Genomic DNA, 123,107 nt, shown 5'->3' with positions numbered 1-123,107 from the left:
AGCGGGATGCTCCACCGGGATGCTCCACCGGGATGCTCCAGCGGGATGCTCCACCGGGATGCTCCGGCCTCGGGGATGCTGCAGCCCCCCGGGGGGGGGGTGGCTCCGGGCTGCCCCGGGGTGCCGGGTGGGGCTGCTCGCCCCGGGGGAGCTGGGGCACGGGTGGGAGGCTGGGCAGAACCTCCCCGGGCCAGTTGTGTGAGGTTCAACACGGCCAAGTGCCGGGTCCTGCACGTGGGTCACAACAACCCCATGCCACGCTCCAGGCTTGGGGACGAGTGGCTGGAAAGCTGCCTGGTGGAAAAGGACCTGGAGGTGTTGGTCGACAGCCGACTGAATATGAGCCAGCAGTGTGCCCAGGTGGCCAAGAAGGCCAACGGCATCCTGGCCTGTATCAGAAACAGTGTGGCCAGCGGGAGTAGGGAGGGGATCGTGCCCCTGTACTCGGCGCTGGTGAGGCCACACCTCGAATGCTGTGTTCAGTTTTGGGCCCCTCACTCCAAGAAGGACATGGAGGTGCTGGAGTGTGTCCAGAGAAGGGCAACGGAGCTGGTGAGGGGTCTGGAGCACAAGTCTGATGAGGAGCGGCTGAGGGAGCTGGGGTTGTTCAGTCTGGAGAAGAGGAGGCTGAGGGGAGACCTCATCACTCCCTACAACTACCTGAAAGGGGGTTGTGGGGAGGTGGGTGTTGGTCTCTTCTCGCAAGTGACAAGTGATAGGACAAGAGGAAATGGCCTCAAGTTGCCCCAGGGGAGGTTCAGGCTGGATATTAGGAAAAATTTCTTTCCTGAGAGAGTGGTGAAGCACTGGAAGAGGCTGCCCAGGGAGGTGGTGGAGTCACCATCACTGGAGGTGTTCAAGGAATGTGTGGACGTGGCACTGTGGGACATGGTTTAGTGGGCATGGTGGGGTTGATTGACGGTTGGACTTGATCTTATAGGTCTTTTCCAACCTTAATGATTCTGTGATTCTGTGATTCTGGGGCAGGGGGGAAAGCGGCGGAGGGATGAGCCACCCTGCTCCGGGCAGGCCGGGGCCAGGGGTGCAGCGGGACCACCCCGGCAGTGGGGCAGCCTCCCAGGCCGGTGTTGATGCTAAGGAGGGCATCAGGCATCCAAGGTGTCGACGCTAATGAGGATGTCCGAGATGGATCACGTAGTGTTCATCACCGCGGCTGAGGCGGGCTTGGAAATGAGCACACAAAGGAGAGCTGGTACCTGCAGGAGCACCCAGGGGGGACGGCGGCTGCACCGGGGACGGGACTGGGGACACGGGAAGGTCTCATCGCTCTCAGACTCAGCACGAAGCGTCACTGGGCACGCTGAGTGCAAGCCAACAAGGCAAAGCTTTTGGAAAGGAGATTTTACTTTCTTTTTGACTGATGACCTGGGCTGTGCCGATGGCCCGACATGATGGAGCGGTGAGCAGGGAGACTTTCCCCTCGCTCCTGGCTCCAGCCTGGGCTCCCAGTAGGAGCGAGGCGTGAGCAGACTGGGGGGAGCTCAGCAGAGACGCCCAGGCAGCAGCATGGGCCGGGTCTACGAGGCCGGGGCGGCAGGGCATGACCAGCCTGGGGGAGGCAGAGCGAAGGGGGGGGTTAGTTACACCTTTGAGAACCTAAAAGGGGAGCGGGAGACAGCTTCGTCTCAGCGGCAGCCGTTGCGAGGCTGTTCCTGCGCTGCCTTTCCTGGCAGGAGCCGGCTGGCAGGGGGTGGCAGCAGCAGGCTGCTTTCCCCAGCCGTTTTCTTCCGCTGGCAAACGTTTGCTGCACATTTGTGCCGGGTCAGAGAGATGGGAAGAGGCGACGCCGCCGAGGCTGCCGGGGAGGCATCCTGGAGCTCATTCCACTGGGCTCTGCCTGGCACTCAACATCCCAGGATGCCCATGCCATAGGCAGTACCAGCCAGAAGGCTCAAGCCCAGCCAAGGTGTCCTTCTGTCCTGGCTCCGGGGACACACGGACACAGCTCAGAGCTGGCTCTCCATGAAGCGCTCTCCCAGCATCCCTTCTTGCCCTCTGCCAGGCGGCATCTCCGCTCCCCGGGCTGCCTGGGCATCCCTCACTGCCCACCCAGGACCTGGGGCCCTGGATCTGGGAGCCGCAGGGATGGGATGTGGGAGACGGGGCACCTCCCAGAGCAGTGGGGATGGCCCGGGGTCGGTGGGCAAATGGGAGCTTTTAGGGGTGTCTGGGAAGGGCTGGGGAGGCGAGGGGGACCCAAGAACCACGGGGGCTGCCCTGGGGTGCTCCCAGGCTGGTGCTCAGGCAGTGGCTGGGGCAGGGATGGGTGCTCCTGGCTGGCAGCAGAAGGGTCTGGGCTGGGAGGGGGATTGGGTGGGTGGGGGGAGATTGGGAATCTGGTGGGTGCAAGACTGAGCCAGGGCGAGGGGACTTGCACAGAGCAGGAGCACCAGGGGAGGGCAGGGGGGACCAGGGTGATGCAGGGGACACTGGGCAGGAGCCAGGGGACTGGCATGGGGCAGGGGGCACCAGGGTGGAGGCAGGGGGGCCGCTGTGGGGCAGGGGGCACTGGGGCAGGGGGACTGGCATGGGGCAGGGGGCACCAGGGTGGAAGCAGGGGGGCCGCTGTGGGGCAGGGGGCACTGGGGCGGGTGCAGGGGGCACCGGGGCAGGGGGACTGACATGGGGCAGGGGGGACGGGCGTGATGCGGATGGCACCGCAGCAGATGCAGGGAGGCCCAGGGCGAGCGCAGGGGTCTGGCATGGGGCAGGGGGCACCAGGGTGGAGGCAGGGGGGCCGCTGTGGGGCAGGGGGCACTGTGGCGGGGGGACTGGCATGGGGCAGGGGGCACTGGGGTGGAGGCAGGGGGTCCGCTGTGGGGCAGGGGGCACTGGGGCATGGGGCACTGGGGCAGGGGGACTGGCATGGGGTAGGGGGCACCAGGGTGGAGGCAGGGGGGCCGCTGTGGGGCAGGGGGCACTGTGGCAGGGGGACTGGCATGGGGCAGGGGGCACCGGGGTGGAGGCAGGGGGTCCGCTGTGGGGCAGGGGGCACTGGGGCATGGGGCACTGTGGCAGGGGGACTGGCATGGGGCAGGGGGCACCAGGGTGGAGGCAGGGGGGCCGCCGTGGGGCAGGGGGCACTGGAGCAGGGGGACTGGCATGGGGCAGGGGGCACCGGGGTGGAGGCAGGGGGTCCGCTGTGGGGCAGGGGGCACTGGGGCATGGGGCACTGTGGCAGGGGGACTGGCATGGGGCAGGGGGCACCGGGGTGGAGGCAGGGGGTCCGCTGTGGGGCAGGGGGCACTGGGGCATGGGGCACTGTGGCAGGGGGACTGGCATGGGGCAGGGGGCACCAGGGTGGAGGCAGGGGGGCCGCCGTGGGGCAGGGGGCACTGGGGCAGGGGGACTGGCATGGGGCAGGGGGCACCGGGGTGGAGGCAGGGGGGCCGCTGTGGGGCAGGGGGCACTGGAGCAGGGGGACTGGCATGGGGCAGGGGGCACCGGGGTGGAGGCAGGGGGTCCGCTGTGGGGCAGGGGGCACTGGGGCATGGGGCACTGTGGCAGGGGGACTGGCATGGGGCAGGGGGCACCAGGGTGGAGGCAGGGGGGCCGCCGTGGGGCAGGGGGCACTGGGGCAGGGGGACTGGCATGGGGCAGGGGGCACCGGGGTGGAGGCAGGGGGGCCGCTGTGGGGCAGGGGGCACTGGAGCAGGGGGACTGGCATGGGGCAGGGGGCACCGGGGTGGAGGCAGGGGGGCCGCTGTGGGGCAGGGGGCACTGGGGCAGGGGGCCTGGCATGGGGCAGGGGGCGCTGGGGCGGCTGCAGGTGCACCAGGGTGACGCAGGGGGCCGAGGTGGGGCAGGGGGCAGCGGGGCGGTGCAGGTGCGGAGGGGGTGCACGGGGGGGCCGGGGCGGCACCGGGGCAGTGCCGGGAGGACGGCGGGGGGGGGGGGGGGGGGGCCGGGCGGGGCGGGGAGCGGCGGGCGGAGCCCGTGGCGTGGGGCGGGGGGGGGGGGGCGGCCCGGCGCGGCCCCACGTGCGCGTGACGCGGGCGGGGGCCGGGAGCGCGGCGGAGCGGCGGGGAGCGGCGCGGGGCCATGCAGCCCCCGGCGGCCTCCCCCGGCCCCGCCGCCCCGGCGGGCGCCGAGCTGCTGCGGTGGCAGTGGCGGGAGGTGCAGGCGCCCTGCCTGGTGGCCGCCTGGATCCTGGTGGCCAGCCTGGCCAAGATCGGTGAGTGGCCGTGTCCCCCCCCCCCCCCGCCCCGTCCCCCCCTCCGCTCCCCCGGGGCTCCGGGAGCAGCCGTGCCCCCCCCCCCGGGGCAGGCAGGGTGGGATGCGGCATCCCCGGTGGGCGCGGGGGCATCCGGGGCGAGGGGTGCCACCGCGCAGCGGGACACGGGGCATGGGGACGAGTGGCCAGAGCCCGGCTGGTCACTGTCCCCAGCTGGGCTGCGGTGGCCTGGCACGACCCCGCACCGCCTCCTCCGTCCCCTTCCCTGGGCTGGTGAGCGGTGAGGAGGTGAGGGTACAGCCCAAGGGACAAGGCGGGGGCCCGGTCCCCTTTTCCCCGCGCGGGATGGACGGGTGGGCGCAGAGGAGAGAGGGTTCCGGAGGACAAGAAGAGCTGAGCAGAGATGTCCAGCAAGGATGTCCCATGCCCCAAAGGCTGGCACAGCACGTGCCGCCGGCAGGGCTGGGAGCCACTTGGTCCCCCCAGCTCCGGGAAGGCCTCGGCGGTGCCGGTGTTGGGCAAGACGTGTCCCCGGCAGCCTTGGGGACGGGTCCGTGCCTGTGGTCCCCTCCGGTGGGTCACTCCAGATCTGCGTCGCCTCCGGCTCTCGGGCTCCCCAGCACAGGACCAGGCAGCCGAGGGGAGGCTCTGCCGCAAGAGGCTGCGTGGGAAGGTGCAAGGAGGATGGGTGGGAGCTGCCGCAGGGCTGTGCCCCCCCCCGGAGCACCCTGGGTGCTGGGGAGGGGACGCCCGCCTGTGGGTGCCGAGCAGGGTCCCCAGGGGCTGGTCCCCCGCGGTACCGCTGCCTGCGGTACTGGGCCCAGGGGACAAGACGGTGACCTTGAGGCAGGTTTCCTCCTTGGGGGCCCCGCTGTGGGCACAGCCCCCGTGGCAGGGGCGCAGGCACCCTCTTCGTTTGGAGCCGGCTTAAGAAATGCGGGTTCGGAGTTAGGCAGGGGAGTCTCCAAGCAGCCGGGGACCAGCAGCAGCTCCCAGCACACAGGGGACAACTGTCACCATCGGCTGGCCTCTGCCTGTCCCACGCATCATCGAATACAGCGCCGTGGACCTCGCGCTCCTCTCCTTCCTTGGCCTTTTCGCAAGGGAGACCTAAAGCATTGTGAGAAATGAATTAACGGGCGTCGTGTGCTTAAAAATACAGCTGTGCCACCTCCAGCTGCCGAGTGCGTCCCGCCTACCTGCAGAAGATCAGAGAGACGATCCCTTTCCCTGGCTCCTATTTGCTTCTCTCAAACGTCTCTCCGGAGCTGCTCCCTGCGCGGGTTTCCCTTGATGTGCTCCCCTTTGCCCCGGCAGTGCCGGCGGGTGCGGGAGGGGGCTGAGCCGGGGTGATTCCCAAACCCCCAGCCCAGCCACGCTCTTCCAGGCCTGAGGCGAGCTGATGGCCACCCTCCTTCTCCGTCTGGGAGACACAACCCCGATGGTGGGTAGCTCCCAGCATCCGATGGGTCCGATGGATACTCACAGCCCAGAGCAAGGAGCGACACCCTGGAGCCGGGGCTGCAGGCAGCACCCTGGCAGGGGTGACCCCGGAGGTGGCACGTGACCCCACGCACGCACGGTCCCCGGGGCGCACGGGAGCCCACGGAGGAGATGGAGCCTGGGGCGGAGGACGGCGGGGAGTGGAGGGGGCAGCTCCGGCTGCGGCGGCCACGGCCGCCGGGCGTAGGCTGGCGCAGAGGAGCCGTTGCGGTTGCGGCGCTGGGCTGCCAACTCACAGCCCTGTGACTGCAGGGGAGGAAGCGGCCCCTGGGTGATGGGGAAATGACACTGTGGGCTCTGTTCTCGGAGGCGGTCACGATGCTGGGGTGCCCGGAGCCAGCAAACACTCGGGGAGGGGAAAAACTGGCTTGGGTGTTGCCTTCCTGCACAGCGAGGCATCATCCGGGCTTTGCTGCCTTTTCCGTATCTAGACAGAGCACAGATCTGCTTGAACGGGATGTGGGGAAGAAGGAAATTAAGGACCAGTAAGGAGCATTGCCCCAAACCTGCTCCTCACCCACAGCTGCCCCGGGGGCAGGGGTTTGCCAGCAGACGGATGTTTTTCCACCCAGCAGCATCGCCATGGGTCGCAACCCTCTCTCCTTGCACCATCACCTCTGTCCCCGGCTCCTTGTGTCTTGGTTTAGGAGTTTCGCCATTCCCCAAGCACCGGAGGAGGCCCCGAGTTCTCCCAGTGGCAAATCCTGTATTATGGATGCCTGAGAGTGGATTATGGCTCTGAAGTTAATTCACATGTGGCTAAGTTACCGTTGCTGTGGGAACCTTTAATACTGAAATTCTTGACTAGCTCATGTAAAATTAGAGCTCGTTCCACCCGTCCCCGCTGGCTGCTCCCTGTGGCGCAGAGGAGCTCGTGCGCTGTCATTTGCTCGGGAAGGTGGCAGCATCCCCCCTTAGCCAGGGGATTTTTGGACAAGCAGGGTCTTTCCCATCGACGCTGCTCCCTTCTTTGCCCAAGTTTTTGGCTCAGGGGAAAGAATGACGGGTGACAGCCAGGAGCCATGTCTCCATGTCCCCGTAGCATCTCTGCGGGCTCTCCTGGGTCTCTCCAGCCAGCCAGGGCATACCTCCGCAGCATGGGGAATGTAGATGGGTTGCCGGAGCGGGGAGCGGGGATCTTGGCAATGCTCCCGAGCACGCAGAAAGGGGCTGGACGCCTCGTTCCCTTCTTGAAAACTTCAGAGCTTTATTCCCGTGGGCGGGAAGCTGTTTCGCAGCCTGCCGCAGGCGCTGAGCGAGCGCCGTTCGCCCACCGCCGCTGCCTTCGCCGGGCTCGCGTGGGGCGAACAGGGCTCTGCCGCGGCTTGTGCGGTCATTTAGCAGGAATTTGGCTGGGCTGGAGCTCAGCCAGCCCTTCTCCGGGCTGTGGGTTTGCTTGGAGGGCTGTAGTGTCCGTATCACCACCGCCTCCGTGGCTGAATCGCAGCCCCTGGCAGCGAGCGGAGATGGCTGGGAGCAAGGACGGATGTCCCGGGCTCTGGGGCTGGGGCGCTTGGCTGCAGAGCCATGGCAGAGGCTTGGCCCTGGGTGCTCTGCAGCTCTTTCTTCTTGAGGTGGTCGGTGCTGGAGTGGCACATCACACCGCCCCGGTGCTCGCCGCTCTGCCCTTGCCGGCTGTGGCAGGGTTCCCAGGGCGTTATGGCAGGGGAGCAGTGCCGGGGCTCACCAGGGTGGCACGGACAGGGCTTACCGTGCCAAGGAGAAGCGCAGGTCGCTGTGAAGGTCTCAACGAGAGGAAAAGCAGCCCTTAGCCTGCACGTTCGGTGGTGGGCTCACAGATGTCGTCTCTACTTAGGAACCAGATCTTTGACATTGAGTTATCTCCTCTAATTCGGGGTTCGGCTGCAGCGAAGGAAAGCAAATTGCCTAAGAGGTGTTAGGAAAGGAGAAAGGAAGAACATCAGGAGGCCACGACCTCAGATCCCAGGGTGTCTGCATCTCAGGGACACTGGGACCCGTCCCAGAAAGGATAGAGCAGGACTGGGACGGGTTCAGAGGAGAACGACAAGGGCGTAGAGTCATGGAAACCTACTGATGAAGCACTGCCTGTTCCTGGGCTCCTCTCCAGGTCTATGCCACTGGAGACAGGACTCTGGGCTCAGCAGACCTTATGGTCTGTCCACGAGGGTTCCCAAGGAGGGAAGAAGCCTAGGGTCTGCGTGTGACCCCAGCAGAGCTTTCTTTCTGGTGGGATGATTTGGCACAAGCAACGGGCACCTTTAATCCAGCTAAAGGGCTTTAGGGACTGGGGTTTGGGTTGGCAGCAGGGCTGGGCTTGCAGCCAAGTGACGGCTCAGAGGCTGCCCTTATGTCTCTTGTACCTACTGGGTGCTCAAGGACAAGAGGTGGCTCTGGAAGTGCCTGGAGGAACGTATTCCTCAGGAGAAGGTTTCTTCATCTGATGGCCAAGTCATGCTACAGAGCTGGGCTGGATGTCACAAGTGATGGCAGAACGACGTGACCCTCGACAGCCTTTCCCCAAGCCTTTCGGGGGTAGCAAAAATACAGCGCCCTGCGCTAGGGAGGAGAAATCCGCAGGGATGGGGGGTTGCTCGCCTGGAAGCTGGGATGATTTGGGATTACACAGGACCGCCCCCCCCGCCTTGGGGACAAGGCTGCCTGGAGGAGCGTGTCCCCTGTGCTGGCTGGCGTGACGTCCTGCTGGCTTGTGCCTGAGCTGCAGGCTCACTGCCACAGAGCTGATGGTTGAATACCAGGGCACGCTCTGCTCGCTTTAAAAAATATATCCTGTTCCACAGCAATTTAAGATTTGCTCGCATGGAATAAACTGCTTATTCAAAGCCATCTCTAAATCTGCAGCTCCTGTGCGCCTGTTTTTTGCATGCAGGTAGGTTAGCCAGTGCTGAGGAAGGTTGTGATCTGGCACGGAGACCGGCCGACTGGCTTGTGCTGCAGTGGTTTGCGTGCTGCTCCGTCTGCTTGCTCAGACGGCTGCAAACAAGGTCACCCCATCACCAGGGCTGAACATCCTCATCTCTGAGTCGGGTAACGTGTCCCGGTGAACCAGGATGTCTTCGCTCAAACAGCAGCCGGCATTGCTTGTGACACTGTGAAGGTGCTCACTGGCTGCTTTTATCCTTTAAGTGCAGATACCGGAGGCCAAGAAAAGCAAATTGCACTGCTGCTTGCAGGTGCAGGGCGGAGAGGGAGATCCCAAAGAGCTGGGGACCTGAAATCCTGACCTGGGAGCTAGCTGGAAGGTCTGTGCACACACAGCCACAAAGCAGCCTTAGGCTCTCCCTTGTCCACCCCAGGGTCCGTCATGCATCAGCCAGCCTTTCCGTCGAAGCTTCTGGATTTGGGATGCTCTGTCCACGTGCCCATTTGGCTGATGCTCTCATTCTTCCTTTCCTTCTAGTTTTCCACCTGTCAAGGAAGGTGACGTCCATCGTCCCGGAGAGCTGCCTCCTCATCCTGCTGGGGCTGGGCCTGGGGGGCATCGTGTTGGCCGTGGCGAAGAAGGCGGAGTACCAGCTGGAGCCCAACATGTTCTTCCTCTTCCTCCTGCCCCCCATCGTCCTAGACTCGGGCTACTTCATGCCCAGCCGGCTGTTCTTCGACAACATAGGTGCCATCCTCACCTACGCGGTGGTGGGCACGCTCTGGAACTCCTTCACCACCGGCACTGCGCTCTGGGGGCTGCACCGAGCCGGGCTCATGGGTGGGTGCACAGGGCTGCCCAGCTTGGGCCACATCCCCAAAAGATGGGTCGGAGGTGCAAAGCAACCCCAAGTTCAGAGTCCATAGCCTGTGGATTCCCAGGAATTATAGCAGGAGCAGGGTCCTGGCGTCCTGGGAACGGTGCTCTGGCAGGACCGTCAAGCATGCAGGACAAACGAGCCCTGCTCGGCACTGAGCTGACTCATGTCTTTGCTATTTTTGTCGCCGACCTTGGCTAGCTTTGCTGGCTCGCTGCCGTGTTCCCTGTCCTCGGCTGTAGCCACTGGCCTTGGCTAGCCTGGGCTGTGTTTTCAGTCTCCTGAGCCCCGAGAAACCCCTTGATGCCTGGACCTGAGATGCGGCTGCTGAGCCTCCTTCGGTGCATACCTGCCGGAGGGGCAGCGATGCACCTGGGTGCCAGGGGGGATGTCCAAGCCCTGCTCCCTTCATGCTGCAGTAAGGACGTGCTGAACCCTGCTTCGCTGGGGGACCCTAGGGGTCTGGGAACACTCCCTAGCTCAGCCCACTGCACCCCAAGTTGGGATGCTGCGGCCAAGTCACCAGGAGCAGATGAGGGACAGGCTTGTTTCAGCCTGGTGAAAGGGGCTCTGAGGCAGATGGTCTGCCTGAGCTCGGTCCTTCTGTCCTAGCAGATCCAGGCGTTGAAGCTGGGCTGATGGATTTCCTGCTCTTCGGCAGCCTCATCTCGGCTGTGGACCCTGTGGCAGTGCTGGCCGTCTTCGAAGAGGTCCATGTAAACGAGACCCTCTTTATCATCGTGTTTGGCGAGTCTCTCCTGAACGACGCTGTCACCGTGGTGAGTTGGAGCTTGGGAGACCCTAGATAGGAGCCCAGTGTGGGCCAGGGCGCTGGAGTCCCCTAGGATGGGAAGAGGATGCAGGGGACATCCCCAGGCTGGGGGCAGACCCATGCCATGCTCTCTGGGTCTCTCCTGGCCCTGGGAGACTTTGCCTGCTGAGATGAGCTGTGTGACCTGGCAGATTTGGGGCAGGTAGTGCCTCTTCCGCAGGGTCCATCCTGCCCGCAGGTGCTGCCCCTCTCAAGGCAGAGCGATGTCCTGCCTTCCCCAAGGGATTTGCCTTGCCTGCAGGTGCTGTACAAGGTCTTCAACTCTTTTGTGGAGCTGGGCCCAGCACACATCCATGCCACGGACTACGTGAAGGGGGTAGGTGAGTACGTGCCCCACCAGCCCCTCCGATTCTTCCTCTGGGGTGGAAGTGTGGGGGGTGAGCACGGGTGCTGTCGTACTGTGGGGTGAGCACTGAGCACCACAGCTCTGTCATCTCCATCCCAGCGGTCACACACCAGCCGTCATCACGGGATGCTTTGGTGGGGACCCGGGTGGGAGCACGGGGCTCGGCCAGCCCAGCGTGGCATGGCCGTGGGGCACAGGAGCTGCGCTTGTTTATGGTGCAAATGAGTCTTCTCACCCCACCAGCCTCCTTCTTCCTGGTGAGCCTGGGGGGCACGGCAGTGGGGCTGCTCTTCGCCTTCCTCCTGGCCCTGATCACGCGGTTCACCAAGCGCGTGCGCATCATCGAGCCGCTCTTTGTCTTCCTCCTGGCCTATGTCGCGTACCTTGCTGCCGAGATGGTCTCGCTCTCCTCCATCCTGGCGTGAGTACTGGGGTGTCTGCTGGGGGGGTCCAGGAAATCAGGGGTGCAGTGCTGAGCAGCAAGAGGCAGCGAGCAGACCCACTCCTCATCCTGCCATAGGGTCATGCCAGCTCTTTCTGCCCCTCTGCAGAGTCACCTTCTGCGGGATCTGCTGCAAGAAGTACGTGGAAGCCAACATCTCCCAGAAATCCCGCACCACGGTGAAGTACACCATGAAGACACTGGCCAGCAGCTCAGAGACCATCATCTTCATGTTTCTGGGAATCTCGGCTGTGGACACCTCCAAGTGGGCATGGGACACAGCACTGGTGCTGGGCACCCTGTTCTTTATCCTGCTCTTCAGAGCTGTGGGTCAGTCTACCCCGCTGTGCTTCTGGCTGGTAGCACCCAGCCCTTGTCATGCCAAAAAGAGGCATTCCCCAAGAAAGGCTGGGGCGTGGGACCAGCCTCGGCTCCTGGCCCGGGCTTTGTCCCATCTCCAGGAGCAGGCAGGGCTCTGCCGGCATCCCAGGCTCTCCTTCTCCTTCTTCCCTAGGCGTTGTCCTCCAGACCTGTGTGCTCAACCGCTTCCGCCTCATCCCCCTGGACAGGATCGACCAAGTGGTCATGTCATACGGTGGCCTCCGCGGAGCCGTGGCCTTCGCCCTGGTCATCCTGCTGGACAGGGCAAAGGTGAAAGCCAAGGACTACTTTGTGGCAACGACCATCGTGGTGGTGTTCTTCACTGTCATTGTGCAGGTGAGGATGGGCACCGTGCCCTCCTCCAGTGCTGCCCTTTTGCCCGGAGCTCGCCTGGGGGGCCAGGACATGTGCTTGGGGCAAGTACCACTTTTCAAGTCACCTTTGGTCCTCGGTGTCTCCTGGCACCCCATCCATCACCAGGCTGGCGTGCAGAACCACTGCGGTGGCTGTCGCAATGGCAGGGCCATGGCCCATGTTGTTTCCCTGTTGGCTTCTTGTTCTGGGACTCGCTTCAAGAGCAGCAATGGTGTGTGCCTGGCCAGGCTGTTCTCTTTACAAAGCTGCTGGGCTTGGGGTTCCTGCGCCCCAGGACTGGATGCGAACCTAGGGGAAGGGGACTGGAGGAGTATGACATGGTCGCTGCCTGCCAGGACACAGGACCATCGCCCAGGTCCCTGGCGCAGGGGGCTGGGTTGGCAGGGACACGTGCGGCCGGCACAGCTGCTGTCCCCGGTCACTTTGTGCTGCTTCTGCTCCCCATGCCCCAGCCACTTACCCTCTCACCCTCCCAGTCTTTCCCTTGCCTTCTCCTGCCGTTCCAGGGCCTCACCATCAAACCCCTGGTGACGTGGCTGAAGGTGAAGCGCAGCGACCACCACAAGCCCACGCTGAACGAGGAGCTGCATGAGCATGTAGGTGCTGGTGCCGGAGGCTGCCCGGCTCCCTGCAGCGCCGGGGCTGGGCGAGGGTGATGCATGGCCTTGGCACCCCTGGGGCACCTGCAGCCTTGCCACCACTCTCACCCTCTTCTCCTCGCTCAAGGCCTTTGACCACATCCTGGCAGCGGTGGAGGACATTGTGGGACACCACGGCTACCATTACTGGCGGGACAAGTGAGTGTCTTAGCCAGGATCCTCTGTCAGCCTTCAGGTGGATGGGGGACGCGTGCCAGCCACGGGGACATCGCAGGGGCCCCGCTGGAGGACACCCCTGCTGTAGGCAGGACAGCAGGACCAGGAAGGCTGTATGTCTGTCCGTCAGTCCATCTGGAAGGGGACCATCTGGCTGCTGTTGTGCAGCAGACTGAGGTCCCAAAAGCATCCCAGAGAGAGATCAGGCAGGCGCGGCTGGGGATGCTGCGAGAGCTGGCATTCCTTGCCCGTGCCGGAGCCTGGGGGACTGTGGGGTGTCCGTGGTGGCGGTGATGGCCCTGTGCCTCCCCATGGATGGAGGGCGCTGGGCTCTGAGGAGGGAACAGCCCTGTTAAAGCCTGGGCAGTGTTTATCTGCAGCACGGCAACAGGAAAAGGATGAGAAAAGCCTGTTTCCTGGAGGAAGCGCTCCAGCAGGGCAGCTGCGCCAGCCCCACTCCCGCTCCCATCGCTTCCCGCAGACCCACCGGTCTCCGGCTTCCCCTTGGGCAGGGATGAAGGGTCAGCATGTCCCCTCCCCTTCTGCCCTCCCTGGCAGCGTGTCCCTGGGTCCTGCATGCTCAGCCTGCTCTCGCCATGCTTTGGACATCTCAACCTTGTGTGGGCAGGGGGTCCCTGGCTGTGGTGCCCCGTGGGAGTTAAACCACCCGTGTCTTCGTCTCGTGGCAGGTGGGAACAGTTTGACAAGAAGTACCTGAGCCAGCTCCTGATGCGGAAATCTGCCTATAGGCTGCGGGACGAGATCTGGGATGTTTACTACAAGCTGAACATCCGTGATGCTATCAGCTTCGTTGACCAAGTAGGGATGAGTGGGCACGCGGTGGGGCCTGGCTGGCGGGATGGCCCTGGCAGGAGCCGGCTGGCTCCATGCGTGGCTACTCCATGTCCCCTCTGGCCAGGTGGTGGGGACTCCCCCAGCCCGGCTGGGTCCCCACTGCCCGATGCCAGCCTTGCCCTCCTACCTCCCAGGGTGGCCACGTGCTCTCAGCCGCCAAGCTGGCACTGCCCTCCATGCCCAGCCGCACGTCCATGTCAGAGTCGTCGGTCACAAACCTCCTGTGAGTACAAGCATCCCTCCGAGCCCCTGGGCAGACCTCGCTGGACCGCTGCAACCACCCCCTTCCCCAGGGGTGGGTTGTGCCGGGGCTGGCAGGGGGCTGGCAGGATGCAGGCATGGAGCTCAGCATCTCCATCTCCCATCCCCAGGAGGGAGAGCGGGAGTGGCGCGTGCCTGGACCTGCAGGTGATCGACACGGTGCGGAGCCGCCGGGACAAGGAGGATGCCGCCATGCACCACGTGCTGCGAGGGAGCCTCTACAAGCCCCGCCGGCGGGTGAGCGCTCCCTGGCCGTGGCGTGCGGCTCACCCCGAGGGTAGCAGCACCCGCAAGAGGAGCAGGGATGGAGGATGCTCCATGGGGCCAGCTGCTCACCCTGTGTCTCTTTGCCTCTCCCTCGGCCAGTACAAGGCCAGCTACAGCCGTCACTTCATCTCTCCAGATAAACAAGAGCGCCAAGATAAAGAAATCTTCCGGCAGAACATGAAGAGGCGGCTGGAGACCTTCAAGTCCACAAAGCACAATGTCTGCTCCTCCAAGAGCAAGGCCAGGCTGAAGGAAAAGGGCAGGAAAAAGGCAAGCGCTCCCCAACCTCCTGCTCCATTACTAGCTCTGAGATTTGGCCTCCCCCAGGCTGCAGACAGTGAGGTCCTTCGGGGGTTAGTTGAGGTGCTGCAGGGCATCAGCAGCTCCAGGGCCAGTGCGGAGAGCGGCTCACCTCATCTCAGTCCTGCGTATACTGCGTGTGAGCATGCGGGTCTCGCGTGTCCCCACCATGCCAGCGCTGCCGTGGCATGGCTCTTCCCTGGGCAAAGTGGTCCCGAGCCCTGGAGGAGCCCCACATTTGTTTTCCAAGAGCACTCCACATAAAGTAGCCTGAACATCGGTGCAGATCCAGGCTCAGAAGTGTGGCAGTGCGCCTTAAACGGGGCCTTAGAAGTCTTCTCTCATTTGGAGGCTCTTGAAGCCATTGCAGCTGAGCTGTTTATTGTAGGGCCATGAAGATGAAATGTCTAAGGACGAGGAACCACTGACTGCCAGCTGCCACCTAGCTGGGGTGGGAATCTGAGTCCTTGGGGTTACCCTGGCTTGCAGGGTCGGGGTTAGGGGTTTGCACGGGGCAGGTCGGGCTTAGGGGGTCGGGGTTAGGGGTTTGCACAGGGCAGGTCGGGGTTAGGGGGTCGGGGTTAGGGGTTTGCACAGGGCAGGTCCCAGCCGGTCCCTCTTCCTTCACAGAAGAACATCTCTCTGACCAGCGATGCACCCAATGGGAAGACGCACAGAAACGTCCCCTGGCAGGAGGCAGGTAAGGCTGGTGGCAGGCGAGGTTTGCAGATCCTGGCAAGGGGAGCTGGTGGGGTGGGATGGAGCAGCCCGCTGTGCCTGCCCGCTGCCAGCTCGGTGGCCCAACAGCACCCGGCGTTGCACTAGCACCAAGTCCTTCTCCTGTGGGTGCAGTCCTTCCCCCACAGGGTGCCCCATCCTCCAAACCAACTCCCTCCATCTGGCTGCAGCTCCTGTCCTGGTGATGGTCAGCTCAGAAGAGGAGGAGAGCGATAGCTCGGAGACAGAGAGAGAGGATGATGAAGGGATTGTATTCGTCGCTCGAGCCACCGATGAGGTCCTGCAGGGAAAGACAACTCCTGGTAGGCACCGATGCTCCCACACCGGGGCAGCTGCCGTTGGGTAGCTTGTCCTTCCTCCACCTGAGGAGCAACGCTGCCTTGGCCTGGGCAAAACCAAAGTCAGCAGAGCATGAATGGGAGAATCACTCTTCTCTGTGGCTCTGGAGGCATGGCAGAACCTCTCTGGTGGCTCCTGCATCCCTGGGCCAGCTGGCTTTTCGGCAGTGGTTGGTTCTACCATGTTTGCAGGGCCCAGGGAGAGAGCAAGAGCTGTGAATGATCCTTCTCACTGTCCCTCCTTCTGCATCCCCAGGCAGCCTGGATGTCTGCCCCAGCCCCTGCATCATCCCACCATCGCCTACCTTGGCAGAGAAGGAGCTGCCATGGAAAGGAGACCAGGCTGATCTGGCTGTTTATGTCTCCTCGGAGACCACCAAAATCGTGCCAGTGGACATGCAGAAGGCGTGGAACCAAAGCATCTCCTCCCTGGAGAGCATCGCTTCCCCCCCAGGCATCGAGAGCGGACCTCAGCACAGGAGATTTGCCTGCCCTGTGCTGGAGGAGCAACCCCAGTCTGCGAGCCGGGCGATGCCGGAGCAGAGTTCCTGCTTCCAGTTCCCCAGCCATGTCTCAAAGAGCGGCCGGTCGCAGAGTGACAGCAGCCCGGATGGTGCTGAGCAGCAGGAGCTGCAGCCTTTGATGGCCACGGAGGAGCAGGGCAGGATGCTGCCCGCTGCGGAGCCCAGGTGGCTGATGTTCAACAGAGCGAGCCACCTCTGAGGCAGACTGCAGATGGGGAAGGGGCTGGGGGCTGCGGATGGGCTGCGACCCGCTGACCGCTCTGCTGTCTTGCGTTGTAAAGCTTGTGTGTGTCTCCATAAACTCCAGGAGTGGCAGGAGAGCCCGGTACTCCTCCCGGAGCTGCACTCCAAGGTGGGCTTTGCCCACGCACCTACTGATGCAAAACCGGTCAATAATTGGGCTTCATGCCTCAACAGCAGGTACCAACCCCCGTCCACCCAGGGAGGCACAGACCCCAAACCTCTTTCTTCCGCTCTGGTCCCTACACACCTTCACAGCGCTGGGAGGCCAGAGATGTTCCTCCCGGGGCTGAGATCCCAGTGGACTCGATCCCGTTCTGGCTGTGCTGCCCTGAGGTGTAGGGGTGCTGGCTTATGGGCCATAGTTGCTCACGGGTGTGGGAGCACGAGCTGATCTCCAGCCTGGCTGTGAGTAGGAGACCTCCGGGGAGAGGGCTGGGAGCGGCGGCCAGTACATGAGAGCCCATCCACACCCAGCAACCGAGCCATTGACTTCAAGGTGGCTGCAGCGCTGGTTCTTCCCAGCATGCATGGAGCTCAGCCAGGAGGCCAGAGACGGGCTCCTTGCCACAGCAGCTCTGCATTCCCCAGGTTATGGAGGTACCGCAGAGGCAAGGCCATGACCTTCTCAGGACTGGGAGCGGCGCTCCTGGGGTTTGGCTCCACCAGGAGCCAGACTACTGAACCTGTACGCACAGGGACTCCTCTAGCACCCAACCTGCTGTGCCAGCCTCAAGCCTGTTGTCTGGATCTGTTCCCAATAGCTGTGGTGTTCAGCTTTCTGGCTTTGCTAGGAGGCAGCTGCCCTGCACAGCATCCTTGGCATTCATCCTGCCCATGTCCCAGTCCCTCCAGTTGCTTGGAGCCCATCAGCTGGGAGGGCTGGTCGTGGTGCGAGGAGTGGAGTGAGCAGCAGGTATGAATGTACATCGGCAACAGGGGCGATGGGTGAGAGCTGAGTGCATCTGCAGAGCTCTGTCCCCACCACCTGCCTCCCAGCCACCCCTGGTCCCTCCTGAGAGGGTGGTGGGACCCGGTGGCAGTGGCCCACGCAGTGAATTATTCCTGGTGTGACCCTAAGGGCCAAGAATTGCTCATCAAGCATGCTTAGCATGCAAAAGCTCAGCACAGCAGCTGGGCACCAGCAACATGGGAGGGTTGGGGATGCTCCTGTTATGGAAGAATGGAGACTTGGGCTGTTAATGCCCCAAAGCAGGACAATAACTGCCTGTTCCAGTTAACCAGGGTGTGCTGAGACAGCAGGTGTCAAGGGGACATGCTGATGCACCGGGTGAGCCCACCGTGGGGCAAGTGAGCTGGCAGTACCCCCCGGTACTGTTAGCAAGACTCAGCAAAGGCCGTTCTGCTCTGTAGCTGTCCCACCAGATGAGCATGAGGTTTTTAAAAACTTTTTATATAGTTTTGCATTTCTGGTATGCCTTATTCTGGTTTTGATTTCTGATATTGGGCCATACTAAATCTTTAGCTGGGTCAGTGTTTTCTGTAGCCATGGGCACCACAAATGACTCAAGACTTAATATCCTATTTGCAAGAATATTGTTTTAATGTGAAAATATATGCAGAGTATTTTGTAATGTTCAATAAATCGGAGTTGGAGCAGGCGTTGCGGTCCAGTCTCTGCTCTCTGGGAACCTCTGCACATCCTGGTTCCTGCAGCTCCTGGTTCGGTTCTCCCTCGCAGGTACCGCGTCCCTGCGCCTCTCTGCTCTTCTCCACCCGAGGCCACAGCCCCCCTCTCAGACTCAATGTGTCTAACTGGATTTCCTAGTTTCGACACTGTTGGCGGAAAATGTGAAATTCTTTCCAAAGAGAGGCTTGCCTGCAGCCGTCATTAGGCCATGCCTCGGGGAGCAGCCAGCAAGAGGCCAGCAGGCAGCCGGGCCCTTGCCGCCCGCTGTCGGGGCTGTCTGCACAGCAACAGAGTGCTGGGAGTCCAGATCTTCCCATTTCCATGCTTCCTCTCTCTTTGCCAAAAATACGGTTCAAACAGGTCTGTTTCAGGGTATTCTGGATCACAGGAACCTCCCTGCGTCGGTGCGTGCTGGCTTTGCTCTCCCCTCGATCTGCTGGCTCCACTTCTCCTAAAAGAGAGTAAATGTGATTTACTTGGTTCACAAGATGGATGTTTGGCTTATATTCAACCCAGCATCTGCTGTCACCCCCAGATCCTTTTTGGCAGGGTCCCTATACAGCTCCTAGCCCCGAGAGCTTTGCACTGGTCCCTCTGGAAGCTCTTGCTCCTCCCCATGTTTCTCATCTGCCTCACATCCCACCGACCAGCGATGCTGGCTGAGCCGTGCTCTGTGTGCCGGACCTCAGTGCCAGCGTTTCCTGCAAACAGGATCACCTTGGCAGTGCACCAGGTTGTGTGGGCCAGGTTATTTTCCTGGAAGCGGTGGGTCTGCGGCATTCAGGTCCTTGGAGGAAAAGCAGACGTCTCGGCTTTGGGAATCACTGGGACTGGTTGCTGCTGTCTCGCTCGGAGCCCCTCTTCCCACCCTCGACCCTAGCCATGCTGTGACCAGGGATGGTGGCTCCTACTACACCCTTCCCCACAGGGTTTTATCAGTTTTTATTCTCCCACTCCACTCTCTGTATTTCACTTTACAGGGAGAGATAGCAGGCGGCGTCCTGCCTGCAGAGGACTGCTCTGATCCTTCCAGCATAGCACAGAGCCGTCTCTTTCAGCCTAAAAATACTAAAGTGCTTCAGTGGAAAAACACAAGAACCGGGCCAAACCATGAACGCATGTGCCCAAACCTCTACTTCTCCAGGACAGAGTAAGGCATAACCAAAGAAGCTGCTTGTCAGACTGTAACCCAGAACGTACAACCCTCTGACTGTTATTATAAGCAACCCCATCCCGGAGCTGCCTGACTATCGCAGACCCGTCATTTTGCACACAGGCTTCTCCTCAGAGCCTGCCATTAGATCTGCACATTTTTTCCGCAGGGATTTACTTTCTCCGATGCTCAGCTCCTCCAGTTTCTCTGTGGTACCAAAACTTGTGAAGTCAGCAGAGGATGTAGGGCAGCTCTGGTAACAGGGGCATCAGCCGGATGGAAGAGCCAAGCTGTGGGCGATGGATTTGGTGTTGGCCATCTCCCAAGTCAGCTAGGCAGCAGCATTGCGCAGTCGTCTTAAAATCGCCACCCCGCTACTGCACAATGCATGTTGGAGCATCAGGTAAATTTTAGGCTGGAAGGGGCTCGGGAGGTCCGTGGTCCAACCCTGGCTCCATCCAGGGCTGGTGGCAAAGCTACAGCAGGTATCTCAGACCCCTGTCCCGCTGGGTTTGGAAAGTCCCTGAGGATGGAGTTGTCACCATCTCCCTGTCCCAGAGCCGCACCATGGCTGCACCACTCTTGCACAGAATGATTTTCTCCTTATACCCAGCAAGAATTTTCCCTGTTGCAGCTTGTCCCTGTTGCCTCTTGTCCTTCCAGGTGTGTCTCTGAGAAGAGTTGGGCTCTGGTTTCCCTGTGCCCCCCTGTAGGTAGCTCCCCTCTTTGCCTTGTCGTCCTAAAGCTCTGATCTCTGATCTATATCTATATCTATATCTATATCTATATCTATATCTATATCTTGTTCTGGGGAGCCCCAGATTGGAGCTAGTACTCAGTTGTGGCTCACAGGTACCAAGTCAAGAGGAATAATAATTTCCTTGAACCCACGAGCTTCGTGTTCTCCATTGTAGCAATGGCACTCTTGACTCACGGGCAACCCTGAGTGATTTTTCAGTCTACTCTATTTCTGGAACACTTCTGACGCCCTCGTGTGATATTTTCAGGATGGCCTACACAGGCACAAGCAGTGGGAAGCTAGTAAATGGGAGCCCAGCTTCTCACCTTCCACTTGACCCCAGCAAGTACCAAGCATGGCAGAGGCTTTGGCCATGCTCATGTTTTCACGTAGAACAGCGAGAAGGCATGCGGAGGAGAATACAGGAGAGGTGTTCAGTCTGATCGCATCTGGTACACACATTTTGGAGACACATCAGTCTGTTCTTTGCTTCTTCCTGGTCCGGTCTGTCTGTCCAGGCATTCATCTCACCTGGATACAATCAGACTGAACACCTCTCCTGAATTCTCCTGCATTTGCCTTCCCGCCCTTTGCACGTGAAGCAGCCATCCCTGCTCCCTGCTTTCACTGGAAGCCTCCTCTGCCTGTTGGTGGAGGGAACAATCCATTTTCACTCTGGAATTGCCTCCAAAGGAGTGGATGCCAGCCCTGGCCCCGCTCTGCCCCGCTGCACTGGCTGGTGAAGTCGTGCAGAAGTTGCTCGGCTGACGGGATGCGAGCTGGCCAGGGCCATGCGGCGAGTGGCTGATGACGGAGCCGGCATCAGTCGGCAGCCGGGGCGGATAATGAGGAACAGATTTGCACTGGGCAGCGGTTCCCATGCTGCGTTCCAGGGCAGAGCGGCCAGGATGGGAGAGCCTTTGTGCTTTGCGCTGCACCCCTCCAGCTCGCATCGAGCCAGCCCCTTGGCTGGCCCGTGTCTCCTTGCCGTCTGCTGACGGTGAGAGTCCCCGGGCTCCCCGCAGAGCTAGGGACCCTATCCAGTGGCTGTGCCACGTGCCGGGCTGCAGGGCTGGCCAGGAGGCTTTCTCCGCACCCCGGCTGCGTGGTGGAACAAGCTGCAGCGTGGACTGGCGGAGGACAGAAAAGATCAGTGGGATCTTTAGGGCAGCAGGAGCTGGGTGGGGTGATCCACAACCGCCCTTCATGGTTCAGATTTCCCTGCTTTTGCCTGGAGGAGCAAACGTGGCTGTGGGACTCCCTGCCCTGGAGGGCTGCGTGGCCAGGCTGCTGTTCCCGGGGACTCTTGCAGAACAGCTGGGATGGATGCCGACCTGGCGAAGGCTTTGATTTTATGAGTACCCCAGATCATAGAGTTGTGATCCTCCTTGCAGCTGGACAGAGCTGCTGCGCGCAGCTGCGGTGAAGGCAAAGATCCCCGAAGAAGCCACCTGAACTCCTCACACCTCACCTTCTCCTGGCATCTGGTGCTGCACAGGCAGGCTGCCCTGAAGGTAAATGAAACCTGTGGCGGGTTAGTTGGAGAGGGAGGGTGCTGAGGACACTCCGGGGAGGTGGCCACCAGCCCAGTTGGTCTGGTCTACATCAGACACAAGTTGTCCCGAGCCTGTGGGCAGCCCATGAAGAAGGGCTCGGCAAGGCCATGGGGGCCCGGAGGAGACCGGACTCTGCGGCAGGTCTGCTGTATTTGTGCTTTCCTCTCTCGCAGCGATGCGTGGCAATCCCTGCCTGTGGACAAGCTTTGCCTGCCAGAGCTCAGCTAAGCCCATGGCGTTGAAGTCGGAGAGTCAGTTAAAGCTTTGCTTTGGCTCCTTGGCCGGCTGGGGGAAGCTGGCTTCTGGGCTGTGCACGCACCTGGGGCCTCGCTGTGTGTGGGTCCCCGGCCGTTTTGGGGCTCTGAGGCTCTCGCAGGCAGCCGGACGAAGTGTGGGGTCAGAGCTGCCGTGAGAGCCCTCCTCTAGGCACGGCTGGTGCTGGGACCATGCAAGTATCACTCATGCAGGGGTCACCCTCTCCGGATTTCTCCTGGACACTTAAGATCCTGCCTGCTTTCTCAGAAAGCCTCACCTCCCAGGGCCAGGATATTCTCTTGTCTACCACATACGTGCTTGTAGATGCACATATTTTCAGTAGGCATCCCCACCCTCACCTATTTACGGAGAAAGCTGGCAAAAGCTTTGCAAAGGTATCCCAGAAAGATGAAAAAAAAAAAAAAAAGAAAACAACTACGGAGGCCAAGAACTATTATCTTTTCACACGCCGTGGTGCGGGGCTGGCTGACGGGAGCCGGCCGGCGAAGGAGCACGAGCTTGTGTTTGCCGGGACTGAAGGACTGCTGAGCAAGCAGGTTAGCCAGGCTGCTGCCGGAGAGTCAATCGGTGACCCCTGCTAGGCTCGCTCCGATCTTTCTTTTCTCCTGCTAGGGAGCAGACAGAATTGTTATAAATGCTTGATTTTTTTTTTTTTCCCCCTTAGCAAAAATAGCTTTTGAAGCAAACAGGAAATTAGAGAGGCTAAAGAGTGCAATAAAGAGTGAAAAAAGTCCAGCAGCTACCTCGCCGTGCTTGGATTTGTCTACAAATCCAGCTCCGCGTGGGGTATCGCTTGACCACAGGCAACCGGGCTGCCCCGAAGCTGGTAGGAATCGGGGGGCCTGTGCCCCCCTCGGCCCTGGGGAGCCGAAGGCCTCTTGCCTTGGCAGGGGTGCGAGGGGAGCCTCTCCCCTCCGATGAGGGTGACACACCGAGGTCTTGCGGGGGGGAAGAAGGGCCGGCGCTGGCTGGGGCGCCTGTGGGGCCGGAGCCCGGCCGTGCTGGATGAGGCGGCCGCAGGCAGCTCGTTACCCCCGGCCGGGGCGGGCCGGGCCCCGCCGGGCGCCTGAGGGAGCCGGGGAGGGGCCGCACCCGCGCTGCCCAGCGCGGCCGGCAGGTGTCGCCCCGCGCTGAGGCCTCGCCTCGCCCCGGCCCGCCCGTCGCCAAGATGGCGGCCGCGCTCCCCCCCCCCCCTCCCAGAGGCCTCCCGCGCCGCTCCCGGCCCCTCCGGGGGTGGCTGCTGCGGCTGAGCTCAGCGAGGAGTGCCAAAGGCCGCGAAGGGGTAGTCTTAAGGGGAAAAAATAATGTCTATGTGGCAGTTCCAGGTCTCTTTCGGTGTGCCTGGGGATCCGCCGCGCGCGGGGCAAGCTGCTCCCTTTACCCTCCCGCTGCCCTCCTGGCCGATGCCTGTGAGGTGCGGGCAGCTGCCTGCCCCTGCCCGGTGGCAGTCCCCCTCCGTCCTGAGCCCGCTGCGCAGTTGCGGGTGGGCAGTGCCCCCCACCAGCTTGCACCTTCCTCCGACACCCTCACCTCAGCCGGCGGCAGGGCTGTCTCGTCATGGCCAAAGTACGGCCCCAAACCGAAGGAGTACACCGCGGGTATCTGGAGTAGGGTACCTGGAGAGGATATTCCAGGGATAGCTGGAGAGGATATTCCAGGGATAGCTGGAATATCAATCCCACCTGCTCATCCCCCTTCCTGACTGGCTCCTCCGGAGGCACGTGGCCCCAGTCTAACCACGGGTCTTATATGAATGCTAGAGGGGTCTAAGCCTCCTGGTCCCTTCCCGTGCTTGCTCCGTAGCTGGCCTTACCCCATCTTGATCTGGCAGCAGTGATGGAAGAAGGGCAAGCGAGAAGAAAGGAGGAGAGACCGACGGCAGGGGAGACCGACGGCAGGAGAGACCGACGGCAGGAGAGACCGACGGCAGGAGAGACCGACGGCAGGAGGCACGAGCCTTCTGCCTTCGCCTGTCTGAGAGGAAGCTGCTCATCTCCTTTAGGAGACACATTGTTACCGCTGCTGATGGGGTTTAATCCCACTATTTCCTGCTGGTGCTCTCCAGCCATGGTGCCATGGCAAGGAGGTGCCCGCCCCGGCTGGCTGGCACCACACTCACGGAGTGCTTGTCACATACTCATGTCCAGCACAGGGCCCTCTCCCTCAGATCCACGCTGTGAACGAAAGGTCCCTGATGTAGGACCCGCCATCTTCATCACACCACCTCCTCCAGGAGCCCTCTGTGCCCTGCGTTCCACCCGCTCTGCCTTCCTGCCTGACACCCCCGCTGTAGGCATTCCCTGAGGTTCACTCCTCTAATTGCCAGCTATGGGTGTCCCATGGCAGACTGCTCCTATCCCCGTCAAACCAGCCCTTCCCGGTGGCATCTGAGGAGCCTTCCCATCACCTCCTGTGCTCTGGATCTGCACTCAGCAGAGTTGGCTCCAGAGTCCCCTAGGGAGAAGACCCTGACCCCAAACTGCTGTTCGGTCGCTGCAGAGTGACTCAAACCTCAGCCTGGAGCCTTGCGGAGCTGCTCTGTTGAGTCTGAGATGGAGGAACTAGATCCTTCCCCTTCACTACCAGCTGGGCAAGGCTGGACGGGAGCAAAGCCCATGCCTGCACCAGGGGAGACCGTCACTCAGCTCTGAGCAGCTTGCCATTCCCCTGCTGGAAATACCAGCAGGATTAAGAGTACTTTGGGAAGCACCTGGAGGACCCACAATGGGACTGCCCGAGTTCAGTGGGCAACGCAGCCCAGCTGCTACAGGCAACATGAGAGCTGGTCCCAGGGAACGCCCATGCGGCTGTATAAAGCACTGATTGCATGCCTACAGCTGGAGCTGCACCTTGGGGCTATTGCTCTGCCCCAGTGAGTGCTGAGCTAACCCAGCTGCTTCTCTGCCTGCCTGATCTGGAGAGGCAAACTGCAGGCAGGTGAGAGCTTTCCTTCCCTCTGGAGAGCCTCTGCCATGGGAGAGTGGTTTGCAGGATCTGCTGGGATCTGCTGGGTGCAGGCTCTGCAAGTGCTGGCTGTAAGTGTGGGGTTTGCAAGGGGCGGGGGGGGCTGCATGGGGGCTTGGCAGAGTGTGAACCCAGGGGGAATAGCAATCCTGGGGCTCAGAGCTCCTGGAGCAGAGTGAGGGAGGTGCTGCGGTCCCCTGCTGCCACCCCAGGTAGGAGCTGGGTGCTGCCCCTGGCTCTGCAAACTGTGAGGCAGAGACTGCAGTCAGTGGTTGGAGGGGTGTCCCTGTTCCCCTGGAGCAGGGTGGTTAGAGCTGGCAGCCCTCCCTCCTAGCAGGGCTTAATTGGATTTAGGTTGCTTTTGGGAAAAGAAGGGATGGGTCTCCAGCCCAGAAGTGTGTCCTAGGTCTTGTCTGTTAGTGGTTGGTGCTTAGTACCTATTCTGGGTGTCTGCTGAGGGCTGTATCTGCTTCTCCTGGTGTGGGCTGCGCAGGTATGTAGTGGGTGCTGGTTGCTCAGGTGTGAGCTGGGCACAGAGCAGGGACACAAGTGAGGGGCTCCTGGTGATGCAGAGGCATGGAAGGGGAGGGGGGTGTGGGTGTATGTCTGTCCTCACAGCCCTTGCTCTGTCAAGCAGACCTGGAAAGAGGAGCCAGCCCTGGCAGCTGTGGTAGCTGTGAGACCCTGTGCTCCATGTCTCCCGTGTCTGTGGCAGAGGGGCTGGGGAGGTGGCTGCTGGGCTGGGGCAGGAAGGGCGTAGGTGCCCGCTGGCATGTCTAGCTCGGAGGCGAGCATGCTGTCTCGGAGAGTACAGTAAACATGTGCTGTGGGGACTAAATAGCATGCAACATCACTGCCAGCAAGGAAGGTAAACAGATGACTGTCTTATGCCATTAAATACGTGGGAGCTGGAGAGAGACGGGTCAGTTTTAGGCTGCTCTTCAGAGAAAGCCAATCTGTCCTTCTCTAACCAGAGACGGTGGTGAGTTTTGAAGCAGCAGTCCTGAAACACAGGTGGATTTCTAAGTCAAGAGAACTTTGTCCTCAGGAAAGGCAGGCAGTGCCTGAACTCCAGGGAGACAAACAGGCAGCTCCTCTTAAAGGATTTAAGCTCTTATAACTGGGTCTGCATCCACAGAGGCATGCCCCTGCCAGGCTCGGCATCCAACAGGTTTCTGGTCCAGGCTCTTGGTGAGGTTTGGGGTCTTCTTTCTGCGGCGGTCACGGCCTGCCAACCAGTGCACCTGCCTAGTGGTCAGAGCACCAGGACGCTGAGACCCTGCACCCAAGCAGGGGAGTCCACCACAGCGGGGAAACATCTTGGGGTGTGTGTGCTGTAGAGAAAATGTGCCTGTTGGGAAGGTGCCCGATCGGGGCAGGAGGCCTGGTTTCCATCCAAGCCTCGCTCCTACCCACACCAGGTGCGTTCATGACTTATACACAAGGAGAAGTCTCTGGAGGACAGCGTTGTAGAGGTGTTAACCCAAGAGTGGCGTGCAACGTGGCCACTTCACAAGGCCTGGGGGGCACCCATGTCCCCCCAAAAGAACAGCCCAAGGTTAAAGGAACCCAAAGCTGCTCAGCCCAAGATGGGTGTCTTGGGCACATGCAGAAGCAAGACTTTGTCCTGTGGGCTCTGGCAGTGATCGATGCTAGCGGTGGGCTTTTGCTGAGCTGAGACCCTGGGCACTTGGGGATGCCTGGAGCAGGCATTAGACTAGCAAGTACTCTGCATGTATTGAGTCCAACTGGCTTGTCTGGGAGGACACTGTGTGTCATCAAGGTGTGCTTTCCTACCTGTGCGGAGAGGCTAAAGCTGGCATTCCCCTGCTTGGGTTGCTTTCCTGTGGGACTGCACACTATGAGCTTGCACATGGGCTGCAGCAGGCCTGACATGCGAGTTCTTTATTTCCCCCTGCCCTGTGGCACACGTGGGGATTTGAGAGCTGTAAGTGGGCCCTTCCTGACTTGTGTACCTGTAAAACATCTCCTGTAAAGCCTCCTGATGGCTAACCGCACACCAGGTTTGCACGTGGCACTGAACAACATCTTGAAGTGTAGCTGGAGACCTAGTAATTGAGTTGCTCCTGTTCCTTCAAATGGTAAACGTGACCAGCTGTTGTTATGTAGTCTCTCCTCCAGTCCTTCTGGGAAATCACACCACTATTATATTTCTGGCTTAGGAAATTTTTCCCCTAATCAGACTGGGCCTCACAAAGAGGTTGCCACTTAGTGGTAATTACTTGCTTTAGAAGCTGAATGTCTCCTGAGGATTGCAAATAGGGGATTATCAAATTAATTAGTTAAACCAAGATGTGCTTCTGTGAAGCCAAGGCCTGCTTTACTTGTGATCTGAAATAAAGGTTTAAATATTAGTAAACACATACAACCCCCTCTTGTCTCCCTAATGGGGGGAGAATTAGTTTTTTCCTGAAAACGTTGTTGTTGGTACAAAGGGCTGCTTGTGGCTCTACTTGCTGCAGCACTTGTTGCTTTTATTTGATGAAACCTGTTTCAAGCAAACATCTATCACTGGTCTTAAGGCACCTGTTTGTGCTGAGTGGGGTCTAATGCTGCTTCTTGGCGGCTTCCCATGTTCTCTACAGGTTGCTGAGTGCAAGGGGAATGGGGTTCACAGTGGATAGCTTGGAGGGATCGTAATGTCCCGTTCTTGAACCTGTGTTTTCAGGGCACAGCTTAATCCACAGGACATCTGCATAGCCATGTGTGTGGACATGGGAGCTGGTGGAGAGCCCCAGACTGGTGAGGAGGAGATGCCTGGAAGTAGATTCAGAGGCTTCCATTGATCAGTGGGTTAGCAGGGCTGGAGGTCCTGGAGCGCTGCCCTGCCATGGCCGGCTCACAGGCTCTCCTTTCCCTCAGAAGTCCCTATGGGCATAGGAAGTTCCCTATGCTGTGTTGAGGACTACACCAACAATCGGGCTAAGCTAATGTGGAGTGCGTGGGGGTGTTTTCCTAAGAGCTGTTGGCTGCTGGTAGTGCGGTCTAGCTAGCGTGCATATTGCACAACTTCCCTTAGGTCAGAAGATGTCCTTATCTGGTGTCTAAAACATCTGTCCTGTGCTTCTTCCAGCACAGCTGAGTCCTATTGGTAAAAGTATTGAGCTTTCCCTGCTTTGCACAACTGAAAATAAGCAGAACTCTGCTAGTGGTGACTCAAAGGCAGAGGTCCCTTGCCTGCTTCCTACCTCTGCCTCCGCTCTTTCCCAGCTCTTCCGAGGCTCTAGGTTGTAGTACTGCTTCACCAGGCACTTGAGAAATACTGCAGCTCCAGAAACCAGATCCAACAAAGGGGAAGGGGGGGAAAAAGCAGGGAAGGTAAAAGACGTGGGTCTGAAGTTGTGACCCCTGAAGTTTTCAGAACAGTTGGTGTACTGACCCCTTTCCCACCCCCTTCTCTTTCAACTCTGGGAGGCCCCACAGCCTTCAAAGTTTGGCTCCCCATCCTTTCTGATGACAGCTTTTACTGCCTTTTGCCATATTTTTACCTCTGGGACAGGTTGTGCTTAGCAGTATTCAGCTCCTGCCGCACTCGGGTACCAAAGCAGTTCCTTGAGGGTAAAATTGCCCATCGGTCCATGCAAAGGACCTGGGGCTGCTGGATGGGAAGCTGGAGCACCCGGATCTCTGCCGGCAGAGCTGGATGACAGCAGCCTTTTGCACTGGCTTCAGCAATTAAACCAACCCTGAGGAAAGCGCAGGCCTCGCACAAGGGCGAGGAGCTGCTCCTGCGAGGAGACAGTGCAAGACTGTGTCGGGGAACAAGCGCAGCATTGTTGTCAGCCTCAGTCAAGAGGGGCTTTTTAACACCCACTGAAGTGCTGGCTACAGCTGTCTCCCATGTGCTTGTGCGGGAAATGGATCTACAATGCAGAAGAGGAGGGAAAGACCAATTTGCAATTTAAAAAAAAAAAGCTATATTAGGATCCAGCCATGGGTAAACAACAGTGCAATGCGATGTTCCCCTTAGCGCAGTGCCACGGCACAGGAAATCATGTCGCTGCCTCTGACTGGGATGGGGGGTGAGCTGAACTTGGGCTCTTCAGCCTGGAAATCCTTGATGGGGGAAGGCGTTCCTGAGCTTTGAGCGCAGTGTAGAAAAGGGAGGAGGCGTGAGGTTGGGCTCTAAGCTGCTCTTGTGTTAGATGACCCATTCCCCTCTGGTTCTAGAAATGTATACTCACAGCCTTCGACTTTCCTGCGTCGTCCTGTGTGGTGTTGGCTTAGGAACTCGTGGAGAGCTTTCAGTTGTCATCTCCACAACTGATCTGGCCGCTGCACTGCAGAAAGTGTGTGCTAATAGTTACGTAGTTTGAGTAGGACCTGGATAGTGAGTGTTGGCTGTATGGTCTGGGGAGCACCTGGCTCTGTCCCTGGTCACAGAGGTGGAAAATGGGATAGGAACCAGGTATGGGCTCTGTGGGCTTACGTGGTGCCCTCCTCATCTGTTTATGGGGATGCTGCAAACTCCTACACCAGACCTTAAAGTGCGGCTTTGCTCTTTCTGGCCCTCAAAGAGCTGGAATCAGGTGACTTGACAGCGTCTTACCTGCTAACTCAGAACGAAAGGAGAAGGCAACCTTGTGTTCCCAGGCCTGTGCAAGCCACCTGAAGGGGTGAGGAAAGCCAAAAGCTGCTTTCATCCTGGAGCTGCTGCCAGAGGTCTGGGTGCAGGAGACCTGACCGGTTCAGTAACAGCATGGGAGCAGGTTCTCTGCTCTGTCCCCTTCATCCCCATGGGCTCTCAGGGTGCCCCAGCCCCACCTGGGTCTGTGTTGCCCTTTGTGCCTGGGGAGCACATGTTCCTGTCTCAAAAGGTGAGGTAGCTCCTGGCTTGTGCAGTAGACCTCCTGGAGGAGCCTGTGGGCCCCTTTCAGCCCCGCAGCAGGCTTTCAAACAGGCTGTATACAACTGGTTGGGGCTTTGGCCTGCTGCTGGAGTAGCCCTGAAGAGCCCAGTCTTGGTACCCAGGCTGCTGGCAGCCAGACTGCTTGGAGGCTTCAGATCTCCGCTCAGAGGCTGGTCCCCTGCGGACCCCAGGGTAATTGCAGAGACCTGTTTGCTGGATAAAAATAGCCATGTGCAAGGGGTTGGGTTAGCCCTGGGCAGCCGTGACCTCCTGAAAGGAAACCTGCATGTATTGCTGCAGTTGAAGAAACAGCAAGGAAATTTCCATGAAACATCTGGGCGTGAGAGAAGCGTGGTGGATCTCTTCTACCTCCTCTTACTCTGTGGCGGGGGCCATGCCTCCAACAGAAATAGCTCAGCACCTCTGATAGTGTGAGGTTTGTCACGGCCAGCTGCATGCCATGCGCACAGTGGAGGGACATTGCTCTCTATGCTCCCTTTCTTGGAGGGGGGGCAGTCCCCAGGGAGACTCCCAGCACCCGCAGGAGGATGTTGCAAAGGTGTGGCCATATATGTGGGCTGGGAGGTGTGCTTGGGGAATAGATGGAGGGCACAGCTACTTTGCAAACATAGCCTTGTGCAGACGGTGAAATCTGTGGCCAGAGGCTCTACTGGGGAAGTATGCCAGGTTCCTCATCCTCCTGCTATGAATGTGAGGAGGAAAGAAAGGCTCCTCTGCATCCGCAGACAAGATCACAAATTCCTTCAGTTATTGTGGACAACAACTAGGTAGTGCTTGTGCCGAGTTGTTAATACCCTTCGCATTAGCAGGGATGCTCTCCTTCACCCAGCTTGGGTTTATCAACTGATCTCGCCAGACATGGGCTGGAGGTTCTCACCGCTATGGTGCATGGCAGGCAATGCCCTGCTGCTGTAGGGAGAAGGTGACTAGGTGTCAGAGGCCATAAGGCAGCTGCTCAGCTCTGGTCCACGTCAGTGTCGCATCTCCTTTTAGGAGGACATCCCCTTCTGCTTAAGGAAAGCAAATTGCATTCCTGCAGGGACTGTCATCCATCATTGCTACCCATAGAAAACTCAACAGCACATCAAGCAGCTGGTGTATTGAATGGTTGGCTTTGGGATCGCTTGAACCCTTGTTATGTCTGAATACATGCCATGAGGCCATCACGTGCAATGGATTTTAGGGCCAACTGTTGGCAGTCCTCCCTGGGAGAGGAGTATCCGAAGGTGTTCTTGAGCTGGACCACCCCACGTGGGCTCTGCTGCTGGCCCTGTGGAGCAGGGCTTGGGAAGGCTGTGGGGGCCTGCCCCTTGAGCCAAGGCAGCAGAGGTGTTTGGTAGCAGTCACTCCAGCTTCAACAGGCAAGTACCCTGTGCTCCTCTACTGAGCTTGTCCATGCGGGGGGACGTCTTCCCTCCTGCTGTAGGTCCTCATGTCCTGCCTGAGTCACCCTTCCTCTTGGGACGGGTTGGTTTGTGTGACCTCTCCTAGAAGCGGGGACAGGCGGGTACCAGCACCGTGGCCTCCTTGATGGAGCGTCAGTCCCCACCAAGGCTGCCGAGACCATGCGCTGCTCGGCCAAGGCTGGGGAGGCAGCTCCCAGTCCAAAGTCCTTCTGTCAGGCCATGATCCTCGTGTCCAGGGCTCCCGGGCTTTGCCTGTATGTCACTTCCCGCCCCGCTTCCCGTTACACAAAGCCTTTGTGTGTCAGCAGATCCTGGGATGCCCTGCGGCACCTGCCTCTCCCCTCCCTCTCTGCCTCTGTGGCTCTGCCCTTTCCCGTTGTCACTTCTGTAGGCTGCTGCCTGCCTGTTCAGTGACCTTCTCCACTGCTCGGGCAGTATTTTGGCCCCTGGCCATCTTAAACAATTAATGGAGGGGCGGAGAAGCTTGCCATGTTAAATTACTTCCTCCTTTGGGAGGGGGTGAGGTCTCCACATCTCTTGCCTGATACCAATGTAGTTTGTTGCTGTTGCCTGAAGCGGTCACTGCCTCTCTGTTTTCCTTCTAGAAGTTAGAAAAACAGTATTTTAGAGCACTCTTTTTTGTGTGTTTCTCGGCATTTTGCTTATCCTGAGGCAGCGCTGCAGGTTCTCGCGGAGCACGGAAACTTCTCTGGACTTAAAGAAAACCAAGCCAAGAGGAGGCGGGGGGAGGATTTTGCTGGAAACCTCTTTAGGAAGCTGGAGACCTTCTTGGGATGCCTGCCGTGGGCTTGTTCTCCTCTAGCAGCTATTCCGATCTTCACGGGTGAAGGCAGCTCCCTGCCACGGAGCACCTGCATTAAGCAGGTCTGTGCGGAGGAGCAGGCACGCTCTAAGGGATGCAGATAGCAGCGATGCTGTAACAAGCAGCCCACGAGCATTGCTGGCTCTGCCTGTGTCCGTAAGGTCTGCGCAGGGCTGGGGAACACGGCACCCTGCACTCGCTATGCCCCTCTGCCGTCTAGCGCTGGAGTTGGCTGTCAGAGAAACCTTCAAGGTCCCCTGCTCAGCCCCGGTAGTGTCATGAGTTAGATTAGTTGGAGCTGTGCTGGGGGCGGTGAGGGCTTGGATTACAGTCCAGAACTCAAAGTGCTTCGGTGGTTCACGTCGGAGGGGAGAGGAGACGCCCCATCGCACACATGGAGGAAAAAGAGAAAAAACGCTGCCTTTGGAAGTGAGGGGGAATAAAGGAGACCGGAAACATGGTAAGGAAATCTCTGCGAAGGGCTCTCGCTCTGGGCACAAGTAGAGCTGTGCGGGATGGAGCAGCTATCGGGACAGCCTGCCTGGAGCCAGCACACAGCACTAATGCCGGGAATGGGAAACGGTTCTTCTGGCACTTCCCGTTACTCAGATGGCACGCTGTACCCTGGGGTGCCAGCTCTGGATGGTGGCTGCAGGGGCACAGGGCTCTTGTTGGCACTGGTCCCCCGTGGGTTGCTTATTGGGGTAGAGCCCTGGAGCAAGTGGCTGGGACAGGGCAAGTCAGGCAGGGCCCTGTCTTTCAGGCTGCCTGGATGCTGGGCTCTCCTCCTGCCCTCACTCTTTGCCAGTCCTGCCCCGGGGCTGGGGGCACTGCCCCCTTGCAGAGTCCGGGGAAAGAGAGAGCACTGGCTTCTTTTCTCCTGCCCAAGGTGGGCAGCCAGGGGTTCAGAGAAACCCCTAGAGCCGGGCAAGGATCCCTCCCTTTCAGTGTCAAGTTCTGCACGTGGGGATCCTTGTTTTGGGAAGGGAGAGACGGGCAAGCCCAGCCGGGCAGCAGAGCACCCTGTCTCCCTGGGAGTGGCTGCAGGGCAGTCCCCTGCCCAGCCCCATTGGCACTGCCCTGCAAACAGAGGTGCCCAGCGCTGGGGTGGCAGAGGCTAGAGGGATCGTTAGCCCTGTGGCCAGATGCCGCTGAGTACCAGTCAGGCTTATGATGGTTTGTTCCTGGGCTCAGGCTGGGATCCGTGTGCCCAGCAGCCCTAAATCTCCTGGATGGGTCCTGCTGTGTCACAGACTGCTTCTCCACAGCAGGGAGAGCAAAGTCCGTGAGGGGGACAAGCAGCTTGCGTTGGTGCTGTGCCTGGCAGTGACTTGCTCTTAAAAGTTCAGCTTCTGGGTTTGGAGAAGCTTGACTTTCATTGAAAGAAGAGTTGCCCAACTTTTGGCTTCTGCAACCTGAGCTAAGCTCATGGACCCATGTCTCTTCCCTTTGCCAGCCTCCAGCTCCTCCACTGAGGACCCTGTGGCCCTCTGTACCCTCACATGCCTATGTCAGATCTGTGGTGTGCTCTCCTTTCCCATCCGGCTGTGGAGGCCTGCAGGCATCTCACTTCTTCCGCTTCCCCAACCCAGTCAGGAGAGCTCTTTCCCTCACCCCATGCCTAGTGTGTTCCTGGCATTTTTTGGTCTATGCTGAATATTGTATGAAGTTGAAATCAAAGGAGAGCGCTGTTTGGGGCTGTGCAGGGTGGGTGCCATCCCTTGCAGTCCCATGGACTGCATTTTGCCATGGGGGCTGGAGCAGTGCTTGTGAAGCTTTGCTCTGGGAGACCTGGGGCAGAGACTGTCTGCTGCTATTCCGTTCCTGCAAGCTGGAGGTAACTTTCTGATTCCCTAGTGCTTCATCCCCAGTCTGGGTCCTTCACCTTGTTCTAATGTGTGATGCAAAAGTTGGCTGAAGCAGGGGCCTTTGCATGGAGCAGTGCCATGGCAAGCCCAGGTGCCACGGTTGGGTTGTGGGTGTGCAAGGACCATGCATCACTGCTGAGGCGGGATCGTGTGCCTCTCAGGTGCTGAGTTCAAGCTAGGCAGCTGCAAGGAGCAAGAACCAGAGGCCAAGCTGCCACAGACCCAGCAATGGGTGCTGGCCACACCGTGGTTACCTGTGGTCCGTGGCAGGTGTCCGTTCCCAACATCGTGGTAGACCAGTCTGCATTTCAGGAGGTGTGATCTGTGAGCGGTCAAGTTGTGACTGTAGCTCCAAGCTGTTCTGTTTGACTTGAGTTTTTGGTGTCCTGGTGAATCAACCAGACTCTTCAGGCAAAAGATTTGGATCTAAGTAAATATGGGTCAGTCTGTTGGCCTGCATGAGACTTCCCCATGGCCTCTGGCAGTCTGCAGGACTCGTAGAGGCTTGGCTCCTGATGGGAGTCTGGCACGGTGCAACTGCTGGCTGCCCTGTTCTGTGTGAAGCAGTTAATTTCTCTTCATGGGGTGTCTATCATGCTTCAGTGTTGTGGATGATGTGGTGTGTGTATGGGTACACAGGGTTGTTGCAGCTGGGAGATGCCTAAAGCACCAAACGTTTAGGGTACCTTAGGCCAAAGTAGCCTGATTCCACTAGCACTGACTTTTGCAGCTGTGAAAACGCCATGGTGCGAGCAAGGCAGGACCCTGGCTGGGCTCTGTCTACCCTCCTCATCCCATCGTGGCTGGGGATCTGCCCTTCTTCCCCGGTAGGAATTTCTCCCCTGTGGGAGAGGGAGGGGGCTTCACCTTGCGTGGTGCCTGCTGCTGGACGGGGCACAGGAGATGGTCAGGGCATATGGCTGGACCACAGCCCACCCCACTTGAGGAATAGTTTCCACCCAAGCAGGTGTAAAACCCTGTGCTCTTGGGTGTGTTGGCTGGAGGCAAAGTGAGCCATATCCCGGCTCCTCCACTGCACTGTGCAGGGGTCTGGTTCCCAGCCTCCCGTCCCCAGGTTGTGAGGGACAGCTTCTTCTCCGGGAAGTCACTCAAGCTGCAGCAGCTGGCCAGGGAGCCCAGGGCTGCTTTCCCACCCTTGCTAGGGTGGTTGCTGCTGCTCTTCAATGGTAGCTGGGGCACTGTGGACCCAGCACATGAATTCAGCAAGGCTCCTGCAACTGTACGTCTTGGACTTGCCTGGGCTACTCCTCTCAGATGGTGGCATGCTCCAAATCTCCAGTCATCACACAGACGTGTAGAGCAGGGCCTGTGTGTATCACAAGACGTGCAAACGCTGGTGTCTTCCTGCAGAGAAGTTCAGGTGGCACTCCTAAGCTGGTAGGAGGGAGGATGGGTTTCAGCAGAAAATATAGTCTGTCTTTTATCCTCCGGTTATGTCTTCTCCTGGGGTGGGAAGGAAATGAGTCTGGGAGTCACAAAGAGCTTTAAGCATTGGGGATCTTCTTTCTTTATTTCTGTGCCAAAGCCATGAGCAAGATGTTGGAACACAGACAAAGACCAGAGACATAATCCTGAGCACATGGAAGTGGTTTGAAAGCATCTTCTCTGGGGTAACAAGAATGACAACTTGTGCTTAATGCCCAGCTTCTTTACGAAAATGCTGGGCAGGTGAACATGCTGTTCATTGTAGCAATGAAAATAATGGCTAAATGCAGGTGACAGACCAGCTGGATCCATGCATCTCTGCCCAGCAATCACCGAATGTGTTCTAGTACCAGGCGGGAATACAAGACAGCAAGTGTTTGTGGTGAGATGCCACAGGTGTCCAAGGAGGACTGTACACCGAGTGTCGGCACTTAATTTCTGAAAATCGGCATCTCGCAGCGTAACCACCTCTGGCCGTGCCACTGGCCATCTACCCCCACGTGCAGTCAGCCCTGAGGGCGCACCTTGCTCAGTGCACCCTGCTCCTCGGTGGGAAGTTAGCAGGAGAGATCACAACGCAAGAGCCTTGTGAGCGTCTTGCTGCTGGTCGCTTCAGAAAAGATAGCCAGTCAGGATGTCTGCCTCTAAATACTAGAGCAGAATCGCAGCCGCTCAGTTCCCAGAGCCTGATTTTCTAGCTTCACCTCAAACATAACCCTGTCTGTGACCAAGCTGTGCAAAACTGAACCATCCTATAGACTGTGAGCGCAGCCTAAAACTGAGCATTGGTGCTGAGTGTGGGTGGAAGTCACAGACACAGGGGCTACAGGCCCCTTTAGTACTAAAATCTCTGTAAAAACAGTCAAGGTGTCTTCTGCAGAAGCTATAAACTCAACCCACCTGTGGGCACTCAATATCAGAGCACCTTTTGTTCCTGTTCCTGGCTCTCTACCCATGCGGGACCCCTCTGTTCCTGTCCTGCAGAGCTCAATGTAGCCAAGGTCTGAAGAAACGAGTAGTAGCACCAGGATTGGATGTGTTGCTGACTGAAGAGCAATAAAAAGCAAGGACAGCCTGCTAGGGTAAGCTGCCCGCTTCTGGTGGTGGGATGCTCTGTGCCGTGCTTTCCACACCACTTGTGATACCTGGCTTACAACTTGGAAGTGAATGGACTTGCCCTTGTTGACTCTGAAGGTTTGACCATGCTAATACCTCTCTGCTGCACAGAGTGCCTCATGTCTGTTGGCTGGCTTAGTCTTTCATTTAAAAAAAAGAACAAAAAAATGAGGCCTTTTTTGTGGTAAGTGCTCCTGGCTGGTTTCATACGTATCCCATTTTTTGCATCGCTGGACACCAAGTTGAAACTTCCAAGATCAAAGCAGCACAGAATGAATCTGAAAGTCTTTCTGTCTGCTCATATTTACCATCCTGCCATCAGTCTGGGATGGCCAGGATGAACCCTTGCTCCAGTTGGTGCCACCAGCCATGGATTTGAATGGAATCAAATGGCTCAGCTGAAGAGAGATGGGGACCAGCCAAAGACTTGCACGTGCTTCTCCTGGACATCGGTGGATGTGGTAAGAGGGGAGGCTCCATGGGGCCTTATGGTCACCCCCAGTGGGATGCGATGCTGTGGCTTTGCCTGGTGCAGGGAAGAAAAGCTGCGGGAGTTCTGATGCTCTGAGCTAGGTGTCTACCTTGAGCTTCACAGCCTGCGTTAGGTGTGGCAGCGTTCGCAGGAGATAGAGTTGCGAGGCTTCCTGAGCAGGTTCCATCAGGAGGATACCTTCCCTGAGGCTGCCTGTCAAATCTCAGTGACTCCCAACAAAAACCTAGTGCTGCTGAGTCTCCAACATAGTTAAAGGATGTGGATTATTTGCTGTCTGTTGTCATCTTTCTGAATACATTTACCTTTTGAACAAGGTCCTTCTCATACGCTCAGGAGGCTGGTATGCAGACCCGTTAATGGATCAAGGGGAAAAATGCCTGTGGATGTATTCTCCTTTGTGTTTGGGCTTATAACCACCCACGTTTTGGCATACATCCCTTCTGTGCACAAAGATGTCTTTTAGAAATCGCTAGTTAGATCTCCACCCTCCTTTGATATGTATGGAAATAATGGGACACGTGAGACTGTTTTCTGTTTGAAAAAAAAGCTATAAAGGGAGTAGCTTTAAAAGCCTGTGTTTACCCCTTTCTAACTCAGGAGTTCAGTAAAAGCAATGCCCTGAATTTATGACTGATTTACTTAGCTTTCCGGGAGGCATGCATTTAGCACTATAGGGGAAATGTTTTCAACTGACTGCAAGTCCCAGGCTTGGCTGCTCAGGGGTGGGAGAGCTTGAGCACGAGTGTGTCTATTCCCCAGTGAGCTCGGACAGTCCTGGAGCAAATCTGGGTCCCTCTGACCAGGAGCACTTTTCCCTGCAGGGCACAGACTGATGCTTCTTGCAGTGGCCCAGGGCTGAGCTGGCATAGCCATGGCCATTGCTGGGCTGCCTGCTCTGTCCTTCTGGCTCATCCTTCCTCACAGCCTCTTCCTCAGAGGTAGCATCTGATCGCTGCTGCCAGCTGCTTTCTTGTATCCAAGGTGTGTGTGGATGTGCTTCTTCAAGGGAAGGGTCCTTGCGTGCTTGTTTTCTCATGAGATTGGCCAGCCCCTCCTGGAATTGCTACACGGCTTCAGAGCATTTCTATTCCCTGTTGATGTAGCAGGACTTGTGTTTCATGAGCACATGGTAATACAGAGTATTTAAGGCCAAAAGGAACTACGACTCATCTGTTAGGGAATACTGGGACGATAGAGTGGTAGCTAGCTCCCACATTGAGTCTGGGAGCCCTTTTTTAACTAAAACAGGATTTCTTTTCTTAGCGATGTCCACCCTCAACTATGGAGGTCGCAAGAGATAGCGAACCCACCAGTCCCCTCGGGAGCCTGTCCAGCAGCTCGCACACCTTGCAGACGAAGGGGTTGGGATCTGAACGTGACCCAGCCACAGCCTCGAGCTCAGAACGCGTGCAAAGCTGGCCCATAAGTAATAATCTAAATGTTGACCCTGTGAAGATCGTTTCTGGCACTTGTCAGCTGTCCTGCTGAAGGATTATCATTTTCTCTTTGAGCACAGGAGGTTGCCCATCTGTTGTAAGATGCCCCCAGATGGGTGTCTGAACACAAGGTGTTGGCTGTGGCCTCATGCCTCTGACTAAAAGGTGTTAAAATGAGCTGAGCTGTTTGGCTAAGAACTTACCCAGGGTATCTTATAGCTGGCTGGTATGAACAATCATTCATCTGCCTAGAGCGCCCTGTTATTTGGTAGGTGTTAGGCACAAACTGTAAGGGGTACAAGATGCTACTGCTCAGGCTGGTTTGCCAGATGGATGCCAATGCCTGAAGTTCAGAGTGGAGCAAATATTGTAACTAATAATAAGATAAATGAGCTCAAGCAATTCTCTTGGGTAGCAGAGAGAAAGATTTTTAGTGCGTTTCCTAGAAGAGCCCTGTAAAGAAAGGGAGTCTGCTGTAATGTCCCAGGACTGGTCTTGTGCAGAAGTGGCCTGGGAAATTCTTGGCTCTGTCTGTGATACCTGATGGGATTTAGCAAGCCTTGTCCAAGCCTGTTGTAGGAACATAACACTTTGAATGGGGAGATCCCTGGCTGGACCATGGCAATTGGTGCTGTGGATAGCCTGTCGGTGCCCCAGCCAGGGCAGCCCGTGCAGTCTGGTGGTGGGAGGGAAGAGGGGCGCAGCCCTGCCCTGGGGGGTCTTGAGGAGGTGGGGAGGCATATGTGGCTAACGCTGGGCAATGAAACCACGTCCACCACACACTTACGCTCTTCCAGTGTGAATCTGTTGCTGGGAAGTGTGTTTTAAAAGTACCCAAAGCTTTGCATCACACCAAGTAAAGCTTTAGTAATTGCATGGTTAGATCTATGCCAATGATATTAAAAAAAAAAAAATCTGTGCTTAGACAGTTATTTCAGATTAAGGACTTAATCCCTTGATTAAACTAAACCAAAATAAGCTGGTCTCCAGCTGTAGGATGGTGTTTTATACACAGCTCTTCTCAGACATTTGCAGGCCTTCATTTCAGCTGGAAGATGTCTGTTTAAGGACAGGGCTTTGGTCTGTTCTCTCAGATGCTCTTTAAAGACCTGTATCGTCTTCCTGATCTATTGCTAATAGAAAGTAACAGGCCTTTGGGAGCGGGTGTTCATTCCTTGCTCTGGATAAGACCTACCTTCTGCTCAGTTCATTGAGAGCTCAGTTACGAGCGGCACGTGTCCCTGCGAGGACAGGTTTATCTACGTTTCCCAGTTCTGCTCCTCTCTGGCTATAAGAGGACTTTCTTGGATTGTGGGTCAGTGTTTCATCCCCAGTTTGGCCTCTCTAATCTGTTCAGCAGTTGTCAGCAGCTTTTCTGATGTGCTGGGTGTTGTGTGGACAAAGGAGACAGTCACAGGCCCTGCTCCAGAGAACCTGCAGTATGAAAAGCTAAAAAAAGGGTAGAGAGGAGTAACGTGAATATATAGCTGTGGTGGGAAGAGGTGGCGGGTGCTGGACTGCTGTCTCTGAATGTGCATGATGCCATTTTCTCTGGGGAGCAGTGTTTGGTCAGGCTGGCTCTCCAGCCAGGTCTGGAGACGGTTGAAGAGCAGAGAGCTTGCTATTGAAGACACCGCATGCATCCAGCGTCCCTTGGGGGCACGGGTAAGCAAGGGCTGGGGAAGGCCCTGCTTCTCCAGGCACGCAGGCTTTCCTCCTCGAAGGACTACACCAGGATATGTCTTTGGCAAGGATGAATATTGGGGTTTGGGTATGTTAAGAGTAGGTTCGCTTCTTGTGTTGCTGTATCAGACCCATGTAAGCATCCTGCTGGGCTGCAGGGGTCTCGGGCAGGGTGACTGTTGCCAGTCGTGTTGCCATATGCCAATGTCTGCATTTGGCCACCTGAAGCGTGGTACAGAGCCACGGACGTGGCTGCCTGTACCAGGTTGCCTCCACCCTCTATTGCTGCCTGCATTTTGTCCTGGCGTGAGGACAGCATTGATATAGCTGTGCACTAACTCCAAAGCTCAAGGCTCGCAGGAGGGCACGCTTCGCTTTCAAAGCAAGCTGGGATGATGCCCTTGAGTGAAAACAAACCAGTCCTGGGCTGGCGGGGTGATCGCCCAGCTTTGTGCCTGCGTTTCCCCCGCTGAGCATGCCCAGACCTACAGCATGCGCAGAAGCGGGACCTCAGAGCTGAAAAGCAAATGCATCATTTTTCCCTTTGTTTAATTAAATGAGAGATCATGAGTTAATCGCTTCCAAGCGCTTGTTTTCCTGCAGTGCCTGGAATGATAATCCCGCACGCTGCCCAGTAGGAGCTGCTTTGGCTGCCGCAGCCGCGTCAACCCGGAGAAGGGCCAGGGGAACAGAGGGAGGCATCTGGAAACGATTCTCTGAGCTCCGTCTACGGAGCACCACTCCCTGCAAGGCTGTAGGAGCTGGTTTATCCTCAGGCTGCGGAGCCATCCCGCCTGCCCCAGCAGCAGGGGAGCTGGGCTACAGCTGTGGCATGGTAGCATGCAGAAGGCAGTTGGCTTTTGGAGGTACAGCCCATGAGCGAAGCCAGCCTGGGTGAGACTGCAAACGCTTTCCTCCTAAGTGGAACTGGGTGCTGTGCTTTTCTCCCTGAAAAGCCTGAAACAATAGCCCAAAGAGCAGGTAGAGCCGTTCCTGGTTATCTCACAGGAAGGTGGTGTAATTACAGCAGTGTGAATGCCTACCTCTATAGCTGCACCACTTAATAGTACATTATTTTAGGGAAAACATTCAAAGGGAGGCAGGGTGCCGAAGGCAGGCGCCCTCCTCCCAGCCTCCCCCTGCGCCTCAGAGCGAGGAGCAGAGGGGGGGAGCTGGCACTTGTTCTGGGAAGATTTTTCTCTCTTGAACTCATTGCCGCTGTGATTAGGGCGGCTCAGGAAATGGGGCTGGGAGGGTTCTCCTCCCTGCAGAAATAGTGGGAAATCTCAAATTTTGTCAGAAAAACAAGCCTTGTTTTTAGCCAAGGACCTTTTTGAACGGAGAAATGTCTCATTTTTTTAAAGGCAAAGCGGCCTGGCTTTCGGCTTTGTATCAGAAAGTAAAAAGGCTTTGTGGAAAGCCCAGAGGTCTGTTTTTACTGGAAATGAGGTTTCTCACGTCAGCTGAGAGCTGAGCAGCCCCAGCCAAGCGGCGCAGCGCGGCAGCCTTTGCTGGCGGAGGGACCAGCTAACCCGGCCCTGCTCAGCGCCTGTTGTGTGCTCCTTTTCCCCCGTCCCGAAGCTGGCTGGGGGCCACGGGCAGGCGCTGCGATGCCCGGAGCTCTGCCTCTTCCCGGTTTTGCTGTTCTTTCTACTTCCCAGTTCTGGGGTGTGGGAGGGTTGGGTCGTCTCTCCTTCCCCTCACCTTTGCAGACTCTGGTCTCCCCTGTCCTTCCTTCACACCGTCTGTCGGTACCTGGGCAAGAGGGGAGAAAGTGGGTGCGTGCAGGACGTGGCCAGGCTCTGGGCAGCCGGCAGAAGGAGGGCAAAGTTGCGGGAGCTCCTGGCAAGGCCTCTCTGCTGAGCGGGAGCCGAGACGCTCGGTGACTCAGAGCTGGGCGTACCACGGGCACCGCTTGCTGTGCTTGCAGCCTCTCCGGGCTCTGCTCCACCGCCCAGCTATGCTCCTTGTTCTGCCAAGCCACGGCAAGCACTGGATTTAACTGGGGCACGTTGGGATATGTAGTTTCGTGCTTCGGAGGTCTACGTGTCTCAGAGCAGAGCTGCAGGTCCTTTAGCTAAATTCTTGCTGCAAGATGAATCCTCAGTGTGTTACATGGGCCAGTCCAGCCCACTAGAAAGGAGGTTAGTCTGGCCTCACCATGCCGATGGTCTTCAGCAGTCTTCAGACAGCATCCAGCTGTCAGCAGGGAAGATCTGTGCCTCTTCTTCGTGTTCTCCTTGGCCAAGACTCAACTTCTTGTAGACAAAATTCTTGAGCAAGACACTGTCTTCTCAGCAAGGTGCTTGGGTGAGTTGTAGGGAAAATGCTGCCAAGGCTTTGTGGGTCCAGCAGCATTGCAGCCCTTCCCTGCACTGACTTGTGTTGTCCCACGCCACATGGGTTGCTGTCACAGGCGCTTGCTGGGAGAATGCAGGTATTCTGATGCTGTGCAAGGTGTGTAATCCTGGGGATCTCTCTGCTCCCTGGGCAGGCTGACTTCTTGTTCTCCAAACCCATAGGAGGCTTTCCAGCTTCAGCCCTAACTGGTGAGCAGCAAGTCCCAAAGAGGAAGAAGTTGAGTCCTGAGTGAGAAAGAAATGTAGCATGGCAGGGCTTCCCAGTGGCTGGAGCTGCTACGTAGCGCTCTCTGTGCCCACAAAGGCAGGCAGAAAATTCAATCGGTGCACCTAGAAAAGCTCAAGAAGGTTCTGGTTGTTCCAGATGCCTCTTGGCAGGCTCCTCCCCCATCCTGCAGCAGCTGCTTGTACCAGGAGAGTTAGATGTGTCCCCTGAGTGGGTTTGTAACTGCTGCCTGCTTGTTAGTCCTGGCTTGGGGCTTCTGCCCGGGCACTCGTAACCTCATCTCTCCCTGACTCCTGGCTCTTGCTCCACTTCGTGATGGGGAGAAGGGCTCTTAAGGCTGCACAGCAGAGCTTTGCCACAACACTCTTTATCCCTCTAGTAATTTCACAGCATCTGTTGTTCCCATTATATCAGTGGAGGGGGGGATGACCCTGCTTATTTCTGCCCCCACTCAGACCCAAGCCCTCTGCCAGTTAGGAAGCCCTCCTGGACTCTCCCTGCTCCCCAGGCCTCTGGGGTGGGACCATGCTGGGTTGTTTTCATCACATGGCTCTGCCCAAGGAATCCATCCCATCCCCACGTGCTGCTTTCCTCTTCCCTTGCTGTCCTCCAGCCCCTGCACTGGCAGCCAACTCCCAGCTGAAGAGCAGTGAAAGCCGGTATGGCCGGACATGACCTTAACCTGGGCTTTATTTAGCGCCTTGATTTATAGAGGAGTTATTTTAAAAGTGTGTTTCTCTTTTGGGAGGTGTGGTGAGCATGTGGCGGAGTGGTGGCAGTGAGCTGGAGTTCGTGGGTCCTCCTGTGCTGTCGACAAAGAAGCATTTGAGTCCCAAGACACGTTTAGCTTTGGGAGATGCTCTCTGGCTTGGTTGGAAAGCACTCCTGCTTGTGCTGTGTGGCTGAAAAGGAGCAAGTGTCCAGGACCTTTCCCATGAGGGGGATGTGGCAATACTGTTGGAGGCAGGAAAGCCTGAAATTTGCAGTCCCTGGAAGAGGCTCCTTTCTCCAGGAGGCTCCTTTCTCCAGGAGGCTCCTTTCTCCAGGAGGCTCCTTTCTCCAGGAGGCTCCTTTCTCCAGGAGGCTCCTTTCTCCAGGAGGCTCCTTTCTCCAGGAGGCTCCTTTCTCCAGGAGGCTCCTTTCTCCAGGAGGCTCCTTTCTCCAGGAGGCTCCTTTCTCCAGGAGGCTCCTTTCTCCAGGAGGCTCCTTTCTCCAGGAGGCTCCTTTCTCCAGGAGGCTCCTTTCTCCAGGAGGCTCCTTTCTCCAGGAGGCTCCTTTCTCCAGGAGGCTCCTTTCTCCAGGAGGCTCCTTTCTCCAGGAGGCTCCTTTCTCCAGGAGGCTCCTTTCTCCAGGAGGCTCCTTTCTCCAGGAGGCTCCTTTCTCCAGGAGGCTCCTTTCTCCAGGAGGCTCCTTTCTCCAGGAGGCTCCTTTCTCCAGGAGGCTCCTTTCTCCAGGAGGCTCCTTTCTCCAGGAGGCTCCTTTCTCCAGGAGGCTCCTTTCTCCAGGAGGCTCCTGTGGGCTGGCTGAAGTGGAAGTGTGTCAGGGCAGGGGTGCCCTCTCCTTGGATCCTTGCTGGGTTTAGCTTGTTCTCCTCTCCGGGCACTGTCCCCTCATCCTGGGTTGCCGAGGTTTCTCCTCATGCCTGCTGGGGGTTGCATTGCCTGCTTGAGATAAGGGATGTGGTTTGTAGGTAGGATGGGCTCTAGACTTCAAGTTTATTGGCTTCTGGAGCGCAGGATGCTTCTCTTGCTGTCTTGAGCTGGTTCGTATGAGTTCCCCAAACCATGGCTCTTCCATGTGTGTGGCAGGAGGCACTGCCCACAGGCTAGATGCATGATACTGGCTGGCTGTGCTCCAGCGTTAAAAAGCAGGACCATACGGCCTCTTGCAGCACTTGCTGAGGTCCTTTGCTCAGGCCACTCTGCAATCTGAGAAGTTAATTAGTACAAATAAGCAGCCCCATCCCCAGGATGGGGAGTTGGTTTAATGAGTCCATGATCGGAGGCGAATCTGCTGCTGTTGCAGGCTCCAAGCTCTGCCATGTTTCACCTTCTGTGTTTCAAGGTGACTTCTGAGGCTCTGCCATGTTTCACCCTCCGCCTGGACAGGACCCATCCCTGGGAGACCACCCTGGGTGAGTGGGAGCACTGAAGAGCGGTGTTGCCTCCGTGTTCATCTTTGGCACACAGAGGCTGCGTCCATCCTTGTTCTGTAGCAGCCCAAGGATGCTGGTGCTACAATCACGTGCAACACGATGGGATGTATGAATTTGCTCCCGTGTTGGGGGAGTTTCATGTGGAATTAGCAGCGATTGGTGAAAACATCTCTTCTTTCTACCAAATGGTAGGGGTTGAAATCTTCTCTCTGTCCCTTCAAAGCCTGCACAGCTATCACGGCTTCGTGGTATAGTCTAGCCAGAGAGAAATAAAGCCTCTGTGCTAAGTAGTGCACTGTTAGCACTGAACTCTGCAACGGCTACAGGCTATGGTTATTCTGTATTTCGCTAAAGGAAGGACAATCTACGACTTGGTTTATTTTAACCATATAAAGGATTTTTGATTTGGGGCCAATGTTAATAATTGTCTTGTGAAGGCTTTGCTAAGGCAGCAGGAATGGTGTGAGAACCTTAGAGAAATGCACTGACTCACGTGCAAATATTTTGACTTTGTTTTGTTTGCAATAGTAAACTTAACTGATTTCATTTGGGGGGGGGGGTGATATCTGAAAGAATTTTGCTCAAGCAGGGGAAGGGGTATGGGGCAGAAGACAGCACAGAACCACCCTCCAGCTGGTTTTGACTGAGATTTTGAACCTGCGGAGGGTCAGATGGAAATTGTTTTCAAATGCTACCAGCAGTAATGCTACTGTGAGCGTGCCCAAGCATTTGGTTGGGGGTCTCTGTGGTGGCTGGTGCTGGGTGGGAGAGCACCCATGTGAAGGCCAGTTTTGTCTGACAAGGCCACAGACGCTTGCTGGGACAGGTTGGTGTCAACAGAGGTTACCGGAGCTGCGCTCGCCTTCAGCTGGCTGTGCTTGACCCCTCTCTGTCATTTCACAAGAGCGCGGGAGAGGAAAGATGAGTACTGTTGAGTGCGTTATGTCAATATTTAGAAATATGAGGTGGATGTCTAATTGTGAGAGGCTTCATGTTGGACTTGGTACCCATTCCCCCACCCTACTGCCCCTTCCATGCCTTTTAGCAGGTCCAGGATACCATGTAAAGGGAACGCTGCTTCTTTAGGCTGTCGTCTTGGGTCTGTACAACTCATCCCGCAGTTCCTATCGGTCTACTTTCTCTTCTTACATTTCCTGAACTCTGCTGAGTTCATCCCTCGTACCCTGCGTGGGGGTGGTCTTGACCAGAACTGTTCAGGCTGCTGCACAGAGCAGGCTGACTGCCAGCTCTTGGCAGTTTTCTCTTGACCTCCACAATATCTAGTTAAAGATTTTCTCTGAAGACCCGTTCCTGCAGAGAAGAAAGTACCTGGGAACCTCCAGGCTTTTCATTTCAATTAATGGAATAAAAGTTGAGGTTTGACATTGTTATTTTCTGAGTGGAAAGAAGCTTGTTTAAAATAGTCTTCTCCTCCCATCTAGGATTAGGGTTAAATGCTCAGTCCTAGTATTCAACGCTTGAAAGTGTGCACATAGGCCTCCTACTTTTTGAGTCCTTGGGTTAAGAATATGGAAAAATAGCTCCTTAACCTCTGTTTATCTGTTTGCATTGACCTTGAGGGGTATTACAGGAGGCAGCTGGTCTCTCAGAAGAATTGCGAATGCTTTAGGAGCCTGCTGCCACTTAGCCTTGCTTGTCGCTGACATCAGGAGAAACAGCGGAAAAAGTCATGGAGCAGTGCCGTGCCATGGGCAGTGTGTGGTTTGCCTGTCACCCGTGTTCTGCCGGCTCGGTGCAGGCAGGGCTTGTGCAGGCATCGCCTGGGCATCCTCATCTCTCCTCTGCAATCCCGCAGGCTGTCCTACAAGAAGGTTTTACAACAGAGCAGGGAGTTTATATTATGCTTAAAACACCCAACCCTCTAAAGGAGGAATTTAAAGATCGTTTTGCTGCGAGAGATGGGAAGGCTTGCGTGAGGAGCATCATTTTTGTTCTGGCTGCAGGTCAGCTCAGGCTTGCTCTCGGAGCATTGCGTTTTCTCCAGCCAGTGGAGGTATCTGGAGCGATGAACGTGTGCTCCCTTGGAGTGGAAGAAGCTAAATGGTTTGCTCCCTCCTGATCCCTTCATCCTACTATTCCCCGGTGGCGGTGTAAGCTGTCGTGGCACTGCTTTGTTTAACTTTCTCTCCTGATCTTGCTGTGGAACTGAGGTATGTTTTCAGGCATGTCCATACAGCTGTTCCTGTTCTGCAGGAGGCTGTAGGGCTTCTGGGCCAGCAGCTGAAATGCTTTTCTTGTCTCTAGTGAAGGGAGGTGGATTTAGATCAGATGAGGATCTGGCCAGACACCTGAGTAAACTTTCATTTGGTTTTGCAGCAAAACTCACTCCCGCTGGCTGTAAGTCAGCCAGAGGGGTCCCCTCTAAAATAGAAAGGAAGGATCCTGATCCTCTCTCCAGATGTGTACAGGTTTATCTTTTTTAATTGTTATTTTTTGGCAAGCTGTCTTGATTTACACCCATGCAATAGACCAGAATTTGGCCTCTAGCACTGGAATTGGTCCTGACACCATGGGCAAGCTCCGGCTGGCAGGCCCTTCCGAATGAAAGTGGAAGTAGGGAAGCCATCGCCTCTGATCCCCGGGCAGGAAACGGGCATCTTATGTATCGATGCGCGTGCTCAGGCACCACCCTGTTCACGCACAGTCTGCGGATCCTGTTGTGAGACATCTCTCGCTACGGAAAATTCCTGGCTCCCGGAGTGAGCCTTTCATGAGAGGCAAACAACTTTGAATAACGAGGAATTGCACCGTTGAGCGGCTTTCCCCGGTACCAAACAGCTCCGGCAGCTTATCCTGCGTGGGGACTTCAGAGCGCAGCAGACTGAGGAGCTTCGGCACAACTGTTGCCCCTGCAACTCCCCTTAGCCCCCTGAGAGGCATAACGCCAGGCTTTAATGTACCCAAGTGCTGCCTGGCATCTCCAGCCCCGGGTATCCGAAACACGGGGCCCGCCGATCCGTCCACCCCATGATACTCTCGCTCTCTCGCACGCGCTCACGTGCTGTGGTAATGGTTTAATAGCAGCCCCACCCAGCGCAGTCAGGAGAAGGACTTGCTGCGTAAGCAAAAGCCGGGAAATCTCGCCGCTGTGCACAGCGCTCTGCAAGCACTTCACTCGCGTTTTGGGAGAGCTTTTTTTGTTTACCTGGAATCACCGGTGCCAAAAGAAACTAGAAAGGACAGCACTTTGCTCCTTTGATCCTCTCTCCTCCTGCATTCGGAGATGGCTGCGCTCCTGGGTGTAGGGCTTGTCAGGGCACCGGGGCGTATCGTGCCGTGGTACCGCTAACGCTTTCTCTCTTGGCAGGACTCGGAGTCGCTGGACGGTTGCATTCAGAGTACGTTATCAGCACTCTACCCTCCTTTTGAGGCTACCGCAGCCACTGTTCTGTGCCAAGTTTTTGATGTGGTGGAGAAGACGTACCGTGGGGATGGACTGCGCTACCTCATAGACTTCCTGATTCCGGCCAAGCACATCCTACAGTGCATTCAGCAGGATGCCTGTGTGAGTACATCATGCTCTCTAAGGCCTGCGAAGGCTTTCTTGAAGAGCTTTCTTTCTACTCTCGTATGTAAAACGGCTGGCAAAAAGTGCCGTGTGTACGGCAGCCTAGGTGGGAGGGCAGGCAGACAATTAGGAAACAGTTGAAAAATTGTTATTGAAGCTTAACCATGCAGAGATCAGATGTGGAGCGGTGCCCTCGCCTTCCATAACCACCGACACCAAACAGAAAGGCTTAAGGGGTTCAGAGGGGGAGGTTTAGCGAAGCGTTTGCTGGATATGGCTGACTCGGGTGGCTTCTAACCCCAGCCATAACCCTGGCCCTGTGGATGAAGCTGTCAGGCTCCCGCTGCTGGCAGGAGGATGTGCGGGGCGAAATGCTGCCAGTCGGTGTTTTTCCCAGAACTCCGGCTCCCCTTTGATGGTTGCTGGAACGGTCGCAAGGCTCAGTAGCCCCGAGGAGTCACGTTACATTTACTGCCAGAACGAGTCCAAGATTAACGTGCTTTACTGTTGGGAGTCTAAAATATTAGAAACGATGAGTCAAATGCTTCCATCACAAACTTGGCTCAAAGTTTGAAAGATGTGGAAAAAAAAAAACCACCCTCACCAAACCCAACCAACCCCAACAACCTAAAACTAGGGTTCGTTCCAGCCTTGTTGTTCCTAAACCTAGAAGGTGTGTGCGGCCAGGCTTTCAACAGAAGTCCTCGTGGTGGAGGGCAAGGGACTTTTGGGAGGAGGAAAAATATTAAATAGAAGCTGATATAGTCACTCGCTCATTTGTCTCAAGGAGGCGAAATGCTTGGGGGAAACACCCATCACATATGATGGAGCCATGTAACGATCCCTGGGAGCTGGTCACCTCGCAGGCGTTGTCGCCAGCCTCCAGCTTGGTGCCAGCCGTGTCTTTGTGAGCCCGTACAGGAGGATCCAAGGTTGTGCATAAGGATTTTGGGGAGCGGCCGTCTCTCACCTCGAACACTCGAATAGGAATTATTCCATTGTTTAATCTAGCTGCAGTTTCTAATGCGATGGTGCATAGCATGGTTTTCCCCTTTAAAGAAACCAAAGGCTTTTAGTTTTTTAAGAACCGGTAATTATTGCAAGACGTTTCACGGCTTTCCCCAAACGAAGGGAGCAATTTCCCCACTCCCTGAGATCTCGGCAGCTTCCAAGCGCCCGGCGGTGCCCTGGGCAGGTGAAGGTGGTGGGAAGGAAAAAGCAGCCTGGCTTGCCAGCGGAGCCTGCTGCTCCGCACAGCCCCGTGGGGAGCGGGGCCCGCGGTGCTGCTCTCCCAGCGGGGAGGTGTGGGGCGCAGTGACCCGCAGGGAGGGTGCAGCGAGGGGGTCCCCTGGGCACTGCGGGGGGCTGCCCCTCCCTGGGCGGCCGGGCTGGGGCTGGTGGGGCCGCGGGGTGTGGGGGTAGGGAGGGCCTTGTGCTGCCCGGCAGCCAATGGGAGGACAGCTGAGGCTGTGGCAGCCAATAGGAGCATGGGGCTGCCTTGATGGGCTTGGTGTCCTCGGCTGAGCCAGGGGCCGTCGGAGCAGGAGGTGCCGAGTTGGTGGGCCCTGAGGCGGGAGAGGTGTGAGGGTGGGGGGCCGCGGGGGGCCCTGAGGTGTGAGGGCAGTGGGCTGTGCACCATGTGGGGCCCTGAGCTGGGAGAGGTGTGAGGGCAGGGGGCTGCGGGGGGCCCTGAGGTGTGAGGGCAGTGGGCTGTGCACCATGTGGGGCCCTGAGGCGGGAGAGGTGTGAGGGTGGGGGGCTGCAGGGGGCCCTGAGGTGTGAGGGCAGTGGGCTGTGAGGCCCTGAGGCGGGAGAGGTGTGAGGGCAGTGGTCTGTGCACTGTGCGGGGCCTTGAGGTGGGGGAGGTGTGAGGGCAGTGGGCTCTGCGCTGTGCAGGGCCCTGAGGCAGGAGAGGTGTGAGGGTGGGGGGCTGCGGGGGGCCCTGAGGTGTGAGGGCAGTGGGCCGTGTGCTGTGCGGGGCCCTGAGCTGGGAGAGGTGTGAGGGTGGGGGGCTGCGGGGGGCCCTGAGGTGTGAGGGCAGTGGTCTTTGCACTGTGCAGGGCCTTGAGGTGGGAGAGGTGTGAGGGCAGTGGGCCGTGCGGGGCCCTGAGGCGGGAGAGGTGTGAGGGCGGTGGACCCTGGAGGGGCTCAGGGTGCTGGTGGCCCCCCCAGTGTGGCCTGGAGCATGGGCCCAGGTGACATGGAGGCAAGGGGGCTGGTGGTGCCCGAGGTCTCCTGTTGGAGGGGGAAACCGGTATGGTGGGGCTGTCCTACACATGCAGCAGTGTTTGGGGAGGTGGTGCACAGGGGCAGGAGCTGTGCTTGGAGGCACCCTCCTGTCACAGACCCAGGGACGGGGGGGGTGGCTTGGGGCCTGCCTGGCATTCCCTGGCGAGCCCAGGAGCCACAAGGTGCAGGGCTGGTGGGGGGGGGTGGGACAGCCACCTCCAGTGAGGGGCTGCCCAGGGCTCAGCATTAGGTATCAGGAGCTTTTGCTGAGGTGTGAGATGTCTGTGAGAGTGGGCAACAAGCGGCGGAGTGCAGGCACAGGCCTCTCAATAGAGCACAGCTGGATGCCTTGAGCCTTTCCTCCTTGCTTATGACTCTTTCTGGCCTTGACTCATAATTTTGTAGTTTCAGAATGTCTATACAGGGAGATCAAGGAAGGCTCTAGGTACCTTGTACTGTCTTTAGAGGTAGGCCCAGGCTATTCCATATTTCATTTAGAAGCCTGCTTGTTTGAATTTTTATTGCTAAAAGTTATTTCTGTCATTTGTTGTGGACTCCTCCTCTTCCCCAAACCTCCACTGAGTGCCCTGTCTTTTGTCTTCACTGTCTGAAATCACAGGGCTATTTCTTGTTACTTGTTCTTTAAAAGTTTTGTCTGCCTTTTAAAGAGTCTAAACAAGAGCAATGTTTCCTCCTTAGTTTGTAGTTCAGCTGGTCCATGTGAGCTTCTCCTAAGGGGAGGGGGGGGAGTAACGCCTGTTTGAATAGCTACTGTAGGAAATCTTGAGAGCGCTAAATCCTTTTTCTCAGCCTCTGCAGTGACAAAAGTGTAAGTGGCTTCATGAAGTATTAGACAAGGTCATAGGCTTCAGCTTGGCGCATTAAAGTCAATAGCCTGTATGTGATCCCCAGGGGCTGGAGAGGGGTGTGCCAAGGGGTCTCTCTGCTCAGCACAGATTAAGAAACCAGATTTTGCCCCTGGCCTTTAGAGGACATCCTAAGCTAAATAAACTGTTGGTCTGCTCCAGCCCAGCCATCCCCGTAGCTCTAGGAGCTACCACCTTTGTGCCATCTTTGTTCTTGGTGCCCAGATCTTTTCTCAGAGGCAGCTTTATTCCTGGCTGCAACCACTGGGCGTAGTGTCTGTTCCTGGCACTCTGATGAGCCTGGTTTGGCTCGGTAGTGATTGGACATGCGAAGAGCAAATACTTGAGCCTCAAAGTGAAATGTTAAAACAACTGAAATAAGCCTCCTCACGTCATCTTCCCTTTGAAGGTGCTTTTTGGAGCAGGAGTGGCTTGAGGATGCTCCACTTCTAAAGTTCTAAAACTCTGAAATGTTTAGGCTATTGAAGGACTTACATTCCTGCTTGGACGTTACTCTCGCTCTTGCTGCAGTTTAGACTTTGTAGGCTTTTTCAGGAACTTCAATGCATTCTACATTTTGGTTTTGGTGATTTTATTGCTGAATTTTCTTCCACTTGTCAGTCAGTAGGCAGGCAGGTCATCTAAGCAGAGAGGTTGAGTTTTGGATTTCTTAATGTGTGAATGGCTCCCAAATAGGTTACTCTGCATCCAGGTTTTAACAGAAACTCTGTGCCAGGTAGGTGCAGATGGAATTCAACTTTCTGTTTATGCTGCTGCTGATGGTGTCTCATTTTTCAGTCATATCAACTATTTATAGTAGTTTAGGAACTGATGTTTTTTTGTCTGCCTCTTCTTCCCCCCAAAGGCCCTTGGTACAGCTGGCCTTATTGTACCTACTAGGAAATATTCTAATGGCAGAAGAAGGGTTGATGTGGTCTGGTGTAGGGTGCAATTGTATAGTCTCTTCTGGAAAATAGCACATTGTTTTTGTTTAAAACCTGGTGTACAAAATATTTAGCTTGGGCACTTACTGTAAGAGATATAAGCTGTATTGGCTGAGGTGCTGTGCGAGTCTTGAGCTTGATGGAAAAGTCGGTGAAGTACGTATGGCCTGAGACATGCTGAAGCCGGTAGCAGCTTCTGCAAACCGTGTGCTGTAAGAGGAGGTCTTGGTTTGCTGAATTCAGCCATGCTACGCACGAAAGGGAATAGTTGGTGTAGAGGCATCTGTGTCTTAGGTATCAGAAAGCATGAGAACACAAGCCTGCAACGCTTAGCTCCCCGTGCCTTTGAGGGAAGTACAAGCAACTGTGTGTTAGACTGTAGGCCTTTAAAATTCTAAATTCTTAAAGAAAGAAAGGAGGGGGCAGTTGCTCTGTGTTCAAGGTTAGAATATAAAGGTAATGTTAATATGATCCTTCAAACAAATGATGACTAAAGTAAGATTCAGTTTAGTAGTGATACAGCATGTAGATACAACAGTAAGGCAGTTGCACTGAGTGAACAGAAATAAAACTGCCGTGACGGAAATGGATACAGAATTGACTATGTTGAAGAAAAGGGACTGGCTGGTCTCCATCCTGGAATATGGAAGAAGTTACGATGCAATGCTCAATGCCTGATAACAGGGATTTTTATTGAATCCGTTAAGTCAGGGCTAGTAACAAAATACAGAGAACAAGCTGAGCATACAACAACATGCACTGAGCAATGTCTGAATTAACTGACCCATTAAAAACTGGATAACGTTTTTTCACGTGGTTTGCTCCATGGCAGGTAGTGTAAGACTAGCCTTTTTCATAAACCAGCACTCTCTAGAGAGAAATGTTTCGTTGTCTAATCTCTTCCGTGAAGGATTTAGTATGGAGTCATACGGAAAATTAATTACTGTGTCAAAGGGATGGAAGTTTATGCAAGTATTGCAAGACGGGTAACAAACTGGTGAAAGGAAGGGTGTTTGTACTGCAGTGAGAACGGAGTTGGAGACAGGAGTCATGAGACACACATTACTTCTCATCCATGACCTTGGCATAAAAAGTAAGAGTATGCAGATGTCAGATATTTGTGATGAAATCAGTCTGGGAGACATGAGTAATAACCTAAAGGAGGAGGAGGAGGGTGATAAATGTATTGCACAAGATGAGCTCTAAAACTTTGTACTTAAATCTTTATAACGGTAGGCTTGGAGGGCAAGCATGTGCTTCCACAAAGGAATAGGCAGAATTTCTGTTGTGAACTGGGGTTCATCAGTTTGGAAAGAAAAACTGGCAGGTGACTGGTTTACTGTAGGGGCATGACTGGAAGATGAGTGTGATCTTAGCTTTAAGAGATGCTTCTAGCACAGTTGGGAAGTGTTGGTGCCATTATATGCAGTGTTTAGCAATGCTTTGCACAATGAAAAAGTGGAACAAAGAAATGTGGGTTTTTTAAAAACGGAAAAAAGCATCACCAAAGAAGTGCTTCAGGCAGGCCTAAGAGATGATCAAGGCAGATGTGCTAAGGTGATGTGACATGGCTTAATAATTGTAAGCAATGGGAACACATCCAGAGAATAAGTTCCAGGGTTGAGGAGGAGGGATTATTGAATCTAAAGGATGATTTGGGCTTTCAAGCCTCTGAGCAACTTTGCATCAGGTGCAGTGAGGGTAAGAAACCCAGCTGGGCTGAAGGTAAAGCTTGATAAACATAGGAGAGAAATTACTTAATGCCATTACCTGTTGTTTCAAGGTGTGTGAGGATCCAGGAAGTTCCTTCCAGTTCTGTGTTTTCTCTGCTATATGGCAAAATGTTTGAATTAAGTATTTTTTTTCTTTCATCTGTCTGGCCTGCAGAATACAGCATTCTTATAAACTCCTTTCTCTGTCAAGACTTCCATGTGAACATGTAAGAGAAACAAGATAAAATGTCTAAAGTCTAATGCTGCCAATACTAAATCTTTGGGTTTCCAGATGACAGCTTTCTAATTAAAGTATTGCATCTGATACAGGTGAATCTTATCTAAACCCTTGTGGTGACAGAGAAAGATGAAATTAATTGTGCAGCTGATGGCTTATGTCATGGCTCAATTTAAATCTTACTTTACCGAAACAGAATCAAGTTCAAAGCAGTGATTTTTCTGAAGTTGTGATAAAGCTGTAAATAATTGAGTCAAGTCAGTTCAGCCATGAAACTTCAGTTCTTTTACTTGATTGGGATTTGTCTGAGACTTGTCACGAGTGCTGCTACGTTTTGGGAGTGAGGAAATCCCTGGCACGCTAAGTGTAGTTTCTCGCAGCTTGCTGATGGGACTTGCTGCAGTCTTCCTCTGTGGTCCTGCTATGCTTTCCTCTCTTGCTGCCTCCTTTCTCCTGCTTTGTATTCGCAGGATTGCCTTCTGTTCGCTGGTGGGTTGCAGACATCCCTTGCTGCTGCATCCCATGTAACTTGTCTCCACCTGGCTTGCACAGGCTCTTGATAGCACCAGCTAAGCAATGCTTTTTACCTGGCTCCATGCTCTTCCATTTGGCTAAATCAGGCCAAATTGCATACTCCAGCAGAGCACATTAGGGAATAAAAACAAGTCCTCAGACAGACCTTGGCATTTTCATTCTGCCTTTCCTCATCAGCAAAGCTTTTCATTCCCTCCCTTCCAGCAGACCTCAGTCTAAAGACCCAACACTGCTTCACCAGGGAAAAGACATTTTGCGGTGCCAGGCTGACTAGCAGCATCCTGTGCAATGAGGTCTCTGCATCTACAGCCTCCTTCTGGCAGGTTGGTATCGAGTGTACCTGGTACACTAGAGCTCACTGTGGATGCTCTGGAAAAGATGTGTACTATTTGGCTACCTTCTCCGTTAAGGCTGTGGATGGTCTTTAGTTGAGGACAGCAGCTTTTGTCTGTGCATTCTAAGCAGACCGCTGTCTGCCTGCGTTTGTCTGATGGCACTTGGTTAGGGGTGCTGTATGGCCTGGATTTTCACTTTCTTACTTGGTCCAGTTGATCCCAATGAGTCAGAAATGAGGTAGAGACAGGGTCTCCCGGCTTGAGCACTGGGAGGTGAGAACTCCTGATTTCTTTACGCTGCGTTTCTGGGGCTTAGAGCTCTGCCTGTCTGCTGACCCAGCTTTAAAATAGGGCTGAGACTTCTGGCAGCTGGTTGTTTCATATTCAAATTCTGAGAGGCTGGTGACTTGTGTTGTTAGCTTTTCTTGTTTCTGCTTTTTAAAGAGAAGACTTCAGTATAGAAAACTCCCCTACACTAATAACCAAAGACTGTAAATTCAACTGTTCTATTGCTACAGCTGTGAAAGAGAAGCATTGATCTGTCCTGTCGAAAAGCTTGAGCTGAGATCTGTTCCCGATGCTGAAAACACTTTCTCTTTTCTCCATAGGTTCAGTACTGTGGCTTGCTGTTTCGCCATGAGGGCTGGCCCCTGTGTATTCACGAGAAGATTGTAGTCCAGCTAGCTTCCATTGACTGGCGGATCTTGAAGCCTGGTGACTTCTACCTGCAGGTGGTCCCCTATCTGAAGAAGTCTCCACGAATTGTATTGAAATGTTTGGCAAAAGACAAGCATAATGTAGAGGAAGTTGTGATTCCAGAAGTTTCCTATACCTCTATTTTTACTCTGGAATGGTTGAGTACTTTCAATGGAGAGCGGATGGGTATAGCACTGGAAAATTGTTTGCTAACCACTGATGATAAAATATTTCGTGTCCCCTGGGATAAAGTGGTTAATCCTGAATTTATAAATAAACCAAAAATAATTGAAAACAATATCATCTCTCCAGAAATAATAGAGGAACATTCAATTTTGTGCCTCCCTGTGGACCATGCTGAGTGCATTTCGCCAGACCTAGGATCTCAGTATCTACAGGAACAAAGTTCAGATCAAGATAGCTTGGTTGTTAGCAGCACAGCTCCGCAGTTGAGTGAAGCTCTTGTCAATGGTGTCTGTACAAGTCCTGTTCCTCAAGAGGACTTGAAGAGTGACCTTGAAGGGGAGTACGTTGAGCTGACAGAAGTTTCGCTGCCCAGGTTTGGGCCACAGACAGGCTCTTTAACCCAATCGCTAGCTTTAAATTATCTCACTCAGCCCAGAACACGAGTGAATGCGTCTAAAGGCAAGCACAGGTTTATTGTCATTCAGGACAGTACCTACTCCAAGAACTTAATTCAGTCAGCACTTATGCAGAAGGAGCACTGTCAAATGGACACTCTGAGGACTTCTGCAGAAGTTCTTAAAAATGTAATTCCGTTGGAAAGCAACAAAATGATGGCACATGGAGAACTGTCTCCAGAAGGTCAGCTGATAGCAGGTGGTCCTGGAAACATGGGGAATAGCTTTCCTGTGGCTGAGTCTCCTGCCTGCAGTGCAGAAGATTCATCAGTAGAGCAGGAGACCCGCAGCAAACACTCAATCGATTGGCGATATGCACTGTGCAGCTACAGCGACGTGTGTGCTGGTGATGGTGTCAACTGCAAAGCACAAATGCCTGGTGCTCCTGGAAATGTGGAAGGAGAAAGTGATGGTCCTAGTGGAAATCCTGGTGTTGAAACATCAGAGCAGAGCCCAGAAACAATTCTAGATGCTGCTCCTGCTAAAGAGGAGGTGATGCTGAGAGGACATGGAGAACCACTGACCAAGGGTCAAAATGAGGTGACACAGATGGATTCCTCTCCTGTGTCTGTCCTGGGACCTTCGGGACCACGTTGCACACTGAAGGAAGGTTCTGATGTTTCTTGCCAGAGTGTCAGTGAAAGTGTTGCGCCAGTCCAGGCCACTACATTACTTATCACGCCTGAGGCTTCAGATGTAGGTGTGGAGAGAGGCTCTCCTTCTTCAGGGAACACGGCAGATGTAAGAGCACTCAGCGCTTGCTGTAGTGATGAGGAAGCAAATCTTAGTTCTCCATTAAATCCTCCGGAACAGAACCAGGGAGAAGTAGATGAATTCGAGCTGGGAGGAAGGGACAGCCCTGAGGAAGTCAAAGAGATTGAACAAATATTGACTGTAAATGAGAATCGGACTAGTCATAGTCACTGTTCTGCCAAAGCTCCTACAGATGGACTCTTGTCAGATGGTGAAGAGCAAGAGGTCTCTGCATGTCAGCATAAGAAAGCTGAAGAAGCCATACTACTCCAGACTGCTCTGTCAGCAGAGGGTGATCAGATGGCAGAACAGTTAAATAATGGTGACTCTTTGATGGGCCCTGATGCAGAACTACAAGGCTCAAGTCAACTCAGAACCCAGAGGTCTGGAGAGAGGTGTCAGGAAGCACAAAGACAGGCAGAAAACCAGGGCCATGAAAGTGAAGAGAACTCTGTGCTGAACCTAGAGCGTGTTGCAGTACAGGACTTGCAGGGAGGGGAGGAGAACCAGGGAAGTTTTTCTTATGGGGAAAAGTCAAAGACTATAGCCTTAAAAACACTGGAATCCATTGAAGAGGAACTGGAGGTTGGACCACTGTCCTCAGGACCCACTGAGGGGCATACAGAGCCTACCACTCTGCACTCCCACCAAGAGGCAGCTTCTGGGGCATCATCTCCTAAAGGTACAGCAATTGGATGTTTGTGTGTTTATCTGTTTGATAACATGGATTGAAAGCAAAAGTCCTCAAGAGGTACTGCTGACAAGTACATCTGCTGGGAGGCTTTGGGGTAATAGCACGAACTACAGCAATATGATTAAATTGGTTTTGTGGCTTGAAATTAGCTTTCTCTTCACAGGTGGGTTTATTGTAGGTATTTTGTTTAATAGTTCTTCGCAAATTTACGTCGGTACAGAACAAAGTTCCAGTGTAAGACTTTTAATTTCAGTTAATCTGATCGCTGGTGACCTACACCCATTACGTTCATTGTGTGCATGCAATAGGAATGCGTGAGAAGAGAATATCTAACTGTACAAGTCTCTCATAGTTGAAAATCGGCTTTAGGAAGATATTTGTGGCAAGAGGAAGCAGAATTGGATGCCACAGTAAAATACTAGCTGTGTAACATGACCTGAAAATCAACAAATGTGTGTGCTGGTAACTGATTTAAGAAGTGAACTGCAGAGTTCAGGGATTCCTCCTTCTTCCTCCCTTCCCCTCCAGCATGCTTTCTTCAGCTTGTTTCAAGTAGGAGCTGTTTAACTTGAGTGGGAGAGCACTGAGAAATTAAGCATCTAACTGCAGCTCAAACAGTATGTTCAAGCAGGTATTGCCCAGACTTCGTGATGCTTGGGTTCCTGTGCTGGAGCCATGCTCCTTCAGAAAGAATTGAACAGGCAATCCAGGTCTCTCTGCCTTTTGCACCAGACTGTAGGCAGGCAGTGTGTAACCGCATGGACATGATGTTGGCTTTCCCTAGCACTGCTGAGTCTGGAAAGCTGTAGCTAGATATGCAGATCTCATCGAGAAGCGTGTGTGTGGCGGGGGCGGGTGAAACATGCCATTCCAGTTCAGCAGCTCTCATTCCCTGAGACCCCTGGCTAGGAAAATTACCCGGCTTGAAATATTAGAGTGAGGACGCTTGAAAGGGTCGGAGGTACAGACCCATATTGTTAGAGTGTGTCTGAGACAGTGGAGGAACAGGTTGAGAGCTGGTGGTCTCGGCACGGGCTGTGAGCGTAATGCTTGCGCTGGTCCTGAATGGCGTGGATAAGAGCCTGCATCACCGCTGCAGCACTACCCCATTTGGCTGCAAACACAGCTACTTTCTCAAGTGTCCAAAAGTCACATTTTACCTGATGCCTTAGTGGGACCTCCTAATGGAGCTAAAGTGTCCGTTGATTAAAATGAAATTTCATTAACACCTGCACCAAAATACTCTAATTCCATAATTAAGCAAGCCCACGGTTGCCAGGCGTTTGTGATACTGTTGGAGTGACAAGCATTTCTCTTCTGTGAAATGGAGGGGTCGGCTCAAAAGTTTCTATTTCAGAAGTGTGTATGTCTCTGAGTGTCTACCACCATGAGCAGGAAAAAAGAGGTCACCTTCTGCCTATCTGTAGCTCTGGGGGGATATATGCCAGTAAATAACCATGGGGTGGGTATCCATTCCCCTGACCAAGCTGAATCTGGTTTGACTTCATGTTTGCACAGGACCGGACCTCAGAAAACCTAGGCTGCGTTGAGTGCTGGGTGTACGCTTTCCTCATGACTCTAGTGGCTGCTTGTTCGGTGTTCCCATCTCTTCTGTCTAAAATTAGCCAGGTTCAGCTCGTGTATGAGATAAGTGTGATGTTCTCGCTGCTCCATAGGACGAGACTTGGCCGTTGCTGTGGATTTCAGCAATGACGGACCCCTCTGGGGTATGTGTGAAGTTTCTTTTTAATGAAAGACAACTTAAATGTTTCTGGGGATTTGGCTGAAATAAGTGACATTCATGATCCAGTTCTGATGATGTTGAACTTTGGCATTTCAGTTTAAAAAAAAAAAAAGAATCCTGTTATCTCAGAGTTTATAAAGGAAAAGAAACAACCTAAGTCACCAGAACCCCCCCAAACCAATGAACTAAACTCTTTAAGGCATAGGGCAGCTCAAATATCTGTTAATGCTGGGAGTATTTCTTAAACACTATAGCTGGAACTGTAATAAGCTTAATCCATTCAATTACATTTGATTGCTTTGAGATCCAAACAAGCCATCCCCTTATCTAGCCCCATTAAACCCTCAGATACAATAATAAGATGATTCAGAGATAAAATTACAAAGTGAAGCAAATGTTCTCAGTCCTACAAATGGACTTCTCCAGTCAGTCTGTATGCAAGTTAAATTCTCTGTAACTGTCTCTTGTTGGGGTTGTTTTGCTACTGTGATTGGAAACTGTGGGTATCTTGCCTAAACTATAAATAACAACAAAGCTTAAGCTTTACTGGGCCAAAGCAGTGGGCAGACGCACGATTTGCTCTACATGAGGTGGAGGAGCTTTCTTGTTACGGCAGACATGGTAGATTATATCAAAATACGCATTCAGAACTGGGGCATCTGAGTTTGCTCTCTCTGCAGATTTTTCCTTGTCCCTTAACTCTCTCCCCTTCCTCCCACTCCCCGTCACAAACTGAGCTTATTTTCTGCACAAATATGATCTAACTTAGAAAGATTTTGAGTCAAATGTGAGCTGTTTTGAGTTGGTGGCTTAAAATTTACACTGGTTCCATTCACAGATAATGTGACTGCTGTTTAATGACTAACTTTGAATGAAAGTGAATTTTGAAACTTTGCAGCTCTGGAAAGAATTCCTGTATTTTAGGGGTGGAAAATACCTTGATAATCAAGAAATTGGCTGAAAAGCCACACTGGGGCATATTCAGCAGCACCTGTTAGGGCGTTCCGTTCCCGCTCCCTGTTACTACGTGATGTTAGCATAGATGATACTGGTGCCGGGGCAGTTTGCAGGAAAAATGCTAATGTCTCTTTGAAATGCACATAAGCAAATCCTCCTCTACCACTTCCTTAACCTCGGGGAAAGGTGGAACCTGCAAACACGGCAAATTCAGATGTCCTAGTTCTCAGTTTGCTTTTTGATGTAATCCTCCGCATTCTACAATTTCCGCTTCAGTAAGTGCCTCCACCCCAGATTGCATATAACAAACAGTGTGCTTGGGCCTGTTCGGAGAGAGGTGGGGTCTGCAGATCTGAACTGAGCCCGAGAAGCTTAGGGAAGAGATTTGTTTGGGCAAGATGTACATAGTCTGGAGGCTGCATGACTCCAGTGAGGTTTCCCTGGGACTGAAAAGCCCCAGTACCAGGACTATGTCTGATGGGCTGAGTAAAATGCTTCTCTCTTCTAGCTTCCAGGAGCTGCTACCTCATTCCTAAGAGATATCCAAGGCATGGCTGCCATGTATGTTTATGTCTTTCTCTTGGTGTGATACCTTCAATATAGTTATATTAGCTTTCTTGTTGTCTTTAAATGCCACCTTTTGGTCCTCTTTGCAGGCTTTCTTCATTTAATGCAGATTCCTTTACTACAGACTGTGTGGTTCTGCTTATTGCCAGGCCTTACAGCTCCTTGAGAAGATGATTCTATGTTCTCCTAGAAAGTCTATCAGCCCTTAATGTGAAGCCTTTGGGGCACGACTTGCGTGAGACTGATCTTCAAGATACCCCATCTACGGCAGATCAGTGCTCCTCTAAAATGCTGCTTCAGGAAGATGTCGCAGCGTTGTCCAAAGCGGAATGACCTCTTGCATCACTGGAAAGTGGAGGCTGAGGTAGTACTAGGAACAGAACTGAGCTCTGACGCGTCCCAGAACTGTGCAGAGCCCCGAAGCCGTCGCAGCAGCTTACGTGGTTGAACCAGCAGATGCCAAGCTGGGTCCCGGAGGGATGCTCCCTCAAGAGGGGTGTTACCAAAGAGTAATGAGCAGCCACTCCATCATGGCCTCGATGGTGCAGAGCTCTGGAGCCCCTCCTAGTTTCCCCCCGCTGTTGGATAATTTTGCCCAGTGAGCCATGCTGCTCAGGGCACTTCTCTCACCCACTTTAGCAATTCTGAAAGCAGTTTGGGCTGAGCCTCAACCTGTAAATCTCCTTCACTGCTAAAACTTGTATTGAAAGCCACTTCAAGGACTACTTTGTTCCTGGTCCCGCTCTTTAATGAAGTATTGGAATCTGTTAGTAAATAAACTGAGTCAATTGTCAGCATTGTTGATGCAGCAGGAAGGTAGGATGGTTGAAGTCAATTTTAAATAGCAATTAAAATGTCTGACTTCATAGCAAGCAAATAAATACTCCACTCTCTTATTTCCCTAAAGAGAGGTTGATTTTTTTTTTTTTGTTGCTAGATATTGAAGTATCAGGATTTGCAGCAACGTATAGCCTTTCCTTTAGTACATCTTTCTGCCAAACAGTGGGATAGCCTAGCTGTCTACTTAGGATGCTAAAGATGTATTGTTGAAGACATATTGTTGGCTTCTAATTCCTATAATGTTGGCAAATGGGGAATAATACTTCTTATGCAGTAGGTATGGTTTTTTCTTCTCTCCAGCTACTTTTACATGAAAATTGAAACTTGATAAAACTAGCATTAGTTTCCATGTAGTAGCTAAGATATTTAATTTTAGAATTAACTGATTCCTGATAACTTGTACTTCGGAGCTGAGGTGTCAGGCAAAGGAAGCATTTTCTCCAGTTCTCAGGCAGAGCTGATTGATGTAACCATCCTGTTCTTCAGGGTTTTAAAATAGGTTTCTGACTTTCACGTTAACTGTTAATTATAAAAGTCTGGACGAGCAGAACAAGGTCTCTTTTGGCTAATTTCCAGCTGATTTGTCAGCCTCGAGTTGACTTCATATTGTCAGGAGCTCATCTGAAAGTGGTGTTGGGGGAGTAATTCTGCTCTGACGGAGCAGCTCTCCCTGTCAGAAGCTGGTTTATCACTTCAGCATGCTCAGGCTGCTGGAGCTTAGCCAGGGACTTGCACAGCGCCAGACTTTGAGGCTGTGAGCAGGCATGTACTGCTTGAGAAGTTACCTTTAAAAATGACTTTGACTACAGTAATCCTGATCTGAATTGAGTTTTTGTAATTTGCAAACTTCACAATAAATTGTTTGTGGGTTTTTTGTTGGTTGGTTTTTTTGGGTTGTTTTTTTTAGAATTACAGTGGTATTAACGTTATATAACCAGTTTTGGAACATGTATGCCACTGGCCCATGGACTGGAGGAGCTGCAGAGTGCTGGGGCTGGGGACATGTCCCTCCCCAATCTGGTACCAAGGACCTTTTGGGTGGAGCTCTGTTCCAGCTTCTGACTGCTGCTTGTCTTACAGGGATGGTGTCAGAAGAGGCAGAGATGAGAAAAGAAGCAATTGGCACAGATGTGTTGAAAGCAGTGAGAAAAGTCAGTGCCCTGGAGGAAACCTCAACAGCTATTACTCCCCCGACATCCCCAGCGCCTGGGAGTGCCTGGGGTGGTCGGTCTGCACCTACCATAGTCAAGGATGTGAACCCAGAAGTGCTCAGGAGCGGAGTCGCCTGCCTGCCTGGTGAGTAGCTGAGCCAGAATGTGTCTGGGAAGTGTGGTTTGTAGGAGGGCAAGGGAGATGAGCCTCTATTTCCAGCGCTGCAGCCTGGTGCCAATTCCATTCCTTTCACCCTGAACCTCTCCAGAAGCAACACTTCTTGAATCCTCTGAAGTTTCTGGATGGGAAGGACAGGAAGTAGAACTTCCCTCTCATGAAAGTAATGTTAACTTGCTCCCAGGAGTTTCAAAATGTTAACCAAGCATGTATGAGTCAAAAATGCCAGATCTGTGGGCTCATACCAGTAGTTCAAAAAGAGAAGAGTGAGGATGCAGCTAATGATGGGTTGGTGGGCCTAACATCAGACCTGGTCGAAACAATAGGAACTTGATTCACTTGGTAGATAATTAAAGGATAGGAGTGTAGAAGATGCTATTGACAGTGCTCTTCTAATTACCAAGAATAAAACTGGTTTTACAAGTTTGGTTGATTAAATGTAGCTGCCTAGATATAATAGATTTTTAGAAAACATTTGATTCCATGACACATAGTGTTGAAAGGAATATCCCAATGAAGTGTGGATGAGCAACGTGTGGGATGAACGATAGTGTAGCTAAACAGCAGATGACAAAACTAGCTATCAAGGGAGGACTTCCCAGAATTGTTCTGCCGAGATCAGTTGTAGGTCAAACGTTATTCAGTGTTTGCATCTGATATGGCAGCAAGTATCAAATTGCTGCAGATAAAACTTCTGCATGGGACAAGTACTGGCAGAGCAGTAAACAAAGCTGAGGCTGTTGGACAGAGCAGCCAGGATCGCTTGGTGTGCAGGGCCCACACAAGAGGTCTTTGTGTTTAACCAAACATGAAGTAAAGCAGAGGAAGCGAGAACTACTTCTCCAGCGCGAAACAGGCGTTTGGCGGCGTCTGCGTGAGCAGCCCCTGTGGCTTGCTTCCTTCCACAGCCAGCGAGAGGGTTGTCCAGTGTGGGGCAGGAAGATAGCTGCATTCGATCGGCTCAGGAGCCACGTATGAGTTGAAGATTGGCCAGAGAGCAGAGGAGAGGTCAGGTGGACCTGTGCATTGTGGAGAAGTTGGGAAGGAGAGTGGAAAGGAAGCACAGGGATCTCCACTCAGTGCTGGGGCTGCAAGACTGATTTTGACCTCAGATGTTGTAAAGGAGAGGGGATGACTAGCCAGATTAAGAAAGTGATTTTTAACTGTGTATGCTTGTTGGTGATGCCTCTCAGATAGCTTGGGCTGCCTTTGTTCTAAAAGGAAATGGTGAATATTGGAGATGGTGCAGAGAAGGGTGGCAGCCCTTTCTTGTAACTGAATTGGATGTCTTATGGCAAGAGACTGGAAGGTGGTTTGTCTCATAAGATGATTGAGAATGAGGTGAAAACACCTTTGTGCAGGGAAAGAAGAAAGGGAAAGAAGACTTTTCCAGTCTTCCGGAAAAAGGTGAAATAAGAAACTGAGTGCAGGGCAGAGTTATGGTACATTCAAACATGTAACTTTGCATTGGGAGGTAAATTGTTAAGAACAAATTCCAAAGGAGGATTTCTAATCTGATCTACTGATCAGGTTGGACGTTTTAGGGTGTGTACAACAGCCAAAAAATTACAGAGTTCAAGAGAGGGGTCTTTAAGAGAAGCTCATAGTCAGGCTTCTACAATAGCGTGGATTATGTGATCTGATGCTCTAGTTGCTTCCCTTGTCATAGATCCCTATCACAATGTACAACTGTTAAACGAGGCAAATACATTTGAATATGGGATGAAGGGATGTGCCCTTGAAATGTGTTGCGGAAACAAGGTTTGGGTTTGATATCACTTCCAAGGGAGTTTTCGTCTAAGGGAGGAATTGTGTTTCCTGTAGAAGCAGTATTGGATTTGATTGACATCTCTTCTCTCACGTTGTCTTTTGGATTTCAGTGGGCAATCCTCACTCCTGAGGGAATGCACTCACCACTCAGTTAAATGCTTTATGTTAGACATTGGTAATGACATAATAATTACATTAGAAGGATAACTTTTATAATGAATAGTGAATAAGAGCTAGTTAATAACACTAGTAGCTGATGGAGTTAGGAAGAAATTTTCGGTTCAGGAGAGTTTCATTTCCGCCTTCTGCTCTTGAATCATCTGGTTATGCCACTGTTGGAGACCTAGCCCTGGTGGCTGTGGTTGCTTTTCTTTGACCTGGTCAGGCAATTTCCAGGGTCCTATATGGAAGTTCAAGGTTCAGTCAAATTCTGGTGATGCCCAGCCTCCCTGATGGACAAAAGATGTTGTTTCACAGTAAGAAAGTTTTTACTGAGCCTGGTTATTGAGCCATTTTTCCAGTAATTGAGTGCTTAGCTTTTTTTATTTTCTGATGATCCCTTTAGACTATGAAACAAGGTATATTAATAAGCTTTTTCTAATTTCTCTCCAGCTCTTGGATTATAGTGTCCAGAACACAGTATTTCAGGAGTAATAAAACTCCTCCTGAATCACACAGATGATGAAAGATTTTGTCCGTGCTGTTAGCAGGAGAAAGCCTGTGTCACAGTTCTGGTCCCTGGGAGAGAGAAAGCCCTGCTTCTACATGATACCCATCTGTGTCTGTGGCCCTTACTCAAGTCACGTCCTAGTGACAGATTGAGATCGCACCAGGGCAGTTTTCTGTGCTTGGGGCTGTCCATCTGTATCTGTTTTACCTGTCAACTCACGTGCTTGTCCCTGGGATGGGGAGAGAGGTGGTCCAGGACAGTATCTCCTGTGGTAGCGATAAAATTCGGAAGAGACAAAAAGACATAGCTTTCTCTAAGCCTCTGGTTTTGTCTTGTGCTTGGGATTTTTTCCCCTCTCTCTCATACAATGTGCATGACAGGAAATGGCTCCTGTTCTTGTGAATTTTCACGCAGTAGAGGTGTAGTCCCTGCTGTTCTCCAGATCACTTACTTTCTTGGTGATGTGCACAAGTGCTGGTCGCTTGAGCAGGCTCTTGCTCCAGAGGCACTGCCTGCTTTTGAATGGCAGAGGCAGGTCTGGGTCTCCAAAGTGGTGTGTCCGCTTGCTCTTTCTCTCTCCTTTGCGTCTGGAGAGGAGCCTGGATGTAATTCCAGAAATGGCACTGTTACGTCCTTCTCTTCAGAGCTGTTGGTGTGCATTGTGGCTAAAGCCAGACTATCATTTAGTTTTGGGAGCTCATAGAGCAGGCTTGGTTCCTGTGATAAGCTGTGTCTTTGGGCTTTTGGAAAGCGGGGGCCAGAGAACTGTTGTCCTGCCTAACTGAGGCAGAGGGGTTTCTCCTTCCTCAATATATCACAACTCAGCTGTGTTGCCCATACTGTGCCTTATCTATTCCCTAGGCACTGAGCAAGCTCTGAAAGTAATGAAAGCCTGGCACCGACCCTGCCCTTGTCAGAGCTGTAGGCAGGCTAGAGTGTGCTCCTGGGCTGTCCGCTCTGCAGCCTCTGAAGAGGAGCTCCAGGCTCTGGCTCCAGGGCTTTGCTCCCAGGAGGAGATGTCTGGTTATGTGGTAGGCTCAGCCTGTGGTATGCGCACCCAGTCTCAGGTAGCACATGTTGTTCTGCAAACCTGTCTGTGTTCTGTCTGACAGCAATGTGAATGTTGTAGCCTAAATAATCTCACCTCCACTTGGATTTGAGATTCTTGCTTTTCTCAAAAGGCTGGGTTATCATTAGCTAAATTCAGCCATATATTATGAAGAATGTGTTTGGGTAGAAGCAAATTTAACACTATCATGGGAAAAAGACAAGCAGAGTTTTGCTACTTAACTCTGGGGCAGCATTTGGGTACTTTGGAAATGTGTTTATAGCCTACCATGGTCTGCAACATACCCTATATCTAGTTCTGGGAACATTTCCAGGAAGGTGATGGGGTGGTAGTAGGGGAATATGAGGCATACGCACCTGGAACCAGGCTCTGTTGGCTTCCTTGTGTGACCTTTTTTTCACACATCCCCCCTCCTTTTACAGGTACCAGAGATAAATCGGGACGTGCAGTGGCCATAATAACAACAAGGAACACAGCCTGGTTAAACCCTCACTGCAACACCACTGAGCTTGTACGCCTTCTTCTGTACTTGCATAGCATCCCAAGGTTTGTGACACTCTTGGGCTGACAGGGTGGACACTGCTGCCGTGTCCGCTTTGCCTTTCAGGGCTGTGGAAGCTGAGGTGGTGAGTGGAATGTATTGTCTTATTGGCCCAGGAACCTGGTCCAAACAGTCCTGAAATTGTACAGGTGGGAATCTCCTGCTAGGGTGAACTGGCTGGTGCTCAGTAAGCACTTTGGCTATTCTGTATGTGCTTTGTGCACATGGTGTGGTAGAAATAGGTATGTACTGAGTGTTTTCATGCATTGCCATGAATCCAAGCCATTCTTGCTATCCTTCATTAGCTCAAAAAATGGGATTTGGGAGCTATGATGGGGCAGTCATGCAGCAGCTCTGTGATACAGTGCTGTGACATGATATTTTAAGGCTGGGCCTCCAAGCTGAGAGGGAGGGAGGATCTGCAAGGGTTGAGAAAATTTGCCTTGATGTCTGGCTGACAATTCTTTTTGGAGTCTGCAGGCTGGAATTTGCTGCAGCTACTCTTCCTTTCACTATGACAGACTCTTCCCCCCCAGCTTATCTCAGGCTCTACTGAGACTTTGTTTCACTTCTAGATGATTAAACTAATAAGAGGTAAAGCTAACTCTCTGTTAGTAGCAAAAGTAAAAACTGAGCACGCCAGGTGGTGGTTTCCATTTATATATTTTGGTTAGGAGAAGGTGGCCAGTTCATTCCCTGTCCTTACAGAGCCATAATGTACTGTTGATTTCTCTTTTTTCCCCACCCTGTCGTGACTACGGGTTCTGTTTCCATAGTTTTGTTGATTTTTCATTGGTGACAAACATGACCTCCTTTTTCTCTGTCCTTGCAGACCAGAATGTCAGGCTTTGGGTCTAACTGTTCTTGTGGATGCTCGTCGCTGTTCACCGGTTCCTGCTCTCTTCAAGGCGTTCAGCATATTGCAGGTGAGCTGTGAGTTCGGGCAAAGGAACACTAGTTGGCTTGCTGTCTTGCTTGGATGTTACATCTCCATCTGCTGCTTTATGTCTCCATCTGCCACCTGGCTTTCAGTTGGCTTTGGGAGGTGGAGTTATGCACCCAGCCCTGTTTTAGGAGAATGACCTGGACTTGCTAGACTGCAGACAAAGCAAAAAGCCTAAGCAAGTCTGAGTTAGGGGAGAACACCCCTCCCCAACCCCTCCAAATTTGCTTATGTCTCTGTGCTGAGAACAGCCTGTACCCAAGTCTAAACACTGTCATGAATTATCATGCTTGAAGACGTTGTCCCCTGCACGGAGAGGCTGTCTCAAATATGCAGGGAGTTTTGCCCACCACGGAGCAGGGAGGAAGAGATGCCTGCTGCAGAGGGAAGGGAAGGACGCTGCTTGTCATGCCAGGTGGAAGAGCGCATGCAGCTGTTGATGTGGCTGTCAGTGAATGATTGGAATCAGACATGCTGTAACTCTATATTGCTTCAGGTCAAAGGCTTTCATATCAGTCACTTGGAAAGCAAGTGGGTTGTGTTGCCCCCGCTCCCAGATAGCTTCTATCTGCTGCTGTTAGAAAGCCAAGGAGATGCTGGGTTGTAGCTATGACTAATTTCGTTTAAGCAGGTGTTCCTTTTAAATCAGAGCTTAGGTCTCTCAGGACTCAAACTCTGCAAACTGGAACAGGGCAATGTTTTAATGAGGCTGGTGCCTCTGTGATTTATGTGCTTCAGTGCCACATCTGAGAGTTGGGGCTGAGTCAGAGGTCTGTCCTCCTGCTTCCTGGGCTGGGTGGAGCTGTGAGCTCTATCAGTGCGCTCATTCTCTGCGGTGAAGGAGTAATCTGGTGCCCTGCTCGGTTCTGCAGAAGCAACAAGCAAGTTATCTTCTCTTTTATGCTGTGCCCACATGGCAGTGGGCTTGCTAAAGCTTTTGAGTGTTTCATTGCCCGTGGTTGCATGGTCATGCCTTAGTGGGATGATTTGGAGATTGGCAACACATTGAGAGTTAACAGGGGTTAATGTGCTTTTTGGGGTCTCCAGTCTCATACAAGCATGGCAGGAATAAAGCCATTCTAACTTTAAGTTTCCTACCCTCTGGAAAGAGGAGGGAGGGGAAAGCTTTTTGCACTGCCTCTGTAATATCCTGCTGTGGTGGCTGTTTGGCTCTGAGCACCTCATTATCAGGGTGGTGCAACGGTTAGTTAACAGGGATTAATGTGCTGCAAGACAGATTGCTGGAGCTGAGTGTGTGCTCCAGGTAACAGTGACTGACAGAGGCTGATTACTCTGCTTGTGGTTTTTTGGTCCTTACCCTGACTCTTCTGCACACTCCATAAACAAGACCTGTTCAGCTAGCTCATCATCTGGTTATGGCACAGGAATAATCCCCTGGCTCCTCTGAGCTTTTTGGAGATCCTTCATGTTTACCTCTGTGATCCCACAGCAGTACTCTCATCTGCTCTGAAATAAGGATAGAGAAGTACAGAAAACTGACTGTAACTACGGTGAGGCAAACTAGGCTTTTTAGAGCGCAGCAAGGTTTGCTGGCCGGTGGATACAGAAGCAGAGACTGTATGTTGTGCCCGTAAGGTCGCAAAACACATCATCTCCTTGGGGTCCTTTCTGAAATCCCTGATGCATCTCCCAGTATCTCTTACCTTTGGCAGACTGTCTCTGGAGCTCATGGCTCCGCTGTTCTGCTCTTCACTTCAACAGGACTTTATTTACATGGCTTTTGTGAAGCCTACTATGATAGTGTGGGTGGAATCTGTTAAATGTTGAGATCCAGTGTTTTGCTTCTTCAATTTTGAAGGGACGTTTTCCTCTTGAGCAGTGAGGAGTGCTGCTTCACAGTGGGTAAGCACAGATCGGATGACCTAATGCAGAGTCCCTTCCTGCTGCAGTGCTCAGATCTGTTAACCCTAGAGAACCTCCCTGGGGAGGGAAGACTTTGATCCCACAGGTTTCTGGGTTAAAAATCTGTCAGTATGAGAAAATACTTATTCCACTCTTCCATCTCTTCAGAATAAATGCACAAACGGACTTTTTAAGTGCTAATGGACAACTTTTGGTGCTTGCAGGTAGCTTTCCCTACAGCACTGGGAGACTGTCAGTTGCTCTGTCTGTAGTCACCTAGTAAACTGGTGAAAGCTTCTCATCCTCTCTGCCTTCAGGGTGGGGGGCAGTTGTGTTCTGCAAGACTTTCTTCCACTTCCCTTTTTAGAATGTGGGTGGCTGGGCACTGCTGGAAATCCTTCTGTCCCAGACAGCACTGAGAGCAGAGGCAGAATAAAGCGCTGCAGCAGAGCTAACTCAGGAAGGAGCAAGGAGGAACTCTGGCAGCTCCATACGGAGGTGAAGGGAAATGCGTAGTGTGTACGCGCTGCAAGAATAGATGGTGTTTGTTTCTGTGGGAAACTGCGTAATGATGCTTTGGAGGAAGGATTTTTGTGGGGGTGAATGCTGCTGTGATGTTTGGTCACAGGCTGTCACCAGTAAGCTCTGTGCTGTGGGGCCTGGTCAGAAGAACTTTGCCGCTCAGTAGTGCTGGGCCGATCCCTTGGTTAGTGAGCAGGCAGGGCATGGACAGTGGAATGTTTGTGCTGGCCTTCAGTGAACAGATATCTGTGGGATTTCTCTCTGCCTGAGTCTTTATAGAGTGAGAGTCTCTTGAATTTTGCATATCAGTGCGAATGATTAATCCTGTAATCTGCTGCATCTGTGTGTTGGATGGGGAAGGGAAGAGTGTTTATGAAGGCAGAGATACAGTAGCAGTTCAAAGCAGAAAACTTCTCTGCAACTCTTTCTGTTCAAGGGGTATATTTACATGCCCTGTTACTGCAGAAGTACAGAGGACCTTGGTCTGATGTTAAAGACCAGGGACCTCCTACTATTCCATTAGAAGTGGTCACTTTGAGATTGAACATGGTATTTGGGGACTGTCCCATCTGCACAGGCAGCCTGTGCTTCAAACTGTGCCAGGGATGTTAAGTCTGGACATGGGCTTCCATTTGGGTCAGGAAGCCAGAATACTGTTTGAAACTTCAGTCTGAGAAAGATGGAAGAAAGTACCTGATTCTCTTTTAAAGAATAATTGTAAAGGGATGGGTATTTACCATGATTTTCTGAGCTCCTGTTGATGTTCCTCTATTCTACACTGTCCACACTGCGCCTGTTCTGGGAGGCAAGGAGTTAACTTACATGTGTGGGACTCTTTCTTTGCTTCCAGATAGCTGGTTTTGATAGCAAAGGTGGTAAGAGATTGTGCAGAAAGCTGCAGGAAAGCTTCCTCAAGTAGCATCTTGCTGCTTTCAGCTCTGCCTGTCTCCTGAGGCGCTCCTATAAACTGTTTTCGTCCATTTGGATTGCTCCATCAGTGCTGTATGAGACTGACTTCTCTTCAGCTGTTTAAAGAAAAAAAAAAATACAGTGAAAAATACTCGATTTCTTTCGAAATATGACTACTTCTTGGATTGGAAAACCCTGAGCTTCTCCCCTGACAGCTTTTATTTGTGAATGGTTTTTCAGTCTCTATTTTCAGCAGTAGCAAACATGCAAGTGAGTGTTTTGGCTGTTGTTGTAACCTCGTGTTACACCACCACTACCTTTATCCCTCACTCGGATTGCACATCTCATGACTGTTGGAGTAGAAGAGGGATTGTGAAAGAATAAATTTATTTAGTACCATGATCTGTCTTGAAACTGTGGCTAGTCTTCATCCTTCAGTACTTCCTGGCAGACAAATTCAGAGCTGCTGATACAGCTGTAAATGCTGCCCCATCTTCTCTTCAGGTGAGCTTTAGTATTTACCTAATACAGCCTAATTATGCAATAAATTCTTTTTGGCCTTTTGATCAGTGTTCAAATATCAGTGAAAGTGTGAATAACTTTCTTTGGAGGAAGGGATTTCAGAAAACTGAGAAACCTCTCACTGTTCTGGGAGGTGTTTCAGTTGGGATTTTTTGCTACCTGTTTGAAAGGATCCTGTTTTAGGACTAAGTGAGAGAAAGGTCTTTTTCCTCTGCTCTGGAATCTCTGCTGCTGCTTTCACTTGCAGAATAGGGTCTCCTTGTGTTGGCATTGTTTCTTAATTGCTGTACTGGGCCTGGTGTCAGGTGAGGTGGCTCAGTCTCTGCTGGTGCACTTGCCTGTGTACTCTGGCTCTGCTGCTCATGTCAGATATTTAACCTTAAACACTGCCGGGGCCATTTATTTAAACAGGGTTCCCTTGTTGTCATGGCCTGCTGTGTGGCAGGCTCCTTGCAGCTCGAGCAATACCGGAAAGGATTTGTTGCTTGACAGTTTCCAAGCTCTTTGCAGAGGCAAAGACCATCTAGGAGACATTTAGATGGGATGGCTCTTATTTAACCATGTGGAATGACAGCTCAAATGGCTGCTCTCCTTGCTATCCTTGTCCAGGCATCATGTATTTAGTGGGTCCTGTCCCCATGATCTGGATCTTTCTCCTACATTTCCCTCTCCCTGCTGTCGCTCTTTGTGCCTGTTTCACACTACCCTGTAGAGTGCTTCTATAACTGGAGAGCTGCTCCTGGATCACCGAGTTTGAACTACCGCTGCCAGATGTCCCTTGTGTTTGGGATTTCTGTCCATTTAACAGTAGCAACAGGATGCAAGTCCTTGATTGTGAGTTGGCAGTAAGTAAAGACAAGATGACACTTGTGGCACTGTGGGGGAAATAAAAAAACCTTGCTTTTGGTTAGAAGTGACCAGGAAAGTTATCAAGGAAAAACTTGGACATTTGAATATGGTTTTTGGTCCCTGTCCCCCTGCCCCGACACATTTCATCGTGTAGAAGGCAGAGGGTTTTTTAGTACAGCCAAGACCTGACCTCTTTCATTGCTTCCTTAAATACTGCGGGACTAGTTGATCTGAAGCAAACTACCTTAAGGACGTAGCCTTGGTGCTCTGTAGAATGGCCTTCCCTATACCTGCTGACTGCCTTCCAGGCTTTGTAAATGCCTCTGAAGGATAAATTGCTTACTCTTGTGCAAACCTGGTATGGTATGTTCTCCTTAGCATCCCAGGCAGATAGGTAATGGATTTGCGCTCTGTTCTGTTGTAGGACATGGATCCTCATTGTATTCATGGAGTACTGCTTCTGGTTGAGAGAGATCTGACTTTTCGGATGGAGAAGCCACCAGCAGGACAGGTAATGGAACCATTCAGTCAGGGGTTGCTGGGGAGCTCTTGATATCCTCTATTTAACTCTCCGAACAGCAAGTTCTGTCATCTGATGTATGTTTATTCTCACATGAAATCTCTGTAGTTGTTCTCTGAATTTTATGGTTGTAGTCTTTTACGGGTGTGGTGTTTATAGCATTGTAAAGTTTATGCGAGCTGAACATATCTCTGTCATGCTGTGTTTATTGCCGAGTCCATCAGTGACATTTGCGCCATAATTATGTCAGTCTGCTGGGGCCCTCAAGACACAGGGGGTTTGTTGGGAGTGTGGATAACTGTATGGAGGAGCCCTGCACAATTAACAGTAATAGAGATGCTTTTCAAGTTCTGTTGTTAACAAGGGGGGGAAGTCCTTGCTGAGGAAGAGATCACATTAAGCTAAATGCTGAACTCCATTGTTTGAAGGTACTTGTTGCCTTCCTACATTTTGCATAGCTCATGTTTCCTCTCCTCATAGCTTGTGCTGTCAGAGGCTAAGACTTCTGCAAGAGGGGGAAGAGGAGATGTGTATGTGTGTGAGGCTCCCTTTTGCAGCTGAAATGTCTGGGAAGGCTAACAGGAGGTGCTAATGGAGGAGAGAAAATCATCACAACCTCACTGAACACCCCCACTAGAAGTAAATCTGCCTTGGTATTCCATAGCTGTATAAGGAATGTAGGCTCTCAGCCACTCTGTGGTGAGTGAATAGAGCATCAGACTGCATTTTAGTCATCTCTCTCTGCTCTAAGACTGTTACAAGCTACAAGAGTGGACTGAAATTCTGTGCCTGCCAAAACCCCATAGACTTTAGAGTAGGCCAGGACCTCCCTTTTGGCTCCTGTAGATGAAGACATTGCAAATAGCATCAGTTTTGCTGTGTGTGTGGTGTGCTGCCCTGAAAGGCTAAAGAATAACAAATGCTGTTAGACCATTTCCTCATTGCCCCCACGTGGAAGAATTTGAACTGAGAAGGGGGGCTACAGGCATGTGCATGCAGGGAGAGCTACAGAAGACATTAAACGCATTGAACAAATGCAAAGTGTGTGGGAGGGAACAGAGCAAAGGCTAATAAAGACATGGGCATGCGGGAGGAATTGGAAGCCTCATCACTATTTTGTAAGGAGGTGGAAACTTCCCAGTGTGTGTGTGGGGGTTAAATGTCTGCACCTGAGTTCCTGGTGTCTGGGCTGGCTTCCATGTACCTGCAGGAGCACTTGTCTGTTTCTCTGGTGAGTATAAAAATGCTCTGAGGTCCTACAGACTCACAGAAGGTAAGTTATCTGTGTTGAGATCCAGGAAACACTTGGAGCAAATAGCTGCTGCGATGAGTGGAGAGTTTAGGGTAGGGCAGAGGCTGTTCTGTTAGACTGTTTTCCCAGGAGGTGCAATGGGGAAGCTGGGGCTGGACTTAACCTTTCAGACTCCCCAAACAAATGCAAATCGCAGCACAACGTGGGAACATATGAGGGAGTTGCTCTGCTTATACTAGGAGGTACTGGCTCTGGAGAAGGCTGGCTGTTGCCAGACTCCCATCACAGATGTTCTGCTTGGTGAAACAGCGTGTTGTGGCCTGCATTCCCTCAAGGTTCGCCCACTAAGCTGTACAGCAAGCTGCTTTAAGATTGAATTCATTTTTTTTTTCCTTCATACTGTAGTTATGTTGCAGATATATGCTGTGTGCCTTGTTTCTATGCAAGATAAATAAAGAAATAAAGGATGCTGTCTTTTTGTTAACCTTCCCTTCTCCAATACTCACACCCTAATGCAAATGTGCTTTTATTTCTTCCATTCCTGTGCAGTTTGAACTTCTCACCTCCATGAAATCCCTCCATAAGCACATAGACAGCTCACAGCTGCCTCTAGAACTGGATGGGACCTTCCCTTATTGCCACCGGGACTGGTTAAGCTTCCGCATGGTGAGTAGGATGTCTTGTGTTCTTTGGTATCTGAGAGAAGAAATGGCATGGTAACGGAGTTGAAGCAAGAGCAGCTTGTCAACAGCTGAACCTACAAGCATTAAAAGACAATGGTTCCTGTAATAGCTATTATGTATGCAAATGAATCTCTGTTACCAAAAGAATGCTACTACTCTCTTCATAAAATGGATGCACACTGCGACCTATTGGCATGACTGCAGGAACTAAAATTTTCGGTTTTAATTCATCTGCCTGAACTGCATTAATTCAGATCTGACCATATTTTGAAGGGAAGGGAGAATCAGAATCCTGTTTTGTTGTGATAGACAGTGGCACTTCGGTTATACTCTGGGGCTCAAGGGTAGGCACTTCTTGTGCTAATCTGAGGAGAAGGTGTTAGTATCACGTTGCCTTTGAACTAGCAATCAAAAACTCGAGCATAATAAAAATAGTTAGATCCTGTTGGTTTTGGAGGAAGTTCCCCAGACCAGGCTAAGAGCTCCTTAAAAACTGCAATCCTGGCGGGAGTGAAACTTGAAGTTCCTTGATAATCAGTTCAGATACTTCTAAAGGAGGAGAAAGATATTTCTAGATATAATTTGCTTACTTACCGAAGTTGTCATAAAACTTGAACTCTTTAGAAAGCATCTAAACTAAAAATACAGAGAAGATTCAGTGCAGGGGAGCACTGTATTCCTCTTTGAGAGCTGGCCACGTGAGGCAAGGAAACAAAAGAAACACGCAGATTCCATTCAGTGAGTGTCAGGATGAAGATAACAGTAGGAGGCAGTACCAGCGATCTGTTCCTTCTCCCTGTTGTTTGGCTGCTCTGAGCATGCCTCAGTGCTGTGATCCTGTTTGACCTTTGCACTTTTCTCCAGAAGAGTCGTGGATCAAGAGATCTACAGTGAACTGTACCCAGTGCGGATTAGAGCCAGCCCAAGATGTAGGGAGGCTGACCACGCTATGGAAATGTTTGAGCTGACCCAGGTTAAACCTCAGAGATAGAGAGCTGAAACTGCAGCACCCAGCCACGGTTTATAAAGAAGGTAGCCCTGGCAAAGGGTGCTGCAGGCACCGATGGGTGCTGCAGCCACCAATGCAGCACACGCTGATGATCTGCGGCAGGACTCCAGGTGTTGCTGGCCATGCAGCAGGGTGTGTGCAGGCTGCCATAAATCTGCAAAAGTAGCATCTGTGGCACCAATACCCAGCTCTGTGTACACTTGTGCTGCGGAGGGAGCATAGGTCCTGTGGATCATCTGCTTGTTGAGTCTTTAAAAGCCATATTGAGACATGATTTGGCACGCTGAGACTAGACGGGATTAAATCTCTGTAAATCTCCACACAAATTGGCTGTCTTCACGTTGCATTTGACTTGCTCACCCTGGTGGATGACAGAACCATCAGCTCTGCTTCCAAAAGATCCAGTGGTCTTTTGGCTGTGATCTCACTGCCCAGAGCACTGTGTGGCAGACAGTGCAGCATTTGAAGGAGGTTAAGATATCACTGATAATACCACTGTGTTGCTGGTGGCAAGCTTCAGCAGTTAGGCTTAGCACGTGCCAAATGTTAACTTATCTTTTCCAAGTTGTTTAAAAATGGGTTTCTAATACTTGCATCTAAAAGTACTAGTATGAACCCATGCTGATGGAGTAGAGGTACTGAAGCCTAATCTTGGTGTCTGGGACTGAATTTGAGGTTTATTTCGCAGTGAGGAAGCAGAGAAGCTTTGCAGAAGGTTATGGATTAGTTTTCTGGACAGAGTTGGGAGCTGAGGTGCCTTGTCCATGCAGGAAGATAATTTTTGAAGGAAGGAGCATGCTATCAGACTTCTTTACGTCTTACCTCTTAATGTGCAAAGTGTTACCAAAGGGAGTTAGTGTAGGAATCAATCTGTATGGGTTGCCTATTTATACGATGTACTGTGTGTGATAGTGACCTGTATGTTCAACCCCTTTAGATCTGCAGCGATGTAGCAAACAGTGTTTATTTCCTGTCTCGGTGATCTCACCTGCATCCTGCCTGCTAATCTGTCACTGCTGGGGCTGTTCCAGCACTCCAGGGAGGAGGGAGTTTGATTCAGTAAAGAGTCAAACAGCTGCTTTTTTGTTTTGTTTTGAGCAGGGTTGTTTTGGAATAGATGTTTCTCCCTTCTCAGATTACAGTGGCTAGAGGGTGGCATCTGAGAGTATTTAGAAAAATCAGTGATACAAAGCCCAAAAAGTACTGTCTCATGAACCCCTGTAAAATGTTTGGGGTTTTCTTTGTTTTGTTTTCCTTCACCGCCCCTTCCCCCGAAGAGCTGAGGGATTTCAGATTTGTCAGTACTTTAAGGTGCTTAATTGTGGAAGCTCCCCAGTTTCCTAATCTTTAATTTACACTACGTTTAATATGAAGAGAAATGATTTGAAGTAGAGAAATTCCAAGTACTCTTTATATGTTTTGTTCCTCCAAAATTCATGCATAGTGATTCATTTCAGTGGGAAATTACAAGAAATGCTAATAGTAGAAGAATGTGGGACATAAGTGTACTGTTTTTTTTTTTTTTTTCTTTCTCTAAAGCATGGCCCATACAAGCCACGAATATGCAAGTTTGTAAGGTCTGCATAGAGGTTTTGGTATAGAGTGATGCATCTGAAGCCTCTGATGGGCTTCTCTTTGCTGACACAGCCTCACTGAATTCTGTAATTGAACTCCTAGGTTAATGCGTTTGATCCTTTCTTGATTTCTGTACTTCTAACCTTCTGCAAGCTGAAAAGACAGCTTTCTTGTAAGCCGTGAGACAATAATCTCTGCCTTGGTCCTTTCTTCTTGTAGAAGCTGGAACATTTGCTACAAAGATGCCAAGGTGCTTGTGCCTTCCTCCAGGGAGCCATTCATAAAGTGGAATCTGGAAAATTACCAGAAGGAGCTGAGGTAAACATGTCCTTCACCTCGTGTCAGAGGTGGCCCTGGGACAGAAGAGAGCAGGAGGCTGGATAGCTGCCGAAAAGCTGTAGCTTTGAATTTGCAAGCTGTAGTAGCAAGGTATTCCGAGTGCTGTGTGTCACTGTGGAGCTGTCAGGACAGCGGGACTGGTAGAAGCTAATCCAAATGAAGCGATAGAGGCTCCACTGGGTGTAGAAGCTGGTTCTCTGATCCCTTGCTGTCACTCCAGAAGATCTCCTCTTCAGCTGTGCTTGTTGCTGCTGGGTGCTTACCCCAGCGTTGGAGTGCATTCTTAGCAGCTCCACAGCTCTGTAGCTGGTGCTGGCTTTGGTGTCTCTAGTAGTGAGCAGCTGCCTCAGGCTGTGCCACACCAGCTTGGCTTGAACGGCCTGGAATAAAGTTGGGTGACAACATAGATGGTGTTCACCAGGCCAAGGCTGTGCTGTCTCCAGAACAGAAGTTTGGAAGTGGGCAAGAAGAGGAGGGTACAAAGACTGAACCTGTGTTGTTGCAAACATTATATTCCCCCGCTCTTGAGAAGCTGCTGTACCCCTGACATGGTAGGAGGTTGCTGCCAGCTCTGAGGGTCCCAAGAGTAAAGCAATGGGAGATATCATAGTGGCCCATCTGGGCCTTCCTGCGTACACGTGTATACCCACAAACCCTTCACATGCATCTTGTCGCACAGCTTGCTCCAAGAACAGTAGGAGCTAGCTGTGAGTGGCAAATGACACTGGAAAGCTTATTCTTTCTATGCCCAGCAAATAGAATATGGGCAATGATAGGAATTGGGTTTCAATTTTAGCCTGGTGGGGAAAGTATCGAGAACATAAGGAGCACTGCTAATCACTGTGGACTTGGCAGGCTTGAGAGAAACAGCTGTGGGAGCCAGCCTCCCTCTTTCCTAGGGTGGGCCAAGGTGAGATGTGGTTTGGGTTGGGTGCTGGTTTTTGCCCGTTCCCTCACTGACTGTGCGTTGCAGTAACTAACTGCTCATCTCACTCTTGCGATCCATCCAGGAGGCAGCTGTGCTGCTGAGGAATTACAGGCAGTTGATGAAGAACGTTCTTGAAGACGCACGGCTGGTCAGGCTGCAGCTGGAGGGTGGAGCGCTCCTGGCCAGGCTGAGGAAGGAGGAGTCTTGTGTCACCCTCACTCATGACTACAGGTAAGGCCCAAGAGCGGGAGAAGAGAAGATGGAGATGAGCAAAAAGCAGGCGCTGGGAGTCTGTGAGGTGACCCATCATTGGTGCAGGCTGGAGAGCAGCTTCATGTGGCAAGGACTTTTGTTGAAAACAGCAAAGGTGAAAAGCGTGATGAGTTTTACTCTTACCCTGACCGCTTCTTTCCCAGTCCAAAAACTTGTCTGGGTGGATTCACTTAGATGGTTAAAGTTCCTTTTCCAAACCAAATCAGACTTAATCTTCTGTAGTGGAGAGAAGGCTGGATATTTTGTGCACCTCTAAAACACAAGCCTTAATTGATGGTGCCAGTGATGAATGTTTAGGTCCAGGGCATTATCGCTGTGTGATTTAGCAAGGCACTCCTTATGCAAGGGGATTTCCAAGGACCTTAACTGTGAGGAATGCTTTCTGGCTGAAGCAAGCTCTGATCTCCTTGCACATTGGTACGGTTTGCACAAACAAATATTCACTGCCCATTTAGAGAATCGGTATGAGAAGCGGAGACTGTGAGAGGCCAGCTGTTTGAAAACCCCAGGGCATTGCACAACTCCTGTTTGTACTGTTAAAACACCTGAAGCCTATCAGCATGTGAAGGCCTCTGTGCTATGTGCTGTGCAAACAGCAAGGTAAAAAGGCAGCCCTCCCACCCAGGAGCTTCCAGCCCAAGTGTGAGATAAATGCTGGCGCGTGGGTGCAGACGAGGGCGTAGCGGATGGCAGGGTGGTGTGGAATGGCTCCGTGCATCCACAGCCTTGCTCTGGTTAAACTCTCTGTTGCCATCGCAAGTTGGGAGGTTTTGAGGGAGGGAATGGAGAGAAGATAACAAAATTGCTTGCAGGGTATCTCACCCCAACACTGGGAAAAGAACAACATTTCTCTTTGAAAATTCAGCAAGTGGATGACAGTGCAAGTTGCTGTCACTGGGAGAGGGGGGTCGGTATTTCGGTGCTGAGTGAGAGGGCAGCGTGAGGACAGGCTGCGTAACTGTTTCTTTTCCCTGCTTGCTGTGGCTCCTGTCAGCAGCTCTGGCAGGCTGTGCAGACACAATTCTTTTGCTGAACGGGTGAAGTACTCTTGATGCAGTTTTGGGTAGAATTAGTACAGTATAGCCTTTCCATTCTGACATGTCATGAGAAGCACAGATAATGTGGGCTATTGTGTTTTGGTTTTTTTATTTATTGTATTTTAAGTAACACACAACAACTTCAGTCCTAGGAGAATGGGGAGATCGTGCATGCTTTTTATGTTGTGTTGTGGTTTTAAGCTAAGCCTGTGTTCTTGTGCAGGGAAATGATCAACTTTGAAACCTGATCTGGCACAGCCCCTAAGGATAATTTACTGCTTTGATTACCTTAGCAAGGGCAGGGTTGGAGGATACACGTAATTCTTTGATTGCACAGTGTTTGAGCGCATGCCGAGGCTATGTAGCATGTTCTCTGTCTTAATTCAGGTTATATTTGTTCCCTGCCAGTATGAATGGAGTGTGTATGCTATGGGCCCAATATATGTAGCTCTCTTCAGCCTGAGGAGTGTAAATGAATATAGCGGGAGAAAGTTAGTCCTCTTCTAGCCTGTGGAGTAGTTGCAGAAACTAAAATCCATGCAGTATTTTAATTGAGGAAATGCCTGCTTGTCATGTAACTCAGGGCAGAGGACTAAAAAAGTCTACTCTTCCTTGTTCCAGGATCGTTTTAAGTGGGGGAAAAAGCTCTTGGCCAGAGAACTCTGTATAAGGCACTGTTGATTTTAGATCCTCCATGGCTTCTACACTTGTTCCTTCTCTCCAAACTGGTGTGCAGATATTAAAGGTTCTGAGCTCTGCTAGCCCTGTAAAGGGTCCTGTGGTTATGATTCTCGTAGGCGTCTTTAACAGATAGGATCAAAGCAGGCTAGGGACAAAATATTGTAGTTGGCCTACTAAGCTAGCCTGGAGTAGCTATTGATGTATGTGGGTCCAATATTAGATTTTTGACTGGTGACGTGTGAAAATGGAACAGGACTGGTTGTGTCCGTGCACTCAGCAGCTTTTCTAAACTTTGAATTGTAAAATCTTGATCAATGCTTAAGTCTTTAATTCCACACCCACTCCCCCAATACTTGAAATCAAATTATTTACAAAAGCAAGTCAAGCGGCTTTACCCTTCCGAGCAACCTTTTGGCTCTTATGTTAATCTCGTGTCCCGTTGTTTTAGTTTTTTCTTGCCTCTTGTGCAAAAGCCTGAGCAAGCAGAGAGTCATGACTGCCAAGACTTCTTAGTCAGAAGTTGTGAGGCCAGCTGTGAACAGGTAACTGTCAAAATGGGCAAGAATTGCATATAAATGGAGGGAAAAATTTTAAGAGCAGTTTTCTGGACTCTTAGCTCCACTTAATTGAAATATGCTAACCAAAAGTGCAGAACTAAAAGTAAAAAATGTGATTTTTCTTAAAAGGCATGAAGAGGTCAAGCCCAGCTGCACCGTCATCTTGAGATTAAACAAGCAAGAGATTCACTTGCTTTTTTTGCAGGGGATATGTTTTGCCTGCTCTCACGGCTGACTTTCTTGCTAGTTTGTGGCTTCAGGTGGCAAAAAGAATACCGGGAGATGGTAAGAATAGAGATGGACAAGCCCATCTGAAAACGCTTGGCTGCAGGTTAGAGATAGTATGCTAAAACAGGCAGGGAAGCAGGCTTGTGCTCTGTGTAGTCAGATGTTATCTGCCAAATACCTTTCGGGAGCACATAGCAAACAAGACTTGCTTTAGTCTTTCTTTAGTAATGAAACTCTTCCCCTGGGGTTGCTTTTGGCATGTTTCCCTGCTCTGCCCTCCTGGAGAGCCGAGATGCCCTTTGGAGTGTTTCATGACACAGAACAGTGGGATATCATTGCTGTTCAGGTCTGACCCAGGCTTTGCAAGGATTTACTAAGCCAGCGACACAGCTACTTTCCTGTAGAAACTGAACTCATCCTATCAGAGATGTGGTCATGCAGGAGAGATGTGTTGTGGTACATCCATTTGTTTCTCTGACAGATGCTTGAAGAGCCTCTGGGAGTCCCTCCTGGTTGGTCCCGTCCTGAGAGATACTGTAGCACCACAGCAGCGGCTTTGACCAGTGACTCTACTCACTCTCTGTTCCCAATGTGAGCTGACCAAGAGTCTCCATACTCCCTTCTCCACCAAGTATAGCTGTAAAAGATAGCCGCGCCCATCCAGCTGCATATTCACAAAGGGAAAGAAAGACCTCTCCAAGCAGTCTTTCTGGATCTCAGCCTTTTCCTGGCTTAGAAAGGAGGAGCTCTGTTAATAGAACATGAGTCCTGCAGGCAGCCCATCACAGGGAGTTGGCTAAGAGGATGAGGTGTGCTCAGCGGGTCCCCCACCACTCTCCCACCTCCAGGAAGACCAGGTTGAATTTGGCCTAGAGTTGGCGTGGGTGTGGTACTGACAAACCAGTATCTTTGTAGTGCCTGTTTAAGTGCTGTAATGATAGCTTCAGCACAGGCTGGCCACCCAGAGGTGCAGGTGGACTGCTGAAGGTGGCATTGCCACTTATTCATTGTTGGTGGAGCTGGCTGCATTTAAAGCCAGCACATTTGCCTTCACACCATCTGCTGCGCTGAAGGCTCGGTGCTTCTCCAAGTCTGTTTGCTGAAAGCTTCCAGGTTTTGCTGTCCCAGTCTTTCTGGGGGTTGAAATGCAGAGCTGTTAGCCTAGCGGAAGTTCCTGTCAGTAAGTGTGGACAAATGCCAGACATATCACAGAATCATTAAGGTTGGAAAAGACCCGCAAGATCATCAAGTCCAACCATCAACCCAACCCCACCATGCCCACTGAACCGTGTCCCGCAGTGCCACGTCCACATGTTCCTTGAACACCTTCGGTGATGGTGACTCCACCACCTCCCTGGACAGCCTGTTCCAATGCTTCACCACTCTCTCAGGAAAGAAATTTTTCCTGATATCCAGCCTAAACCTCCCCGGCACAACTTGAGGCCATTTCCTCTCTTTCTATCACTAGTTACATGGGAGAAGAGACCAACACTTTAATGCTATTAATACTTATTTCTGCACTTTTGGACAGAAACTTTTATTAAACATGGTCTTTTTAATAAGTTACATAGAGTTGGCTAGCAGGTGTATTTTTGGTTTCTGTATATCTAGTGTATTGATAACCAGCCTGGGGCTTGCAGGCAACTCACTAAGTCAGCTGTGGAAGGTGGACTACTGCATTGCTTATTTTGTGGTGAATTTCGAAGATTTCTCTGACACTTCCATCATAAGCCTGGAGAAGCTGCCAGGAGCCAGACAGCAGCAGTGGGAGCTCTTACTAAAGTGAGGCAGTTGCGTGGGGCTGGGCAGCAAGGCAGGGAGACCTAACCTGGTCTTTAGCCTGACATTTTCCACTGTTGTTCTCATTATTGCCCCTCTTCCAGCATAGCCAAGAGCTGGGATCACTTGCCTAGACAAGGTGTCCAGTGATGCCTTTTGTCCTCTAGATATGCTATGAGTCAGAAGTGGAGTAAAGAAGATACAAACATTTTGTATTAATATAAAGATGCCTTATACTAGTCAAACCAGAATATACCTGGCACATGCCCGGCTCTACCAGTGAATCTGTGTTCTCAGTGTGGCACAGGAGTGGGATTGCATCATGTTCTGCATGTTGGTAGGCAAGATAGCCACAAGACTAGTTGTGAGAGCTGAAAGAAAGAGAAAAACCTCAGACGGTGAAGGAATGACCAGGCTGGGTGCTGGGCTCTGTGCAACACGGAACCAGAAAAAGCATAATCTCTTCCCCCAAGCTCCTCATCTGAAAAGAATTTGTGCTTGCAAGCTGTGAATAAGCAGCTTATAAATAGATGGAGGAGTGAATTCTCCTTTTGTTTGCAGGAGGCAGTAGAGTTAGGCTCTGTACTTTGAGGGTGGAGTGGCTAGAGCCAAGAGCTGGTTTTGTGAGCTGGCTATTTTTAGTGTGGCTTGGTGATCTGGTTGGAAGCCCTGGGTGGGGACCTGAGCTGAGCAGAGGTAATGGGCAGTGCGGAGCAGACTTCCTGAGCAGCAGCTGCCAGGTTCCTGTTGCTGGACCTGACTCAATTACAGCAACAAAGAAAGTGATCTTACGGCTAACAGCCTCCACAGCTCTTGTGCCTGGCTTCCATAAGCAGTATTGAGGCACTAGGTCAGCTTGAAGCTGTGGCCAGTTAATGACGCAGTGGGTTATAGCTGTGTGGTGCTGTAGGAGATCATGTTTGTTGGTCTTTAGCAAGACTTCTGTTAGTAGCAACTCCTGGGATGCTCCAAGGTAGGCACGTGCCATTCTGCCAAGTGGTGTATGAGCTCCTTTCTGCAGAAGTAAACTTGGATAATGTACAAGCTCTTGGGGACTCCAGGAGGGCCTGCAGAGGGACTGCACAAGCACCATCTGAAGCTCTGTCTGTCTGGGGTCTAGGCAGAGAGATTAAGCTGGTCTTCCAAAACATGGGGCAAGGGTAGAGGGGAGACAGGTGGCTGGTGTGTAAGTCCCAGTCTAGGGAGACTGGGATGGCTGGTATTCTTGGTTTGGAAGTTAAAAAGTGTGTGCCTGCAAGCTGATAGCTGCTGCCATGTGCTGTTGGTCATGGCCAGGCAACCTACATGGAGAAGTCCTTCCTGGAGGTATTACTGTCTTCTGCCATCCCCTTTCTGCTTTAGAGATGTATTTGTTTCTGTCTGTGCTGTGGCCAGTTTGATGGTCGCTACTCTGTGTGTCTGTATGTGCTTCAAAAGGTGGCAGTGCTTGCGTCCCTTTCATTGATGCCATTTTCCTGGTTTGCTTACCTAGCGCTGCCTCATCTTCCTGCATCTCTGGGAGCTTTGGTGAACCTCTTATGCTACCGCTTTCTATAGCTCACGCTCCTGACATGGCATGCAAGATGCATCTTCCATTGATAGGTGTCCTTTGCCTGTTTCTCCTGTGGACGTAATCCTGAAACCTTCATCTCTTGGTTAGGACAAGCTCTCAGTATACCTTGAAATGAGCTGAAAAACTGTGCTTAAGTCCTGGCCTCAAAGACTGGCGGTTTCCTACCGTGAGACACCTCTGCGCTGTTGCTGGTGACACAGAAGATGCTGATGAACACTAAACCTTTGGCCTTTAGCAGTGCATGGGTGGCAGTGCTCTTCCGTGGTCTTATTTGTTTGTCAGGTGGAGGGAGGAGCACATGGCGACATTTCTATCCAAACACATACCATGCTGCTTGGTATTCATTTTCGTTACAGTCTAACCTGTTCCCTCTGTTTGTGTGGTGGTTTTAGCCTGGTGAAAAGCACTTAGGCTCACATTAAACAAACCTTGTTGCTCTGCACATAAAGGACCATGGAGCTGTGTATGAAGTGCTGTGTGGAGCCAGTTGTGGCATTTGCAGGCAGGTGAAAGATTGCAGAGCTCTGTCTAGGTAAGTTTTCATTGTTCTTTTAGGCTTTTCATGAGATGATCCCTCTCAGCTCCCTTTCTGCTGTTTATTTTCTGCTGTCTTATGTCCTAAATCTTCCTGGATTCAGCGGGAATTTACCCAGAAGACTCCGGTTTTGCTTGTTCTTGTTTGCAATGTTTGTCATGCCAACAGGGCATTAGGTAATTAATGACACACTATGTGTTTTATCCATTTAAAAATATTACGGAAAAAATTGCAAAAAGTTTCCAGTATAGGATGTTAGCTGAACTGCCTGAAGTTCCTGGCTCAGCCCAGACCATCCCACAAGCACCGTTTTTTATATGGCTGTGTTGGGGTAGATGTTTCTGTTGCTGGGGTAGTTAATAGCACAATCACTGCTCTTACGTCTATCATAAACACTGGGAGTGTGCAAAAGGAGGATGTATCAGGGAAATAAGTATGTGGCTTTAAATGACAGTGGGTATATACTTGAGCAGGGCATCTTGAAACCCTGGTGGTCCTAACCCCAGGAACATAGCTCGTAGACTAGTGCATTTGACCTAGATAACAAGTATAAACATAAATAGGTTAATGTACGTGGGATGAGGTTTGGAGGTAGGAGTTTTTTTTACAGCTGGTAGAAAACCACAGCTTTGATGCTTGGTGTTCCCAGAACAATGTTTCCACATCCTATCTCAGGCTCCACTGCAGGGTGAGCTTCCCCATAAGCAGGCTACTTGTTGGTCTGGGATTTCCTATAAAGTTTTTTTCCAGTCAGTTTTATGGATCTTACTGGGATTTATAATCAACCAAAGTCTGCACACAGTTTTATTGTAACTGAGTGCAAGCCAGGCTGGGGAAAGAATCAAGGTTGCAGCTTGGGACCATGCTTGGACACTTGTGTAGCTGTATGCATCAATCCCTTTGCTTTTAAAGGGACTTCCCAGTATATTTCTGCTAAAAACATGTTTAAATGAACTGTGCTCCAGAAGAGAATTCTCAGCAATTACAGTCTGTGGTGCGTTGTATTAATTAGATGGGTTGCTCCCAGTGCATGTGCTTGTCGGGTAATCCTGTGAGGAGGGATTCAGTCAGGTCTGTGGTCTCACTAGATCCGCTGTTCCCATCAAGAATGGCAGGAATCCCACAGGCAACCCCAAACTTGGTGTTTGACCTCTGTGCCTTTCTAAGGACACTTAGGAGTTCTAAAACTGTACCCAGTTCCTCAAATACTTTTACTGGGTAATTAAAACCACTGTGGCTATTTGTGTGCTGCAGAAAATAATTACAGTTTATTTAGCAATATCTGCATTAGCTTCACCAGGGCCAGTTTGAATTTTAACCTCAGCTGCATGTGAAGTTTTCAGCTTGAAGAGCAGGAGCATGCATTTGAGGCTGACCTCTTTTTATGGGATCATTACAAATACGGCAGTCGGGTAGATTTACTACCAAAATGCATTAATGACCAAGAAGGGCTCTGATGCATTTCTCTTCCTGTGAAACAGCCCTCAGGCACACAGGACTTTCTCTGCAAAGCTAGAAGGATTTCTTTCTGAAGCATTGCTCAGGATGTGTGAATGATTTGCAGCCAAGGCATCAGCACAAATGATCTGGGTGATATCCTTGGAGCAAGCCATCCTTTAAATCTCTTAGTTGCCAGATCCTATTCCTTTTCTGCCAAAACCTGTAGAGGCATCCACAAGGGAAGTTCAGCCCCAGGAGTGGAAGACTACATGAGAGTAATGTAACATCTGACGGTGTTTCTTCTAAATTAGAGAATGATCAGGAATATCTGGTTTCCCAGGGCAAATTATCTGCAATGTATTTGCCTAAATCCATCAAATACACTAGCAAAAGGCCATGTATCTTGTGTTCCTTCCATACACAAATTTTTGCCATTTTAAAATTGACCCAGCTTAGTCAGAGGATGAGCGTTGGTTTTAGCCTTCACTTTAGGTGTTCTTGCTGTTGGCTAGAGCAGTTTTTCAGGGGGCAGACAGTAAGCTGCAGAATAGTAATGGTTCTGCTGCTTCCCTTGCTGCGCTCTTCTACTTGCGTCTCACTGGCATCGGCAGGCATGCCTCGTGCAGCACCTGCATTTGCAAGCCTGCTGGATGCCTCTTCCGTGGCCATCTATTTTTGAAAGCAAATCAGGTATTTTGCTTTGAAAACTAAAGTGTAACTCTCCAAGGATAGCTTTTTTAAAGGATGGATTCAGACAGAAATGTTCCTTCTAAATTATAGGTTTAAAATTACTCTACCATTATACAACTGCTTGGCACTTCTCCAGAAAACTGAAGATGTTTGGAACCTTTTCCACTGAAACGATAATTGCCCAATGAAAACAGGATTTGGGGAAACATAAACTGACATCAAGCTACTCCTTTTTGCTATAAATTATATTGACTCTGCACTATTGCAAAATTACTTTGGATGATTTGACCGTGGAAGAATGTAGTGAAAGACTCTTACTACCACACTCACATGTGCAGGGAAACTGCAATGCATCCAAACAAATCTGAGCTTAGACAAGACTTTCCACTGACTTCAAACAACTCTGCTTTTCTTCCTCAGAGTTGCTCAGGCCTCTATTAAAATATCTTTTAAGGTGCTTAACAACCAGGCGTTTCCTTTTGTGTGGCAGGATGGAAGTCACTTTTTCTTCTTCAACCAGATTTTCAATATTTGGTTTGTTTACTCCAAGCTGCCTTGAAAGCCATGAAGGACAGGAATGAAAAACTCCCAAGTCTGACTCTGAAAAAGAAAGAAGTTGTTTATGCAAGGTATCATTTTCCCATGAAACTCCCAGTTGCAGGATATCATTAGAGTTTGCTAGTATACTAGAAATTATTTAAGATGAAGTTTTTAAGATGTGTATCAGCAAGTGGATGGATATGTGTAGATAGGTAAACAGATGTACAGAGATTTGGGAGAACGCACTTACTGCCCAGTGGATACTTGCTGTGAGCACTGGAAGTGACGAAGTGAATTGAAAAAAGAAACTTTCCCATGGACTGTGAGCGATTTCTTTGTTTGGCTCGGTTTGCCTACCTACTTTATACTACAGGGTGGAAAGGGTTATATTTCTCTCTGTGTAAGAGTAGAAGATGGATGTTAGTCAGAGAGCCTGTCGGGCTGGTAAAAGTGAACTGTCAAGAGCTGACAACATATGAATGGAGTTACCTTGGAGATGCAATGGAAGACCAACAACTAGACGTTGAAGTTTTAATGAATGCCTGCCAAGCGAGGCAGAATGTGTGAAAACAGCGTGGCTGGACCTTGAAACAAAGGACTGAGGTGCTGGGATGCTGGAGGAACTTGGCTGAGGAAGAGGAGGAAGAATGGTGTAAGGCCACACCTGAAGTCCCTCTGGGGCTCTGAGCCCAGAAAAGCTGTTTGGAAACTTTTTTTTTTTCCTGGCTGGCTTGTGTGCCATCACTCGGCAAACCATTGGCAGGATCAAGAGAAGCGGCAGCCTTAGGGTGTTGGGTTGTGCCCAGATGAGTGTATCAATAGCCTGCTGCAAGCATTCACAGAAAACAAAATTACTTAAATGACAAGAGTAAAGCATCTTAGGTAATGATATGTGTTCTAAACAGCCCAACTTAAAATGAAAACAAGAGCTTATTTCCAGCCCTCTTACCTGAAATGAATTCTCTGTCCAGTCCCTGCTTATGTATAAACTCCCAAATGCATCCTAGACTGACTCTAGGTAAAGTTTGAGACGCCTGTGGATCAGTAACACAAAGGTTTACTGAATGCATACACGGAAACAGGGTGTCACTTTTAGTACTGTTGAATCAGTTGAGATAGAGGGAAGATGACTGAGTATCTGTAGGTGTGTATAGCTGCCGCATTATTTGCTGGGACATGGATTGTAGCCGATGGCACAGAGGGCTGAGTGCTCACTTCTAAACTGGGGACTCTAGCTTGGTTCTTCCCTACCGCTTTCCGCAAATGCAACGACGGCTTGATCCTATTGAGATCTTCAGAGTCTGGCTCTTTATTTTTCTAGTATTGCCAATAATCTGGGATAATTTCTTCTGTGGAAGGAACGTGTGGGGCCAGAAGAGCGCTGTTGGGGGCGGATTTTTTTTTTCAGTCCTTTCAGCTCAGCAACAAGCAGCTCGCCCAAGCCCCTTCTCTTCCCCTGAAGTGTGCTTCTTGGGGCTCGGTGGGTGGGCCACCAGGAGTATTTTATTACTGCATTTTTGAACCTTACTTTCCCTGGAGTGGTTTGCTGGTCATAAGGGCAATTCTGGTCTCAAGTGTGCTCCAAGAGACTGGTCTTGTCCACGATGGCACAGTGAATTCACCTCTTTACGTAGTGAGCTTGTGATAGGCCTATTTCTGTTTATAAAAATATACTTAAAACATGTTTGTTTTGTAATCGCTTCCTATCCCTCTACCTTTAGGGCGGTTTTTCCCATAGTTGCAATGCTGTCTTCAGGAGAGCCTATGTTTTGTGACTTTGGAAAATGTGCTGTCTGCTATGTGGGAATCTTTAGTATTTAGAGCCTTGCAGGCCAGGTGACTGACTCCTGTCAAGGAAAACTACTGAAATTTGAAAGAACTGGAGTCCTGTTTCCTCCATAAGGTATGGAAAGGAGTGGAACGGGACTCCCTGGCTCCCTTTCCCTGTATCAGATCACACTCTGTGCTAGGTAAGCCAACACAAGAGCTGGAACTCTTGTTGCAAGTTGCTGTGCCATAAGGTTACCATCTTGTGATGTCTTAAACATTGAAACCATGTGTGCTTTCTTTATCATGCGCTTGGGTGGACATAAGGACTCCCATTACAAAAAGGTCCAGCAGGTCAATCTAGCTTGTTGAGTGCCATCAAAGAAGTAGTGTCAGCACCAAAGTGATTTCCATGGAAGCTCAGAGAAGGGTTGGAAAAATATTTTTGCCTTACCAGAGGATAATTGCATAGGTTTACATATAACAGCCTGTAATGTTTAAAGTTGTAGGTGCTTGCTTGTCTGTGCCGGTGGGAGGAACAGCATTTGCCGTATCGGTGTGCTTTCCTGAGTGGATGAGAGCATTCAGGGAGAGCAGGGAGTTTAGACCCGTGGGAGTAAGACCGAAGGGTGTCTGCCTGTCTGGCCATCAGTATGCTGCAGCCTTATTCAGAAACTAGGACCTGACAGATATGGTCTGCTGCACAAAACCCAACAGCATTAATGTTGTTGCCAAATATAACTTCCAGCGATCTTCTGAACTGTTTCTCATTAGCTGTCCTAGCTGTGTCACTGCTGCTGACGGGAACTGGCCTTTACAACCTGCTCTGTAAACATGCTTTCCAGAGCTCAGCTTGGACAGTGGTTATGGCTCTGCTCCTGCAAGTCTCCTGGGTTGGATCTGGGTCCGTCCCTGGGAGAGGATTACAAAACAGAAGGCTCATATCATCACCGTTTGTTTATGGTGGTTTTGGGAAACGCAGGAGCACTGTTACAGCTTGGATCTTTCCATTGGAGCTTGCAGATTCTCTGTAGAGAACCTGTCTCCTCTGCTCTGCAGTAGCACTGGTCTTAGTCCAGAAACAATTTGGGTTTTTTTGGCTGCACTTTGGAGAAATTCATTCAGTCTAATGGCATTTTGAAGAGGAAAAACAAAAGTATCTTAAGAGCCTGAGGTTTGAGTAGTTGGCTGTTGCACGCTGGGTGGAATTCCGAATGGAAAAATCCTGTGGGTTTCTGCTATGCAGAGCTAGTTGTCCAGACCTATTGCACTACCTCATGTCAATTAAGTACAATCTAAAAGCTACAGGATGGTTGCCGCTAAATGCTTGTATTCAGTTGCGTTTCATAGGTGCAAGATTGCCTGTAACCTAAGAAAGAAATAAATGTGAATGCTGAATTGCTTGTATTAATTTCCCTGAGCAAAGCTTTCAGAGTTTTATTAGCTACCTATTTCACAAGTGCTTTGGATAATTGTAATAATATGATAAAAAAGCCATGCTCTCATAAGCCAGAAGGTTGTAAGACAATTGCAAAATGAAAGCTGCTTTAGGGTGAATACAGGAGATGCTCAGGCAGCTGAACATGCTGGTGTAGAGCACAGCTGAAGGAGGCTGTAGTATTTTATTGTAGGCATCTGTTGAGTCCATACTTGTAGAAGGAGGGAAATCTAGAAGCAAAGGAATATGAGAAAGAAAGAATAAGCTTGAATACTATTGGGTCTCTTGGATCCTGTCTATAATTCACCCGAACCTGTGCTGGAGAGGTGTTGCACACATCTGAGAGGAGCTTGCTAACGTTCATCGTCTCTCCAGGATCTGCCGAGTCCCTGGCTCCAGCATCCAAGGGCACTGGGCTCCAGCCTGAACCCCTCCATCCCTGCCTGCGCACGGAGGAGGTTAACTTCTGCTGTGGCCAGGCTGGCAGGGAGGCTGCTGCCTGGTGTTGTCTGTTGGGCTTTGGTCAGCACAGCTGCCTGTGTGAGACTGGGAGCTCTGTCTTTTGAATCTTTCCAGCACAATATTGTAAACTGCTATTTCTCCTGGTGCTGGGGTGCTGTATGCTTTGCATTTTTGTTTGGCTGGTGGAAATTCCTGAGAGTGAGTGGGGCATCAAGTGCTTTATGTTGTTGTTGTTGTTTAGGAGAGATTTGCTTCTTAGTTATTTACTTATTTAAATTAAATTCAAATGGTGGTTTTAGACACTGAGTCTGCCTGAGCCTGTGTTTTGTGAAAGGCCACTGATGCAATATTCAGCTTATCATAAATGCAGATTATCCTATCTGAAAGTGTGACAAGGACACTAAGTTTTGCAAGGAGCCTGGCTGGGAGGAGATGCCCTTGTCCTTCCTGCTGGGTTGTCTGCATTAGGATCAGAGTGTGGTGATTCATGGGAATGTGTGGGGAGCAGCGTTATTCTCCTTCTGTTCTTCATATGGAGATGGCCACTACGGGTCCCATAGGGAGGATGACTGAAGCGCTGCTGTTAGCCAGGTCACGTTTGCATGAAGGTGCTGGGGGAAGGACCTAATGCAAAACCCCTGACCAAGCGTCTGTCCCCTTCCAGAGACGCGCTTGATGCTGCCAGCGTGCTTTATAATCGAGTTGATGAGGGTGTTCACCGACTGGTGATGCTGTCGAACAAACGCATCCAGGAACTGGAGCTGGTGATGGAGTTCGAGAAAGTGGAAGAATGTTTTAAGGAGGTAAGGCCTGTTTGTCAGTTCCAGTGACTGCCTGCTGCCACCCTCTGACTGTACGTCCTACAGCAGGTACTGGGCCTGTTGATCTCTCCAGTGAAGGTGTAGAATAATGCCTGTAAACCCTTAAAAAGAGCACCCGAACAACTGAACATTAGAATTTGGGATACATTTTCACATGTGCTGAGAACCAAGCCACTGTTTGCCTGGTATCTCTTGATGCCAAGTAAGTCTCCTGACTGCTCTCTAGATGTGGATCAGTCAAACCCCATAAACATCTGTGATGTTTTTCCAGACTTAAAGACCACAGTGTAGTGGCTGGTTGGTTGGCGGGACACTTGCAGGTGGGGTGTCTTTTCACATTGGTCAGCAAAAGTACCCTCCCAGCAAGATTACTGAGGAGCCATTCTTCGTGCTCCGCCTTGAGAAGCAGCAGAGCGATGGCAACAAGCTGATGATGAGTCAGTGTGTCCCCTCTGGGCTGTACATCCTTCAGGGTTTGCTTATATCCTGCTGCTGAATGAGCCACATGTCGCATACCCCATGCTAACTGCCTGTCCCTGCTGCACACTCTGTTGTTTAGATTCCTGTGCAGTGCTTAGGTCCCTGCTATCTGATGAGCCCCAGGCATGCTCCTTCCCCTCCGGGTGCAGCCCCAGGCACAATCCTTTTGCCGCTGGGTGCAGCCCTATATAGTCTCCAGGCAGGGGAGCAGCCTCTTGTCCTTAGCTCAAGAGCCATGCTCAAACCCCCACCCCTCTGCACTTCTGTGGGAGCTTAAAATTCCCCTTCATGTGGTGCTCATTGAAACCTTTTACAGTCGTGGGATAACTGAAGCAAACAGGCACTGTCTTTCAGCAAGACCTTTGAAACCTGTAGCTGTGTCGATAGAGAACCTTAAAAAGTCATAAAGTAGCTCAGGCCACCTGAGCGTCCTACAAGATCTGATCAGTTCTTTCGGTGTTGCAGATCCCAGGTGTGCTCCCTCTCCCTAAGCCTGAGCTCTACCTCAAGATTAGAGTCGCATAGTCTCCTTTGCTGTAACTAGTCAACAATGAGAAGTTTTATATATCACTTATTACTCTGTGTGTGTGAAGGGTTGTGGGCTGTTTGGAGCTCACCTTAGGAACTTGCATCCTTAAAGATCAGTACTAGGACCAGTTTCACCATTGCTCTTAAAGGATTCTGGGCTCTTCTCCTCTGGAAAGATCTGGATTTGCCGAGGAAGCTGTAGCCTACCTGTTGTTTTTACAGGCCAAGGTGGATCCAAGTGTTTTAATGGCTTCCCATTTGGAGGTAGGCGCTCGGGCGCCGTGTGCTATGTGTTCAGGATGAGAGGCGTGACGCAAGAACCTAATAAAGACACAGGTTCTTAATACTATATCGAACTGAGAAAAGGCCCAAAGGCAGTCTCTGCAACCTGTCCCTGCTTTAAGCTGAACTTTTTTGATTGAATTGAGCAAAAGTGACTGCTTCCAGCTTACTTTGCTTGCGGATCACCAATGATGGCAGCATTGCTGGCAGCAGCTGCTCCTGCTTTTAAGCCTGCCTAGGAGTTCTAGGCAGCAGCAGTGTGCCCCTCTGCAGTATGGGTCACAGCCTGGGAACCCATCCCCAGCTCCTCCTCTTGCTGGTGAGCTTGTTCCACGGGCACAGACATTCTCTCTGTCCAGAAGACTAGGAGTTAGTCCTTGACTGTGGGATTGAATTGGAATGTGGATTTAGATGATACAGGAAAACAGGATGCACGGGCATTAGGAAACATTTAGTCTGTCCCTTCCCCCAGGTGCAGCTATGCCTGAAGCATTGCAGACAAGTCTACTAGCCTGTTTTTAAATCCCACTGTTGATGGAGATGCTGTGTTATCCTGCCTGGCCTCCTGTGTCTGCTTTGCGTTTAGGACACTCTTGTTAGTCAGTTGTCTACCCATGTTTGAGGATATAAGCTTATAATTGTGGCAGTGGCTGCGCCCTGTCGAGGAACTTGCAGTTACTGCATGGCTTTGTTGCAATCTGCCTTCAGAAAACCAGTAGCTGAGAGTTCCAGAGAACTGTGAAATATTGCAGGTGGGGAGAATCCGTCAGTACATTCACACTGACGTAGTTCATGTCCTGCCAGTCAGAAAAGGGAAGTGGGCTAGGAAATCTGGCAGCAGGGAGATTTTATCCCACTTGGGGGTAACAACAGTAGGAATATCAGGCCAGCCTGCATATTGCAGGGCTTGCATTAGACCGTGGCTCACCTGAAACAGAGCCCAAGCAGCTACTTACCTTGTTTATGCCTAAGGCTAGTGAGCAATAGCAGACCTTTGCAATTACTCAGTAACCTGAAGTGGAAAAACTCCTAGCAGGAGGCTCAGGCTGAAATGCCAGGGTGCGGGGAGAAGTGTACATGCATGTTCTTTCCACTAATGAAATGACCAGCGTTATGAGAGTGATTCCTTGCTCTTTCCACATAAAGGCCTACCTTGGTGACTAGCACACGGTGACTAATAGTAGAGCTTTTCCCTATTCTCCTAGGTCAGCAGTTGGATCGAGAATGTTGGCAGAAGGCGGCTAAAAGAAACAGTCAACCTGGACGATTCTTTGGAGATGCTGCTTCAAGCACAAAAGCAGTTCAGGGAGTTTGATCTTGTTGCCAGTGTAAGTGTTGTCTGATTGGAAAAACATTCTCCAGAGTCTGAGCTGGCAGCATGTGTGCCTCGTACGTGCTCAGCCAAACCCATGATGCTAAGATGGCATTGGTAGAGGGTTCATCACCAAGGTGTGTGTCATTCCTTTACACTACTTGGCTTCCCTGCTCTCCTCTTGTAGACAAAGCCGCCAGCTCAACCCCTCAGTAGATGGTATTTGCCAGTCCTGAGGAAAATTACTACTATGATGGAAGATGGATTTTTTTTGTTAATCCCTTGATGTGCTTGTAACACTGTCTTTTTTTGATCCTAATTGACCTGTGGCCTTACTCTGTAGGCCTTTACAAGCTGCAGTGTGGCTCATGTAAAACATAAGAGGTCAGGACTTTCCAGAATTCTGCTTTAAACAAGTACACCCCTGCTCATGTGATTTGAACCTTAACAAATAGTCTAATTAGCCCTAGCTGTTCATGACCTTGAAGACTATCTACTGTCCACATCAGGTCTCTATCCTAATAAGTAATTGCATTTTGCTTTCAGGAATACTGCAGAAGGGGGCAGGAAGCACTAAAGAAGATGGATCGATGGGAAGACTTTTCCTCTGTGGATGTACATTCTTACAGGGTAAAGCTGCAGACCTACAAAGATCAACTGGAAGAGTTCTGCACTCAACTGGATGAGAACAGGCATCGAATCTGTGAGACGGTCAGGCTGTATGAATTCTTTGACAAGGTAAGACAAGGCATCTGCTGCATGGAGGAGGGTGTAGAAAGCCTGCTCGGACTCAGTCTGTAGCTTGGTTGTTTATGAAAGATGTGAAATGTAGTGTGTGCACCAACAGGGAGCTGGATCTATGGCCTGCAAAAGCCCCCTCACGCTCATGTGTCTGCAGTGATTTTTTTTTTTTTTAAGTCAGTATGTGGAAGAAGGGCTGGGTGAGTATTCAAGAAAATGTCCACATCTGTTAAGAATAGAGGCCTTCTGCTGTCTGAGCTGTAGCTTGTAGGCCCCTCTCATCACCATAGTGGACAGAAGGATCGTGGCAGCTCTAGCTCGAACATAAAGGGCCAAGAGACTGGCTGCTCGTGTCTGGTCTTGGCTGCTAGGCCAGGGTAGGCTGCCTGCATTTTATTCATACTGTATCCTTACACACTGGTAAATTCAGCCTGTTGACACATCAGGAGTAGCACCCTCCTATTCAGCCCTAAATATAGCCCAGCTCCTCTCTTGTGGAGGCCTGTGTGAGGAAATGGAGCAGCAGAATGGGGTGCTGGGCTGTGTGGCTGAGGGAACAAGGGGACTGGGTTGGCCCAGGCATCTGGGAATAAGGAAGAGAGGATGCAGGTGGTGACTGTGCTGAGTGCCTGGCCTTCTCACCTGTTTGGTTTAATGCAAATGCACCCATTCAGCAGACATGCAGTTGGATTTGGTGTCCTTTCATTTCTAAAGTTGCAGATGAATAAACAGTAGGATTTTCTAAGTGCATTTTCAAATACAGCTTTGGCAAGCACAGGCGGCCAGGGAGCCTGTGCTCCATTTATTCTTCACTTGTACAAACATTGGGTATTGAAGTTCTCAAATTCCAGAAAGAATAGGCACTAGAAGTTAAGCGGTACCAGATGTAGGTGCCACTTAGTTGCTGTCTCTGAGCTGCCTTGGCAGTGAGAAGTGCTCGGGGAGGGGGGAGGAAATTCAGCTAAACATGAAAGCATTGAGAAGCATCCTGTGCGAGGGAGGAAAGTGGAGAAGGCAGCCCAGAACACTGCTCTCAGGACATGTGAGGATTGAGTGAGTTTGATGATGCTCTGCAGGTCCACTCTAGCATATCTGTGCAGTTTGCTGTGCAGGTGGGAGACCCTCTTGCTGTGGGAATGTGTAATTACTACTTTTTTTTCCCCCCAGTGAAGAGAAAAGTGCCTTCTGTGCTGTAAGAGAATGGCAAGAACCTGTGCTCTGCTCACTCATTGAGCACAGGCGTTCAGGGACCAGAGCAGCCCCTGAACATCTGTTGCCATCATGGGGGATCCTGGTAAGGATGGTTGTTGTCATATTTCCTCTGATAAACTGAGGCAGGCAAGGGTGCCAGATCTTGCTCAGCATCTTGGCAAGTCTGTGGCCAAGCCAAATGTCGATCCTGTATGAACCTACCCAGCCAAAGCTGGAGATCTCTGGAGCATAGACGTGGACTGTGGCACATGATGGCTGCTCTGTTCTCTGTTCAGGCATGGAAGCTACATCATGGTAGTAGTTCTTGGGCTGCCAGGGTAGTCAGACATGGCTCAACAGCAATGGGTGTTCTTCCACAGCTTCAAAGCCTTTCAAAGCCTGGGCTGTTCCTAGGGGCACAAATGTTACACAGACCCCAACAACGGCCCATTTTGCTTCTTAGGGCATCATAGCACCGCTCATACAGCTTCTTTTTGGTGTATGACAACTGGGGGATGTAGTCCTTGGCGGCAGCAGCAGCATCATCCCTCTTGGTTGTGCCTTTCATGCTGCACAGCCTCAGTGAAAACCAAATGATAGTGGCACAGTATGTTTGCACACTGCTTTGGTGTGGAGGAGAGGTGTCTTGCTTAGGGAGGGAGGAGGATTTTGATCTCCCTGGTTTCAGTAGAAGTATAAACAATGCTGGTGGTGTAAATATAACACGTGTGTGTTATAAACCAGTGACCAACCGAAACCAGGGTGTGGAGGGGATACATCCTGCAGCTGTAGGATGAGTGCAGAAATTGCTGCGCAGCATGAAAGTTCTTTCAGTGCTGATAATTTTGATCTCAATCTCCAGAATGCTTTCTGCCTTCCCAAAGCAAAGTCAGTGGTGTGGTCTGGGAGGTGGGGAAAAAGCAGATGGTTTTATCTAAACTGATTTCACTCTCTTCTGATGCTGAGCTGCTTTGACCTCCCTGCAGTGATCTTGTCAGTGACTGGCTACCTGCCTTCCCTTCCCTAATATCTGAGCGTGTATCAACAGCAGGAATCTAAACTAAGCAATGTCCTTGATTTTCTTTCTTGTAAAGAGCCTGCAGTGTGCCAGACCCCAGGATTTGGGGAAGGAGCCTGAGGATGCGTAAGCAATGTACGCTATGGTAGTGAGCTGGCAAGCTCAGATCTCTTCAAACATCTCAGCATGCGCCAAGGGAGCGGAGCGCCCACCGCAGGGATCATGGTATTCATCCCTCACATACCTCGCTGCCTACTAGGAATGGGAGGCTCTGTTCTGCTGGCCCTTCTTCTGCATGTGGTGGGCAAGTGTTTCGTAGGGTGCTGCCTGTGGCTGCTGGACAGGCCATGGGACAGGACAGCACAACCCCATATGGTTCGTCAAGACGCTGTACTGTGTTTTTTCACTGCTTGGCAGTTCCTGATGGTCTGTTAGAGCTCCCTGCGATGAGGCAGGCTGAGCTGGGCCAGACCACATGGAGCTTGCACATGGGCTGGCAGGGTTTCCTCCCCAAAGCCATGGCCTGTGCCAAGCTGGATGTTTCCATTTGTCCCCGCTTCCTTTGTGGCAGAAGCTCTTGGTGCCTGACAAGGGCTGGATGGTGGCTGGGCTGAGGCAGGAGGAGCGGTGAAGGAAGCTGCCTTCCCCATCTCTGACTGCGGGCAGAGGGTTGGTTTTCAGTACCACAGGCCCAGCGCCTGGTCCCAGCGGGGACCTGCCATCTTCCTGTGGCTTCAGGCCTTGTCTGGCTGCTGTCCCTTGTTTACTCGTTTCTAAGGCTGTGATGGGATCTGGCACCACACAGTGCTTTGGGGGAGAACTGGGAAGCTTGAGCAAGCAAGGGGGGGTGTGTGTGTGTTGTACCAAAAGCACTGATGGTCTGCTTTGTTCTGGGGTGCCTGTAAGGGCAGTCCCCAGTACCCATTGCTCTCCCTGCCTATCCTGGCTTCACAGTAACACTGCCATAGGCTCATTACCAGGGGGAGCGAGAGCAAGTCTCCCTCTCCTTGCTTACCTTGTTAGCCTTCACTCTTTTTCCTCTCTCAACCTTTCTTTGGGTGAAATTATTTCCCAGGTTACTCTTATATCCCACGTCTCTGCATGCTCCTGACTTTTTATCATAAGCAAAGTGCCCAGCTCTCTGGACCAGAGGCTTGAAATGGCCCACATGAGAGCTGCGTGCCCTGTCAGGACTGCAGCTAACCTAACTCGCAGTGGCATGTCTAATGAGCCAGAGTCCACAGCACGGTCTCTGCCAGCCCTGGGATGACAACCAGTCCTGCAGAAGGTCAGTAGCAAAGGCGCATGATGCTTGCTGGCAAAAGTCACTCTTGGAAGAAAGCACTGAGCCAGCTGGAAAGGGTAGAGTCCCATCACACCGGCTCAGCACCTGCATACCCTTCAGCCCTGTGGTGGAGTGGTGCCCAGAGCCTCACAGCTGAACTGCCTGTATCATTACAGGAGGGCCTGAGGCAGCCCCAGGGGCTTTTTCCTGCTTGTCAGGATGTTGTGCAAGATGCTGCCTCTTTTGGTGCTCAGGGAAAGTTGTTGGTATTGCTCTGCCATGGCCTGGGAGCCTGTTGCAGCTTGGGTCCTTGCCTTGCATTTGCTTTCTGAGGGAAGCCATTCAGAGTCCCAGTGCTCAGGATTTTTGGGGTGAGGGTGGTCAAGAAATGGTAGCATTTCCCTTGTTGGGATTTCTTCAGGCTCTGCTCCATGAGCTGTTCCTTCAGTGGCATTCTGTCTGCCACCCTTGCATGCCTTCCCTCAAAGGAGCCCTGGCCATCAGCCTGTACTGATTCTGGTTCCTCAGTAGCCATCTCCAGCCATCCCCGGCTTCTTTCTGCTGCACGCAAGGAGCTGCTGCTTCCGAGCTCTGCTTGGAGCCGGCAGAGTGTTGCCCAGCCCTTCTCCATCTGTGTTGACATCTCTTGCGGAGTGGGTTACCTATGCTCACATGTGGATCTGCCCCCACAGCGGGTTCTCCTTTGCTCTCCTCCTTCTCTGGCTCTCCTCCTCAACCACTTTGTTCTTTGTGGCTTAGAAAACAAAGCCTTTGGCAAGTGAAGGAGGTGCCTGCCCTTCCTGGGGGAGGGCCAGCTGGCCTGCATTTGATTATGGCAGCGCCTCCTCATCCCTCCCCATTGTCCTTGCTGCTGTAGGAATGCCAGCCTTTTTGCGCTCCATCCTGTGAACAAGTGTTGCTGCCTCTGGGGCCCAAAGAGGGGCTGGGGCCCTTCTTCCCACCCGTCCAGGCCCCGCTGGCAGGAGAGCCTCTCCGCACATCTCCATGCACCTTCCCTCTGAATCGAATACACCAGTCCTGACTCCGGCAGCAGACAGACGCAGCAAACCCTCTTGTAAGTACCAAGTGTCCGGCGCCCCGGCTGACGTGTGAGTTGTATTGAGATTGTTTGGAAACAATGTAGAGAAGGCTTTTCACTCGGTTGCTTGTGCGCGTCTGTATGCGTCCGTCGTGAATCAGAGTGCTTTGTGTGAGTCTTCTTTGCGCTCAGAGCGAGCCCTGTGGGCTCTGTGCATCTTTGCATGGTCCCTCCAAATCCCAGGGTTGTGCTGTCTGTAACACAGCAGTGCCTGTCCCTCTTTCTTTTTATTAGAGGTTATTGCATGATCATTTCAGTGGGCATAATTCAACTGTGCCTAGAAGTTGTTGCTGGGATTGCATGCCTCCAGACTAGCTGGATGTAGGCACAGGGCAGGTGGTACCTTTCGATCTGCCCAGGCTTCTGTTAAAGGCTGTGGACAGCACAAGAAGGGGCTGCTCTCCTCGACTGCTCCCAGGTTTGCTGGGCTCCTGTCCCGTGAGCGACCGAGACCTGCTGGTACAGTGTTCCCAGCTCTGAGAGATAGAGCTGATCTTAGATGTGACAGCAGAAATCCAGAGCATGATAAATTAGCTGACTTCTGCAGATGTCATTACCTCCCACTTCTCCCCAAAAGATTCAGAACAGTGACCTGCTGATATCTTGTTTTCTGCTGTGCTTGGTTTCTGATGATATAATGTCACAGATGACGGTTTTGAGGAAAAAAAAAATCAAGTCCCCTTCAGGCAATGAATTATTGATGTTTCGTTTTGCTTAGCCTTTGATGAGGAGAGAAGGGTTTGGGAAGCTGGAGAGGATCCTGGTGGCTGGGACCTAAAAGGGTGATTTTTCTGTCTCAGGCTGTTTGGCCCAGGTTGAGAGTTAATTTTACTGAAAGGGTGTTATGATTCCCTACTCTGGGAATGTGCTTGGAGGAGACTTGGAAAGTGGAACTTAGCACCAAAGTGGAAAAAGAGGCATTTGATGTGTCATTACTATTGCGTACTTCTTATGAACAGAGGCGCAGGTCGCCGTGCCATGGCGCTTGTCTCTTACTAGCAGTCCTGTGGAGGTTAGAATATGGCATTGCTCCCCAGCACCTCTGAGCAAATGACGGGTTTGCTGTGGCTTATAATAAAGTCCCTGGGAGAGGCTTAACATGCACTGTTCTCTGCCTCTGCCCAGAGATTGGCTTTACTTTTTTGGGGACTGCTGAAATGCCCAGACAACAGCTTTCATCTGGTTACTGGTGCAAGCAGTAAAGATGATGACGGCAGATCTGAGTAGCACAACAGAGGAATATATACCATGCCTTCCTGATGCTGTGAAACTGTTTTAGGGGAAGCCACTGTTGCTGTCAGACAATACTGCTGCCAGACAGCTGTCTCATCTCTTTCTCTCTTCTCTCTCTATCTCTCCTTCCTCAGTTACACTTGTAAAGTCGTGCCCCTAGACAGACATCTAGTCTGATTTGCTCTCCTGTTTCAGGGGTGTCCTTTTTCATACGCAGCCTGAAGCGGTTGGAATGAGCCTAGAGGTTGGAAAATCGATCCTCTGGCAGAGTTCGTGCAAGGTTAATGCGTGAAATGTCTCCCTTCTCCTTCCCACCAGGTTTTTGCTGGAGAAGTTGTCTTGCAAGGTTAATAAGCCTCTAACATTTACTTTCCCATCAAAGGGTATTCATGTATCAGAAAGTTTCTGCTTTGCCTTGGAGTTTGAGATAGCCCTCTTGCACAAACAAGAAGTCTTGACCGTTTAAATCTGATCTGCTACAGCTCCCCTGTATTTTTCTGTCTTGCAAAATTAGTTATTTGGAAACTGTTCTGTTTTATAACTTCTCCAGTAATTCACTGCTAGATCTACTGGTGCCCAGGCTATTTTCTCAGGTGTTTCATCAATGACTTTATTGCCAAATTGGCATCACAGCAGTGCCCCTAGCTCCCAGCAAGCTCTGTGAGAGTAGGTGGTGTGTTCAAAAAGTAGGTGGAAGTGTTCAAAAAACATGTGGACGTGGCACTGCGGGACATGGTTTAGTGGGCATGGTGGGGTTGGGTTGATGGTTGGACTTGATGATCTTGCGGGTCTTTTCCAACCTTAATGATCCTGTGAATGCTAAATGGTACCTTTCTGATTGCACAACACAGGTGTGAGACTGGTGCTTAAGTTTGTCCCTCAGCGTTACAGGGGAGCAGTGAATTAATTGGGGCTTTTCATGTGCTAAATCCAAGCACAATTTGCAATTGAAGGTGAGGGATTCTTGGGGTTGAGATGCTTTTGAGCATCTCCCCCAGCACCTCAGGCCCTGCTTTAGTGCAGTAGGAGGTCTGTGTGATGTGTTTGTGGTATGTGCAGGGGGGCAAAGCCTTGATCTGTGATCGGGTCCTTCTCCCTCCTGCTGTGCTGGCTGAATCTTCCCCGTGACTGGAGGGCACGGCAGGAAGAAGAGGCTGGGGGATACTATACCAGACCAGCACTTGGCATCTTTGCGGGATTGCAGGCTGCTCACCCCTCAACTGCTTTCCCTGATCGCAGGAGGGCCACCATGTTGTGTCACTGCTGTTTTTGCAGGGGGGCAATAGCTTGACATGTTAAAAGCATCTGCTGCCTTCATCCTTGATCACCAGAGCACCTCAATAAATATTCCGCTGTGCCCTTGGCTGCCCATGAGCGTAAACTGACAGTTGTCTGAAAGTCTGGGGCTCTCCTTCTTTGAGTCAGGCAGGATCAAATCTCCTGCAGGGTCACGACACTGGTAGCCAGGCACTAACGGCAGGGACGCAGCGTTTCCTCCCAGCAGGTTTAGAGATTTCCCAGCTCGTGTTGCAGCTGAGCTGCAAGAGGAGTGCATTGCATTTGAGGTGTAAGATCTGACGCTAGCAGAGGTCTTTCCTCAGCTGACCCCAGCCTTGTGCATGTGTGTAAAATGTTGGGTTTGGGTGCTTTTTTCACTCTGATATTGGGATAGGAGTTGCACAGGGTGACAGATTTTCTGAATGTTCGTGTGTTGGCATCCATCTGGATGCTCGGATCCTCCTGGAGGCTGGAATTCCCTTTAGTTACGGGAGTTAAATAGATCTGTTCAAGCAATCTGAACATGAAGCTCCCCTCGGTGTACAGATGGGGCTAAAGCTCACAATGGCTCCCATCTGCATATCAAAGCCCTGGACATATGGACAGGGTTCTCCCAAGCACCCGCTGCCTCTGACCAGGCTCCTTTGGCTGCTCCGCAGGGGCTTACATCTTGTAAGTACATCTTAGTGTGCTCTTAAACCAGGGACCTATTTCTAGCCTTGTCAGCCACTCTGGAGAACGGAGGCCCAGCAAATGCGCTGGGTGTCTGGGTTCAGTTTCAGCTCCACATCTCCCAGGGCACCAGCACCCACGGTGCAGTGCAGACAGATCCCAGCACATCATTGAATAATTAAGTGGAGTTTAGCTCAGCTTGTCACAGGGGAAAGGATGTGAATTGAAGACTACAGAGAAAGCATCCACGCTTCCCCATCCGGGCCCAAGGGCATACTGGAGGTTTCGCAATCCCCAGCCCAGCATGGGGGACCTTATTAGAAAGGAGCCAGTGCAGAGCAGACTGGAGACACCTCCCACAGTCCAGTCTGTCCTCACTGGCCTGCGGTGTGCTATTACAGCAGGGTATTTGTACAGCCTAATGATGTGGCTGTTGGGACAGATGTAAAAGTGAAGCATGCAAAAAAAACCTCTGGAGGTGCCATCAGTCTCCGAACAAAGTGATTTGTTGCTGTTGTGCAAGTCGCCAGCTTCGGTGACTCACACGTCTCGCTGTGGCTTGATCTTGAATCTGGCTGGTAACGTGAGGCTCTCCGTGCTCCCCAAAGAGGGGAGTTCTCCCCTTCACTAAAAGAAACTTGAAAACATGCTGCCTTTTTCCTCCTCCTCTAGGCAGTGGTCATACATCCACAAATACACTCACTCCTTCATGCCTTCTGCTTTCGCAGCCATCAGTGAGTTACACTCAACTTGTGTAACTCCTTTGAAGTCAACCTTTAGTGGTTACGTGGCTCTGTAGTGACTGGTGTAAACTGTAGCCGAATGAAGGACCAGCCACCAGATCCCAGTTCTTAGAGGGAGCCGGAGGGAAGGACAGTGGCCAAAGCAGATTTCAGCATGCAGTTTGGGTTTGTAACTGGTGAAGCATCAGAAGAGAGGGAGGATAATACTCACTGAGGCAGGGAAACGACATCTGCTCTTACTCGGGTAAGAAGGGGTTGTGAGCAGAATTTCATTGACAAATCTTTGCAATGAGCGCACAAAGCTGATGAAAAGATGGGCAGTGCCTCAGACATGAAGAGGCTGGTTTGCAGCAAAGGCAAACATTAAAGGCTCTGATTTTACTGGGAGGAAACTCAGCCTGGTCCTCTGGGCTCAGGAACTTTTAAATGTTGAGAAAATGCCCTTGGTGGGACAGAAAACTAGGGGGAGAAAAATCAGTGCAGAATCTACCTAAGGGTGCAAAGTCATGAGTGACTGTGGAGCAAAAAGGAAAAACTGAGGGAAAACTGCGCATTGCTGGCTGTTGGGAGGTTTTCTGCAGCTACAGAGCAGTGGAAGCTGGCGGGGGGGGGAGGGCAAATCTCAGACATTTGCTGCCCAGCTTCCTAGGGAGTAATTTTATACATACATACACATATAAATATATACATATGTGTGTTATATATATGTACATGTGTGTCTGTATACAGATACATAGTGAAACTGGCACAGATTGCTCTGTGGAAGCTCTGAGTTGTACCAAAGCAAGAATTATTGTGGCTTGTTGTGATTCATCAGTCGAGTCAACCTGTCCCTGATGGAGCTACACTAGGTGTTGTTTGGCAGTTGCAGCAGTTAAAGAAAAGAAGGGCAAGCACGCGTCCTGCACGCCGGCTCCAGCACAACAAGCCACATTTGCCCTTTGGGCCCTCATGCTGTCGTCAAGAGAGCAGAAATCATGTGCAATCCTATTTTATCCAATTATATTCTCCTGTAATTAGACTCTCCTGGACTTGTCAAGCCTGGCTGCCCAGAGGGGAAAGGAGGGGATTTTTGAGCTCTGTTTGCGTTCACCCAGAGTGCTGCTGCAAAAGGATTTCCAAGCACGTTGCTCTAACGAGCACCCTTTGATGGTGCTTGGGCTGCAGCGTGCTGAGACCAACTCTGACCAGTGTTGCTTCCCTGTCTTATGTTAAATCCCAGGAGTTTGTAGTCTGCGCTTGTCTCTCATCCTTTGCCCTCCCGCAGTGTTTGTACAGCATCTGGTACTTGGTAACAGGCAGAAATGCAAATATAGGATTTGAAGTTTGTTTTCCTTAACAGCTAGTTTCAGGCGAACTGGTGACTTTAGTGGTCTCCCCTCCCTTGGAGACAGGAGGGGAGGCACTGTGAGCTACACAGCAGCTCAGAAATGGTTTAGCTTTTTATTTTGAGAGGGTGAGTCTTTTCCTTGGTGTTTAAAGCTGAGCTTTTACCAGCTACATCCCGTGTAGGACACGGTTTTGATTAGTTTCATTTCTGCCGCTAACGAATCCCAGGCAGGCCTTCAAATGCAGTTTGGAAAAGTCAAATGCTACAGGGTGGGGTAGAGAGTAACAGCAAACCTCTGCGAAGGAAGATTACTTCTAACTTGGCGGCTTTGCTGAAATGCTTGCGCTCTGAAATTAGATGGTTTCTTGTACCTCCAAGTGCAGCTGCCTGCTCATAGAGCCGCAAATCTTGCTAGAAGTGAGCAGGGGCTTTGGCTTTTAGAGATGTGGAAAAGGCATCGCCGTGTCTAGGAGGGATCACTGTTTTCTCCAAAGCTTTTGTGTGTCGGGTGGCAGCTTGCTTTGAATTTTGCTTGAATTAGGGGTCAGTTGGGATGGTTTCTCTCCCTGTTTTTGCACTGTGAAAGATCTGGCCTGCGCCCAGTCAGGGTGTTCTCTGCACACTTCAGTAGTTCTCGTGTGAAGTACAGCCCCTTCCCCTGCCGCCTTGTCTCCAGTTACCAGGGCTCCTCAATCTGGTATTTAGGCTAGCAGCATTTGCTTGTGAATAGCCGGAGCTGAGATGATGCACTGGAGCGGTGGCCCTGCCTCAGTCGGGCCATAGGGGATGGAATTGCACAGCACAGAGCTGTGCACAGCCAGGATATGGACCCCCTCTGTACGGATGCAAAGGTAGGATGAGGTCTGTTTTTAACGCATTAATCGACTTGCCAGGGGGGACATCTGCAGGTCCTGAAGTCTTGCTCTTTCCCAGCTCCTTCCCTCATGGGTGCTATTAGTATCGGTGGGTGGCAGCCTGAGGAAAGCACGAAGCAGATCCAAGCGAGTGGTGAGCCGACCACTTTCTGCTATAGCTGCTTGGTCTCCGAGTTAGAGAAACAGGCTTGTCACTGTTTGCCAGCTGACAGCTCTTGTGAGAGTAAGGTTTTAGCCTGGATAATTTTGCTTTCAATATATTTTGATGTAAAATGGCTTTTTAATTGTGGTCCTTCTGAACTGTCAGCATACAAGGCACTCTCCAGCCACAGGTCCCTGCTAATGCTATGTGTGCAGCAGCCTGTGACGAGGGACACATCGGTGTTCTAAGCAGGAGTCAATTCTCAAAGCAGCCTAAAGTGATGTTGGATTTTAGAGGGAATAAGCCCAAATGAGCATCTGTAATGAGAGGAGCACACCTGGGAGCAGGCATTTTCGTGCGAGAGAGCAGCATTTACTTTGGACTTGTGTTCTGGTAAGTGCCCTGTCACTCTTTACTCTTGTGCTGTGACTGGTGGCTCAGCTCTACAGCATTCAGTGCTGAGACCTTGGACTGCTGACAGAGCTGGGCAGCTGCGGGAGTCAGTGCCTATGTGGCACCGCTGTTGGGAAGTGCTTGGCTCAGTTCACAGCGGTACCTGAGATGCTTTGACCTTTTCTGTCTGTACCAGTTCTGTCGTCTTTGCTGCAAGCCAACCTCCTCTTGCTCTCCAAACTCACGGATGAAGTTAAGGGCACTTAGAGTGAATTTAGTGGTGGTGAGAGGAGGTCTTGTTAAACGGGGAGTTGGGCAGTTCTGTGTTCCCACAAAGACCTGCCATTAGTTGTGTCTCGCTAACAAACAGCAGAGTGGAGCACGACTTGCATACAGGAGCTGCATGCAATCTGGATCAGGGCTTGTTTGAATATGTTGGTTTCTTTTTCGCTGTCCTTGGCAATGTTCCCAACTGTTGTGCTGCTTCCCTCTCTCCGTGTTGTAGAAAGCAAAGGAGTAGGGGGCTTGCAGTCCTGGGACATTGTCACAGAAGGATGGGGGATTTGACCTGTCTTGTTGCTGTGCTTCAGTTGTCATCTTACCCATAGCTGCTCTGGTATTGCATTGTTGCTCCCATCAGGATCAGTCTTGGCTTTTCACCACCCCTGTCTCAGCTCCCCTGTGCAGTCACTTTGGATTCAGAAGGAAACCTTCTAGCAGCAGAGTTAGTCACCCATCAAGGTGCATTTTTCTTCTGCAGAAAGTTGGAGGGTTTATGATCTGCCTACTCCACCCACCTCTGCCTATTGAGACACCCAGTTTCCTATGTGACAAGAAAAATACAGTTATAGTCCTCATCTCCCCGCAGGAAGAGATGAAGGAGAAGGTTTGGACAAAGGCAGCCCCCCCTTAAAATTGTCCCTTCTGGCATATGTCTGCAGATTGTCTCCTGTCTTGGCTACCCAGAAGGTCTCATAGAGATCGCTGGACCTTGAGTTTGAGAGGAATCTGGTGGGTTTGTGATAGGTTTGGGCTGGGGAGGTATAATATGCTGGCTGAGGTGAGGATCTGGGACCCCTGGCAGGCTTTCTGTGCAGTGCTGGCAATGTGCCCTGAGCCAGGGCCGAGCAGCTTCTCTTGGCCCGTATTCGCAGATGGCACTTCAGTGTTGCCAAAGACAACAGACTCCAGGAGCTTCTGTCCTCGATGCACTGCAAGCCTTGCCCATGGTGAAATGAGCAGGGACCAACACAGGGTGATGGGCTGAGGGTTGCACCGTGCTTCAGTGAAGTCCCTGGCTCTTCTTTATGGCATGGCAGGTCCCTGAGAGCCCCTGCCTCCCTGGGGCAGCCTGGCAGGACCAACCTGTTGCTGACTCCTCACACAGCTGCTGGATAGGTCAGCCCTGTGTATGCAGGAAGCACAGTTTGTCTTTAATCCTGTAATTGAGAGTTTCGGTAACGACTTGTCTGTAAAGATCAAAAGCCGAGGTACAAGCTCCTTCCTGCCCGATTCCAGGCATGGTTGGGAAGATTCAGCTTCCCTGCACACAGGTGCCTCCTCTTACATACGAGCAACTCTTGCAGCTTTGCAGAGAAGCAGTAGAGCTGCCTGCTCCCCAAATGCCCCATGGCTGGAGGGTGGTATCCTGGCATGGCTGAGCCTGGTTTGCAACCATACTGGGACAGAGATGACAGCAATACCCCTGCCTGCATGCGGGTGTTCCCTCCTGGGTGCCGGGGCACGCTTGCTCCCTGGAGAGGGCTGCCATTTTGTGTGCTAAAAGGGGCAATTGAAGCGGATGATGTGACTGGAGAAAGCCTTGGTGGCCACTTAGCATGTTCCCAAGCAAGCTGCAGGGTGTGGAGGGCTGCTCCCATTGTGCAGGGAACAAAGCTGAGCTATTCACTGGCCTGCGACAGGCACTGGGGATGGAAGAAATGCCATCGAGATTTAGAGTCATTTCTGTGCAGCCCTAGGAGTCCTTGCCAAGAACAGACAAATACCATATGAAGATGAGAGGTGGTGGGGCTGCCTCCCTGTGTGGTTTGCAGCCCTGATTCCTCCTCACTGTGGCCCCATGCAGATCTGTGGGGTTTCCTAGAAATAAAAGAAGCCTCTTTTCTCTCTCTCTCTCCCCCATCTGTGCATGCAAGTGAGGTCCCCAGCCTTGGAGAAGGCCTTCACAGGGTGGCTGCCTTACCAACTGGCTGCTGTAAAGGCCAGGCTGGCCTGCTAGCTGTGTCTCTCTTGCACATTGCTCTCAGCACCCTCTTTCAGAGCCCTCTGTGCCTTTTGAGCTCAGCTTTTCCCATCAGTGAGCGAAAGGGAGCCTGCATGCAGCCTTTGGGCAAGATCACCCAGTGACCTCCACAGCCGGAGAGGTGAGTCCTGTCCTTAGCTCACACTGATGGCCAGCCCATGCTCAGGGCAGAGCTGGAAGGGGCTGGTGCTGGTTTGCGTACAGCTGGAGCTCAAAAAACCACAGCAAAACAGGCCATCTGTCACTGCGGCATGGATCTACTGGGCTCCACTGCACTCAGTGTTTCACCTCACCTTGATGTGCTTCTACCTCCAGGGAATAAAAGACCCTCAGCATCACGGATAAATGCAGATTCTTACCAGGATCTGGCATGTCCTCTGCCTCTGCACACCCCTCCCAGCCCCCAGCAGTGGGCAAGTCTAAAGCATAAAGCCTGGATCAAGAGAGAGGCAGGTCAGGGGCCTGTTGCTGCACTAGGCAGCGTGATGGAAGGAGAAGGGGCTGCTGCTCTTTTGATTGTCCTGTGCTGTGGTTGCATGGGGCTGTTTGAGAAGCGTTTTCCCCGAGCAGCTGCTGGTGTTTCTTGAAGCAGCTCTTTGCTCCGCATGAGTAATGGGGCTGGCTGCACGCACGCTGTGCAGCTGCAGCTCAAAAGAGTGATGTGGATGGCTGTGGGAGCCTCTGTGGCATCTGCCCCTGGAGTGACTCTGCTCAGTCTGCAGGCTACCCCTCATGTGCTGGCATTCAGCTCTCATACAAACAGAAGTGCTTGGCTCTCATCACCATCCCTATCCCAGGGGGTAGGTACCACCTGAATGAAGCACCTCTTGCCCTGCCTACCTCTGTCACCAACAGAGAGTGAGCCTGGCACCTGGTCTGTTTGATCACCACGTCCCTGATGGGGATGCAGTGTCTGCTCCATCTCTGCATAAAGCTTTGGTGGATTTTCTTGGTGTCTAAAGGTCTATTCTGCATAAAAATAAGTGCGTTAAGCTCTCTGAGTGAAGGCTGTCACAGTAAGGCTGTTTAGCAGGTGGAAAATGGTCTAAGGCTGGTCACTTTGTGCCTGGCACTAAGCATAAGTGTTGCTTCTCTGCAGAAACGTAGCAGGTACACAGGGCCTGGCAGGCCAAGTGCTAGAGATGGTCTGGCTCACTTCAGGGGCAGCCTGTGGTGTTTCAGCACATCCACTGGTCTTGGGCAGTTGGTGGAATGTGCCAGGCAGACCTGTCCTGGACGTTTTCCCTGCCTCGTGCATCTCATTTTAACAAACAACTCTGTGTTTTCACTGATGAGCAGTAAATTTCCCTGGCCAGGCCTATGGCAGCTGGTCACATCTTATTTGCTCCATAGTTAAACCTCATCATCATCATCCCTGCTTTACAGAGAAAATAGTGACTTATGAGCCTGAGTAATTCAGATGTTTGCCTTTCTTCTTGTTTTCATCGACAACAGGCAGGTCTTAGTGCACGGTGCTTCATTAGCCCCTTTCCTGCCAGGGCAGTACGACACTCTTACCTTGCGTCTGTCACAATGGACCACGTTTTGTCCTGCTCCTCTTGTTGACCAATATGGCAGAGCTGTTTTAGCAAGGCCAGCATAAGCACCACTGTTGGAGTTAAATCCTATGAAACTTCTTCCAGCATTCCTCCAGTATTAGAAATAAACTGCTGAGCTCTATACTCAGCTAACCAGCACAAGCATGTAATGCAGTAGCAAGCAGGGCCAGGCAGGTAGGCAGGACACAGCATGCTGCTTGGGTGCCAACGGGCACGGAAAATGCACAAGCTGCAACTCGGCTTGCATGGTCCCAGATTCCTACTTGCTGCAAGGATGAGTCAGAGCACTCGAGGTGATCCACAGAGCCCAGCTCTGATCGAGAAATCCCATTCCCTGCAGCTTACTGATGCCCCCTCGACCTCATCCTGCGTGGTAGTAGTGAGAATGGCTGGGCAAAGGAGGAGGGCGAGTTCCAGGTTTTGTACTGAGCAGGGCCACACTGAGGTGTGAATTCCTGCAGTCTTGGCAATAGCTTCCCCTGCGTCCCCCTACCCAGAGAAGACAAACGTGCCCAGTAGTGTGGGTGCCCAGTGTCAGAGGGACCTGGCGGGGAGGTGGAGCTGTGGCAGAGCAGCCAGCACAGCTGAAACCCTCTGCATAAGGAGCTGTTTGTTTTGCTGAATTGTTAAGCCCCATTGACAATAGCAGCCCCCCCTCCTCTCACACTCGAGGAACTGTGGTGGCCTCACACTGATCCTTTCTCTTGTCTTGCGTCTTAGGCACCGAATTAGGGTTATTCTTCCCCGAATCACTCTGACTGGCTGTTGCCTTTTGTTCTCGCTCTCTGCAGGCGTACGAGTGGGCCTTGGAAGGGATGAGACACCTTGCCTGCATCAGCATGGAGGACTGCAGCTCCGCCGAACACTGTGCAGGTGTGATCAAGTGCCTGGAGAGTTACAAGGGGCAGCACCCGGACATCAGCGATGCCCGATTCCAGGAGATGAAGGAGCTGGCTTGTGAGCTGAAGAGTGACAAGGGACTCAAGCAGTGGAAATTTGCATGGTCCAAATGCCAGGAAACCAAGCTGGTTTTTGAAAAGAAACTCGAAGCAGCCTTGAGAACAAGGCGGTCTCTGCTGTCAGACCGAAAACCAGCTGCGGGGGAGCAGCCCCGAGCTGGCAGCGAGGCCAGCAGTCTGTCCCACCGGAGGCACTCTGAGGGGGCCACCTCCGGGTCCCACTGGGACAGGACTTGCAGTGCCTCCCACTGCTGCAACCGGCCCAGCCGCTCTTCGGGGTGGACTAAGGAGAAAGCTCCCTCGCCCTCCCTGAGCTGCCCTGGCGACGTCAGTGCTGGGGAAGAATTTGTCTGCCAAGCTGCTCTCAGCCCTGGTCCTCACTCAAGCAGAATTTCTTTTGCCAGTGGGGCCTCCAAGTCTCCAAAGCTACCTGAAGAAAAGCCAAACCTGGAGAGCATATTAGAAACCCTGGAGGTGAAGCCATCCTGCACCTCCACTCCAGCCTCTGGGAAGCCACCTCCCAGGAGGATGCTCCGAAAGGCCCAAAGCTTTGACCTCCCCTGTGGTGAGAGCCTGTGGTCAGGTTGCCAGAGGACGCTGAGCGAGCCGGCCAGATACGGCAACACGGGCGTCTTTATTAAGGGGCTGGAGGTGAGCAGCACTGAGTTGGTGGACAGGACTTTTGCCCTGCGGCAGCAAGCTGCTCACAGCTGGGCTGCGGACTGCCTGCTGGAGGGACAGAGGGGCTGCCTCTCTGTGTCGGAAGCCAAGAGCTGGGGCAGGTAAGTGGCTGTGACGCTCGGTGCTGTGGTCTCAGGGTAGCGAGAAGGCAGCCAGCAAAGATGAAGAGCTGTGCAGTGACAGTTACATTCCAATGGGAACAGGGCAGATAGATGGAGAGGTAGAGCTCCAGCTTCCCTGCACACGCACGTCTGGCGCTGAGTGGGCCCACAGGCACGTCCCCATACAGCCTGGCACCTGCCTTGGGGGGAGGCAGAGAAATGGGATCTCTTGCTCTTTCCCCGCAGCGTGCTTCCTTCATAAGAGAGGGAAGAGCAGTTCCCAGGCAGGAGAGGGAGTCTCTGAATGTTGGTGGCGTTAGGGGACGAGGGTTTGCAGAAAAGTAGCGCTTGGGGACCTAGCAAGCCAATGGTACAGGTGGAGTGGGAGAGCAAAAGCGCAGTGCATCACCTCCCCCCACTTCTGGGAGGGCTGTACCCAGGCTGGTGGGGGGGGGGGGGGGGGGGTACTTCCAGTACACTGTGACAGCTGCTTCACAGGTAAGAGGATGTTTGTATTTGCCCTTTGGGGCTGAGATCTCTGTTTGGTGACCTGCAGCTGGCTTTTCTTCTTTTCTTTCCCTTCTCTGTCCTGGAGGATCTCAGCTTAACTTTGTTGTCATACTGCAACGTGCCTAGGATATGGAGAGCCCAGGGATGTGAGCTGTTCTTGAAAGGGAGTCATCAGGCAGGTCTTTCAGCTGCTCTCATTGGAAAAGATTTAATAAAACTAAAAAAAAAATAGTGGTAGAGGTGAGAAACTAGTACTGGGTGCAGGGGACCACAGGGCTCCTCCACTGCTTTTGCTCTGGATGGGATGGCTGGGGACAGCAAAATCCTTTGGAAGGGGCCTCTGATAGCCCAGCATGTGTCAGGAAAGCTAATGGCAGGTGATGAACACCAGCAGATAGAAGGCTAACTGCTTTGCTTCTCAAGGGAGCGATGCAGCAGCCCTCCTGTCCATGAGTGCTGAGGCAGTCCCCCTGGTCGGTCTTCTGAACAGCCAGGAGCTGGCTTGGAGGAAAGCTGAGAGGCAGGGAAGGCAGGCACACGTTGGAGTAGTTATGTTTGGTGCTGCACTGCCTCACAGTGGAAACCTCGAGTACCTAGGAGCGATCCTCTCAGAGACATGCGGAGCAACCCATGCTAGGAACTGCTGTTTAAAGTGATGAGATTTGTTTCCCATTCACTTTTACTGGGACAAGCCCAACAGCACCTGGGTCCAGAGCTCGTGTTCTCCCAGGGTTAACGTTGCCTCCCACTGCATCCAGTCATCAGGCTGACAATTCCTCACAGAAGTTATCATGACTTCGGCTGTCCCTGTTTCAGGAGTGTGGCCATTTGCAGGGCAGCCTGTTGTGTCCAGAGCAGGGGCTAGGTGTGCCTGGGGGTGTGTGTCCTGCTGAGGTTGGGTCAGGACCACAGCCAAACTGGGGCTCGCCTTTCCTGAACAGAAGAGACAACAGAGTTCCTTGGATCAGCCACGAGCTTTGTCAGGCTCAGGGTCAGAGTCATCACGGATGGTTTTGGATCTGAGCTTGGATGGTGCTAAGGGATCATCTCATCTCCCTTTTGCGTCTCAGGGAGAGCTTCTCTCGGGATAGCCCAGTGCTTTGCAGGCATTCTGACCCCGCTGCAGCCTGGGTCCCTTCAAGGCTGAGTGTTTTCTATTGCAGCAAGTTGCGGCACATCATTGATGAGATGGTAACCACGGAACGGGAATACGTGAGGTCGCTTTGCTACATCATCGATAGCTACTTCCCTGAGATGGAGCGCCTCGACCTCCCCCAGGACCTGCGTGGGAAGCGCAGCGTCATTTTTGGGAACCTGGAGAAACTCTACGACTTCCACAGCCAGTATTTCCTCCGAGAGCTTGAGAGCTGTTGCAACCACCCGTTGCGGGTCAGCCACTGTTTCCTCCGACACGTAAGGCATCAGCACCTTCTCCCTGGGGTCTGGCTCCTCCACACATGTGCGTGGCTTTGCTACCAAGAGACACTGCCAGGGAAGCAAAATGTCTGCTCCTTAAAACCCACCTGCTTCTGCAGGGGCAGAAGCCTTACCCTGTCTTCTGTCTGTGGTGTCAGTGTGGAATGACTTCAATGAGTGGAGAGGTACAGACCTGCTGCTCTTGTTGAAAAGGGCTGCTGGGGAGAAGCCTGGAGCGCTGGTCTTAAGTGCAGCTACCCTGTGCATGTTTGGTGTTACCAGGTGAATGGTATCTGTTAGGGTATCTGTTAGGGCAAGGGGTAACAGGACAATGGGTTAAAAAGTCCTAGCTACTGTAGGAGTAGGAAGACAAGAATGTTCCCTGGCTCTTAATAAACTTGAAGCAAAGTCGTTCCTGATATAGGAGGCTCTGGTGCAGCCCCAACCCCAGGGGCATGGCTGTCACTGTGTCCTGGTGTGCGTTGGTCTCACACGGGATTTCTTTTGCAGAAAGACCAGTTTGGGATGTACGCGTTGTATAGCAAGAACAAGCCGAAGTCAGACTCACTGCTGGCCAGCCATGGGAATACCTTCTTCAAGGTAAATTCCACTGCCTACATCACGATTGCTCTTGGTGTTTGCATCACTGGTCTGTTTAAACAAGCCCAGCTTTCCTGCTTGAGCCACTCAGCACTACCTCTGCTTTCCTGGCACAGCTCTCTGCACAAATGTTTGTAGGGGGACAGGGGCAGAGATGCAGTGAGTGCTTTGGAAAGGAGCCCAGCACGCAGCAGCATTGGTCCTAGGGCCTTGCATTTCCCCGCAGAGCAAACGCCAGTCAGGAAAGCTGGGGGTGTCAGTGCCTGCCTGGGGGTGCAGGGTTCTCCACGGGAAGCTGCTGCCCTCACTCTCTGCTGCATTTCTCAGTTTAAGCAGGTGCAGCTTGGGGATAAGATGGACCTGGCCTCCTACCTGCTGAAACCCATCCAGCGGATGAGCAAATACGCCCTGCTGCTGAAGGACCTGATCAAGGAGTGCAGCGAGGCACAAGAGCAGGAGCTGGGCTACCTCCGTGCGGCTGAGGAGATGGTGAAGTTTCAGCTCCGGCATGGAAATGACCTGCTGGCCATGGATGCTATCCGCGACTGTGACGTACGTTCCAGTGTCCTCTGCTACCCGGAGGGGCAGAGCCACACTACTTCCCCTTCTCTAGAGTTGGTTTCTTTGGATCGTGTGATGAGCCTCCCCTCAAATTCCCGCAGTGATCAGGGTGCCGTCTGCCAGCACAGCATAGCAGGACTACTGAGGTACAGGGCAAGAGAACAGCAGGGCTTGGAGGTCTCCTTGTTCTGCTAAGACAGACAGCCTGGATGCTGTTACTTGAGCTGGGTGAGCTGCTTGTCATAACCACGCTCCCTGGTGCTTACTAGTGATGTGAGGCAGCCTGGCAGCCCTTGCAGATGGTGTCCCGCAGGCTGCCTTGAGCCCTTTCATCTCTCTTGAGCTGGTGATGAGATGGTCAAGCAGTTTGCAAGAAGGAATTCAAACTGATGCTGATGCCGGGATAGGCTAAAATCAGCTAGGAGGGACTTGAAGGAGAGGCATGCAAAATGCAGCACTGGAGGAGTAACCACAGGGCTCAGGGTGGAGGAAGGTGGATCTGGGACAGGAAGAACTGAGGGACTGGCCTTCTGACCCAGATGTGCTCCTGGCAGTTTGATGGGACTCGTTTCCTCCTCAGCTCTCTTCTTCCCCCTAAGATAAAGCTCTGGCTGCTGCCTCCAGTTGCCACCCCAGAGGTTTGTCACAGATCTGCGGAGGGTGACAATAGAGGGTCATCTGTGTGCTATGCCTAGGAGAGAGGTGTAGCTCTCCCCCGAGCTCTGGGCCCATGGTTTCAGCCTGATGTGGCCTCCAGCAGTGCCATGCAGCCCTACCTCTTTAAGAGCCCTCCTAATGTGACAGGTAGCTGCTGCTTCTTCACCACCTGGGCCACAACCATATGGGAACCTGCTCTCCGTGTCCAAGCCTGGGGTTGCCTGGAGCTGATCCTGCTGGGGTCTTACCAGCGTGTTCCCTGTGTCCAGGTGAACCTGAAGGAGCAGGGGCAGCTGGTGAGGCAGGACGAGTTCACCATCTGGCTGGGCCGTAGGAAGTGCCAGCGACACGTCTTCCTCTTTGAGGACCTGATCCTGTTCAGCAAGCCCAAGAGGATCGAGGGAGGCTTTGATGTGTATATCTACAAGCGCTCCTTCAAGGTAAGGGCAGCCCTGCAGCTCCCTCTTGTGCAGGAGGTGTCCGTGGCTGGTTTCCCCATGGACATATGGCTCTGAAATGGGGAGCAGGAGCACCTTCAGGAGAAGAGCTGCTCCCACCACTGCTAAGCCTTCTCCAAGCCATGTAGTGAAGCCAGAAGGGAATACACACATTAGTGCATGGGCCCCTTCTGTGTTGTGAGATGTGGGGCCAAGGTCTTCTGAGGGATGCAGAGTGTGAGAGAAAGGCAGTGTGTGTATGTGTGTGTGTGGCAGGGAGGTGGTCCTGACTCTGGATGAAGCACTGGGAATTGCCTGGGATGTCTCTGCTCAGCTGTCTCCATATTGTACCTGCTCCTGTTTGGACCCTCAAGCTCTTTCCTGTTAGGTCTGCTGAGCTGGGGGTAGCTCTGGTGCAGGGTGCAGGCAGAGTTTACCCCTTCTTCTCCTGATGGAGCCCCAGTTGATGCTTTGCTCTTCCTTTTTCTGGTAGACTGCAGATATCGGTCTGACGGAGAACTCTGGAGACAGTGGCCTGCGCTTTGAGATCTGGTTCCGAAGGAGAAAGTCCAGCGACACCTACATCCTCCAGGCCAGCTCAGCCGAGACTAAGCAGGCCTGGACCAGTGACATTGCCAAGATCCTGTGGCAGCAGGCAGCCCGCAATAAAGGTGTGATTCCTTCCCAGGGCGTCTGTGCCGCAAAAGGTGCGGGAGCCCTGTTCAGCTTGTGCTGTCCTGAGTAGGTTTGGAGCCTGTTACCAGGCAGCTCTGTGCAGCGAGCAGCTGTGTGCCAGCATGCAGCCTCAGGAGCATGTGCTGGGCTTGGCTGGGCATGTGCCTTCCCTGCCCCTCATCCCCAGGGAACTTGACCAGTCCAAGCTCTGTGTGACTGTAGACACCCACCTGGACTCCGTGAGAGAAATGGGCGATACTAGCACAGGGTTCCCTGCCCTGTCAGCGTGGGCTGTGCTCTTGAAAGGCTCACTGCTGTCCCCATGATCTAGGCCACTGCTGGAGTGGCAGCTGTCTGGCTGAGTTCCTCCTTTCTGCCCCAGGCTTCCCGCTTGGCAGGACTCTCGTAGGTGGCATGGCACTGAGCTACTTGGCCAGAGCAGGGCATGATTGCTTGGCTGTGGAGACTCCTCAGGACCAGGGTGCAAGGAGAGAACAGATCTAATCTCAGTCATTCAGGAGCAGCCTGGCCCAGGAGTGCTCTGGCCTGGGGCTGCATAATGCCTGTGGGGAGGGTTAGAGCAACCTCACGATGTGGCTGTGGGTTTCTTCCTCTCCAGAAATCCGTATGCAGGAGATGGTCTCCATGGGTGTGGGCAACAAGCCGTTCCTGGATATCAAACCCAGCGAGGCAGCTATCAATGACCGTGCTATCGATTACATCATGAAAGGCAGAGGTGTGTGCCAGCCGTGCCTGCCCCCCTGCTCCATGGGAGTAAGGCAGGACTGGTGCTGAGGGCTGTTTTGCTATGTTTTCTGGCAGGCGCCAGGACCAGAGCATCAATTGCGGTGTCTTTGTTTGACCATTCCAACCCGTACAAGAGGACCCCGGCGCAGCTTTCTGCTGGCAGCACCCCCGCCGCGTACAGCCCTTCCTCCTCCTCCCTGCTGGGGCCCCTCAACCTCCACATGTACCTGGACCAGGCTCTGCTGCCAGGTGTCCTGGCCCCCCACCGCCCCTTTGACATCGGCACCTGCATTGAGGAAGACGAGCTGGAGCACGAGACGAGCAGCCAGCCCTCACTGAGTACGTACGAGCCCACTGCTCCGCCATGCACCCTGGGGTGTGCGGGCTTGTCCCCACACCTTGCTCTGCGCTGTGCGGTCAGACCAGGCTCACTGGGGTCGTGGCAGTCCCTGCCCTGTACCCACACCAGGGCAGGGAGGGCCCTGCCCTTCCATGCCAGCTCTGTCTCGGTGTTCATGGGGGGAGTTAGCTCAGGCACAGAGATTAGTAAAGTGCCCACAGATCTGCAGCTATCCCCGTAGCAGGCTGGGTGCCACATACTGGGGCTGCTGTGGCCTTGGAGACCAGTACTCATGTCTCTGCCCCTCTGGTATGAGGTACTCTGTCCCTTGCTGTTGCCAGCCTCGTCCAGTGACGCCTTGGCTTCCCTGTGTGAACTTCCCTGGCCAGTCTATACCAATCTCCAGCAGCATTTGCTATGCTTCCTTGGGTTATTTTGTTGCCTATGGCTTTAAAGAGGCCCTGACAGGAGTGTGGCTAATCTCTGGGTTTGTGTGGCCAGTGCCTCTGCAAAAAGATACCTTATTAAGTTTATGTGGCACAGGTCATGTAGGCCAAATTCATGGTCATCAGAGTGACCTTCCTCTCTTCCCCCAGCAACAGAGAGCTCAGAGTCATCGCACTGCATGTCAGGCAGCGGCTCCAGTGGCTCCGACAGTGGCTGTGTCTCCAGCATCCCGCAAGAAAGCTTCTGTGAAGACATGGGCTCACCCCCCTACATGCCCCTGGGCTCACAACACAGCTCTGCGATGGAGGAGAAACCCAGGTTCACAAACAGCCAGTACATTTCTGCAGTAAGTGCAAGTGGCCAAAATACTCTCTTCACTTTGCCTGTTCCTGCAACGGCCTCCCCGGTTCAAGCCACTGCCTCTTGCGGGGGGACTGAAGATGCTGCTTTTGGGCTAGGAGTCACTGTGGGGAAGTGACCTTTCCTCTTGCAGAGACTTGCCTCCTCTGGGGCAGGCGAAAGCCCCCCGGTTGTGAGAGCCTCCCCTGCAGTGGCCGAGATCCCCGAGGAGATGCACTGAAAAGGACCTGCAGTGCTGGAGGCTGCGCCAGGAGGGGATGCTGCACATGCAGGAGCTTTAATGCTGTTGTGGGCTGGGGTACATACATAACCTCCTGGGATGGATGGAGCTCTGCTGCAGATGCTGCTAAGCTCCTTTCCTGGGAGGTTTGGGCCTTTTTGGGGGAGTGATGAGATAAAGGAGCGGGAGCCTGTCGCTCTGAGATGTCAATGTGTCTCCTCTTATGTTCCTGAGAGTTCTCAGCCGCTTCCCTTCCCACTAGATCGTGTCCTGATGCTGTTGTCCTCTAACCCTGTACTAATGCTGGCTTCTCTCCTCTGCAGAAAGCAGGCCAGGTCACCATAAGTCCCTCGACAATAGTGTGAGCCCCTCGGCACACGTATACCGCCTAAGGAAGTGGAGTTGTTGTAAGTAGCCCCTGACAGGGATTTTCCAGCAGCTCTGAGTGCTGGTCAGGTTTGTCAGTAGCTCTGAGTCAGAACTTCACCCTCTGCTTCTCAATGAGAAGTTTTCCACACACGTTCCTGACTGGTCTCTGAGGCTCTGATTCATCTGGTTAGAGAAGGCCAGCTCCCATAGAGCCGTCGCCTTAAACAGCCGGTCTGCTGCCTCCCTGGTTTGAGGGAGCAGAAGCAAAAGAAGCAAAATCCCTTTCAGGTAGTAGAGGCTTGAGCACCACCTAGTCGTCAGTGTTCAGATGAGCTGCTTTCCTCTGAATGCTGCCCAGCTGTCTAACCACTAATCTGTTTCTTGTGGCTGTTTGCCGAAATCCTGCTCTTTGTTAGTCCCTCTAAACTGCCTCGGGGAATCCACCGTATTCTCCCCAAGCTGGATTTATCCCACAGTTTCCTTTGAACCTCCGAAGGAAACTGAACATCACCAGGCCAAGGAACCTGCTAGGCTATGGTCAGGATGTCCTGAGGGAGCTGCCGGATGTTGCTCCTGTACTTACTGGTATCTGGAGGATGCCTTGTCTGTGAGGAAATTGCTGTTGATCTGAGGAGGGGTGAGCCCTGGCAAGACATGCAGCCGAGCAGGGCTTCCTACGTGTGGCTGGCAGCCCTTGGAAAGTTACGTCACACCCCACTCAAACCAGGCTGCTTCTGGCTCAGTTTTTCCTCTCTGTCCTTGGGACTGAGCCTCCCTTTTCACAGGGAGCAGAGGGGTGCGAACACGAGGGAGGCAGGGTGAGGGCTTCAGTGGTCAAGGCACAGGGTGGTAGATGGCTTGTCGGTTTGGCACCGTGGGGGTGTTACAAGCACGCAGGCCCATGGCTTGTGATCTGCAGGTGCAGGAGTTTGTAGCCAGCTCAACAGAACCAGCCAAGGTTAAAATCTAAGATCCAGAGCCCCTTGTGGGGGGGAGTCACGGACAAGACCTTTGAAGTGGCCACAGAAACAGCGGGGTTTGCCGGCCCGCTGCTGCTGCCACAGCAGCACGTAGCCTCTGGGTGAGTCCTGAGGCGCAAAGGCAGCCCTCGGCGTGGGGGAAGAGCCTGCACTTCTCCTGCCAGGCTCTTCCAGTAAAACATTCTTTCCCCACCAAAACGTAGCTCTGACAAACGGTGGTTTTCAAATGTTTTGCAAAATCACTGCTGGCCGGGACAGAGGGACCGGTGGGATCCTGCCTCATCACGGGCGTGCAGCCACTCTAACCCATTGCACGGTGCTGTGTTCCAGGTTTGACTGCCATTTCAAACTCGCTGAAGACCCCAGGCCTCTGACCAGCAGAAGGAGATGGTCTTCACCTATGAAGATTTTCTTTTTTTTTTCCACATAATCAGGCTCTTTCAAACAGTCCAAAACCTGACCTCTGGCCAGGGAAAAGTCCCAAGAAGGTTTCTGTCAACTCCACGTAATAGCTTTGGTGTTGGATGGGACCTTGGGCGTTCAAAACTTGTTAGCCCTATATTTATGAGTAATAAGTAACATAGCAGTTTGGAAAAAAAAAAAAAGTATTATTTTTAAAGCTATGAGCTGTACAGATTTTTGTTACAAGTGACTCTGTTACTATTTGTTCTGTAAGCTGCACATTTTATAAAGTTTTTGGAAGGGCATGAAGAGAACCCGAGGTATTTAAGAAAAGTAGTGTAACTTCCTGTTTCAGGGTTATATTGACCTGGAGCTCAAGATTTAACGTCCTTCCTTATGTTCTAAATATGTCTATCATAGCAATAATTTATTTTCTTGGCTTAACACTTCTGTTTTAATAAAAGCAATTTCATTGTTACAGTGAATTGTTTCTTCAGATGATTCTTCCAGTGCCTCAGTGCTGAGCTTATCTCTCTCTTAACTCTCCCTGGCTCTTGACTCTCCCTGTGCAATTTCTGCACTAACCAACTGCTGCCTGAACCGTGTAAAACCTGAGCGCGTTCCCTGGGAGAGGAGGATCCCAGTGGCAGCACCTGGAGCCTTCCCTGATGCTGGTGGGACAGCAGAGGCAGAGCAGGCACCCCAGAGCAGCCAGCAGAGATGTCACTAGGAGTGGTGAGGAGGGAGCTGTCTGGGGGAGGCCAGGAGGTGCAAACCCCCCCTTTCCTGGCTCTAATTTAAGCCCCTGCCCCGGTGTAGCCCCTGTCCCAGCGGCAAGTCTCTCTCCCCGTTGGGTCAGGTTCCAGTTGCACAGGATACGAGCACCAAAGTCCAAACTCCAGTGTGCCTTGTCCCGGCGGCCAGGCTGTGCCCTGGGTTTTGGGGTGATGGGGACTGGCTGCTTGCTTTGCCTGTGACTCAGCCCCTCTCCAGGTGCTTCAGTCCCACTGTCAGGGCTTGTTTGAGGAGCTTTGGATGGTGGTGGTGTCTGAAACCAACAGGCTTTGAGCATAATGGGTTGATTATAATGCTGAACCTTAAACACATATTGTCTGAAGTAGCACAAAGCAACTGGAGGACAAACGTGCCCCTGTGTTCCGAGGTTGCCTGTTCGTGAGTAACATCGAAGCTCGCTGCATCGCTGTGACACGCTCTCCGTGTTCTTAGAGGAAATGAAAATTAGCATTTTTGGAAACTGTGGTTACTTGCTGCCACGCTGCTGTTCATTCCTGCTTTATGGAGTGGCAAACCAGGCCCCCCGAGTCAGAGCGCAGTGGTGTCCTGTGGAGCCGGGGGTAAAAGATGGAGCAGTTATTCATCTGCAGCCTTCCCCCCTCTGTAGCTGTAGGGTGGGGGGGGGGGGGGCTGCCTCCC

General features: G+C 52.1%; 2 protein-coding genes across 2 annotated transcripts; both read left to right on the top strand.

Annotated features, from left to right (window-relative positions):
* The first annotated feature begins 4,062 nt into the window (after nt 1-4,062).
* SLC9A5 (solute carrier family 9 member A5) lies at nt 4,063-16,126 on the top strand. Its single transcript, XM_059824759.1, has 16 exons — nt 4,063-4,195; nt 9,099-9,401; nt 10,054-10,217; nt 10,512-10,590; nt 10,860-11,037; nt 11,168-11,406; nt 11,573-11,775; nt 12,321-12,410; nt 12,541-12,611; nt 13,319-13,448; nt 13,619-13,707; nt 13,856-13,982; nt 14,112-14,282; nt 14,943-15,012; nt 15,221-15,352; nt 15,645-16,126. The coding sequence occupies exons 1-16, from the start codon at nt 4,063-4,065 to the stop codon at nt 16,109-16,111; spliced, it is 2,646 nt and encodes an 881-aa protein (XP_059680742.1). The 3' UTR covers nt 16,112-16,126.
* Nucleotides 16,127-31,943: 15,817 nt separating this feature from the next.
* PLEKHG4 (pleckstrin homology and RhoGEF domain containing G4) lies at nt 31,944-120,281 on the top strand. Its single transcript, XM_059825080.1, has 22 exons — nt 31,944-32,071; nt 47,723-47,920; nt 55,390-57,553; nt 62,754-62,969; nt 66,934-67,057; nt 67,885-67,978; nt 73,085-73,171; nt 74,982-75,098; nt 77,919-78,017; nt 79,049-79,197; nt 92,631-92,769; nt 95,283-95,405; nt 95,936-96,127; nt 112,003-112,952; nt 114,626-114,875; nt 115,389-115,478; nt 115,806-116,030; nt 116,966-117,136; nt 117,627-117,804; nt 118,428-118,544; nt 118,631-118,894; nt 119,492-120,281. Exons 1-22 carry the CDS (start codon nt 32,069-32,071, stop codon nt 119,818-119,820), a joined length of 6,279 nt encoding a protein of 2,092 aa, XP_059681063.1. The 5' UTR covers nt 31,944-32,068; the 3' UTR covers nt 119,821-120,281.
* The last annotated feature ends 2,826 nt before the right edge of the window (nt 120,282-123,107 follow it).

Source organism: Gavia stellata, chromosome 15 (assembly GCF_030936135.1).
Source record: "Gavia stellata isolate bGavSte3 chromosome 15, bGavSte3.hap2, whole genome shotgun sequence".
NCBI classification, from domain to species: Eukaryota; Metazoa; Chordata; class Aves; order Gaviiformes; family Gaviidae; genus Gavia; species Gavia stellata.
The sequence above is the reverse complement of the archived record's forward strand: the minus strand, read 5'-3'. Positions and strand labels throughout refer to the sequence as shown.

Bases quoted from the DNA above. Each gene is read 5' to 3' on its own strand.
- SLC9A5 (XM_059824759.1), top strand. From the start codon at position 4,063: ATGCAGCCCCCGGCGGCCTCCCCCGGCCCCGCCGCCCCGGCGGGCGCC. The intron at 11,038-11,167 runs GTGAGTACTGGG...GCCCCTCTGCAG, and splicing joins TCGCTCTCCTCCATCCTGGC to AGTCACCTTCTGCGGGATCT. The intron at 15,353-15,644 runs GTAGGCACCGAT...CTGCATCCCCAG, and splicing joins GCAGGGAAAGACAACTCCTG to GCAGCCTGGATGTCTGCCCC.
- PLEKHG4 (XM_059825080.1), top strand. The intron at 73,172-74,981 runs GTAATGGAACCA...ATTCCTGTGCAG, and splicing joins AGAAGCCACCAGCAGGACAG to TTTGAACTTCTCACCTCCAT. The intron at 117,137-117,626 runs GTAAGGGCAGCC...TTTTTCTGGTAG, and splicing joins TCTACAAGCGCTCCTTCAAG to ACTGCAGATATCGGTCTGAC.